Genomic DNA, 109,284 nt, shown 5'->3' on the forward strand with positions numbered 1-109,284 from the left:
TTGTAAAATAATAATCAACTTTTGAACAATTTATATTCTCGTTTAATACAAGTATTAAAAAGACTATTCCAGCCAATCAAGCTTTATCATTCTAGGTACGTACTGTTACGAGGTTTGTGTTACGAGGTTTGCCGTCTAGATCACGTGGAAGTGCTCTAGGCTCTCGAGGTGGTTTATAACTAGGCGTCAAGCAGGGACTTAAGTAATGATAATAATGCAATTCGTAACTAATAGTAGAGTATACTAAATGATTGATCTTGATGTTACGAGGTTTGCCGTCTAGATCACGTAGAAGTGCTCTAGGCTCTCGAGGTGGTTTATAACTAGACGTCAAACAGGGACTTAAAGTAATGACAATAATGCAATTCGTAACTAATAGTAGAGTATACTAAATGATTGATCTTGAGCACGAAGCTCTATACAAAGGAAATCCATCTTGATTATATAGACCATCGTGGCATGCGTCCCAGTGCTCCCAGTTGTCCCAGTTGTCCCAGTTGTACTGGGACAGCTGAGCCTACTGGGATCCTCATATCACATGATGCTAATCACGTGATGTTAGGTATGTGAGATCCGTCGTAACACTTGAACACAAAGCGTTATATAAAGGAAATCTGTTCTAACTATATAGATCTTCATACTATAGACCTTCAGGACCCCGAAAGATCCTGGACCTAAGAATATGTTGGACCTTTATCTTTCGTGCATATTATGCAGGGTCCTATCACGTGATTGAATCACGTGGTAATGGGCTTGTGGAGTCCGACGTAACACGTACTCGACTACATTGCACAGACCACCCAGATTTCCTGAATTCGCATTCTTCGGGATCTCCACGGAAAATAATTAATACAAGTGGAATTTCCGATTTCCTCCATAAGGTTATGCTGACTCCTCTACTCAACAATATATCAAAGGAGAAATTTATAATACAGATATATAGATTCACATAGTTAATTCAAAGAAATCAAGCCAGAACAGAACAGAAAATTTGTACATCAATTTCTTACCCAGATATTGGGTAGGGGTTGAGGTTGGAGTTTATCGAATCGAATCGGACAAAAAGATTTACCTTAACAAAAAGGGTGAGGTCATCCATCCTTATCCGACCACATCATCAAGATATCGATATCGATTTCAATATCAATATCTACCGAAGCTTAAGGTTATTGAATATACGGAGAAAATCGGCTGGCTGTGTTGGTTTTAAATTCACCGTTTTTTGAGTTTTTTTTTAACTCCTATTTGTTCTCCTTTTTATTTCGATTTCCATTTCGATTCCATTTTACGATTGTGATTCTGATTTTGATTTTGGTTTTCAGTTGATGGTTGATTGATTGAGCACTCCGAATTCACATCACATGTATATGATGAATTGTAATCTCAGAACAGCGAATTCGAAGGGGATGACGGCTTGGCGTGCTGGGAGATCTGGAGCTAGAGTTGGAGTTTTTAGGTCTAGATTATTTGGGAGATGTGAGAGGGTGATAGGTGCAGGCGCTGGCTTGGGAAGTGGCAGGAGATTTATATCGACACGTGAATTGGATGCTTCGAAAGGCGGTCCGTATCTTTCCTTTTCTTCAATTTCTTTCATTCAGATATATACACATTTCGCATATTCCCCTCCTCCAATATAAACACACACCCTAACCACATCCACTTCCACATCCACTTCCAATCTCCCACGCATCCATTCTCACTCTAACAAACTCAACAACCCCAGATCGCGAAAGAATCCTCATCCTTGGCTCAGGATGGTCGGGTTTTACACTCTCTAGACAATTGGATCCGAAGAAATATCAGACGGTTGTTATTTCTCCGCGATCGTATTTTGTTTTTACACCGCTTTTGGCGAGTACGGCGGTGGGGACGTTGGAGTTTAGGAGTGCGCTTGAGTGAGTATTTGTCTTTTTTTAGTGGGGGTGAGTTGGTGGGGGTTGTTGGTGTATTTACTTGGGGTTTTGTTGGGGATTTGGGGATTCGATTTTTGGAGGGAAAGGAGAGGATAGAAGAGATGTGGGGGGCGGGGGCAAGGGAAGGGTAGGGGATGAGCGTAGGGAAGATTGAGGAGATGAAGGAGGTGTGGTGCTTTGGTTTTATGATCTTGCTGAGGGTCTAGTTTTGGTTGATTGTACAATTGCTGACACAATAATACATAGGAGTGTAAGAGGAAGAGGAAGATGGAGAGGATGGGGTTTAGTTGGAGGTGGATGGGGAGGGTGGGGAGCAAGGAATAATGGAGTTGAATTTTGGCAGGGAGTGAGTTTGAAAGTTTCTTTTGTTTTAAAGTGAGAAGTCCCCAAGTACTGCTTCTACTTCTTTCTGAAGAGCAGGAGTCCAGCTTCCAGTTTCAGCTCCTATATTTAAACCAACGTCCAGTCTTCCCTGAAAAGCTACTAACCAAATCTCTAATACCACAGTGGGCAGACGACGTTGACTTTGACAAAAAAACTATCAAAGTAGAAGAAAATGCAATTGAAAGACCTAAAACCGCAAGTACGGCCATTCAAAAGGTAGGAAAGGGAAGAGTTTTTGAAGTTGGTTATGATAAGTTGGTGGTTAGTGTAGGATGTTATAGTCAAACGTTTGGAATTGAGGGAGTTAGAGAAAATGCGCTGTTTTTGAAGGATATTGGGGATGCGAGGAAGATAAGGAAGAGGATTTTGGAATGTGAGTCTTATTTTGTCTTTGGGGTTGGGGTTTGGAATTCTGTCCTTTGGTTCGGGGGGTGGAAATGGGGACTAATGGGAAGAGTGGGAGAATGGAAGGGACGTTGCTTCTTAGGGAACCGCTTTTCAAGACTATCGCATGATCTTCTTCCTCCTCTAGAGCGAAGCGAAAAAGCCTCCACGGCAGTGGCCCAGCGGAGCGTCATCCACAGAAATGAACGGAGTCGAAAGATTAAGAGGAGAGTTAGGTTGAAGTTTATAATTGCTAATCGTTCAAAAACATAGGTTTCGAAACAGCTGCACTACCAACCAGTTCCGAATCCCTGAAAAAGCAACTTTTAAATTTTGCAATCGTAGGCGGTGGTCGTAAGTTTTTACCTTTTGACCCCCAATTTCCCTTTCCTTTATACTTCTCTAACACCTTTTATCTAGCAACCGGTGTCGAATTTGCAGCCGAACTATTCGATCTCTGCCACGAAGATCTCTCAACCCTTTACCCCTCTCTAACATCCTACATAAAAATAACCATCTACGACGTTGCACCTAAGATTCTTCCAATGTTTGATAAAAATCTCGCAAACTATGCATTAGAACATTTTAGCAGAGATGGTATTGATATTAAAACAGAACATCATATTTTAGGATTGAAAAAAGGATTTCCAAAGGATAGTCTTGAGGGAGAAAATGGTCACGAAGAAGATATTGGAAAAGGATTTACATTGAATTTGAAGGAAGAAGGTGATGTAGGTGTGGGTATGTGTGTTTGGAGTACGGGATTGATGATGAATCCTTTTATTGAAAAGGCGTTGAGTTCAGTTCATACTTTTCCATCCAAATCGGCTATTTTAGCTACGAGTGGTGAGAAGGGAATTAGCCAGAAGAGTGAAAGTCTGGAGAACAGAAAATGGGAATTAAAAAGAAGTCCGAAAACAGGTGGTTTAATGGTTGATAATTTTTTCAGAGTTAAACTAGCTACTCGCTCCTCAGCATCCACATCCTCGTCTTCCACAAAATCTCCATCTCAATCCTCAATCAAAGAACAAACCCAACAAGAAGCAATAATGGATGATGTTTTTGCTCTAGGGGATGTAGCCGTATTAGGAGATATGGCACTACCAGCTACAGCACAAGTAGCAAATCAAGAAGCGAAATGGTTAGGAAAGAGATTGAATAGGATTTATGGAGTAGAGAAGAGTGCAGTTGGGGAAAGTGGAGACAAGGGGTTTACGTTTAAGAATATGGGAGTTATGACTTATGTGGGTGGTATGAAGGCGATCATGCAGACGGATGCAAAGGGGGAGATTAAGGGGTAAGTTGAATTTCCTTTCTTGAATCTTGTTATGCATTTGGGAGGAAGTTTTAGTGTTGGTGGCGAAGGGACATGAAAATGATGAATGAACAGATGCGAAAGGATTCGTGAGATGCAATTGCTAACGATCTATATGAATCCAGGAGAACAGCATGGTTAATCTGGAGAGGTGCATATCTGACCCAAACAATCAGTTGGAGAAATAAATTGCTTATTCCTATGTATTGGTTAGTATCTTTTATTCTCATTCATCGCTTCTTTCATATATATTTAAAAGATACGAAAATGAAACTAACAACTAATTATAGGGTAATCAACTGGTTCTTCGGCAGGGATATTTCGAGATTTTAGAAGGAATTGAAAGCTAGAGGGTATGGTTTTGTGGTTGAGAAATGATGATGGGGAAAGTAATGTATGTATTAGGTTGGGTGGTGGAAGAGGAAAACGGAAAAATAATACGTCCCGTCGTGATGAGGTGAGGTGATGAATTTATATATCTTATAAATCATATAAACCTATCCTGTGAGGGTGAGGGTGTGGTATATTATATATTATATTCGTGTATTTGTATATTATAAATTAAGGATAATTCTACTTTTTATATTCTATATTTTATATTCTTTGAACCAATCCGATCTGTATAATAAGATTAATGATCGGTGTGTTTGGAGTGGAGTGATGGAAGACCCCCTCCCAAAAAAGGGGCTTAGTTGATGAAAAGAGTTATATGGATAAATTGGTTACTTTTTTCTTGTTCTGTTATGGCCGGATGGATTGGGAGTTGAATATATGTTGTTTGTGTGTTTGTTTTGGCGTTCAAGTATGGAAGAAAATGAGTGGATATTAGATAGACAAGTTAGTAGGTCGAGATCAGATAGAATAGTATTATGAGGGGAGGTAGCGGATTATGAGTTATGGATTATGGATTATGGATAATGAAATAAAAGTATAAGGTTATCGTTTGAAAGATAGAGTATAACTCAAGGATAAAATAATATATGATATGGTAGTTTATTGTTTTTTGATTAGTTAATTCTTATTGAGTTATAGAAAGATTATATATGAGTCTAGTATTCTACTTTGGGGCCACCCCTCTTTTGGGTCACTTTCCCCTATCAAAAATAACAAAAATCGACTTTTATAACTTTTTTATTTATGAATATAATTTCATAAAATTTGGATCATAGATTTATCACTTATATAATAGTAAATTCTGAAAATTTTGGATTTTTCGCGGTTTTATTAATTGAGATATTAAAGATTGAAATTTTAAATTTCAATTTGTATGTGACGGAAAAGTCGTAAACGGAGTCAATTCAATTACTTAGAATCTAAAACTAAAGAACTAAGAAGATTCTAAGTAAGAAGGTCTTTATATAAAGGGCTAGTGCACGTGAGCCACTAGTGGGTAACAACCGTCACGTAACATTATATAGGATTTATAATTAAAATTTTAAAATTTTAAAATTGAAAAGTTAAATTTCAATCATTTATTTTCTAATCAATAAAATTATTAAAAATCTAAGATTTTCAGAGTGTATTAATATCTATATAATAATTCTATAATTAAAATCTCAATTGTTTTTGTTTATTTATTATTCAATTATAAATAAATCGTCATTTTTGGTGTAAGAGAATGGCCGGAATTAGGGGTGGCTGGAAAGTAGGGTACTAGACTTATGGATAGATAGATAATCAGGCTTCGAAAACTACATTATTCTACTCGCGAAAGGGGTATGTTTTCTTTTAGCTGGATAGACGGATAACATGGAGCAGGGTTGGGTAAGAACAGTAGGTACTTTAATTCTTTCGAGCAGTCGGAGAATCTCAAGTGAGAATATATCTTACGAGTATTAATAGTGAAAGGGAATCTAGCGACGATGTAAGATTAAGACTATGTTGTCTTTTTGTTTTTGGAATTTAGTGCTTTATTGCCAAATTAGTAATATATTTACAGCTCATAATCTAGATTCGTCCAATTCAAAGTTGAGATTGAAGTAGAATTTAGATGGGATTAAAAGGAGGTTGTTGGCTATAGATATATAATCTGTATTCACAATATAATGATTCCTTAAAGTCACAAGAGACAAGCTATACATCTGCTCCCTCCCATTGGTTCTTGCTAAGAAGTTCGAGGGACTTGGAAAACTTGTGAAGAGAGGGATTACACTTAAATAGATACCTATGGTGCATATGATCTGAGTTGTAGGGATTGGTGTTCGTATTGGTTGTGATGTTGGTCGGTCCATGATTTGCGGATGTTGGGATAGATTCACTGAGAATTCATAGGCTTAATTGTATTGCATGAAATAGTGCCTCGGCACGAGGGGCCACATATTATATATCTCCCCATCTTATAGTTCTACTTTCACATCTCTACAGTTGTAGTTCCCCATCTCTATAGTTCTAGTTCTTTAGGCAATCAATACGAATATTGAAGGATATACATTGAAGCTTCACTTCCCCATACCCCGCCACTATCGACAGAAAGCAATCTGATTTCCAAAGGAGAATATTGTAATAAAGGGGTTCGAATTGATCTTATTGACTTTTGACTGCTAACAGTATCTTGTCATTATCGTTCTTTTGAATCTATTTTATTTTTATTAACAGTAAGATATCATCTGACAGTTCTTCCATCTGTATTTGAGTGACGAAGAGACCTCTTGGTTGATGTATGAGAACCAGATAACCTTTTTTTACATTCAGGTCAACAATTTTCCGGGTTTGATAGTTATATATTACAACGAGAGGCATTTTTGGTAATGGAACAGATTAATACATATGTGCAGAATTGTATCGTCCTACAACAGCTTATTTGAGAAAAGATCTATTTGGTTAACATCTCTTATATTCTTATTAGGTCTCACCTCTTATGCCAGGATAGAATTCAAATCTTAGTTCGTATGCTAATTAGGTGAATAGCATATACCTCTCTTAGTATATGAGTGAATACCATTCAAAGTATATAAAATGATGTTTGCAGAGAAGACATTACAACAAAAGAGATTATTACCTTTCAAAGCCAAATCAGGAGAAATTTCACCAATCTTCTACGAATATGAGAACTTGTATCTGGAGAGGCTTGTTCTGGCCTAGAGGTCATAATCTTGAAAAGAGTTGCAAATCCAACTTTATAAAAATATAACAAGATAAAAATAGAGTTTAACAGCAGTGAAAAATATTGACAATAAAAAAGCAATGTTAAAAGCATATTTAGATGAAAATCATCGGATCTATCATTTTAGATTTGTGCTATATCAAAAACCGAAACAACCCTATGGAAAAAAGTCGATTCATCTGTACATCAACTCACAAATTAAACTACCAGGCGGTACCTTATCAAGGGGGTTTTGCCTGAATCCATGCTTGTTGCTCGTCATGAGGAATGTAAGGATCGTATTTTACATTTTGCTTTGAAACTTTCCTTCGTTTTCACATGTCAGGTATCGGAAATGTGATGAAGTGTGAAATTTATAATTCACTTCCAAGTTGCATATTCAATTATCTCTATTTGATTGCTTGTTGAGGTAATGCGGGGTCGAATAGTTACTTTGCATGTATTTACATCTCTAGGTTCTCATCGACTAGCTATTTAAACTCTAGATAGTTATTGAACGTGGAGGTTGGGTTTATCCTAAGACACCAGAGCCAGGTACTCCGTGATGGTTAGGAGAACAATGTGTCACAGAAGATAGTAAGTTGGCGTCAAAGGTCTTGGGATAAAGGTATTGTGCGGTTGAGGAGTGACCTGATAGCGTCGTTCTCATCTTAAGACTTTTGAATATGTATTTATTGCAATGCATACCAGAAACGATGATAATGAGTGGCACTGAGATATGATATTGTATAGTGATAATCACTACTGTTTTATATCATCACAATTCTTGTCCGTACAAGAGGCGCAGAAACTTACTTGTACGAAGATGGGCGACAACATTAACGAGTCACGAAAATAAGAAAAGATGAAATGATAGTAATACCACCCTCGAGATATTTCCTAGAATACCAAATGCTGCTAAGTTTGAGAATTTTGGTGTCCTGGCTATTAGAAAATTGCTTTACTCCCAACGTGGAGGTGGATAATGATTATTTGTGACATGCCGATGTGTTTAGGAGACCTTGGTAGGCGGGCTTTATATATTAGTGTTGACAGAGAATACTTTGGAGAACTCAACTGACCTTTGCAGGATCAGTGAATGGCAACCCGGATAATCACATTTCAATGCATGTAGTAGAGCTTTCGTGAGTTCGCCGAGGCTTCACAACTCTTCCGAGTAAATAAACTTAATGTAGTACAAGAATCTGAAAGATCTAGGTACATAAACCCTTAGCTTCTTAAAGTTCACGATATGTACAGAAACAAAAATGAAGAATTTCTAGTCAAATGTGTCCTGGTCTCAGTTACCGGGAGAAGTCCTTCGATTCAAAACTCCCGTCTTTAAATCTGGTTTGTCCTTTTTGCAAGTGAAGCTCCTATTAATGACCCAGAAATGCGTCAAAAAATGGTAGCAATAGAAACTTAGACGGCAATAAGCAATCGTCGTCACTTACAGCAATATCTATACTTGATCAAAAACAGAACAATCTATCAAGGGGAATGACTCTGAATTTGGAGCAGAAATGCCATTAAATTTCCGCAAGCCACGCCACAAGGCTCAACTGGGACCTTCACCTGGGGTCTCTCGGAGAATATTTGTGTAGATTTTGCAGATACGACCAGAGTCCACAGGAACCTTTTATCTTTCCCTAATCATCGAATTCACTGGATGGAAACTAAGTTGTAGACTACCTAGTGTTAGGTCTCTGTTCTGGGCCGAATAAAGCTAGTGGTAAATGAAATCTGCTGTGCATGGGGTGCCGTAGCGGAGGTTTCGTAATTTCTTGTCTATTTATATAAATCTGCGTTATTCAAATAAAATGAAGTACACAACTAAAAGATTCCAGATAGATGAAACACTTCGCAGGGCGGACAGAAGGTTTCAAGCCACGCCGATGATGGTAGTATTATCCTCCTTGACCTAATTCTTTGGGTTTAAATCTTAGTACGTAATGGCAAATCACCACTTGTGGTTTTCAAATGCCAAAAGTTTTGTCATATTCATCTCGATATCCATTATTATCATAGGGCATCAGACGACAGCAACGGTTATCAAGATTATAACATATATCCAGACGCAGCATTTACGCAGTTAGCTTCGCTAAACTTTATCTACTTGAGATGGTGGCTTTTATCGTTGTCAAACAAAAGAGTTATAAGGGTTATTTGGTTCCTGCGTGTATGACAACAATGTCTGAAGAGAAACCACAGAAACACAGTCATTGAAAGATTTCCGATGTTTTAGTAATATGCAATTACTTTTAGAAATCAATTCTCCGATCTTCCATTCATAATCATTAGCATTCCAAGACATGAACTGAATAACTCAGACTAGGCGATGCTATTTGGAAAAAGATTTTTGGATCCTTGACACACATATATATACAGGGGATGGCAAGTATACTAGTCACTAAAACCAACTTCGAACAACATATTGCGTAAAGTTATTGCTCAATCAATAAATGTTATTATGCTAATAATTGAAACGTTGGCTCGGATTTTATATTGCTACAAACGAGGATTGTGGTTTCTTGGTTCTGTCCCTTTGGAGCTCTAGACAGTACTTCTTTTGCATTTTGATTGTTGTGCTGATTTTTTTTTTTTCGTGATCTATTTTTGATCATTGTTGTTGTGTTATCGTTGTTGCTTCGCGAAATATATATGAACAGTGGGAGTGAGAAGCCTAAAATCCGAAGCGAGAATTGAGGGTTAAGTTAGGGGAGTAAAGAGTGAAGTGGCTCTGAGATGGAGATCAGTATACTTTCACTTGAGGTATGAAAGACATCACGGTCCATGGTCTGGCAAGATGGTCTGTATATACTTGCTAATACTCTTAAAGGGGTCTGAAGCTCCTGGATTTCATTTCATGTCCTGTGTTTCACTTCACAAATATAGCTCCTCGTCATATCTATACAAACAAAAGCAAGGTCCATCCTAGCGTCTTGTTCCTTCTAGATCAAGATAGTTAAAGACAGTAATAACATATAACAATCAAAGTTTGGACAGCAGCATCTAATCCACTGAGCTTTACCAACCAAGCCCAGACCGAACGAGAAATCATGTCATTCCATTCTCCCTTTATTAGGGCTAAACCAATTATGCACCACGATTAAATGCAGAATAACAATTACAACAGACCATACAAGCAAGGTTCCGGTGCTGAAAGTTGAAGATACTCTACACAAAAGAGCAATAATTCTGATGCTGTCAAAAAGAAACATTATTACTCCAGCTCTCAACAGTAGTGAACTCATTGCCATTATTTCGGGACTTTAAGATCAAGAGTGAATGATTTAGTTCGTTACATTACCCCGCTCAAATGTATTCCCATGAATAGAACAGTAGTGAGCCTATTAGTCGAGGCTAGAATGTGTCCTGTGGGGAAATGACGTCAAGACATCGACTGTATGACTGCATATTACCCCTCAAATAGGCGAGCGCCATCCACGGCAACACTGTGCATGTTCTTCACACGCTATCGTCTATCTTAACCCTAGCAGCATTTCCAAACTTAGAATTGAGTGATTCAATCACAAGCTACTGATAGGCAGGAAGATGCAAGGCTTCAAGCATAATGAATGAATGATGACAGACTCATCTTTAAACACGTGCTCAAGTCTGTACTCATCAAAAGCAAAATCCTATGTATAAAATAAGACAGAACACCCAACCCAGTCCAGTAAATAGATCAAATTAAACCTCGATTTCCATTGCGTCATCTCCCTTATGAAATCCCTCAGCCGCATATCTTTTGCGGGAGAACCGTAAATCAGACTCCTTTTTCGTACCCGCAGGCAGTAAGATATAGCATGTATCAATAAAATTCCTCACTCGAAGTATGAAAAGTACTATGGTCGCATCCTCAAACCAAATCTGCAATATCCGATATCCGTCCAACAGTCGCTGAAAAATAAAAGCCAAGCCGACAGAAAGAAATAATAACCCGACAATCATTACAAAATCCGACAACAAAAATAAACTATAATCGAACAGAGACGCAAAATGGCCTAAAGCAGATGTTCTGCCAATTAAAAGCCTACTGACTACTGATTAAACAAGGAAGAACAAGACGCAGAAAGCCAACACCACAACAACTGCCATGACTTGTAAAAAAGCGAGAAAAGGCTTTCTTGATCTAAGGGGTCAGGTTAGTGAGGAGAGAGTTTAAATACCCCAGTCGTGATTTTACAGTCTTACTCAGCTTTCTATTCTAGGATATGGCGAATATATGTATATAAGATTACCTACTAAGGGATTCTGAAGATGCAGTATGTAGATATATGAATATATCCCCGTCGCAAAAACATATACCGAGAAAAACTTTTGTCGTAGTCCATCATGGCGGTATAAAAACTGCGTATTATTCACGAGTTCTCCAATAAGCTTATGTTCCTAACTCCAGAGAGAAAAAGAATGCATGTGTTTGGAGATCCATTTCCGCTGATTTATCGTTGCAAAATAACAATCACATCGTGAGTATTGAGTAATTATTTGTAGTTTCACTCTCTTATATCCCTCTACAACCCTCCTCCCTGGTTTCGGAAGAGATATACGATATTTTGATAACAGTGATAAGACAACACAATTTATGACAACCACCACTAAATTGCAAGAAAACATCAGTTGATATCAAACAACATATACTCACTGTGAACTCAAAGAACCACAATTCCCCAACAAAACAACACTTTGCCGAAACGCATCAGCAGTATACAACTGAAGCTGGGAAATCAATCAGCAGTTTGTAGTTTTTATTAACTATTCTACTTTTTGTCCAAATGAGTATGAGAACCTTTAAATACCCTATACTCCACTTTTGAAAACCCAAGTAACCCTCTTAACTAAAGAAAGCATCTACTATTGACTTGCACCTGCAAATTGAGTGAATTTACCAGTAATAACAAAACAGTGTTTAGCCAGTAAGGCCATGCTTATGCACTCTTCATTCTATTAAAGAATTCATGATGTTATCGAGAACTTCTCCGCAATAATTCATCCTACCGCGTTCTGTGGAACCGGAAAGATTGATGTCGCCACTACCTAGGTAGTTTCAGATAACAATAGCACAATGAAAGATTGATAAAACCTACGTACTTACCTACATGGCAGTAAGATATATCCAAATATCCTTGAACCGAAAATCAAAAAACTATTATAATGCTACTGCAAGTACGTAGGCATCAATATGATCACTACACTATCATCAAGTCCACCAAGCAACAATCAAAAAATTTGATCTAACAGCAAGGAAAACACCGACAACACTCATTGCCGATAATAGTACAATAACGATGACTATGGGCTTTATCCTTAATTATACAAACTCCCCGCTTGGGTCCTGTAATCATACATTTAAAAGGAGTCAAGTGATATACTCCTGCAAAATACCTTTTGGTTAGTTTTCTCTGGACGGGTGGCATGGATGATGGCTCCCTAGAGCTCTGGGTCTTTTTTACTGAAGAATATAAGGGGAAGGTTTGTGCGTTTGCTGAAGGGGCCCCGCGAGAGAATGAATTTGGCTGCCCACTTGGTGCCAAAATCCACCACTTAGTCCTATGCACTTAAAGGATTGGAGAAATTTCCATAAATCAACTGGTCCAACAACGGAATAAGATATTTAGTGGGCTAAATCTTACACGCTTGCACAGAAAATTTTAGAACCATGAATATTCTTACAAGGATTGTATGTATTGAGAGACAAGAGCCATCAGTACCTCCTCTCTGTCAAACTAACCTCACCAATCTACAATCTCCCCCCTTTCTAACAATTTTCCAAAATCCTCATCTCTCTTCCCCTCAACCACACTCCTAATTATCAATCGACCTCTAGACGGATGTTCACACCCCATCTCATAAGCAAACTCCGGTCCAATCCTCAAGATTCGTAGCACACATTCCTGGTCCATTTGCCCAAACCTTCACTCCATCTGCAAAGTTATGATTCCAATCCATTACCAACATATGAAGTGCCGTTTTCGAACATCTATATTCATTTGTCTCGAACTCTATTTCTTTGCCGACCAGCTGGTTGTGGAGGAGTTGAAAAGTATTGTTGAGAGACTTGGTTGATTGCTGAAAGGCCTGTGAGAATACTAGAGGGAGATCTAAGGATTTTATAAGGAGGGGTCTGGATATTGCCGTTAGGACGTGTGTGCCGGCTACATTAACATTGTGGGCATTGTTGAAGCATTCGCGACGAGCTCATTTTCCGTTGATATATGCGACATCGAAGGTTGCACCTGAAAGAACAGCATTAGCATCACTTTGAAATATAAAAATTTTTGCATGCTAGCACTATTAACCAACGGATCAACCCTTCTATGCTTTTTTTCTACCCTCTCAGATGCCTTCTACAATACTCTCATCACTCACAGATTAACCTCGAGTGTCTCAATCATATTCTTGAATTTAGGAACCTCTTTCTTTAAATCATCCACCGCAGATTGAGCTTTCCCCAAAGAACCCGCAGCAAAGAGGATATGATATGGTTTCCGTAGACTGAAGGAATGCTTTCACGGCTACATACCCTATATCACTGTTTGCGCCGCCAATGAGAACGATTTTTCTGAATGACACTTTTTATGTATGATACCGGGATTGCGGATGATCGTTTGAACTGTTTGTTGGAAGGATAATTGATCTATTTCTCTGTGGTTTAGTAGCCTATTTGTCGGTGGAAAATACAGCATTTTTATAGCATTCCATCCCTATGATTTACATCGAGAGAGGACAGAAATAGGACCTAGCACAAAATCCTTGCGACTCTATTGAATGTCTTAATATTCATCGTCATCGTTGATGTGGTGGAGGGATTTTGAGGCTTCCTTCAAAGCTTCATCAGAGCTGCCTCATTACAGACTTGTCCCCTTTCGAAAGATATGGCGGTGGAAACAAGCTCTCTGTCCTAGCGAGTATACTCACAAGGAAAGAGGAGCATTGCTTCGAACCATACTGTAAATTGTATCAAGCGGTACTCCCGAGATGGGTTTATTGATGTCGAATTCCTGTCGCAGCGTCCAGGATTGAGCTTCGATAAGCTTAAGCTTAACCCGCTAGCGTCGGAAAACGATTCCCGCCCGCTCGGATTCAAATAATTTCACGTGCTTTACCTCCTCGCTTCCGGTTAACACCATATATATATCTACATCTCGATATTCAACCCGTATACAGGACTAAATTCTACCGAAATAGCTACGGTGAGTCGATAAGATTTTTGACTTTCTTAGCTTGTATTAAAGCTTTCGTCTTCCTCGTCAATGTCCAACATCACAACAGGTGTAGCTAGCGCGTGTACCACTTTCGTATCCTCAGGAGTAAGGCTTAGGTTAACTTACCAGTAACGTGGTTTATCAGGACCCTGTACATATCAGGACCCTGTACACTTTTACCTCAATTATCACCTTTCAACTTCAACATGCGATTTATCAATATTTAATTATGCAAACTACTTCAAAAGAAGCTCGAATCAATTTAGCTATTGAGGCTATTCGTACATCTCAAAATTTGAGTATTCGGAAAGCTGCAAAACTCTATAATATACCTTATACTACCCTTACTTCTAGAATGAATGGAATTCTGCCTCTTACTGAACGTCGATCAGCAAATCATAAAATGATAGAATTGAAGGAGAAATCGCTTCTTCAATATATATTGGATATAGATGAAAGAGGGTTTAGTCCTTGAATAAATGATGTGGAAGATATAGCGAATTATATACTCAAAATATGGGGTGCGAAGAAGGTTGGAAAGCTTTAGGTTTATCGTTTTATGAAACGATATACAGAATTAAAGATGTGTTTTAATTGTGTTTATGACTTTCAAAAAGCTTTCTGCGAAGATTCAGAGTTTATTGAAAGATGGTTTCGATTGATATCGAATATGCAGGCCAAATATGGTATTTTGGACTGCGATTTCTACAACTTTGATGAGACAGGCTTTATGATGGGACAAATATCATTATATATAGTAGTTACTAAAGCTGATCGATATGGAAAAAGCAAAGCTATACAATCAGGCAATCGAGAATGGGCTATAGCGATTATTTGTGTTAATGAAGAAGATTATAATATACCTCTGTTTTTGATAGTAAAAGGCGAATACCATCTTTCAAATTGGTATACCGAAGGTGATTTACCATACGATTGGCTTATTAAACCTACTATCAATGAATGGACAGATAATGAGACAGGTCTTGAATGAATTAAGCACTTCAACAAATATACTGAAAATAGGAAAGTGGGTAGATATCGAATGTTAGTGCTTGATGGGCATGAAAGTTATAAATCGCCAGCATTTCAGGAATACTGCAAGGAACACAATATTATATTATTTAGTTTACCACCTCATTCTTTGTATTTAATTCAATCATTCGATATCGGTTGTTTTGGTCCTTTAAAGTATTCATATAGTCGACAAATCGAGAACTTTATTAAGGTGTATATCACTTATATTACCAAAACCGAGTTCTTTCAAGCCTTCAAAGCTGTATATATCGAAGCAATATCTATATCAAATGGTAAAGCTGGGTTCCGCGGAGCTGGGCTAATCCCATTTAATCCGGAAATTGTACTTTCAAAGCTAGATATTCGAATAAGAACTCCATCAAATAGATCAATATCAGCTGATCCTGATATATAGCAATCTCAAACACCTTATAATCCAATTGAAGCTCTTTCTCAATTTACTTTAGTGAAAAGTCGTATTGCTCAATATCAAGAGAGCTCACCTACTCCAATATTTAAAACAGTTGCAACTTTAGCTAAAGGTATAGAGCTTTTAGCTTATGCGAATACGCTTTTAGCTGTTGAGGTTCATAATCTCTACAAAGCAAATGAAGCACTTAGTAAACGCTGGAGAGCTAGAAAAGCTTTAATACGAAAAGGAGGAGTACTTTCAGTAGAAGATAGATATGATATATTAGAACAAGAGAATGTAGAAGATCAGATACGATGCAATGAATTTACAAATGGTGATTCTTCAGCAAGAAGGCAAGCTATTATACGATGATATAGCAAATGTGGTAGTACTTCACATAATGCACGAACTTGTCAATTAGATCCAGCATTAGTTGATCTTTGAATTGTATATAATTTAATTCTAATTTATAGTATTGTTGTAATTTTATTTCAATGGAATGTGGGCAATTGAGGTAAAAGTGTACAGGGTCCTGATATGTACAGGGTCCTGATAAACCACGTTATATATAAAGATGAAGTAACTCAGATATAAACCATCAGACTGATCATAGACAACATTCAACCTGACCTATTTCGGTACAAGGATTTGTATCTAACCTTATCTATTCAATTCATCATCCTCAAAATGATCCAAGTGACACTTTCGCGAATATCTATTTTATAGTTTATATTAATACTCTAAGCTAGACTTCTGACATGGATGACAATGATTTAAACGACGATAACACTTTTGGAAAGTTCCTATAATAGCATCGACAATATATTATCCCCTGCAATTCACATATATATTCTTCCCATGACAACAAATAATTCGCACAACATATACACTTAACCACCACCCATCTCAAAAATCAAAGGATCCAGCGATCTTTTGTGATTTAATAGAACTATAGCCTAGTGGTAAATGTATTCTCCAAGCAATTGATAATGCGAAATCTTCGATAATTAAGTTCCTCTTTAAATATTAGATATCCATCTTTATTTTTGCGGGCTTGGTCCCCTAGTATTAGTTTTCACTTCCCCCATTCAAACATTAGAAGATTGAGGCTTTCAATCTCCCCAACCTGTATTAGCTACGGTCGAATAAGGCCAGCTACCCCCCATGTATTATTGTTAGAAGCCTACAAAGCTCCTAGCCGTCTTAGATAGTCATAGACTCAGTGTAGACGTTAATTTAATCAATCAATCAATCCATCTTTATTTCCATCCCCATTTACAAGCTATCCCCTCAGCCGGAGAATACCTACCTGTATCGTATTCACTCTATATGTATAACACTCATCCATCGAAGCCATGATAACCATTTACCTACCTAGGTATTTACCATGATCAACCTCTAGGTTAATCATTCACTCATCCCATCCCCTCCCCTTCCCTTCACATCAACATCAACACAAAATCCCACAAAAAACAAACAACTCAATACCTACCTACCTATAAAACCCTACACACCCATTCCCATCCCATCCCATCCCATCCCATTTCAATACATACCCACACATCCCCACCAAACCCACCAGTCAGTCCATTCAAAAACCTATAGTACCTAAGGAAGGATGGTTTTATTACAACAAAAACAATTAATTATAAATATATTAAATCACACGAAACAAAATCTAGACCTCTTCTTTTTTCTTCTCTTCTCTTCTTTTCTCAAATTTATCTATTTTCTAAATATATCTTATTCATTATTATATTATCATCTCAACTATTATCATTAATTTACTTCTCCATCATCACTAACAAAATCTTCCTAGCTAATCATCAAACCCAAAACCACCCATCAGCAAATTCTCACCCCATATTCTCATATTCCCATCCACACAACACAACACTCACTCACTCACTCCTTCCTCTCTATATATATTCTCTAAACTCCCTCGCTCTCACAATATCATAAATATTCCCTGTACTTCAGAGGTCTATCTATCCAGTTTTCATTCTCTATTATTCTCTATTATATTACTCCAAACACCTTATCCCTAATATCTTTACACACGCATACCCATTAAACACCAAGCTCCTACCAAATAATACCTGCTAGAAACTCTATATCGAAATAAAAATAAGAACTTATGGAAGTAAAAGTAAAAGAGTAAAAGAGGGTATTCTTTCTCCTGTTTACTTGTAATCTTTTCTGATATGATTTATTCTTATCTCCTATTTTATTCTATTTAATACTTTATCCATACCACATCATTACGAAAATCCAGCCAGGCTTTTAGATACTATGCACGCACTAACTATACTAGTAATATAAGTTTAAACCTCCTCCAAATCAGCCACTCCACGACTAAATCTTCTTTTTCTCAATCCCTGTCCTTCTGCCCCATCTCTATCTCCTTCTCTACCTCCATCTCCATTCCCACCATCTTCACCAAAAACCTCCTCCTCCCCATCATCCCTCCCCCTATGCTCCCCACCCTCACCACCCAAACCCTCCCCCTCCCACCCAGGCAATCTAACCGCCCTATCCAACGCCCTCGGCAACCCCCTATGCCTCCCTCTAACCATAACCGCCACCAAAACAACCTTACTCGCACTCTTCAAACCCCCACTAAAACTATAATCCTGATCCGGCAAACCCGTACTAATCCCCACACAACCATACGCACTCACCACCTCAAAGATAACATTAAACACACTATAAGTGACTGGATCTTTCTCAAAGGAAGAAGCTTCTATACAGACGATCAGGAAAGTAGCGAGAGTTAACCACCATAGATCATGGGAGAGTTGTGAACGGAGTTGGTGGTGAATAAATTGAGATCCTGTTGTTTCTTCTTTATCTTTTTGCGCGGAATTACTTATTACTTCAGATGATGAGGAAGTAGTAATTTCTCGACCGGAAAAGGATCGTTTTATTTTCTTCATTCTTCGTCCTATTCTTGAGGTATGATGAGATGGATCGATATCATTGGTGTAGATACCCAAACTACGTTCTTCGTAGACATTGGAATGACGCATTGTTATAACGACGGGATATACACTGATATACATCATGACGACGTATAAAAATTGTAGACCAATACGTAAAGTTGGTATACTTATGATATAAAATCCACCACTTCTAACGGCAATTGCTTGGAAAAGTCCATCGAGAACTCTATATCTAGGTTCGATAACTTGAGTTGCGGAATTGCCAATATTAAGGAGTTCAAAGGCGATCCAATCGATAGAGTTAAGTGTTATGACCATGAAGAGTAGCCACCATGTTGCGCGTGAAGGAAAGAGATTGGTATAGACACGACGAGGATAACGGAGGATAAAAAGGAGAGTTGCTTTGTGGTGTTGGAAAGGAGAGAGGAAGTTAGGGAAAGTATCAAGGAGTTTGAGGAGTGTATAAAGGATTAGGCGCAAGAAGAGTGGGTAAGCTGTATTTCCAGCGAGGATTAACAAACCCATTGTTAAGAGGGTATAGACTGAAGTTTGAAAGGGTATCTATTTTTGTTAGTTTTCCTTGATTTTAAGCAATTCTGAAAGATAGAAATAGAGAAGATAAAAAGAACAACTCACCATATTTAAATCCAATAAACTCATCCCCGAATTATTAAATGCACTAATAGCATTAAAAACTCCCAACCACCATGGATTAATTCCATTCTCAAGAGCAACGTTACTCTTATTATAAGCCATATAAGCACCCAGTCCTATTCCTCCAAGTACTTGCCAAAGAATAAAATAAGCAGGTACTAACCAGGCTAGAAATGATATAGCTCGATATTCAACACCACCTAAATGTTCTCTTTCTGCTCGTGATAGACCATGAAATTGAGCATTACGGCCAGTGGTATTAGAATTTAAGTAAGATGGATATTGAAGAGGAGCTAGATCTTGTTGACCAGTTTGTGAGTGGCGAAGTGGTGTATTTATTTCATTGATTCGATGTTTTAGTGTATTGGTTTCCGAGGTGGAGGTTGGTGTTTGAAAATTCGTAGATCGAGCTGCTGTTGAAGTTCCGTCATTTGAACTTCCTACTGTAATGTCCTTTGCTTTTCCTTTTCCATTTCCTGGGTATGCATCTGGTGCAAATGTAATATGATCTCCTGCATCTTTTGGTATACCGCCAAGAGGTGAAATTTCCGAAATAGCCGTCATACAATTTTCATCAGTCTTTCCTTCAGCTGGTCGAATTTTCAATCCTTCATTCATCTCAACAATATCTTCATCTCCATTTTTCCCACCTCCAATAGAAGGAAACTTCCAATTATCTTTCATAAATCCACTTCCATCCCCTACCCCCACACCAACATCTCCCCTCCTACTCTCTACAGCCTCTCTACTCCCACTCCTCATCCTTTCTCTCCTCCTTTCCTCTTTCTGCCTTCCAACCACCTCTCCAAACCTAACCTCAAAAGCCCTCTTCCTCGTTCTAACAGTCGCCACACTAACAAAGATTGCACTTCCAACCACAATCAATAACCAAAGAATAACCTGTTGAAAAATCGTCATCGTGCTTAAATTAACCGTATTAAGACCTGCTTCGGTCATTGCCGACGTTACCAAAAATAAAGAATCAACATAAGATATAGATTTTGAGGAACCCCAAAAGATTAGAGAGGTAATGAGAAGTGTGATTATAAAATAAGTGTAATGAATTGTTATAAAGTTTAGTGGTGGAAGGAGGGCGACGATAGGTGATATCCATCGTGATGAACAATCATACCACTTTTCTCCCATGAAACTTTTTAAAGATCTAGGTTTTTTATCCATTTCTTCTCTTGAAGGATGTGAATTAAAGAAACTTCCCCTTAAACTCCTTGGAAGAGTTTTCTCACTCTTTCCACCTGTGTTATGGGATGGAAGGAGTGATTTAAGAGGTCTTGGATTGATCGGTGAATGAAGGGCAAAAAAAGATCCAAATGTTCTTGGTGCCGATTGTGAAGCGAAATCTCGAGATTCTGTTTGTAGATTTGGGGAATCCAATTTTCGAGATTCCGGCGGTGATGTGTAAATCACGGGAATGGCAAGTTTCGGATGTTGATTATGATGATCGATATCATTCTCCTGTTCATTGATTTCCCTTGAATTCTTAGCTTTAGCTGTATTCTCTGCAGGAGATCCTATTTCCCAATGATCATTCATCATTTTCCGGTGAAGAAATAATAAATGAACTCAAATATTCGCATGGGTAGAGCACCCCGCCAAACAAAAACCTTTGCTTGTTCTCACCTGTTTGGACCTTCGAATTCCTGTTTATTCTTAAACTTAAGTCAAGACGGTTAAGAGGAAGGAAAATATAATTGCTGAATCCAAACTCTTTCTCAAAGTTCCAAGAATCAAATAATAAATACTAAATAATCAAACTCCTTCAACGCCCCGTGTAAAAATGTAATGAAAATGTGTGTGTGTTGGTGTTTGTGGGGATTTTTGGAGGAAAAAGGTCGGATTCCAAAACTCCAACCAACCAACCCTAGAGCAGAGGAATAAATCTTTCACCGATAGTCTCAACGTTAAGAGACGATAAGAAATTGAAACTATTGCATCTGAAAATCAACGACAATAGAAATTGAATGATATCTAAATCTTCAATTATATATACCCTTTCTATCCAGCCCAAGAATGAGACCAACGAAAAGAAAGACAAGAAAAGGAAATGTGATCTGATGTGTGTGGGAAAATCTAATCGTGGGTTAACCTTAAAATTAAACTTGTCTCCCTCCTTATCTTCATTATCGCACACACTAATTAGAGTATAATTACATCAAAGCTAGTATACAAAATAAAATCTCCCCTCTCACATCAGCTCAACTCAAACAAAACCTCCAACGTCCAACCTTACATCCGATCTCTTACCACACCTCACCATTACTTCCCCTCACCACCAACATCTAACCACAACTATAACCACTCGACCTGATCAGACTATCTGTACATTAAAAAATATACATACAGTCAACCTTTCTTTGACCACTGATTAACCGATTTCCCTACATCGTGTACGGCCCTGTATCTTGCACATATTTTAATTTATTGAAAATCATTTTATAAATTCAAATATAAAAGTTTTCTTATATATTAAAATCATTTTAAGAAAGAAAATCTTGAAAATTTTTATTCCTTTTATTTAAAATATAATATTTAAATTATTTTAGAAAAATATATATTTATAAAAATATTTTTTTGTCGGCTTGCCGACACCAAAACCTTGCTGTACGCGAGGTTTACCTGGTGTAGGTGATCGAAAATGAGAAACTCGTTTAAGTGAAGCTCGATCCTGACAATCTGATTGGTCTAAGATACCCCTGCAGAAAATCTGACAAAAAGCTTGGCATAGTAATGCTACAGCCTCAGGCATATCTGACTTGGAACTTTTCAACTCATTCAACTAAATCATTCAACTCAACTTATTATAATAATAATAATAATAATAATGTTACGAGGGTTGCCGTCTAGATCACGTGGAAGTGCTCTAGGCTCTCGAGGTAGTTTATAACTAGGCGTCAAGCAGGGACTTAAAGTAATGACAATAATGATATGCAATTCGTAACTAATAGTAGAGTATACTAAATGATTGATCTTGAGCACGAAGCTCTATACAAAGGAAATCCATCTTGATTATATAGTCCTTCGTGCCTATGGTTAACTAGGAATCGTCGTTCTTGGGAACGAGCGTTCCTCACCGTTCCATCACATGTTTTATGATCATGTGACATACTAATCGTTTTGGACGTAACATGTTAAAAGAAATGACCTTACACAGGGAATAGTGGGAAGTGTTACGACGGGCTACACAACTACCAAGACACGTGATCACAAATGATCAATAGTGATCATTAAGGATCACTAAGGATCACGGTATAGGTGATCACTGATGATCATTAAGGATCACTAAGGATCACGGTATAGGTGATCACTGGTGATCATTAAGGATCACTAAGGATCACGATATAGATGATCACTAATGATCATGAAGGATCACTAGTAATCATGGAAGCATGAAGGACTATATAATCAAGATGGATTTCCTTTGTATAGAGCTTCGTGCTCAAGATCAATCATTTAGTATATCCTACTATTAGTTACGAATTGCATTTCATTATTGTCATTACTTAAGTCCCTGCTTGACGCCTAGTTATACCCCTACTGGAGAGCCTAGAGCACTTCCACGTGATCTAGACGGCAAACCTCGTAACAGGAAGCTGATAGGGCAGAACTGAGGCTATATTGGCCTTCTATGTAAATCACTCATAATCTTAGTTCTACGGAAGTGCGAAGCTCTCCTACAGAGAGCTTCTCAATCTAGTCCTAATAGGACTAGTGCCCTGTGCACGTGCTACGCAGGAACCATTCACTTTAACAAAATAATTAAATATAATTTCAATAATTTAATTTAATTTTAAATTTATTCTTTTTATATATTTATATCTAAAATTACTTTTTTTTCCCCTTCAACATCCAACATCCAATACCCCAGCCCCCCACACCCCCCTTAAACCACCGTTTCAACCTCCATCTCACCTCACCTCCCCTCCCCTCCCTCACCTCATCAACTTCCAACCACCATCTCAGCCATCTCCAGCCATCCCAACCATCTCACCACCCTTTCAACCTCCCTCGCCCCCCCTCCCCTCCCCTCACCACCATCAACATCTAATCACTAAGCCCCACCCCAACTGTAACGATACTATACTGGAGGCAGCGGCTGCCTAAGGTTTCGTCTGGTTGGTAGTTGTGGGTTAAGGCTTTATCACTGGTCTTCACTTGGAAGTGAAGTCGTTACTAGATCAAGTAGAATGTAGGTAAACTAATTGATAACTAAGTTGAGCACGAAGCTCCTTAAGTACGAGACTAAATGAATGTTTATATACCCTATATCATCTTTTGAGGACCCTTGGGACCCTAAGGTCCAAAAGGTCCTCAAGGTCCTCGAGGTCACGTGAATTAATGAATCGTGACACCAACCCAACCAGATCAGATTCCAAATATCAAAAACCAACTACCAACTATCAGACTCTATATTCCATAATTCAAATAAACCATCAATATATAAAACTTTTATATTATTCTTTTATTTTATATATTTATACAACTCAACTCTCCTCATCCAAGTTTCCTCATCCAACTATACTCATCCTACTCATTCCATCCTATAACTTCAGATAAGATCTAGTAATATAATATAATGTAAAGTATATAATAATATAACTACTTATACCGATTATCTGTATCTACTAGATATCTATCTATCTCAGCTATGCTATGCTATGCTGTGCTGTGCTGTACTGTAACCACCCCCACCCTCTCTCATCTTCTCCTCATCTTCTCCTCATCCTTGTCCCTCCCCTTTCCTTTCCCCCCATCTTTTCCTCTTCCTTCGCTTCGAATATCCCAATCCCAATCCCGATCCAGGGTATATCCCAATTCTACCATTTAAATTCAATTCAAATCAAATCAAATCAAATCCAATATATTCATTCGACTCCTATTTCCGATTCCATCCCCGCAGGTTTTTCACCCATTCATCCTTTGATCCATCCACCCAGCCATCCATACACTCCTCGAATTTCCTTTCCTCCTCTCCTCCCTATTCCTATCCCATCCACAAAGCGCCTCCTTCACTCCATCAACCCAGACGCACAATAAACAAAGGAAATACATCCAACAAGTAAGTAAGTAATACTCCTCTTAGACATCATCTCAAAATCTCAACATCCACTCGACCTTAAAAAACGCCAGCTGTATAATAGCGATATCCAAATTCACTGACAGCTTTATCCTTCCTCCCTTTTCTCTTCCTTTCCCTTTCCCCTTCCCTTTCACCTTTCCCCCCCTCTTAAACAAATAAAATTATATATGTTACTAGGTATATAGTGTGAGATTCCAAACTCCTCGCATAATGGATGATATAACGATAGTATATAGCATAGCGTACACGCCATAATAAAACGGCGCTCAAATAACCATTAAAACGAGTGGAATGGTAAATCCTATGATGTGTATTAGAATCGAATGATAATGCATGGTTGCATGAAGACGATATCAATTCGTAATGCTGTTCATCTCGGAAGTATGATTAACATTGATTCGATGGATCCGAGGCTCGATTATTTTTCGTCTCGATGTTATGTATGGCATCTATGCCTTTACCCTCATTAAAGGATTCCACTCCACGAATCGATTTCCAATCATGTTGTTGTATAAAAGAATGAATTTCAATTAATCTCCTTAATTTCAAGGTCCATGTTGTGAAGGATCCCTTGGATGTTGATTTCGTCTTCCAGCTTCACCTCTAGCATTTGCCCATTCTTGTGCACCAGTTTGTCTACCAGGTTGTTCAGCTGGTAATTTCTGATCTTCTTGTCGTGGAGGTGGAGGTGTTATTTGTTGATGTGACGATCCTTCTGGTCTCAAATTCGATACGACGGATTGCGCAATTGATGCTACCACATAACCCCTCAATTCCTTATCTTCCCTCGCATCTTCCTTTTCCAATCGAAATCTTTCATCCTTATTCATATTTGATCTCCGAAGTCCCCGAATTTCGTTTTGAATATATAACATAACTTCTTCCGGACATCGATTTCGTGGGAGAGCATGATCGGGTTTGCGTACATATCTTCGAGTAACATCGGTCGCACCTTCCATTGAAAAAGCAATACAATAAGACATCTTCTTACCCCAACCTTCGGCATATAACCTTGGATTATCCCAAGCTTCTTCACATGCATCAACATGAATCCATCTCTTTTTCGTATCCGAATAAACTTCCGTCCAAACATGATCTTCAACATTCCAAACCCATCTTACACGACCTCCAACGGCGCGACACAACATACTGAAACAATTAGCCCACTCTCCCACTCGACCTCTTCTTGTTTGTAATAATCGCCAAACGTCACTATATCGAGGAAATCGTTCATATGCACCACAGTCCCCGGCCGAACATCTGTATAATTCCACCTTTGTCGCTCCACAAGCTAATTCATCAGGTGTTGGTGGTGTCATTCCTTGCGCAACGGTAGGTGACATGCATACATGACACGGTGGATTATTTACCCAAGAAAAGAAAGAACGTTTGAACCATCTGATGAAATGTTAGAGAAGTTGTCGAATCGAGATTGGACTCAAGACATACCTCAGTAAAGCTCGAATGACACAATCTTGATAACCCCATTCTGGTTTCCTTCCATCTCCCATGCTTTCGGCCTCAGCTTGTAAGATTTGACTTTCTTCTTCTGCTTCTCCATAAATTCTATCTAGTGGTAAATGTTGTAAAGCTTCATCCAATAAACCGGGATTTTCATATTTCGTTGGTGTTTGTGAGATGGAGATTAATAAATTTCGAAACTTTTGTGATTGAGCATCTGCTGGTGGAGAAGGAATCTTTGGTAAACTTCTTGTAGAAGAATATGCTGGAGGAGTTGGAGGTTTTGATTGATTATTTGATGAAGAAGTGGGTCGAAAGTTGGAAGATTGTGGTTGATTTTGTGAAGATGAAGCTCGGAGATTTGATGAAGATGATCGTTCTCTAGGTGATGGTGAAGGATTTCGTGATCTTGATCTATCCAATTCATTTAATCTTTTCGTCCTTAATAAACCTTCGAATTGTTGTCTTAAATCTTTTGCCCACGCATGATCATATTCACCATTTGAAGTATTTGACGCATTTCGATCAGCCATTTTGTTGTTGTTGTTGTTGTTGTTGTTGATGTGGTGGTGGTGGTGGTGGTTATGATGTTGAAGGTAAGAATTAATTATAGAATGTCGAGTCGAGTCGAATGTATATCAAAGGAAAAGGTATAATGCATGCGTATGTGTATTCGTATGCGTAATGCGACGTCCTTCAATTTCAACCTTTACAACCACTGACTCTCACTCTCACTCATACACTCTCTTCCTCTCACTATCTCTCTGTATAATAATGGCTTGTCCTACAATGGAAGAGGAATCCTATAATATCGTCCGAAATAGTTTGTATAATAATACGATTGATTGTCGAGGAATGGCGAAAAGAAAAAAGGAAGGATGTGTTGTAGAAGAAAATGATTGAGATGTAAGATTGAAGTTACTTCAGTAAAGTTGTAAATGGCTGTAGGAATATTTCCTTCTTCTCACTCTTACACATACACCACTTCACACACTCTCTCTTCTTCTTCTTCTTCAATACTGTTTGTCCCTCGAGCACAGCCCTCCACTTCACACTTCCATTACCTAGTACAGTAGACAGTAGGCACTTTTTTGGATGCAATCGCCACTTTTCGCTTATGAATTTAGGCTAGGGATTCGTAATTGTGTAGGTTACTCCGTATGTTTTGAACTAGGGGAAGGGGGAAAATGGATCTTGATGAAAATCTAGGGACATGACACTGAATAACTTTGACGGTAGTAGAATTTTAACTGATTAGTTGTTGAATATCATTAGGTGTTGTTGTCGTGTACTCCAAAGTGTAAATGTGTAGGAACTGTAGTTGAAAGGAGAATGAGTAAGGTTGAAGGAAGTAGTTAAGGCTCACCACCTAGATTGAAAGGATTCATTCGTTCGTATCATCAAGTTAACAACCTGGTAATTGGTATGAGAGTTTAAGCTGTATGGACTATACAAAGAATATCTACCTAGTATACGCAAGTCCTGTACAACAACAAGATGTTACTGCGTAAGTTTCCTAACCCAATAAAGTAAATTCCAAGATCTTTCCAGGGGCCAAAAAGTTAAAAAGTTAAAATCATGACAATTCATACATTCATTCATCCATTCATTCATACACTTACCGGTATCCCTCATTCATGACTTGCATTATCATACCTATCTACTTCTTGATCAACAAACAAATACATACAGCAAGTATTAATTATCAAATAATCATAAATCTAGTAAAATAACTTCTCTTATATCCTTGGCAATCGAATTTGTACGCGTGGTTTCAAGATTCATTCAACCAGAACCAGATACCTCCCTCCTCTCTCCATGTTTGATTCAATTCGGATCTTTTTCATCGCCAAGCATGCCAAGTTGAGCATTTATCAATCGGGATCCGAATTACTCCAGGTAAACAGGTGAACAGGTGAACGAGATCGTTTTCAACTATGGTGTTGGGATATTTACCTGGTATTTATTTTTATTGTTTTAAAAGGATAAATAAACTCATTCTCACTCACTCTTCAGACTTAATCTCTTGAAAGTAACAACTCTTTACCTAGACATACTTATTCCATTTACTCCATTTACTCCATTACTCCGTACTTGTCATCCACCAAATGCATAGACTTTCCTATCTAGTATCTAATAGTCTCATCGGACTTTTAAAAGAGTGTTGACGTGGGCCATGTATTTGAGTGACTTTGGAAAAGAGCTGACGACGACTTCATTTTCATTGTCATGTTGAAATCGTTTTTCTACTTGATGTGATTGGTTGAAAGTAATCTAGTATCTAAATCATTTGATAGAGAAACCTTGGAAATTAATACATAGAGCTTGGGTAGAACATAGAACATCATCTTCTCCTTATCAGTACCTACTCTTACTACCTAGGTAATTCAACTAACTAACTAACTAACTTATTAACGATGATCTTTTTTAAAATTCCATAGGAATGAATAAATGATTCTTCATCATCTAAAAGGGTTCAATTATGTCTTGCCTCATGTACGGTGTACTACGTACGATATGAACCATATTGCGACAACGAGTAGATCATTTTGCCTCAACACAAATAATCCATGGATGGATGAATGATAGATCGCTCCCGATTTTATCTTGGCAGTATATTTCGTATAAACATCAGATGATTTATATTAACGGAAAATGATCAACAGTAATAGTATAGTAATAAAGCCATAACCCTTCTAGATCTGTAACGCTTTCTTCAAGCACAGCCACATTAAAAACTTCATCGCCGGGTTGTTCGTCCATCCTTTTAAAGAAATGTATATAAAAGAGAATAAAAACTACCTGTTAAATATCCTTCAAAATCATATCATCGATTCAATCTATCTTATTTTCAAATTTCAAATCCCGAATTCCGAAGACCTACCTACTAGGTAGTATCTGTAGTACTAACGAAAAAAAGCATTCGTCACCAAGCGGCGCAGATCAACATCCGAAACAAGAAATACCACCCTTCAAGTTTGAGCCTCACGAAATTATAAATGCTATGCTATGCCATGCCATCGAACTTCGCAGTCATCTATTTATCTTGTGTAATTACTAGATAGTCTTTGATGCTCTAGATAGGTACTGAATATGGAAAAATTTGTGATTATTTATTTATCTACAGAGTATCAGTCAGTCAGTCAGTCAGTCTCTCAAATCCCGGAATCGATTCGAGGTGTGGAAAACTAGCACGATAAATGCTTATACTGAGTAATATAATCATACATCTGACATACTACCCATCAACCTGTCTGTCTACGAAGAGTATATACCATCTCCCCCCCTTCTCCTCTTCTACATAATTCTACAATAATCTAAGTTCCAATAACTCCAAACAAATCAATACCAAAAAAAATGAAACGTATCGCATTCTACTCTTGATCTTGATCTTAATCTTGATACATACATACACGCAATAAAAATCCTTGGCTAGGTACGAAGAAAACAAAGTTTTATCATTGTTTGAGGAGGACGGACAACGACGTCTTGACGGCTTGATTATTCGTATTCGTATCGTATGTGAAGTTGGTTGGTGCAAGCACGTGGTTGGTGTGAGGGAAGGGGAGGGAAGAAGGTGGTTTCTTCTCTTGCTTTCCTCTGCTCAGTACCTAGGTAATAATGAAATATTGAAATAGTGAAAAGGGTATTTTTATCATTATCATTATCATCTTCTCTACATCAAAAATTCCTAATTTCTCAAATCCCTAAAGAAAAGAAAAAACCCTTCAACATCTACTCATAATCATACATTATCCGCACCACCAAACTCACACTCAAACCCACAATTCCCATCTTAAACCAAGAAATCCCATATAGTAAGTACTGCATATATCTAAATCCACCAATCACCAATCAACATCACCATAATTTCCACTCAATCGGCCATTCAAACATTCAAACATTCAAGCATACGCGTTCGTTCCCGCTTGGCGTAAAAGAAAAGAAAAAAGGCAAAGCTTTGACTTTCTAAATCTCTCTGTAAATCTCTAAATCTCTAAATCTCAAAAAGTATCGAAAAAGGAATAACGTACAGAAAGAAAGAAAGAAAGAAAGTGGATGGATATAGCGGATATAACTAATACCTATGGGCCCTGGGTAGGTACGGAGAAGAGGGATAGATAGATGTAGATGTGGATGGATGTGGATGTGGATGTGGATATAGCGGGCGGATATAGAAATAGATAGTGGTACACTGGTAGGTATAGGAGTGGGGATGATTGCGCGGCTACTTTTACCCCCTGGCTGGATCTTGGGTTTGTGCTGTTGTTGTGTGTGTGTGGCTTGTGGTTTGGGTTGGGTTGTGGGTTGGGTTGTTAGGTATACCTATCTAGATGGTTAAAGTGATTTTGATGAGGACTGATGTGGTGATGGATTTTTGGTTGGAGGGGGAGGAGATAGGGAGATAGAGAGATAGAGGGGAGCTTGATGAGGGGTGGGATGAGGGAAGAGGGAGTTGGATGAGGGAAGAGATAAGGATGATATGATTATGGATAGACTCGAAGGATAATTGAGTGGAAATATAAGATATTAATAAGAGTGAGTAGTAGTAATATTAGTAATAATATTAGATTTTTATTTAAAACCCTTTTTAAAGATATAAAAGTATATTAATTGAATTAAAGACTTTTATATAGTCTATTAAAATTATAAAGAGAAAAAAAATATTTTTAAATCTTTAATTTTATGTTACGACGGCTTCGGATCTCGTATCATGTGACCAATTATGTAATCACATGGTCCCTTCGATCCCCTCGGTCTCTTGATCGAAGGGACCGAGGGGACCAAGGGGACGATTAGCATGAAGGTCTATATAACCAAGATGGATTTCCTTTGTATAGAGCTTCGTGCTCAAGATCAATCATTTAGTATACTCTACTATTAGTTACGAATAGCATATCATTATTGTCATTACTTTAAGTCCCTGCTTGACGCCTAGTTATAAACCACCTCGAGAGCCTAGAGCACTTCCACGTAATCTAGACAAAAACCCTCGTAACAATTAATAAAATTTCAAATTAATAAATAAAAACGGTTTTTTAAATTCTTGGGTTTAAAATTTAAAAATGAGATTAAATTATATATATTTCTTTATAATAAAAATAATATCAAGTGTGACCAAAAGGGTGTTTATAGACCAGCAATTGTATTTAACTTAGAATCTACAGGTGAAGAGCACCTGTAGATGGGGATAGCTACTCTATATATACACAAATGAATAGCCTAGCCGCAATGGCTAGGCAAAAAGAAGTCATATTTATTCCTCCAATGATCTTACTTTACCGATAACCATTGATACCTAGTACTTGTCCGGATCTGATCCTCAGGTCACCTAAATCGTATACTAATCTCGAGTAATCGTATCATGTGTGGACATGGTTAATGTACCTGAGGTTTCTTATATAATAAGGGTGGGAGGAAAGCAGGGATTTCCGTCACATCAAGTAATTTGAAGTTGTATAAAAGATTTATATAATAAAATGAATATATTAAGTGAAAGGTTCTTTTATCTTTATTTCCATCTCTATATTCATTTTCATCTTCATCCCTCAGGTCTCATTTCATTCATTCTTTCTTTCCTTCCAAACCACCAGTATACAAAGACCTCAAGCCAAGAAAGCTCTAAAATCTTATATCAAATACCCATTGCTTAATCTTTAAATCTCCCTCTATCACAGTATAATGTACGAAACACTGAAAGGATTCCTATTATAGGTGTGAAGAAGGTCTTCTATTATTAAGGCTACGGTACTTGCCATGTTAATCACACCAGCACGAATGCGTCTTGAGTCTTAACTCTTGACTTACTATTTTATGCTACTGGTATATATCCTATATTTTTAGCATAAATGTATATTATGACAGTATAAGGATTACCAAGATGTCGGGTCTGATGCGACACCAGGTTGTAAGCTGTAATTTGGAAAATTTGAATTTTGAGTTTGAGCTTAACTGTGGAAGTGCCATGCCAAGTCTAGCTAGCTTATGGATTTTAAGAGTTTGAGCTTTTATTTCTTGTTTTTAAGCGTTTCCTTATGGATGAGTTCTCATTATTACTGTTGAAGTTGAATTTTTGAATGCTGTGGAAGGGAAAAGTTATGTCTTTGAAGTTTCATTGGTATTCCTCATGAATCTGAAATCTGCGCAGTCGAGCAAGACCTGAAGTGCTGGCAATTCGAGTTGTTCATACCCTGCTTTGTTTTCGTCATATGTCTATCAATGAGTTGGTTATTTTGGTGGAATAATGCACAGATGAACACTTGGGCTCAATGTTCCGGTACTTTTTAAGGTCATCTATTACGTCGTCTTATGGATCACAGTGGATTTGAATACAATAGACAAGGGTATAGCATATTCTTGCTGTCTACTTTCATATTTTCAGATATTACTTCTCCTCTTCAACCCACAGTTTAGTAAACACATCACCATCAAACATCATCATCACAGCACTTACATATTTCTCTCATGTCCTCCCCCTAGACACTTGGACATGACTAACCTCATGGAGATATCTCACATGCATTTAAATTGTATTAACCTTGAAGTTTCCTCCTCAAAATTTGCTTGTCAGATGCTATTGTGTGGGCGTGATTCGTAAAGTACACGTACGCACGCACGCATATTTCAATAACCTTATTTTCAATCTGCAGCTTTCCACTTTTCACATCAGATTCATACTAGCTCAGACAAGACAAATGTAAGACGTATGACGCAAGACTCGAGTGAGCAGAGTTGCGACTCGGACCCGATGTATAGTAGTCCTTGTATGGCATAGTTGCACTACCTGTTCATTGTCACCGGTGTTTGCTTACTGTGAGGTTCTTATCGCTAGATGCACTAAACCGAATCACATTCTTCCATTCTTTCACGGGATGGAATGACTGGAGTGGGCATGCTAGAAATCTTATCATCTCATTCCTCAAACCCACTAACCAGCCCCAAGGCCAAACACACCACCACGGGCCTCTACACCTTGTATCCACGTGTAATTGTGGTTTGTCGTTTGATGGTCACCTGGTCATTGAAACTTCCAAATGGATTTAGAGACTAAAAGCATGAAAGTTGGATAGATCTAGTGAGTGAAGATAAGATTCAAGTAGAACTAGGAGTGCAGTTTCCTGTTGTGAATACTATCTTGCACGTAATAGAAGATAGGTGATGAGATGATTCAAAGAATAACATGTACTAAATCATATAATATCCGAATCTTACAATATTAAAATTGAACATAATTTATAATTTTAAATAGATTCCGATGATAATATAGGACAATCATATGATATTTATCTTATAATATTCTGATACCCGAAATATTTCTTGGGATGGTTACCCTACCCTATAGACCTTGAGGAGGGTAATATACCGGCGGGTTTTACCCCGGGTTACCCCGGGTTTACCCTACCCTTCGCCCATTCCTGCTGATAGTCCGGAATGCGGTTCAATAGTGAAAAGCTTTGAGTTCCTGAAATCATGTAAAGTACGTAATGAATTACACTCAAATACCTACAAACTTTGGATATTAAACATAATTAGATATTTAAAGTATTTGTTGACCTCCTGGGATCTTGGCAGCATATGCATATATAGTACATATGCATATAAGGAGCAAACAAAACTCAACTTTTAATTCATTCTTTCCTTTTTGGTATACTGTTTGTTTGCTTTCAATATTTTGATTTCAAAGCACTTTAATTCCGAAGGCCGAATACCCAACCTATTCCTTCATTTTTTTGAATATATGCTCGCAGCTTAACTGCTTAGCTAGAGAATAAGTCAATTCAATCTGATGCTCTTTCTAGTCTCAAGAAACCCAACAGTATTTGAAAATGTTGAATTGTCTTTTAAAAATGAATTGCATCCAAACATTAAATTATATCCAAACTTTGAATTCTGTTTAAAATATTCTATGATTTTCTCATCATTGAAAGCTTAAATCTAGATTATCAGTCTAGACTATTTGATAACATGTCCGTCACTCCGTATATCATGCCTTCGAACTACAAGACGGCTTGGTTCTGACATATTGAATGCGCGACTCTGATCAATCCTAGGGAAAAGAAATTAAGATACACCTGAAGGCCTCATGAAAAAAATGAAGTGTACGCGTTAGACACCCAGCCATAGAGATACAAAGCCAAGAGAGTTATACCATGCCTTTGGTAGCCTCGATCAAATTGAGGCTCCAAAGCCCTGTTAATAAACAGGGAGGGAGAAGATCACACGTTTCTTGTGGACTAAATGATACGGAACTCCAACCGTGAACGGGTGGGACATCAAGTACTGCGCTATTTGGTGTGGTATAACTAATATTAGCCATCCAGCTGGATTCAGAAGAGCACTTAAAGGATTTTGAGAGCTCTCTGGAGCAGAATCATGGGGCTAAGATGAATGGGTTGTAGTAACAGTAGAACAATATATGGGAGGTAAGAGCGGATATGGGTGCAAGCACATATATCTCTAGACTAACCCATATATCAGAGGATAGTCAGTGTGTTTGCAATATGCTTGCTCAGTGAATTCTCAGATGATCCAGAATATAGAAAATTAAATAACGCTGTGATAACCAGAAGAATTGCAGAGTCACTTGTTATCCCGGAGAGCTGAGCAGCACAGCAGGATGTATTAGATGAAGATGAAGTAATTACTAGGCACTTGCTCTAGCTGCCAACATTGCTCGAGAGGGGGGTCACACTTGATTTGCTAAATTAAACAAATATCTTTGAAACGGTCTTAATATCCCAGTCACCGGTTTCATTGCTACCCATTAATGTACAGACATCCACATGCGTAGTGCGAGAGCTCCAAGACTCTTACAAAAATGGATGAAGGGGAAGTAATTGATATCACGTGTCAAGGATCTCTCCACCGCCTACCATTAATGCACGAGCCACTCAGTATTTCCGGCAAAAAAACTTCTTGAGCTTTTTTTATTTTTTCTCTTGTGAATTGAATGAGAAGTCAATATCAAACCGGCGCAATGGATATTCACCGCTGCAGATTCGTTCCATACCCTCCGTCAACAATCAATGCATTGGCATTCACACACTCGAAGTTGACAAAAGGACAATCTGCCGTTTCCCCACGATTAGCCCTCGGTCGCGCAAACGGTGATATCGAGCTTTGGAACCCGCAAAAAGGATCATGGCTTCAAGAGACAATCATCCGGGGTGGAAAGGATCGCAGTATTGATGGACTAGTTTGGACTCAAGATCCTAATGAGGATGTTAATGGCACGAAAATAATTGGGAAATCCAGGCTCTTCAGCATCGGATACACTACAACTGTTACCGAGTGGGATTTGGTGAAAGGTCAGCCATTACGTTCAGCGAGCGGAAACCATGGAGAGATATGGTGTCTTGCTGCCCAGCCCGCAGAAGAACAAAAAGCTGGAGAGGAACCTTCTGGAGAATGTCAAAAGCTTATAGCTGGTTGTGTTGACGGAGCTTTGGTTTTATACTCCACAGCGGATGAAGATCTGCAATTACAAAAAGTTCTTGTTCGCCCATCCGCGAAAAAAGCAAAGATTGTTAGTGTTGCCTTCCAAGATCGCAATCATGTTATTGCAGGATGTTCAGATAGCAATATTCGAGTTTATGATATACGAACTGGATCAATGGTAAGACAGATGTCTTTGGGAGCTGGACCTAAAGGGGGACCCAAAGATATTATTGTTTGGGCTGTCAAAGCATTACCAAATGGAGACATAATATCTGGTGACTCGACGGGAGAAATTAAAATATGGCAGGGCAAAACATACAGTATGATGCAGCACATTAAAAGTCATACCCAAGACGTTCTCAGCCTTGCAACAAGCTCTGATGGGATGACAATTTTCAGTGGTGGTATGGATAGACGGACGGTCGTCTACAAACAAATAAAAGGGAAGAAGAGATGGTCAGAAGTGAGGCACAGAAGATTTCATAGCCACGATGTTAAGGCTATGGCAAGCTTGGAATGTCAGGGAATCAGTGTTGTGGTTTCCGGAGGTAAGCAGATCTTCCACTAATATATTTTCCATAAGCTAATTTTCATTCGCAGGTCCCGATGCCGCACCTACTGTTCTGCCACTGGCGCATTCTGGTCAAGAGAACCAACGTGCCCTGCCATTCCTCCCTCAACCATCCATTATTCAAAGTTCTACAAGAAAGAGATTGTTGATGAGCTGGTGGGATAGAGAAATAAATATCTGGCGCATAAACAAACTGTCGGATTCGATCAACGGCGATGAATTAGAAGCCGCGGCTGTCAATCGCAAATTGGTAGCGAAGATATTAATCAAGGGAGAGTCTAACATCACATCGGCGAGTTTGAATGCTGGAGGAAACCTGCTCGCTGTTTCAACTGTGTCAGATATAAAGCTATTCCGTCTCAAGGCACGGAAACCAGAAGAGGGTGAGGGTCTCAAGGTATCAACCGTCACTGTACCACACGTTTTTTCTTCTGGAGCGCGTTTGATTCAGTTCTCCCCTGATGGAAACTGGTTATCGGTAATTCGTGACGATAGCTCGATTGCCGTGGCACGAATCATTCAAGACAATGCCTCACCATCATCCTTCAGTATAATACCTCAGCTCTCAAAACTTTCTCGTCTTGATCGCAACATCTCAAAAGCCAAGCTTCTAGGTGGTCTCGGCGCATACGAAAGAACCGTCACTCAAGTAGCATTCTCATCTGATAGCAGAATTTTAGTAGTCAGCGATTTGGCAGGTTTTGTTGATACTTGGGTTTTAGAAGGAATCGAAGATCTCACACAAGAATTGGAGGAAACGCAGGAAGATGACGCATCTGATGATGAATCTGACGATGGCTCCGACGTCGAAGAAGAGAAGAAGCCAAAATTAGTTTTCGGTCAACATTGGACACGTAATCCTTCTGCCACTCGTTTACCAAAACTTCCCGCCGCGCCAGTTGTACTATCATTCCGCCCTTCAACTCGCCCGGCACTAATCAACGGAGCCACACCTCCTGCTACACGCAACAATCCTCGTCCTGTATCTCACGAACTACCTGTCGCCGAGGACCGTTTAGTCATTGTCACATCCACTAATGAAATTTATGAGTTCGAAGTTCTCACCGGTTCACTCACACCTTGGTCTCGTAGAAACCCCACCTCTACATTTCCACTTGCTTTCCGCCAAGTCATGGATTTGGCAAGAGGTTGCATATGGGATATTTCTAATGGTCGAGAACGTATGTGGCTACATGGTGTTGGCTGGTTATGGATGTTCGATCTATCACAAGATTTCCATTTTGAAGATGAAGAAGCAGAGGAGGATGGAGATTCTGAGATTTCAGGAAACAAGCGCAGACGCTTTCAATTAGGAAGATCTGGAGCAGGAGGTATGGTCGACCCAGAAGAGAACGAGACAGGCATGTCCCGCAAAATTCGCAAACTCATTCACGAGGAGGAGACGCACGAAACGGAAGTTGATGTAGAAGATAACAAATATCAAATGGATGTTGATTCGGACGATGATGATATTGGCAATGAATTGAAGTCACTGCTTAGGGAACGGTCGCAAAAAAGCGAGGATGAGAAATTTGGGGGACCAGCACAAACTTACAAAACATTCAAGTACAGGCCTATACTTGGTATGGTAGAGATTGGGGAGGGAGTAGAAGGTGGTCCTGAGGTGGCAATCGTAGAAAGACCAATCTGGGAAACTGACTTGCCAATGAGACTAGAAGGTGACCAGGAGTGGGAAAAGAAGTCGTTGTATTGAAGGAGGGAGGTACTAGATAGGTAATATGATTTTTGACGAGGGCTAAAGAAGCGTAGACTTGATGCATATGGATGGTTTGGCGTTCTGGAGCTAGGATGCAATGGATTGTTTAAAAGCAAAAAGTGTCTAGCTGAATGTGGACACAGGGATTTTTGAGAGATGTACATGCGCGTGTATACTCAAGAGATAGCAGAGTATATTGCCGATACCATTTTACAATACATGTCTCTTGGCTTTCTCTCTCTTTTGTGAATTTTCTCCTTAATTAATGTGGAATCGCTGAGTACCTCAGGTGCTGCAATTTACGATCTGGTTATTCATTATCTGTGAATCGCCCTTGAAGCATTTTGATATCCCCTTTTCGCTTAAATCACTGCATAGTATTTTTGAATTGATAAATCACAAAATAGCTTGTCACGCAAATGCTCGCTCTGTGCCCTTTGAAAAGCCAATCATCAAAACAATTTTCATTACTCGTACCACGGTATAAAATAAGTATGTCCGATATACTACGGCGATCGCTCAGTACTTTCGGTATACCTCCAGTGGTGGACCTGTTTGCACTAAAGTAATGAGGTACGAGTAGTGAGCAGCTTTCTATGATTCGGAAATCCTAACATACATATTTTAAAACATCTTTCATAATTCGATTCTTATTGATCTAGAAAGTATGGAGGGTTTGTGTGGGAACTTTTTGAAGGGATGTTACGACGGCGTAACATAACCCGCATCAGGTAACCAATTAGTTAGCAGGATCATGTGACAAGTGTCACCTGATCCGAAAGCCGACCGACTTCGTGAGAATCGATCGGCCCTGAGAATCGATCGGCCTCTCAAGAGTCGATCGACTTTCAGAACACGAAGGTCTATATAATCAAGATGGATTTCCTTTGTATAGAGCTTCGTGCTCAAGATCAATCATTTTAATATACTCTACTATTAGTTACGAATTGCATCATTGTCATGTTACGAGGTTTGCCGTCTAGATCACGTGGAAGTGCTCTAGGCTCTCGAGATGGTTTATAACTAGGTGTCAAGCAGGGACTTAAGTAATGACAATAATGCAATTTGTAACTAATAATAAAGTTTACTAAATGATTGATTTTGAGCACAAAGCTCTATACAAAGGAAATCTATCTAGATTATATAGATTTTTGTATTGATAATTATTTAATAAGATTAATATAACTCAGTATTAAGTTTATTAACCCTTACTAAACTAATTATATAATATTGATTATATATAAGAGTTTCCTATTACCCAGTGTAACACAAACCACGATTCGTAATATGAACTTTCTCAAAAAGCTAGGGGTCCAAGGAGCGCAAGCCCTTGGTGTAACGGAAACCCCTGCTTTCCTCCCACCCCTATTATATAAGAAACCTAAAGTACATTAACCATGTTCACATATGATACGATTACTCGGGGATTAGTATACGATTTAGGTGATCTGAGGATCAGATCCGAACAAGTACTATGTATCAATGGTTATCGGTAAAGTAAGATCATTGGAGGGATAAATATGATTTCTTTTTGTCTAGCCATTGTGGCTAGGCTATTCATTTGTTTACATATAGAGTAGCTATCCCCATCTACAGGTGCTCCTCACCTGTAGATTCTAAGTTAAATACAATTGCTGGTCTATAAACACCCTTTTGGTCACAATAATCAAGATTGAAAAGGATGAAAAATCGTTGATTTTGATATAATTTCCTTTAGTGTATATTGAGTAGATTTCAAAACTCTTAGAAAGTTAAAATAAAAAGTTTTAATTTAATTTAACAAACCTCAAAAGATATAAAAACATTAGATTAATATTATATATTATATTATAAGAAACAGATCCAAATATTAATTTATATAATAAATTATATAGATTTGATATCTTTTTGTTATTTGAATTCAAGAGGATAAATAAATGAATAATATAATAAATGTGACGGAAATCCCTGCTTTCCTCCCACCTTTATTATATAAGAAACCTCAGGTACATTAACCATGTCCACACATGATACGATTACTCGAGATTAGTATGCGATTTAGGTGACCTGAGGATCAGATCCGGACAAGTACTAGGTATCAATGGTTATCGGTAAAGTAAGATCATTGGAGGAATAAATACGACTTCTTTTTGCCTAGCCATTGCGGCTAGGCCATTCATTTGTGTATATATAGAGTAGCTATCCCCATCTACAGGTGCTCTTCACCTGTAGATTCTAAGTTAAATACAATTGCTGGTCTATAAACACCCTTTTGGTCACAATAAAGAAAAGAAAATTAGATTTAAAAATATAAATATAATCACAAGATACAAGGATTCAAAAAATCATTGTTATATAATTTAAATATTATAATTGTAATCAATCTATCTAAAATAATACACAAAAACTCTAAATGATAATATAAAAAAATTATATAATATTTACCCTATAGTACCCTAATATCCGTCGATATTACCAGGTAACTACTCTATAAAACCTTTACGGGGTAGAACAACCATTCTATAGAGATCGAATACCCCGGGTAGGATACGGGTGCCCATGCCCGCTATCGGATACTTTAATTATTAACGGAATCTAAAATATCTTTTCCACTATGCTAATCTATGCAGAACGTCCTATTTCACCTCTACATTCTACATAAGAGTATGCCAAACTAAGGATCCAGCCCACGCCCTATTTCTCTGCTTCCACAAACCCCCATAATTTTTTAAAATCTATTCCCACGACCTCAATTCCATCCAAATCAGTAACAAGCCTCGCAATACGGCAAATTTTCTTTCCATCCCTAACCGCCGAAGAGAACGGCGTAGAAACATCCAGAACCTTAACATCTTGCGGATGCCAAGTCTCCGAATTCTCATGATTGCACCAATCCTGCGTTGAAACAGACTCAATCAGGATATTCGTGAACATGACGGCTCCAGAACCCCAACCAGGATCTGGACTACCGCCAATTCCCACATGCTCGATCATGAGCAAGATCTGTATATTAACATTAACGTCAACCTTCGACTTTAGAGGTCGCAATAGAAAATGGTGTTTACCTCCCCCATATCTGGAACTTTAGGATCTGATGAAATGTTAGTAACACTGAACGATACCTGGAAAATGACAAACGTTCCAAATTTGGTACCATCGAAAGTGTAGTTTCCACTATAAGGAACTTCTCCTTTTGATGCGCCGATCTTAACGGGTATCACTGACCACGTATCAAGCCATTTATTGGAGCTTTCGTCAAGAGCCCAGATACTTGTTATTTCATCGCCCGGATATACTGTTCATTCGACTATTAGTCTCCATTATTCGACCCCTATTCCAACATCCAACAAGCAAACCTCACAGCGACACACATATCCGCCCACCATCCCACCTTATGAAACTCAACCCTTCAAAATCACAAAGAAAACTCACCCTCCGGCTGCACCTCCTCAAAATAAACCTCAATCCAACTCGGTTTCGTTGCCCCATCATAAAAACTAGGCACATGACTCCAATGACCCAATTCCTCCCCTGCATTCCCAACTACATTCTGCAAAACACAACTTTGATCTGTGGGTTGCATGCCCGCCCATGTGGCTTGGACTTTCCAGTCTGGACTATGGCCTTGAAGTGCGGTTGGGGGTGATGGAACGTGCAGGGTTGCTTCGAACTTTGAGGTGGGAGGTTAGTTATAGGGATGCTTGGGGGCGATGAGAAGAGGAGGGGAGATGGGAAGGGAAGGGAGGATACGTACGCGTGTTATTTTCCCTCCATAAGTGAAGATGAATACTGCCCCTGCAGTTGCGTGCTCGATAAGAGTAAGAGCCAATACAAGCCAAATAAGCGGAGTGATGGAGCAATACATGATGATGAAGACAAAAGTAGTAATGAGTAATTCAAAGATGTAGATAACACACAGTGCGAAAACCCAATAGAACCTTCCTTGCGTAAGTCCGCACGATTTCCGTGTCTTAAGTAACTGATGTGTGATATATCTTACCACTTGCAGCTTGTGCGAAGATCAACTTTACAATCCAAACTTATGAATCCAATATACCTATTGCATATCAATCTGCACACACATAAGCGTTTGTATGTTTGTAACAATGCATGTTGTACAAACAAAGCTCTCAGCACATCCCCAGCCCGCATGAATGTATTGCGCCATCAGCAAGCAATTTATCCACTCCCTAATTTGATTGATTCACTCAACGCTAAATGGTTTCTTTCCCAGTCATGTTCACCGAATAAGATTGCGAATGAGCTCTCAATAAACCAAGCGTCTATCCATACCCCTCTCACTTCTTGCGAGGCAATCAAGCGGGTGTATCAGAAGGTGCGTTGCTAATTGCTAATAAGATGTAGAATAGCTGAATCTTACTGCACTGCACGTTGTGCTGGTCTGAGATTAAAGCATATCCCCACCCTAGGTAATCTCATAAGTGAATACCCTAGCCAACGGACATCTACATCCATTCCCGCAAAGAATGTGAGACTTTGCATCAAGACAGCGTGCGACATGCCCAAGTTAAATAATTGAATGCATCTCAATGCACGGTGCTGTCGTGATCGTGGTTCATGAGTATCCTGGAGTTAGATCTTAGGGAGTAAAGCAGAATGCATTCAAATAAAATGTTAAAACGTCACCCACACCCCTTACTACCATATTCAAAACCGTCGGCGATAAATGAGGAACTTTCTTCATACGCTCAACCGCAGCGCCGAAATCTGACTCAAGAAGCTCAAAGAATATATTCCCACTCGGTATCCCAAACCCTACCCGGTCGCCATGGTATCCGTAACAGTGAAACCTTTGAAGAAGCACGTAGCGCCTCTGGTCGTTGGGAGTAAATCGACGGGTTGCACGTTATTAAGTGTAACGTTGAGGAGAATAAGCTTATCGACACTGCACCAGTCTCTACTCGTACCTTCGATTTGAATCGTAATATTTTGACAATCTATAGGACCCATCTCCCACTTTGCCGCGAGGCTGAGTTCAGTTGCAAGAATAGCCTGGGGCGTGTTAGTTGGTTCGGAAACAAAGTTGAGTTGGAGCATAGAAGAGTGGTAAAGGAGATGCAGACGGTACGTACTTATGTGAAGTCCCCCATGTCGGCTAAAGTTTTTGGTTAACCAAAGTACGCCCGAATTTATCGACGAATAAAAAGGCCAACTTACCATGTGCCGAAAGATCTACCGTAGCATTCCCCCCGCCATCTACCTCACCCTTTGCCAATCCCTCCACACCTCTCCTCACAATCCAATTCACATACCATTTATGAGCGTCTACCGCGCCTGTCCACATTTCGTTTTCATCCGTCGAGATAAAACCATTCGAGATCAAATCCCCCGGTTACACATTAATATTCTTCCCATGAACTCTTTCACCTCCAGTAGATGCAATCCCATCTTGGAAATACTCAAAGAATGACCACTGCCCTAATACCTTCCCCTCATTGGCGAATACTATTTGCAGGATAGCATTGCTGCTCGCAGGTTTGAGCGCGGGCCAGAAGGATTGAATACCAGTGGCTTGAACGACAGTTGGTGCTTTGGGTACGATTACTGTTGCTCGAAACTGGGGCTCCATGTTAATTTGCAAAGTTTGATACTTTTGAATGGAAATCTAGGTGATGCTTACATGGACAATTTTAGAATACGGCTCAATAAATACGGCCCCAGCTGCTACGAAGCGGGCCATTCCAAGCAGCCCAAGAATACCGGCGAAGACGCTAAGCTTATGAGAACGCATTTGCAAGGCTTGGCTACCTTGAGAACGAGCGGCCATTGAATGGTATATTGAAAAGAAAAGCAGCGGGCAGCAGTTCTGAAAGCAACGTAAAATAACTCAAGAATACCATTTTAGATTGTGGTGTAGGAGAGAAAGAGGTAAACTAAAAGATATCGAAGAAGTATCCTGAAATTTGCTATGGAAAGATGGGCAAAAACAACACCCCATCCACATTATTCACTGGGATTCGCGCAGCCAAAAAACAGGCTTGCTATTCGAACCACTGACACCAAGCCAAGATAGGAGGGATAATGTATAATCGATCTTAAAAGTACGGATGGTACCTACATAAACGCCAAGCGAAAACCTACTACAATTACAGAACGAAGCAAGAGATCAAATTGCTCCAGGAATTGTTCTTCGCGCACCTCCATTCACTAATAGGTTAAAGAGACATTGGAACTGGTCAGGTAAGCAAAACCATTCCCTTGAGTGAGTGATAAACATCTTGTCCATTGATCTCGAGGCCCATAAGATTCAAACATGCCAAAAGTAAAAAAATCTATGGAATGACTTTGTGCATTGGATGTATCAAACAAAATAAATGTTCTAAGCGGAAACTTCAAGTATTCCAATTTGTGAAATGAATTTAATTGCCAAACGGATTTGTCGGATGACAGTCCGGAATACCGCGCAAATGATAGCTATTATCAACCCTGCTCAAATCGATGAGATATCTCTCTCTATACATGGCGAGGAAAACCTAGCAGCTTAAAAAATGCCTCAGATCAAACATCATTTTTCTCACCTACCAAAGCCTCAAAATCAACTTTACCCTGCACATCGAATCTCCATTTGACATTTTCCCAACCTTCTCTCCTCTTAATGCTGACTTCAACATCATTCTTTGGTTTCCTAACTGCTGTACCTAACTTTTGAAAGGCTCTCTCTGGCACGCTTGCGCATTCAATCTCAAATCCCATAACAATAGCTGAGACAAGCGAAAGAATTTCAGTTGTGGCAAAATGTCTTCCTGGACATAAATGTTTGCCGCCCTCAAAAGGAAAATATCCCTGTGCTTGCTGTTTCTTCTGCTCCTTGCCTAGCTTTGCCATAGTACTTGGTAGGAACCGATATGGGTCGAATGAATCAACATTTGGTCCCCAGATTGATGGCGAGTTGTGGGTGATGCCAGAAGGAAGTTGAATGACGTTCCCAGCCTTGAGCAAAAATGAAGATTGAGAGGTTGACAATGTGAGAAGGACATCTTGGGTAACAGATCGAACAGAAGTTGCTGCATCAACGAAACGAAGTGTCTCTCGAAAGCAGGACAACAATATAGGACAGCTGGATTGAAATAGGGTAATATCGATGACACATTCTTCTATTCCATTATCCTCTCTTTGTCTTGATATAATATTGGATATTTCGCTTCGAATGGAAGAAACCAAAGACGGATCTGAAAATATGTTCACAAGTACCCAGAAAGATGTTGGCGCTGAATTGGTTGTCGCAAGGAAAAGAGTAGATATTTCGATATTAGCGATTTCCTCAGCTGTAAGACCCCACTTTTGGGAGCAGTCTAGTCGAGAATTGATGAGGGTACTGGCAGTGGTATGATGAGCAGAAGCATAATATGACGTAAAGGCAGTTTGATGGCTGCGCGTCCATGATAGGCTTTAAGGCAAATAAACTTAGGAAGAAACTCAAGCATAAGCATCGTCATACTCTCCTCGAAATCCCTGGTAAGATCAGCACTAATCTTCAAGTTTGGGGCAGGTGTCCAATAGCCCGGAATAGTAGATTTGAGAATGGTACTCGACATGTATTCATGATTCCCAGTGGACTGAGAGTACAAATGAGTGGAATATATGGAATGAATCAACACACGAGAACGCAGTATGTCAGACCAATTAATTGTAGGATTTCAGTCCGGACTATGGGAAACCATGTGTGGAGATATAATTGCTAACCATAGAGAATCTATGAGCCTATGATCGGCACTCATGGGGTCTTGAGGCCCATAGAGAGATGCAGAAGTAGCCAAAGTAAGGGTACCTCTCATCCACTTATAGAGGCTTAATTTCCCAGGGTTTTGACCAAGCCTGTTTAAAAATTCGGCAACGGCACCTAAAACTCCTTTGTTCAATACTAGTAGGGTCTCACCAGGCCCTAGATATTCTATCATCAATCCATGATTTTCGTTCAGGTACGACCTTCCATTATTCCTATTTAAAGGCAGCCCTTTGGGGTCATAATCCGGCGAAGTTTCCCCGCGAATAATTTTCATCCCGTTTTCACCAATATTGAATGCACGTTTCAAAGAATCAACGACGAATGTGGTAAAATCGAAGGCTTTCGTATTTCGATATGCAGCTTGAATTAGAGAAGGTTCGCAAACAACATAAACACGTGCCGGAAATATCTTAAGCATAAATACTGCGTAAAGAGGATGTTTGAAACTGTAGCGGAGATTGTAAGTGAATGCTCGTAGGGTGTGTGGATCACTTCATGTCAAAATCAAGGAGTACAGCAGCAGACTTGATGGCAGCACTTCAATGCTCATACCTTAGAGTCTGAAAATACCCAACTTGCCCTTCAGCATACCAATTAAATGTCCAAATAGTGGAATTCTTGACTTGACTTCAGGAGGTTCAGACCCAGTCGTGCATTCCTCATCCTTACGACCATGCCTATCAAAAAGTATCATCAACCCAACGCCTAGAACCAAAGTGATTGCAATTGGTAACTTGCTGATACCATCACTCTGCAAGCTCGAGAAAGGAGGGAACATTGTCATTGTGGAAGCATCATTGGGTGCCATAGTAAAGACTCAAAAGCAATGACTCGAGACTTGAAATCCTGAACGCATTGTAGCAAGAAAGGTTCATATATGATGCACCGCAATTGACGAGAGGAAACCAAGAAAATGTGGTTAGTACTTGCCCGTAGCTACCATATTGAGGACGACCAAAGCGGGAGACATCCTCTCTGTAGATCACGGAAATGCTCGAAGCCGGGAAAGCTAGCATCAAGTCTCTAAATTATCCTAGATTCTAGGATTGGATGAGCTCGACGATCCCTTAATAATTGAGCAGCTTTTACATGATGCCCCCCTCCTCCGCAGGCAGTGAAAGGATTCAATCGTTGATAGAATCCTTGGAAGTCTCAGTACAGTTCATGATGTGGATAACATTTCATTTCCAATGGCAGGTTGTACGTTATAGGTTGGTTGTGTTGTAGGTTGAATGAAGATGAATGAATGGGCGGCAGAGCTTTGATTGAAGTCAGCGCAGAGCTCCACCGAACCAAAACTTCAACCAATAAGATGAAGAGTAATAGCTGTGGCTGAACATCATGAATCTAGGTTTAAGCCACAATGGCACATTAAAGATACTGACTTGGAAACACTGTTTCGCCCCCGATCGTTTCACTCTGTATTCACATGCAATACATCACACATTAATTACACCACGAACCTTGAAAAAATCTTTCACATCAAATTTTACACTTCTATACCTTCTAAGTTTGTGGATATAAGGGATGCTTATATACCTAGACTTTACCTCTTCCACAAACCCCAATGATGAAATGAATTGGGTGCCTCGCCGGAAGAAAAATCCATTGAATAATACCATGCCGCATCTAGTACCAAATCAAATCACAGCACAGTACACATCAATAGCTCCTTTTGCATCATCTTATCACTCAGGTGTTCAATTATGAAAGAATCACATCTATTCTCAATCTTCTTTTCGTCTATTAATCATAAACTATTAATCATAAACTACCATTACTTTGTTCCAAAAAATCCATTTATCATCACAAGGCCTTGTGGATAACACCACTATCACTATAAATACAAGAGTCATGTATTGATTAATTCCTATTATAAACATTTATGAAATAAGATATCCACGCGCCATTTGATTAGAGCGCAGTCGAATCATTCAACTGCAATCATAGAAGCCATATTTGACCCATGATAACCATGCCAGCGACAGGCGCAATTGTCGAAAATAGGTAGAAAACATTTGAAAGAGCTGGAGTGATGAGTGTAAAGATGCTTTTGTCGATACCACTTGACGCGGCAGATGCTTGACTGGCAATCGGTGGACTGATGCTGGGAGATGATACAGGAGAGGTGTTTTCAGCCGGCTTAGATTTGCTGGTGCTTGAAGGTTTGTTTGCATTGTTGCTTGGTTGAGCGTTACCAGTCGGCCTGGCTTTATATTAGTCTTTGCATTAGCATACTAGACATGGATAACTTACTGTGTAGAGTTGCCTGAGAATAATGAAGCGGCACTAGCCACAGCCCCTGACGCAGATGCAGCACTACCAGCGCCTGAACCGCCAGCGCCTGAACCGCCAGCGCCTGAACCGCCAGAATCTGGACCACCAGAGCTTGAACCACCAGAGTTTGAACCACCAGAGTTTGAACCACCAGAGTTTGAACCACCAGAGTTTGAACCACCAGAGTTTGAACCACCAGAGTTTGAACCACCAGCACCTGTACCACCAGCACCTGAACTACCAGTGCCTGAACCAGCTGGGGCTCCTCCAGAACCAGTTTCTGTACCATTAGAGAAAGGAGGGTTTGGTCTAGAAGGCGACGTTGCATTTGAGTTCTCTGGGGCAGGTGCGGGGTTCTTGGGTCCTGAAGATGTCGAGTTGGATGCAGATGAGGGACTTTCGGGTCCTGATGATGTTGAGTTCGGACTTTCCGGAGCCGATGCAGGACCCTGGGGACCTGTTCCCGTCGAATTTGAAGGCGTTGGCACCAAGTCTGGGCATGCCCTTAGAAAAAGTTAGAATGAGAACATATAATTATATGAGTACAGTTACATACGAGACAGTAACGGTAACAGTTTCGGCTCTAGCCAAGAAAGCTCTGGCCATTAGCTCATGTGTTGGAAGAGGAGGCGCTATTGTTATTGGTACGGGAGTTGCTTGCGAAAAGATGCATGCTGAACAATCACAAGACTCGCCGTGAGAATCGTGGTGAACGTTATATGCAACTGCTTTCCTCAACAATTCTAAAGCAGCCAGAGAATGAAGATCACTAGGTGTGGCGGCTGACGACATTGCTGTGCTTGGGATACTTGGATTGGACTTCGCCATGGCAATGGCAAGTAGCCCTGTGGCATCACGAGCAGTGTTACTAACACTAGTAGGATGTGCCACTAAGCTGTTGATATTCGCCAAGATAACGGAAACCATATCACATCTTCCTTGAAGGGCAAATGAGACTGTATTGGTTCCTTGGGCAAGAATGGCAGAAACCGTGGTAGATTCCTTCTCTGTAGCTTCATTTTCGGACTGTATGTCGTCAATAATGATAGGCGTTGGAGTGTTCAGTGGGTCAGGCGAGCAATAGTTCAATGCCGATATCTCACTTCTTCCAGTGGACGGTGTAAAGATTGTCGTTCTATGGAGTATTGTTAGCTTGAGCAAAGATATGAATGGGAGATCCTTACTGCCAATTCAGACCGAAAGTAAAATCTCTTTTGCCCAAGCTAACACCATCCCTACGGACAAATGCTTTCAACCCCTCTCCAATGAATACAAGTGTGAGAACTGAAAATGCAATTAGTGTAGCAACGACCATCGCCGGTCGCCCGAATCGACGTGAAGGCATTATTTCAACCAGGAAAGAGATTTTGAAAAGAACGAAAATGCTTGAAGCAAGTAAAACGAAGTTAATGGCTGTATCAAAGACCAAAATTGCATCAATGTATGTGCAGAAGTGAAGGGTACAGAGACGGAGACCAAAATTTACCAAAATTGCATCGAGCGAAAGAGTTGTATTGAAGAAGTTGGAAGAGAAAAGGAAGAAGAGAAGATGAATGAGATGGGTTTTCTTATTGTTGGGTTTGAAAGGACGGTTCCTTCCTCAGCTGCCAACTAATGCTGCCTCAATTTCCAGATTCATAGGAACTCCTTCCCAGTTGGTATATACCCAAAGGAATCCTCCATACCTGCTATTCCCACCTTCCTAGTCAAAATTCTTTATTCTGTTTGCGCCTTACTTCCATACTTCATATTATAAAACAATCACAGTAGCATTTCAATCAAAATGAAGGCAATCAGTTCATTGAGACATAGCTATAGACCCTAGCTTTTAACCCCATATAAACCCATATGCATAAACTAAAGAATTCATTTTCACAAGCCTACTAACACACCTAGTAACGCTTGCCAGCACGGAGAGAATCACCGAATTCCTCCAAAGGACTTCTGATGAGCTTGGTCTCCTTCCATAAGTTAGGGGTCAAGTATCCGTATGTGTTGGCGGCAGCGACGAAAGTAGCCTTCAAGGTGTTCTCGAGGGTCTTGGTCGAACCGGAAGAGGAGGTATATGCATCTTCGACACCTGCGAGTTGGAGGAGACGCTTGACAGCTGGGGATGCTACGAGACCGGTACCACGGGGAGCTGGGATAAGCTGGAAAAGAGGAAGAAACTTAGCAAATTATCGAATGAGTGAATTTTAAGAATTTACTTACTCTGACAGAGACGGAACCACACTTTCCACTCTCCTTGGTTGGGAGAGAGTGAGGAGTACCCAAGTTGGTACCCCAGTAACCTCTTCTAATTGGAACAACGGACAACTTTGCGATGATGATAGCGGCACGGATGGCAGTTGCGACTTCCTTGGAGGTCTTGATACCGAGACCGACGTGTCCCTCAGAGTCACCGATGACAACGATGGCCTTGAATCTGGTACGTTGACCGGCACGAGTTTGTTTTTGGACAGGCTTGATCTGCAGGCAAAATTCGTATCAGTATCCATATTTGCCGAATTTTCATAATCGCATAGGAGCAATGTGTAAATTTCGCATACCTTCATGACCTCATCCTTCAACTTTGGCAAAAAGAAGTCAACAATTTGGTACTCCTTGATGGGCAAAGAGTGAAGGTAGATCTCCTCCATGGAATTGATCTTTCCATCCTTCACGAGACGGCCAAGTTTGGTAACTGGTTGCCATTCCTTTGCCTCGTCCTTGTTTCCTCCACGTCCGCGACCACGTCCACGTCCGCGTCCGCGACCACGATCTCCTCCACGGCCTCTGTCGCCGAAACCTCCTCGAGAGCCGCCTCTTGGTGCGTCAGCCATATTGATATCGAATTGATCGTTAGGTGGTGGTTGGCTAAGTCGGTGGGCGTTGAACGATTAGGAGATCAAGAAAGTTCGAAATAATTAGAATTTCGAAGTGTGGGATTGTTCGCTTAAGCAATAATTTTAGTGACCCAAAAGTAGATTAGCGCACGGATTGAGAAAAGTTGATGATGTTGATTCATGCCTGATATCTGGATTAAAGTATTTGTCAGAATTAGGCCAAAATTGAGAGTCGACAGAGATAAGATCACGTGGATTGATCACTTTTCTTCCATGTCATCGATCTACTTGTCTAGTAGGTGCAACAAGTGGTGTGAGTGCGTACCTGCATATGGTGAACATACCTATCTATTTTATATCGTATCTTTTCGTATATGTCGATATAAATTGTTTTCAACCCATCATATATCACATACACACATTATACTCTCATCAACTCATCTAGCTTTTGAAAAGGTTGCCCTGAAGGAGGATTAAGCCAACAAGTCAGGTTCAAACCGGATGTATCTGCTTCGAAATGTGCCATTTTTCGAATCATTTGTGCATAATTCTCAGAAGACATCTTCAAGAAAATTGTCAAGAACAACACTTAGCCTTTCTTGGCCTTTGAAATGAATGATATTGCTGGAAATAAGACTACATGATAGTATACAGAGGCAAATTCGAGTATTTGCTTTCTCCTACCCAATAATAAAGCAGACAATAACTCCATAGCACCATACTGATTTCCGATTCCATAGCTTGTGTTAGATATCATTACCCAAGAAGAGATCCAAAATCACCTCACTCCTTTTTCTCCCGGCGGAGTGTGTGTGACGCAATGTTGTCGGAAGAGGCACCTTTTTTTTGTTCCCACATGCCATAATTTATCAAGCAAAGGTTGGCACTTCCCACCGTACTCAAAGGATGTCTAGTAACATCCGTAACTTCTGTGTCCCCGTACCCTTTCACTACGCCATTGCCAAAATTATGCTGAGGTCCTCGCTATGCCATGAAAATTAACTCCCGAGATCAGACCATCACTTACCAAGAAAATGTTGTTTCTCTGTACCGTGGATTCCCATCCTCGCCATGTTTCGACGTCAATTGCACCGCCAGCCATCTTTCTTCGGAATTCAAATGTAGGTATGAAATTACCCACCTGGATGATTCCGGGATTGGTTGATCATCTTCCTGAATACCTTCCCCCTCTATACTCGAAAGCCATGCGCAGATCCTTGCTACGCTAATCGTGTCAAAGCAGAGTCCTTCTCGTCTCGCTTTAGACCAAAGAAGTGCTATGGCCTGGCGTCGGATTCGTCGATCACGACATTTTACTGCAGTGATCACGAGAGGGAGGATTGTTCCCATATCTAGAGTAAAACGAGATGTATTACTTGCATCATCCGGACTGGAGAGTAAGATCTGAGCCTTACATATAATCTCCGCAAAGAGATGGTTATATTCGTCATATAACATCTCCGTATGGGGAACACTCGATGCGACAAGTATTGTGGCGATGTTGTAGTAGATGCTTAACATATGAGTTGCATCAGCAGAAATACTTCCAGTGTGTCCCTCTACAGTATGGACGGATTGAAAGGCTTTTCGCCATCGAAGTAGTTGTGTGGTGTAGTGAGTATGAAGCCTGTTCCAATATGGGGCAGATAATTCTTCTGGTTCAGTTTGCGATTTCATGACCGATTTTCGATAGAACTGACCAATGGCAGCCATTAGGAAATCCCAAACTTCTCGGGCTTCTTGGACACTTTCAAACTCGTCTGGAATTTCCATATCATCTTGAAGAAGGTTTGGGACAGGATATGGCGGTGGAACAAAAAGACCTTGGACATCAAGACGAGCAAATAGACGCCCCAAGTCATCGACAAGGCTATCTTGGATTTCGGACAATGAATCATGCGACAATCGAGAGCTTCCTCCTCTTCGGGCAATTCTCCAATCAGCCAACAATCGAGAACCCCCTCTGAGATGAGTCAAAGCACCTTCGTAACTTCCCTGAAGGGATTCAAATGTCATAAACAGTACGCATGCTGTAAGGGATGTTCTCAAATGTCTTCTGCCGTCCGAAAGTATTATCCTCAACGAAGCAATGGCTCTGCTGTACTCCCTCAAAGCGAAACGATGGTGTTCATCTAAATGATGGTGATCGATTTGAGGAAATCCCGAAAGTGATAGTCGAGTCGGAGAAGATGTAATCTCCAAGGATTTTGCTAGAGCACCCAATGCAATAGTCGCATATCGGATAGGCGCATCTTGGTGACACAATTGAGGAACCTTTTCTGTCCAGAAGGTAGGATCGAAGGAACCGCAAATCTCGGCAGCTGTTTTATCACAAAATCTTTGGAAATAACGACGTTCGGCTTGATCACCAAGTATAGCGACTGAAGGAGCAAATGGCATCACAGACATCGGTCGTGGGTGGATAGGTACTGGAGCATTTGCATTCTGTTTGGAGACATCTTCAGCGTGCTCCGGAGCGTATCCACCACATTCCCGACCGAGGTTTTGACACCTGATACATTGTGGTTTGGTTTCGTCGCATTTAACACGTCGCTGTCTGTATTGTATTAGTCACTTACGGATATGATGATTGTCCGAAAAAGATTTCCTGGTGGAGAAATCCCAATGGTGTGGATCCACAACTCTAACTCGACTTACTTGCATGTTGAACAGCCCGTCTTTGACCTCGGACCACTTTTTCTGAGTCCTTGACTTCTCGATGTTTGTTCTGGAGACCCTTGATCAGGGGCAGAAAAATTATTGAGAAATTTATAAACGTTTGGATAAGGAAGCTTCAATGACATTGTTTGTTGTCGTGAAGCCGATCTAATTACCGCATCAATTTGCCGACTACCGGAAGAATACTCGTCGTAGTCTCGTCAGGTTTCGTGTGGGTGGTATTGTAATTTTGCCTTCCACTCTTGGGGTCTATCGGGTTCAAACTCCAAAAAGTTTGTTTCTTGGAAAGTTAAGAATGTGCTGGATATTCTAGCAGTTATTGACAGGAGTCGGTCCGTTATTACTCACGAGATTAACTACACAGAGCAGGTTTCGGCTGGGGCTTGTGACTCGGCCAACAATCGACACGACCTTATCGTTTTGATGGGCAATTTATATTAGCGGGACATGGTGCAGGCTTCATGGCAAAATAAATTAAGCAAAAGGTAAGAGAGTTTTACCGACACCCAGATTCAATCGATTATGCGGCATGTATCAGCAAGCTTCTAGTCATACCCGGCAAGCACTGTATATCTGAGTGGACAATCCTCTCACTTTTTAGTGCAGCTTGCAGCTCTTGACGCTCTTTCATATATTGAAGAAAACGGCGAACTGACTATCAAAACTAAGGCATATTATAGCAAGGATCCGCGCCACTAAATGACCAATGACAGGTGCCACGGACAAGGTTCTGTACGGAGGCGCCAAGACTTATATCCAGAAAGGTGGAAGATGGACAGGATCCCATCAACACGTGAGAATGTGCTTCTCTCGAAGCTTTGGAAGGGTTCTACTCTGTAAGCTTGGCTTGCTCCATGTATTGTTATGCGAATCGGCGAGTAAGGAAGGTGTGTGGGCTAAAAAAATAAATGGTTGATTGGCTGCAACAATGTACGCCTCTCCCATACAGGAATTAGCGCTTATTAAGTTACTTTCTTGCGGAGAACCTAACCGAAGAGCCGGAATATCAAAAATCCCCAAATGGTACGATAGTATTGTTTGTAAAGCGTGATATGCTTGAAAACAGGAATTCTCGCGAATAATGCCTGATCTGGACAGGTGGCTTGAGCCACAACAAGGTTCTTCAATCCTTACATCTGAACCATCTGGGAATTCGAATACCACAATTCCCTTGGGAAGCTGAAGACCTTTTAGTTTACTCCATGGGGACGCCACATTTTCGTGGGGTCTACCCTCTTTCATCTTTGGGACCATGATATGCACGTCGTGTGTATTTCCAAAGAGACACCAGAGTTTTCATTGTTCCTGCGTTCAACCAAGGCCGGCAACCGTGGAAGTCCTCGCCAAAATCAGCCTTACCCGTCATCTACTTCCCCATTGGAATACTCAGCATCACGTGGAATACCGCTGTACTTTACATCTTATTCAAGGAAAGGAATAAGCTTGAGAGTAGAGAATGCGGGGTCAAGTGTTTTCTCCACGACATAAATACGATGTGCGAGACAGCGCGGTAGGGGAGTCTCCATCGAAAGGAGCAATACTCGGTCAATCATGCAGAGACTCAATTTTATGATGCCAGTATGATGCAGAAGATCTACAGGCGTATTTTTATACTTCTCTTCTAAGAGATGTGGCTCATATGTGACACAATCTTACTTTGGATACAAGCAAATCTCATCCTCAATGCTTGACTCGGCTGAGCATGCAACATCACACAATCTTATCTGGCCTAGTGGACGGTGAATCGATTTATCCACAAAGCAAAGTTACGCAATGGGAACTTCTAGAAGTAAATACCCCTCGTTTCATAGCTTTAGAGCAAGACTCTATGAGTATTCTAATGATGCCATGCATAATGCATGACAAAATCCCAAAATTTCACATGGACATGATTAATTTACTGCAATATAGAAGCCACGAAATGTCAAATTCCAAATAGTGAACCAAACGGTCGGGACTGAGATTTTGTTGTTTAACTCCTTGTTTAGTGCTTTAGGTTGCAGTAACACCATTTCCTGAAACAGAGGAATAAACGTCTATCTGCGGTGCCATCTTCTCGACATGCGCATATATTGCAGTGGCCAATGAAATTCTTGCCACCTTTTTGTAGGTCGGCAAATACGAATCTCAACATCCTTTCTGTTTAACGTGCTGTCGCATGTACTTGTACTACTCTGAATGTTACACAATTTCATCGGGCCTTTCATATAACGAATGGAATTCGAAATGGACTTGACCCCAAATACACCATATACGATATTGGCTCACTTCCTTCGCTTTACAATATGCCGATCTTGTTTGTCTATTACTAGGCCTCAACCATAACTCATATGATGTTCATCTTGTGTATATCGAGAAGCGTGATGGAGAAGAAATGGTCAAATTAAATTCTGAATATGCATTACAAGGCTTTGAAATCAGACGGGGCAACAATTTTTCCACCAATTGACATCAGCTCCTCGGCTAAGCGTGAAATTAAACCAACATCAAACCACATACCATACCGACTCTCAAAGATACGACATTTTTAGCAATTGCTACCAAATTTATTGATTCTGAACTCGGTCCTTCTTCGCTCACCATTTTTTCACAAATAGTAAAGTTCTTGAAATGCTCCTCATCTTCTCTTCTCTCTTTTTCCAGCTTTTTGTGTAACCATCCCATCATCATCTTGCAGTCTTCTCTTTCCTCGTCTCCTCAAAAATGTAAACGATGCACATTGCTCGGCCGTCATATTCCTCTTGCTACACTCATTGCAAGGCGGAGCCCCCAAACAATCAAATCTCTTCTTCTTTCGTTCGCATGGGGGACATTTTGGTTTGTTCGGTCGCGTGGGGTTGGTTGATGGGTGCCACACTCGTTCGGGAAGTGGAGTTCGGGGCTTGCAAATGTTTGGTTCACTTAGTTGTGCTGATGGTTTTGGTGCAGAGACATCAAGAGCAATCTCAAGTGCGTTCTCTGCCAGTTGGCGAAGTTGCCAATCTCCAAGGACTCGAGTGGTTTTTCCATCGGAACATTCGTTGTCTGCGTCGGATCCGCTGTGATCTTGGAGTCCTTGATTGGGTATCTCGGATAGCTCGGGTGAAGAGTCGGATTGTTCCGGGATGTCAACGTCAATGGGCTCAGGTGAGGGGCTCAAAAGTTGAGGAACCTCAATCTCAATGATTTCAGGTAAATGTTCCGAGAGTTGAGTAACTTCGATTTGAAGGGGCTTGGTTTCCGGAAATTCTGGCTCGGAAGGTTCTGCCTCGGAAATCTCTAGCTCGGAGATATCTGTCGTAGAAAGCTGCAAGTCAAGATCGGGCGCATTGGGCAGCTCTTTCCCCTGAGCTGCATTTTCTGCAGTATCGTCACCTGGATTGTGCTGAGTAACCTCAATGTCATGAGCTTCATTGGATGGAGAGTTTTCGTCCGAGCACATTTCAACGTCTGAAGAATCTTCTTCTGGAGTTACGACTTCTGGAGTAACACTTCCTGAAGTGTTAGGAGCGCTAATCTCGCAAACCTCAATGATTGGGAACTTTTCGTCGAACCTTTCTTCGATAAACCCTTCATGCTCAGAACTTGGAGGTTGTACGTTGGATGCTTCGTTTTCGTCTTCCATCTTTGTGTCACAGAAGAAGGAAAAAGTAGCGAATCAAGAGGATAAGGGGAAACATGCGCGTATTTAAGTATTACACAGCCTTAAAATTCATGTTTCAATGAAATTGTTATGTGGTAGAACTACATAATCGCACCGAAAGGCAGCCTCAATGCGCCTTTCACCAGTGGATATGCTGCCAGCGGCTTATCCAATATTTTTTATGCGAGCTACGTTTTATCCCTTGATAGCTCTTGCAATTTCATTCTGTTGACGCACAAAGTTATTGCGGGCGGGTAGACGCTTGGCGGCGGTTGATAGTAACAAGCGATCCCTTTTTTGTGATAATGCAAACAGTAATCTTTCAAGGCAAAGAAGTTTTCAGGAATACAGTTTGTATGGACCAAGCAAACCTTCTATGAGTAAACAATATGAACATGGTGCCAAAGGCGCTCAGCAATATCCCATGATTTTATGCCTGAAATAATGATACTTCTATTGCAAAGTCTTTGCAGCTTCAAGCTCGCTACGGTGATAGCTATAAAACATTTCCGTATTGCAAACATCTTATTTCTTTCTAGTATCCCTGCCTCATAAGCTAGCTAGAATGATATGACAACGTGAATTAGATTGGAACAATGAAGCATGTTCAACGCTTTGAGGTATAAGGCTCAGCAATCCCTTTGACCCGTGACTACACTCCTCAATTGTTTGGGTATATAAGCCAGTATACAAATATTACAAAGGGACAACTACAATATTATGGGGTCCTTAAGTATATTATGGGTTACAACGGATTTCAACATCCTTCTAAAAAACTTTCCCACTGTAAATCATGCACCCACGAGTGATGGCTTCGCGGATTCCTGCTCATCGTTTGCTTGCTGTCGCTATCCATCCGTCTATGCTTGTCCTTTGATAACAATCATTTCCATTGTTTTATTTAGTGTTTTTGTTGCTTCTGAAAACCATTCATCATCATAAATTGCCATCATTGTATTTTTTTAAGTTCCCTGGGGATATGCATACATAATTGTGAGAACTAATAGAAACCACATGGGAGGCTGTATTTGCATGCTTTCCTTTGTGTTCAATACCCCTACTGTCAAGGCAAGCGCTTAAACGGATAGATCTCTAGCGACTGGGTATTGGGTTCTGTGCGCTATTTATACCGCAGAAATATTTTATTGGTTTCGCAACCTTGATGCTACGATAGGAGGATGCTGCAATGAGAGTAGACTACTGCATCTCCATTTTCTCATGTAAATTACCAGCTTGAGAATTTATGTTCTTTGGTCCGAAATGGAAATTGTTAGAAAACGAGTATATAAATACACAAAGACCGAAATTAAAATGAAACTTCAAGATAATCTATAAGAATGAGGAGGGAAAAATTGACAATTGGTGGCTTGATGGCTTCATCTTCCTCTAACTTGCTGAACTCTCCGCTCTGCAGATTCAGTCCTCTTACTGAGAGGAAGATCATTTCAATGATGCAATAAATTTAGCAGTGCTTGTATATCTCACTATCGCTATATGTTATCTTTATTTAATCCCTTCCACGGTCTTACTATCATTAATTCCGAATCCTTTGCTTAAATCCTATCTATTAAAATTTCGTATTTCTCGGGGTCAAGTTGTGACCTAACATCTCTCTGAGCGGAGTTGTCTTAAACCATCCTAAAGTTTCGAATGATCTTTTGTCGCTATGATTGGTGTGGGAATATCTGGATGATTTTTCAATTTTTGTAATCCATTATTACTTTTCCTATTTGGGAGATGTACGTCATTTATATATGGTATCGAGCGGAGAGGATGGATTGGTTCAGGTAATGGGATTGAAATCTACGAGTCTCGAACCTAAGAAGGACCTTAATATCCTACACTTAATCATGTTGATTGTATTGAGAAATTTGTTACTGATGGAGTATAAATAACAGCTATTTATCGGTCATCGATTTCCTGGACATACTGTGCCCACAACATACGAACGGTTACAAAAATAAGCGAGAGGACGGAAATGTAAATTCTACTCGCCGGCACTTGCGAAAAATGCAGAGAATAAATTGTATTCGCACAAGTGTGAAGTTTCTTCGGAAACTCCGCTGGGAAGGTGGTAAATGAGAGTGGAACTCGCCGTTAATGATGATTAATAGTCAGTGCCCCAGGACTCAACCACCTACTGTCGTAGTTGAAGAAAGCTGTCTTCCTATTGCTTATAAATGTGTCCTATTTTTTCACCTAGTCTCGTCTCACATCCACTGTCTTTTTCCGGATTCTGATAAATGACAGCGAAATGTGCTACGTTGATTGGCGAATGCCGAAATCAGTCAATGCCCCGGACAATGTATCATCATTGCTGACAAATATACACGAGCACTGGTGTCGTCATCTTTTCTAGAAGGTAATCAGACATGTACCAGAATATCCCGTTTTGATTTAACCGGCAAACCACTTTCATGAATATTATACTGTAAGGGCCGTAGAGCGAATACTAGCATTCTATATTATTTCTGAAGTAATTATCCACACTGTAGTGTTTTTGTCCTCATTCTTAACGGTAATGAAGTCAAAAGGCTTGTCAAAGCCTTATAACTTTTTACCCGGGAGTTGGATCCTAGCGTGGGGCTTTGTTCTTCCCCTTATTGTGGATCTGCTAACCTTGCCAAGGACTTACTGGGCAAGGTAATGTAGCGCTGAGGCTAGTGAATTAACATGTGCTTTTGAAGACGGCGTGCTAATTGCAGACATGAATTTTGAGCTGCAAGTGAATGGATCGCAGGCTATTACATAGCCACATACCAAACTCCAGCCCTTCTCTTTCATATCAATACTTATATAAGTTTACTTCCTCGCGAGATATTATTTGCCATTCTATACACAACTCGGAACAATCGCTGCAAAACAGGGTGAAACGTAGAGCCCATCACCAACACCCGCTTCCTTATTTTTTAATCCTCCAGAAATCTAAGCTCTAGACGGACTTGTGTTTTGGCGCAGATGGAAGAAACTCAAGATAAATGGCAACAAGGATATCTCTAAATTATAATACTTGTCTTTTTACTTTTATCCCTTACTTTCATCCAATCTTACAGCCTCGTCTCTGAGCCATGAGAGCTATTAATCATGTCATCTGCTCGAGTCGCATATTAACAAATCCATCGCAATAATCTCCGACTCCTCGAATAGGCACGGAATCCCTATTCATTGTCAATAGTAAACACTTCGAAGGCGCATTGCTAGTGTTGTAGAGTGTCCCCCGTTACAAGTGCTTCTTCTATACTCAGCAGAAAGCTGATTTGTAAATTTCGCCGGCAAAACACCTCCGTGGAGATGAAAACTGACATCCCTATATTCTTGACGTCTTCCCGGCTGTCGTACAATGTTACCTTTTAGTTCCACCGTTTTGTGATATATAGATATAGATCAACACCAGGGAAGGGTGAGTCTGAGATTCACTAGGCAAGCTTTCTGTACCTGGTAAACATGTTATTTTTCCACTTGGAGTGAATTTCAAACCAAGTCCTTTGAATAGGTATATAAGCCACAATTTCACAACTTTCTAGTGGAATATACAGGGGAAAGAGACAAGGTCATTGGATCGCTTCTGAGTATCAAAGCCAAATCCCCCAATCCGAGGCGGTGAAAGTGCTGCTTCATAGACTTGTTGCTAAGATGACATCCATCCTAATATTTGACGACAGTGTCAACTGACATGAAGTTATAAAATCTTTGATATATGGAATGGAAGTAGCTCTCTCAATGTCTATACTATCTTTGAGAAAATGCTTTGGATGGTGCTACCCCTTATCTTCCGTTCTTATCAGGATTACCGACTCGACATTAGTTATCAATGTGCTAGCTTTGTTTGGTCTCATAGATATTATATCATCTAAGAGGTTTATTGACAGACCAGGATGTGGTTACTACTAGCCGTGCCGATGGAGCCCGTTAAAGGGACAGGCGCGACGGAGATAACTTTAACGTCTTTACGGAGCCCGCCTTGAGCAAGCCTCACCACTGAAACTAGACGACCAAGTGTAACAAATACCAGGGAAAGGGGTGCTTTATACAGCTTATCATAAAGAAATCATGCGGGCATTGACCTCGAAATTCACTATACGTTGAAGTACAATACGAACCAAGCCCCAGATCTGTAGCATATCGACTTTTTATGAATCACTCACCAAATACGAAGAGTATTTTGCAACTTGTGCTTATAAAAGAATAGATATTAATCTTCCGAAAATACCCAATCTAGTTTCAGCAAGTCAATATCTACCTGCCACGGGGCCACTTTGAGAAATTGAAAGCAGAATTGTCGATTAAGCAAGTGGAAACCGCTGTGAGGAAAACCATCATTTTATGGCCACAATTAGAAGTTTAGCGAAGAACTAGGACAATAATAAATATTGTTGCTTTTTATTGGACATGAAGTATCACTGCCGTTTCTCTTTGCATCGTAAATTCCGGCTATGATCTCAACAGCAGTAAGGTTTTTCTCAAGTTCGGGCCGGGGCTTCAACCGATCATATAATGCTTCAAAATATGAGAATATACGCAAATAGTCATCAGTCGACTCTGAATTTATTATTAAGATTGCATCCATAAGATGTTATTGTTGGTGTTGTTTTTGGTGACTGAAGGAGCAACAATATGTGAAGAGTGAGTTTTTATATCTTGCACAAAACGAAAAGCTATGCCAAGGCGACTTGGAGTGCGGAATTTTGATATAGGTTGGGAATGGTATGCTGACGGTCAATGAATGGCTTATAAATACAACAATCTTTGTTCAAATGGAGGGGTGAAAGGACAGTCTTCACTGGCTCGACACCAGAGATTCGCAATATTAGGAGTGAACGGATCGGTGTATTATTCTCTACTGCGAATATATACATATGCTACCAGACCATGCTGTAACCTACTCTACAACACGAGAAAAGAACACCAAAAAGCTGTTTTGGAGGAGTCTTTACACAGTTTTGGGTAAAGACAAGGAAAGACTCCGGAGGCATCGGAAGGAATGACCATAACGGGCCACAGCAGGCCAAACATCGGACCGTCGCATACACATACTTAAAGTTTTCATCACCACGCGTCGCCTTACCTTGTAGCGTTTCAATATCGGCGCCGGATTGAAATCGTTTCACAAACCTTAATTTGACGGGTATGTATTGCCTAATATATTCCCCCCGGAAAGAGGAAATAATCCGAGACAACAAGCAAGTACTCAAAAGACTAATCTCTTCCTGCGGGCCATCTATAGGCCGTTAATTCGCTCATAATCCCTCATTTTGCACGCTCTAGAACGGTGTTTTCATTTTTGTCCGCTTTCGTTGCAACTTTGCCCCGATCATAGCACAGCCCAGTTACTCTTCCTCAAGTGTTCTTCGATGTCAGCATTAGGCGTTCCTGGTTTCACTAGCCGAGGGAGGGCTCTTTATACTCTCAAACGGAAGCTTCGTTCCGCGGGCGTGTGGACAATTATGCAGCCGCCATCTAGTCATCTTTCTTCCGGTGATTCGATCACCCAAATAAATCAAGTGCTTGTATTGGGTCCTTATACGAAGAGAACAGTTTAATATGGGAGGAGTTCTACCGTTATACTGCTTCCAGTGCGCTTGTTGATGCTCGCGCAAAAGCTTTGTATGGGCACAGACTTGTAAGAAGTTTATCTCATTTTCTCAAACATATAATCGGCAATACTCCCCACTGCGTTTAGAAAAAAAAAAAGGAGGGGCTAGGTTCTTTAACAAGGAGCAGATAGAGATTTGAGCGTTTGCCAGGACTTTGAGATGAGAATTTAAAAACGACTGATTTTTTTGTCATTTCATGCTTTGCATTGTTGTCCTCCTCGATTTTGTCTCTATCAGACAACAATGCATTGATCCTCTCGAAACTCAAAAGTCAAATAGATGAGCATGCATCGTGGGAAAGTTTCTTCGAAACAGATGAACAAAAGCACAACTCCTTTCGTCTTCTTCCAAATTTCCCTGCCCGAGCGTATAAGCAGGTCGACTGTGCCTCCCTCGCTATATATAGATAAACTCTGAGGGCCTCTGCAACTTGCAAAGGTTATTCAATTCCCTACATCTATTCGGTGATACAGTTATTCACCGCTATTCCAATCATGTGAGTTATTCAACAGAGCAAAGAAGCTTCTCTTTATGGATGCCAAGATCTTATGTGAACACAAGAAGGATGTTGAAGGGGTGCTTAACCAAAAAGAAGACGGCGCAGCATCAGCGTATGCATTTCATAAACATAACATAAGTGAATCATGTGGCGGACCAGTTTGCAAATCGAGCATAAATGAACCACCAAAGTTCAGTGAAGGCGAATGCATCTGGCAAGAGTTAGAAGTAATGATAAGGGATCTGGGCTAAGGAAAGATACCGAACCATTGCTTGATATGGCCTTAATGATTGTGCGGGATTCCGCAAAAATGTAACAGCAGTTTCCTGACCCAGTTTTGAACATAAGCGCTGGTATTTACTGCCCTTTACCATCATTGTAGGGACGAGCGATAAGCACGAAGTACCGACAAGAATTGCTCGGTGATTAACTGTTCCACGACGCCCGCTAATCACCAATACGTAGAGTAGACACTTAGCTGCACATAGAAGAATGGTACCGGCGGATTGTGGTTGCTTGAAGAGGTCACAACGCCCCGAGCGAGGTGATTAGTGATGACTTGGCTCCTCGAAGAGAGGAAAATAGGATATTCAATCCACCGAAGCCCGCCACAGCACGCTGATCCCGAGGTGGCGAGGCAACTCACAGTTTACAGAGGACGAGAAGAAGAAAGTACGTAATAGAATTGAATCTCCTCCCCAAACACAATACTTGCTATCAGCTCCTTTCGTTCCTCCATCCCAATACACCTGCCTCCATAAGACTCCTTCGACCATATACGGGTTGGTCCCAGCCTAGCTAGGATTATTTGTTCATCCAGCTTAAAAGCTTGAACACAAAGTAATGGTGGGCGAATGCGACACGAAAACCTCAGTTTACGCTGTATATTTCGTGTTGGTGACAACGTTGTGCCTGCGTGGCCATCGAAAAGGTCGTCCATCTCACCGCCAACTGGACGGGACAACGATTAACCGTCCCCAATCGAAACGGCCAACCAACACCTCAAAGAAACTCTCGGGTTCGCATTCCTCTCTCGAGAAAAAACAATTATCAGATGACGCAACAACCAGCGCCAAAAAAGTTTAATAAATTAGCTAACCTATCAGCGATGTAGGAAAGACGGTGTACACTCGTGAACACCCATTGAGGTAACATCGTTTCCTCGCCTACACAAAAACTAACGCCCCTTTCCCAATCAGCAACCTATCTCCCCTTCTTTATTCACCGTCATCCGCCTAAATCCTGGTTCCGATGCGCATAATGCACAGAAAAATTTTGGAAGTTTTGAAAAATGCAGCCTACATGGACCGCACTGTCGTATGACATATATACTCGGTGTTTATGCATGTAAGATGATTTGATCTCCAACACATCTACAATTTAAGGGTTGAAGATCCAGGGTAAGGTTAGATAGATATCGCTGTAAGATTTAAATGTCAAAGCGAAGAGTATCCGTAAGGTCACCCTGCCCTGCCCTGCCTTTTGAAGATACCTCGCGATAACGGTAGCGATAGGGTAGGAATCAGAAGTAAAGATAAACATTAATATTAACTAAGATATTATTATAGCCAACAACTAATGTCGCAAATCATGGGGCACTTTAGCCTCTTTGGAAAATTAATTAAATAGACTTTTTGATGTCTGTGTGTTGATATATGATTGACCATTGGTTTGAGGGGTAACGATAATGATAATGTAGTCTACTCTGTAGGGGAATATGTACATGATGCATCCCACTTTCGCAAGGCTCAAGAGTCAAAAGTGGGAGGAGGACTATTTACCCTATTTACACATCGCTAATAATTCTAACTTGCTGTTGTTCAGCTCACATGCCTCGTGGAGATGCGAATTAGAAATGAAAGAATTAAGCAGAATAATCGATAGGGCAAGAGCTAGAAGTAAAAAAAGGAATACCCGAAGCTGACCCGCAATTAAGGAATGGAGATTGGCGAATCTGAGACATTTGTCGAATGTGGTTGGCGAATTATTCCCAGTGGAATTTAGTTGCAGCTCACCAGGTAGACGGGACGCTTACTCCCACATGCCATGCCGCATGCAACTTAATCACAACGAAGAGAAGAATATCTCTCTTTCTCGTCGCAAATCTTCAACTTAGACGATAAAACTATACTACAGCACAGTACAAAATTCTGTATAACGCATGCTTGCATGCTTTTGTTTGTCCATACGCCACCTAATCATGCGAGACTGCAGATGCCCAGGATTTACCCTTTTTTCGGTTGCTTCTCCTTTGCATGCATGTTGTGTTCCCCATGCTCGCGCCTATGCAATGCAATGCAATGCCAGTGTATTGTACACATATCTGTGCTCAATGATCAGAGAAATTTTTGACAACAAATTCACTCGGGCTTTCGACAGGAATTAAACTGCACATCTACACAAACATCCTACCCAATCTAGTAACTTTCGATAGGTAACCTGATTTCATCCTGGGCATCGACGTTGTCCTAAACGTATTGCTCCCCGCTAACCTGTAATCTCAGGCGTGGCACTACTGACCTCCCTTCGTACCATACTCTGATTTCCTCTGGTGTAATCGTCTTATTTTCCTGCCTACCTCTGCAAACCTCCAATCGTCCCCATTTTCATACCTCGCCTGACTTGCACTTGTACTCGGCCTACTTTCCAAAAAGGGCATCCCATGATCTTGAGGGGGTGCTGTTATCAGAAATTGTACTAGGTCTATCGCCAATTCTTCTCACACATGCAAAATTTCCTCTTGCACGCCCAGCATTCGCCTGACCCCTTTGATTCCCAAGGCGGAGATGATTCTCAATTTGCCTCCCTCTCTTCCCCCCTTTTCTCTTCGGTATTGAGGTCGTCCGTGAAGAGCGAACGAAATAGCTCCATGGTTCTGGGGCATGGTCCCGGGGCATGGTCCCCAAGATGGGGTATGAAACTGCAGCAGACACATGTAAGCCAACAAAGTGAAGACTTACAGTAGGTTCAATGGCAACCCCTAAATTCACTGAGAACGCTTGCATTAAAGCCTCTAGCAGGATTCAAAGCACCTTCTGTCCAAGCAATATTCGCCAATCTCCGCAACAAAGAGCGCAAGCACAGTCCCTGCAGATGCCACGAATGTAGCTTTCGTTTTTTTGGCGGCTAACATGGAAATTGTATAATTCTAATCCAACGGTAAAGAACGTTTTGAGGAAAACCCCTAGTGTGATAGAAGTACCGGAGGACAGTGCTCAACGACCGAGTGCATTGTTTCCCTGGGACGAAGCCTCGAACAACGGCGGCGGCGGTGAGGATTAGGTTGATGAGGATGAAAATAGACCTAGATGTTTTGATGTAAGTGATTGAGATTTCTAGAACTCTATAATGAACGTGTGGGACGTTGTAGGTGGATCAAGGACACTGTTACCAGAAGTGCACACGGGAGGACACTAAGTCGTGATGTTTAGTTGGAAACTTACTTGTTAGGACCCACTACGTCCACCAATACATCCACAATGCAAAGAGCAGCTCTGATCTACAAAGATTAGAGCTTGAATTCCCATCTCCCCCATAGTAAATAATTGTCTCCATTCAAAACCCGAACTCCGGAGAACCCTATGCTCGGGCCATTTGCTGATACTCGCTGGCAATGCAATGAAGGTGGAACTGGCATGCCCAAGTCAAGGTGGGGTGGACACACAGCCATAGTGAAAAGTCCCTCATCAACACCAAAAAAGTATCCAGACATTTGAGGCAAGACTGAAGTCAAAATTTAGAAATATGTGAAGTATGAACCAATTGGTTAATTAGAACCGGACTTGCTAATATCAAGGTACTCCCTTGATATCTGATAACCTTAAGCTTAATTAGCGCTTTGAGTTCCGCCATAAGCGAAAAAAAAAAAAGAAGAGAAATGTTCCGACTAATAATTCACCTGAAAAGCAACGGAAATGATTTTAGACCACCAGTATCTTCAAGATTAGCTACCATCTTGATCATCGTAACTTTGCCCGTATCATGCTTGATATTCAATACCGGAGTGAACTGGAGCAAAGGATAGTGTTCCCTAGGACCGAACAATCGATGAAACATAGAGTAGGAGAAATCAAAAAAGTATTGAAGATCTCATCAAAACCGGCAAAACTAGCAGGAAACCTGATTTCTTATCAGATGGTAGAGCTGGATATTGTGTTACTTTTCCATTTGTTGGTGGTTGGGAATCTTGGAAAAGGATGTTTAGCTTGGGCTAGGAGGGCCTGGAGGAAAGGCCTGGAAAGCCTGAAAGTCGGGCAGGTCGTACATTAATTGTTTGTTGTTCAACGAGAAAAGACGAGAGGACAAGTAACAATAATTCCTTTACTGCTCTCTCCGTTTCCATGGAGACTCTCTAAAGCTTTCTCCGTGCGCGCGCTATATCGATGTGATGCATCAATGGATCGACGCCGTAGGCAGATAATGCAAGAAATCATATTAACTTTGCGATCCATAATAAATCGAGATCTTTTTGATTGGCAATAATGAACTCAATTTTCAAACCTTGGACACGATACTTTGTATCATATCGTCCTTTATATTTATTGAGCGCTAGATGGTAATTAGCATTTTGAAGTGATGCGATAAGGGTCTTAAGGGTCTTAAGGGTCTTAAGGGTCTTAAGGGTCTTCGAAAAATAAGTAAATAGCGTTAGACGTCAACACACCCAGAGGAAAAGAAACGCAGGGCTCAAGATCTTCACCGCAACGTGAATTTCCCTATCCAGTCTTGGAACCCGGAGTATAAATTTAAGAGGTAGGATTGAGTTGAGAGTCGCCTTCAAGCGAGCATATAGTTCTTCAAAATGGGCTTTTGTTTTTTCTTGAAGGATTCAATTCATTGATTGAGAATATTTTCAAGAACTTCAAGAAAAGCCGGATGAGAAGGTCTCGACTATTTCATCAGCTTCAACAGTGACAGCTGAGTCGCTAGGATTGAGCACGAGAAAATTGCACAGCTGTTTGTGGCTATAATTGACATAGCACAAGTGGCAAGGTGCTTGAATTGCCTAGACGTTTATAGTACGAGTATGTTTTCCGGCTAAAATATTGTTAACCTTGACAATAACCCTATTTGAATTTTCAAATTGGAATACAATAATGACCAGTAGGCTGAGCATATACCCCTATAATTTGTCCATCAAAAACGACATGCTGAAACGAATTAACTCTAGAATTTCGGATTCGAACTCGATTCCGAACTCTAACATGCAGTTTAGGAAATCCTTGAAGAATTTCAGGCCTGCAAGGAAGAGTGAGATTTGAGGGCTCAGACCATTAATTTTTTGTATTGCGGAGAATACCCTCTTGATAGAAGGATACAAACCCTGACGACGAGGAGAACAATGTTGCATTGTTTCTCTTGACCCGCCCTGTTGCGTCAACTAACTATTAATTCGATGGAATACACTAATTACAATATCAGCCGCCCTGATAGAGCCACGAAAGTCAAAATTCTTCATGAAACGTCCATCACATCGCGCCTTGCCACATGGCTCACATGACTAGTCGGCATCAAAGTATGCGAGAGGTGTGAAGGGAGGGTACTTTAGCACGTTTCTAGGTCTCAAAATTACTCTATCTCCAACATTTGGACTTGCCGTATTAGGGGAAACCGAATAATTAGGAAATTCATGAAATTGGCCATCTCAATCAGCACTTTGACTGGGAAAAAGCATATATATCAGATACCGGATTCGAAGGAAGAGAAACAAGCTCAACTACCTGTTGATCTTTACACGTTTTCGAATTTCTGCACCGAAAATTAGGGCTATATGAAGTGTTAAAGCCAATCACGCGATGGCAATGATATGTAAGTATTTTGCGCAATAAGAAATATGAGGGTGGTGAAGATCTTTAGATTCGTCAGATGCATTCAACCCTGACTGAAGTTGCATATACGTATGTCCCTTGAAAAAAAATTAATCGCATAAGGCGGTTCGGCCAGCCATTCTAATTGGCAACGCCATACTCCGTGTAGAGAAAGGCCATACATCTCGGAGACAGCCTCGGAAAATAATTCTCTCACCCTGTTGTAAGGGTACAACCGCATTATGTTGTGTAACCACTGCTTAAGAAGCCGACGGCCACCGTTCGGGAAATAACTCGCAAATTGTTGCTGAGTCCGTAGTGTATGGCTTTTATTTGCATCTTAGGCTTCATATATTTTCGGTTTATACTTCACGGATACCAGTCCAATTAGATAAGAGATAAATGGGCGGGCCCTTGAGGAAAATAAACTTTATTTAGAGGAAGTAGGAGCCTTTTTCAGCCCCTCTCAACCAATTATTTTCTCAGTTAGGAAGGAAAGACTTCGGCCGAAAGAGTTACTTTCATAGCACATTAGAAGCAGCCGCAGACAACGGTATTTGCTAGATATAATTCATCTTATGAGATGAAGTACGTTTACAATTGTAAACTTGTCTTTATACGTTTAATCGGCAAGGACTTGTTTTGTTTTAGAGTGTTCACCGCAACAGAACTAGACACACCCCTCATCGAAAGATCTACCAACCCACTTATCCACTTAGCCATCCACCAACGACTATAACTATACACGCCATTGAAAACCGAGACTCCATGATCCTTGACCATGGTTTAATCACTTTCGAAAAACTAATTTAGCTTCGATCCACGAATAATTGACAGGGGGACTAAAGCATTCTAGTTTAGTATCGTTATGACTATCTATTTCAACAGAGCAACTCTAGACTCAATTTAAAGAATAGTACTTTAAAGGCACGCTCGCACTTCTCGGAGTACCCTCTCTTCTTGGAGTACTTCCCTTCTCGGTGTTCCCTCTATATCCATCGTTGAAGCTTAACTTTTGCCGGTAGACATACCTGCTTAAAAAAGTATCCTGGACCACAGTTTTATAAGCTAGAGATTCGTGACCCATTCGCCCCGCAACTCAAACCAAGGAAATTATAAGAGCTCGAGTGTCAATATATTGGCTCCATCTTCCCCAGGGAGTTTAAGCACGCACCATTTCGCGATACCCGTCTTCAAGTTCATTCTTACATCTCATTACACAATCGGATCACATTAGTGCACGATTGGGGAAAGCACTTGGGGAACCTTAAAGACCTTTGTGGTATTTGTGGACCATATCTACGACCTTCCTCCTCATCTTCAATCGCCTAATCATAATCAACATTCATCGCACTATAAGCAACAAAAGAAAACGATGACCGATAACTCTGGAACTACGACTCCAGTAACCGCCAAAATGGAGGGCCCCCAACTTCCAGACAACAAACCACAAGGTATGTGAATATCTTCCTTGACTGGTTCAAACCATCTTCAATACCCTATCAAACCATCTCTGACATGAATCGTAGCCACTAAAAGCAGAAGAAGTGTACAAAATATGAACCCAGTTGCGTTGCAGAAAAAGAGAGAAAACGACCGCAACGCCCAAAGAAATATAAGGGAAAAAGCTCGAAACAATTTAGCAGAGATGCAAAGAAAGGTCAAAAATTTAGAAGGACGTCTTTCCCTGGCGGAAAAGGTAATTCAACGTTCGAAAGCGTTGTTGTTGGAACATGGCATTGATCCAGGACAAGCATTGTCAGTAGAGATGGTTGCATTTGAAGAGCAAAATTTGGATTTGCCGCAAGGTATCTCAACTGGAGGCCTTTTGGAGGGGATCGAGATAGATCGGCCCACAGTGGGTTTTCAAAGCCAGCAATATGCTCCAGTCAGCCAACCAATGTATCCCACGATTCCCGCCAACCTTCATCAACCTATGGTACAGCCTCAACCAAATGGACTCGGATCTATGCAATACATGGGATCTCCGCAACATTTTGAATCTCACACTGGATCATCTTCACACGTTGGATCCCCTCTGTCCTTAGAGAATTCCCATCATACCATGTCTCATACTGGATCTCCTCAAATCAGCTCATCCCCACAGTTTCCAGTACCTCAAGGTATGGGTAATATCCCTCGATCAATGAGAGCTTTTGAACAATTGGGACAATCTCACCCGATGGAATTTAATCAATCTATGCTCCCCGGACCCATGGGACCCATCTCACACATGGCGGGATCCCACCCCATGTCACAATCACAATCCATGCCGCTTCTCCAAAATTCTGGATTTCACAATGCTTTCTCGTCGCCCAGTCTGATAGAAAACCCCGCTTATTCTTCTCCAAACACAATGATGTGGGATAATGGTGCCGATGCTGCATATCGACACAATTTATCAGGTTATCCGGCAGTCACGGATCATATGACATTGGTATAACCATCGATTCTTATGTAATACCGTTTTCGGCAGCGATATTTTACAAAACCCCAAAAAAATACACTAGCCAACGATTACAAGTTTTACGCTTTATGGAATTAATTCACGGGGTATAAGGAAAACGGTGGGAAACACGAACATGGAAGGCGTATAAATGAGATTTGGGCCATACAATTAGCTGTTGGCATACAAGGTGGCATAGGATGGAGTAAAGGTCTTAGGATGGAGTAAAGGTCTTAGGATGGAGTAAAGGTCTTAGGATGGATGCCCTATACCCCGACTAGGATACCGCAGAACAGCTTTGTTTTGGCTGTCTTTTCTTTTCTTCATGCTTGATTTTAGGAGTTATTTAGAGTTGAGACTATTCTCCTCTTTGGGATTTGATTTCTGTATATATCGTGTTTTGTTGGTAGACAAGAGACACAACATTCATGATTATATTTTCGTGACGATATTGCAAGTTTTACCGTGGCATAAAATGTGATCAATTCAATGAAATACAATCTTCCCCCCTCACCACCTATCAAACAGAACACATTGCTCGAACTAAACCTCCGTTGTTCCGACAACCCCACGATTTACCCCTCCAAGGTCTGAAGTATGGTGTGATTCTGGTTTGACTTCGTACCTACCTACCTAACATGTTTGAGTCAGTAGAGATAACGGAAGAGAATCAGAGATCGATTTGGTGAATTCAAGATTGTTCAAGTCATGTAACTTCTTGTCAACATTTGAGTTTATGTTGATCACGATGATGAGGAGGAAGTAGTGGACGAGGTGGAGTGTAATGATGTCCATCAAGAAAAAAAAAAAAAAAAAAGGGGGTCCATGTCATGTACTCCTCCCGCCGAGCAAAAGTAGAAAAAGTATAATAAATTACTCAACGTCATTTTCTTATCGTCTGTTCGATCCATTTCAATTTATTCATCCCATTCCCCTTCAATCACTAAATTTCGATTATTCATCCATTGATATCCATCCCATTGATAACACATAACATGACATCGCGAGCTTCCAAAAAAAAAATAAAAACAAATGCAGGGATTAAAAAGGGGCTAGATCGGCTAGTTTCCGTACCACCTCGACTACTCAGTACACTACCAGACTCACACTTCGAGACAGAACTGTAGTCAAACTTACTTTTGCGAAAAACGTGGAAATTTATTTTAGGACGTTAGTGCGCATTTTTAGTTCAGGGGGTAGACAAGGAAATTCCCTGTGGCGATCTGTAGTTTGGAGAGGCCAAAAGTGTCTCTACTTTCGTGCTAAATTGGTTGTCCGGTAGTTTCGGTGATGAATGTTAGTATCGGACTTACGGAGTGGTGGGAGGATAACTGCCGGTAAGTATGCTTTGAGACTAAAGTTTGTATGCATCGACGATGAGGTTTCTGTCCGCGAGTAATGGGTATTTGGTACGGGAAAGTATGAGAGCCGGCATGACTGGTGGCGAGGATGGTGTGCTTGGTGTGAGTTTATCCGCTGATATACTTCAAGAAATGAGAGAATGTGAAAATTTGGTGCAATGTACACTAGTAGAACTTCCAGGGAAATAATTGTAGTGGACTGATGATGGTCTTGACATAATCCGCATCCCTGGATCAATGATCCCAATATTTGCAAAGCTATATATGCGGAACTATCTTAATTTGATATCATTATTTGACATTATTTATACATTTGTGTTTAAGTATTGGCTACTGGGTACCAGCGCCATTTGGCAGTTCATCGTTATGAGCTTGTGGGGAAACCAAAGGTGTATCTGAAAAATATCTGAGGCTTAATAACCAACCTAGCTTCTTCAGATATCATAAAAAGTATAAACCAACACTTCTGAAAGAAATCTGCCTACTCAGAAGAAAAAGATTCTAGACCAAAGCAACACACCAATACAATATAAACTAGAATATCAATCAACAGGCTGGACAATAGATCTAGAAGCTTTTAACTAGAACCCTCCTTGACATATCTCCCAACTCCCTAAAAATGAAAAACTGACTCCAATCCGATACAGCTCCAGACTAATCCAATGCAAGACGACAGTATCCAAAGCAACGCGACAGTATCAAAAAACAAGGCGAGTAATGAGTTTAAACCGAAAAACAAGGAGAATCATGGACTCGGACCAAAGAACAAGAAGAATCATTAGTAGAAGCCAAGCCCTACCAAGTTTATAATCTGAGAAAAACGTGGAAGCCCACATTTATTTTTAACTAATGCCAAAGATTCAACGCCAGATCGGCAGTTAGTAGGTTTAGATAGTTCAGAGAAAAATTGGTGTTGTTTCAGTTACGTTAGTAATATGGCAGAGTAGTAAATCTTATATGATAAAATGACTATATGAGAGGGATTATAATCTTGGACATGACGCCTGATATTGAAGATCAAGATATGTGTCGTTAATGAATTGGGTTCCTGCAAATTTGGAATTTGGAGGATTAATGATGGGTAGAATTATAAGTTATTGTAGAATTGGACTTTGTAGATAAGATAGCAGGTGGGTAGATTAAGATGTGGCGTTTCTGGGGTGCATGAGATAATCTTACTAAGTAATTTCTAAGCAGTTCCTAAGCAAATTCACTCAGAACCCCTGATTGACAAATGAGGCGGAATATGACCTAGGCCACACCAAGAACCTCCAGACTACTCTAAAACACAAAAACCAAGGCTGAAAAATAAAGATCGACAAAAATACATCTTTGACCGCCTCAAAACATTCCTTTCGTATTCTATGGGGTAACTACTCGTATCCATCAATGATCAACTATATCAAATGTTCCCCCACAAAGGGTTTCCTGAACCGTACGGCTCCGGTTACCATCGCAAAATTACTTAACTTCATGTCCGGGGTAAGCTAAGACTTGCACTTGTTGAACAAGGTATATCTTGTACCGATGATCGACAGATGGAATATTGTTCAAAGCTTGATGCTTGATGCTTGTTCACAGACGGACACTGACTCGCGCTAAGAACGGAGCGGAGAAAGCGATGAAAAGAGCAAAGGTGCTTCGGACGAGGAGGTGAATAATATATCGACAAGATTAATAAACGGAACTTTTTCCTGGGTCAACTTAGAGTTGTAGATCCGGGGTTATGGCAAATGTGGTAAATGACTAAGTGCCAGGTTCATGGTAGTTGCTAGTTATTAGTCCTCCGAGAATGGTAGAAACTATGGCAACGGGATGATTACGTGTTTGGGTAATGGTGAAGATATTTGCGGAACGTACATCCAATCTTGGATCCTAGGTTCTGGATCCTTGGTTCTGGCTCCTGGGTATTGGTTACCTGGAAGTTGGATACCGGAGTCCCGGGAAAATCGCAATGTTTCAACTTCCAAGTGGAGAACGGTAGATAGGTACTGGGGAAACACAGACGCGGAGTTGATTACCTGTTTAAGTAATAGTGAATATATTCACAATGCCCACTTTTGCGGTCGGTAGAGGTTCAATCGACCGCTTGTGGGGTCCGTGACCAGGATAATGGTCGTGGTCATGGTCATGGTGTTCTTCAAGTACCGGCATGACTATAGGGGCAGATATGGCTCAGTGCATACGGAGCTGCAAATGTTTGAGATGTGGAGACGGAGTTGATACCTATTTTGATGATGTTGAGTACGGCATATCTACAAGCTCAAATTTGGAGACGGTACAGATATCGGGAGTGGTACCAGATGAAACACGGCAGATGGAAGATGGAGATGAAAGATATACGACGGAGTGGATTACCTATCTAATAATGGTGAATATATCTACGTTTTGAACTGGATGGAGCTTCAATGCCGATGGGAATGTTAGATGTTTCATAGCCTCCGGAGCTATTGATTGATGTTTGCTGGGTACCTACAGGCACTTTTATTGAGCGAGATAGGCATTGGTAATGATACCCAGTTATGTTAATACTTTAATAGATATGTGCGGAGCTTTACCGCTGAAGATTGTTCTCAGCGGAATAAGATATGGCGGCAGTTCATCCCCATCACATCTCTATCTTCATACCCCATTTTTGCAATGGAAATTAGATGAAGATGGATCTACAGTGGATCTACAATGTGGAGAGGGAGATCACATGGTTTATTTTGTTGCTGCAAGGTCTACATATTCCGCAGTTGATAATGCTACGTCTATGGTATGTATATGGAGCATCCTGAAAATGGGGGACGGCACGGTACAGTATGAGATGAACGGGATGGTATGAGATGGAGTGGATATGGCGGTTAGTATAGTATATGCTAATAAAAGAGATGGCTGGATGGATTGGATCTACTGTATAGGATATCCAAGTGGAATGTTCCTGATCTAGATACTAATCTTACAAGTGTGTAATAGGACCGACAGATCAATTTTAATTTCTGATTTCTCTTTGTGCTCTTCGCGAATCAATATTGATAGACACAAAGTTATGAGCACGGAATTAACCGTGTGAATGTAATATTGGTATAGCTATGAGTATTGCTGTGGATATAGATCAAATTTCTGAATTGTTGACATATACATGCGGTAGTCTATAAGAATGTGGGTACGAATACAAGTCCGAGGAACCTCAAGGTTTATATCTGAACGTTAATATAGCTGCAGGTATAGTTATGAATGTAATAGCTAAACTGCACAGAGGCCAAGGAATCTAAATATTAAAAACGCCCAGGATATAAATTACTGTTCTGATCTAGAAAACATGATAAATATAACCTAACCTCCTGTTCGTCTGAAATGCATAGTATATATATACCTATACCCTTTCCCATACCCATAGCCATGTCCATTTTCGATATATATCCCCATACTATTATACTTGATATACTCAATATAATCCCCTCCGCCCCACTTTTATATACTATGTATAAATATATATTAAATCCACAGCTTGAAGTGGTAGAGTTTATATCTTAATTGTTAAAAGGAATGACCTCACACAGGGAATAGTGGGAAGCTGATAGGGCAGAACTGAGGTAATATTGGTCTAGTAGGTTAATCTCTCTTCTAAGTTCTGCGGAAGTGCGAAGCTCTCTTACAGAGAGCTTCTCAATCTAGTCCTAATAGGACTAGTGCCCTGTGCACGTGCTACGCAGGAACCATTCACTTTAACACAAATGAATGATCCTAAAGTTATAATCTATAGATATCACATTTGGAATCTGGTTGTTTGTGCAGACGTGGATGTATACTTGATGGACTGATTTGTGAAATGATATACATGATATACACTATTCGTATTTGTCAAATCTCGAATGTCATATACATACGCGCATGTAAACATACTCCAAGAAGAGAATCACATGGTATGGAATGAAGCAGGCCGGGCACTAGATGATCAGACAGTTTTTCATATGCACATAAACATGACTGGAAATTATGATTCGCAAACAAGGATGAATGTCCCATTAAATTCCATCCACTATTTCATCCCAAACAAATTCTCAAATGGTATACCATGCCACATCTCAATCTCCTACCACATCCTCCTCCAATTATTCATCACCAACTAATCACAATTCATGACCATTACTATGTGGAGCCTCATGACCATGTTTCAAAATCCTTTGCTCATTTTCATTTTCATCTGTTGAATCTACAACTCGTTGTGCTCCTGTCCATCACCATCAGTATCAGCAAGAGCTGTCTTGACAGCCTCTGCGGCTTCAGAAATAGCACTTTTCACACCTCCTTTTGCTGCTTCAGTAGCTTTTTCGGTGGCTTTGTCTGATAGAGATGATGCGCTATCGGTTGCTGTATCAGCGGCATCTGATGAGGAGGTCTTTTCGATAATGGTTTCAGGTTTGGGGACTCCTTCAATGCCCATGAGTTCGGTTTCGAAAACTGGATGGGGAAACGAGGTTAGTATTGTTTAAAAGGTTTAAGTTTGAATAGGAGAGTGATTGGATATTCAATGATGAATTGCACATACTCAATGTACTCTTTGCTGGGATTGGACCCATAGCTCTATCACCATAACCAAATTCAGGAGGAATAGTAAGAACTCTCTTTTCACCGATACACATATCAAGAAGATTATCATCCCATCTGCCGGTAATTGATTAGCATCCCTTGTCCTTCTCATAGCCTCATATCTCCAAGGAATACATACCCTTTAATAACACTACCCTTTCCAACAACAAAGCTTAAAGGTTGACCTCGGTTGTAAGAAGCATCAAACTCTTTACCAACCTTTCCATTCTCTTCAAGGTTTCCTCTGTAATGCACATGAATCTTATCACCCTTTTGAGTCTTGCGCTCACACTCTACAGCCTTTGTAACGTCAATCTTAACTTCAGCTGCGAGAACGCTGGATGCGAGAGCAAGAATGGAAATAGTTGAAAGACGCATATTGAGGGTATTGTTGATTGATCAATTTGTTAGGTTTGAATTGATTTAAATCAAGTTGTGCTAATTCGAGAATTGAATGTTGAGTTTGTATAACAAAGAAGTTTTGGACACGTTTAGTTGAATGGATGAATTGAGGAAGCAACAGCTGTGACAAGGATTAAGATGGTTTATGCGGGACAAGAAGTGGATAAAATAAACATCGAGCAATAACCAATTAAATGCTCGAATGCTCAAAAATGACGGATGACTACAGATCATTCGACTCCACACACTTCATTTTTCAATTCTTATCCTTCATTTCCCCTCTCTCTTTCCTGAACAACAACATCATTGTTACATCAACTCTTTCCTCTTCACGATGATGCGAGTACTTGCTTAATTGTTTGTCTGTTTGTTTTATTCTATTTAAATCCAAATTTAATTGAATTATTCATCAGAATAACCCCCCACTACTTCAATTCCTCATCCTTACACCTATACACCGATAGTAGTCATACGAATCAATTTGACTCATAGCCTCATTCAATCTTTGGAAGCCTTGAAAATTCCAACCTTTCGAACCTGGGAAACGATTAACTCCAGCTGAACAAGCTTCAAACAATCAATCATATCTTTCATTACCTAGGTATTCAACAGTGCCCAGACAAGGCAACAATAATATCATTCAGTCACAATTTTTCTGCACGTTCTCTCACACAATATTTCAAATGTTCTACAGGCAAAACTTTCCGCAAAATCCCCGTCCGTTTGTTAGTCTTTCGAGTCCTTGTTTCAAAAAATGCCCGAAAGGATGCCATGGGGATGGCTGTGCTTCTGTACTGCGCACAATGCCTCCACATTCTTTCTACACTCTATAATTCTCCATGGCTGAGTCAATGAACTTATGGGGAAAGAGTTAGGCCCCTCCCGTTTTCCGCCATCTCTCCAGGAATTCAATGCTTCGCCAGCGGAAGCCTTAAGCTTATTTACTACTCAACTTCCATCTACATCATCATACTTATCCACGGTCGACGTCACCAACTAAGCTCTGATGTTCTTCATCGTATTTGGACGAAAGTACTCACCGATGTTATTTCCCGTTAGTATGGTGACTCACTGCTTCAAAATGATCATTTCGGGTCAGTATAGCACATTCAAAGGCAGCCACCCATTGGGTAGAAGCTCCTATTCAGAAGTACTGGACTGGGCAAATACCCTTCTCGGGCTTTTCCAATCGAATGATTTCGCCTTATTTGAGCAATCGTGAGCACAGTAGGTAACAATTGAATGATTTCATTAGTCAATCTCTCAACTCCTCAGTTTCTCCTTTTCTATAAGTATAACGATTTTCACATCGTTTGCTCTATTCATCAGAAACAGATTAACTATCAGGTTTATCATACATTTAATTTACAGTATTACAAGACTCTATTATACGCCTTACACGTCCTACGAAGCATTAATCGACTTTCGCCTCGCACATCAAAATACATAAATACTCCGAAAGTACTCTTCCGAAGAATCCCAATGTCTTACACTGATTCTCGTGGATTCACAAACACACAAAGAAGTACCATCATACATCGGGAATCTTCCCCCAGGGATTCAGAATACTCGTACGAAACTCGTTCATCCGATTATTATACTGGATCACAAGAAAATATGTCAGCACGTGTATCAAGCAATGGACGTAGTTTTGGAGGAAGTGGTGGAGAACAAAATGTGAAATATAGGGATGCCGCTGCAGGTATATTATACTTTCTGTGTGATTTTTTCTCATCTTGCTAATTTTTATTTTCGAAATAGATAAGAAATATATTGAAGGAAAAACATCAAGAAGCGGAAATGTTCATGTCATCGCCCACGGAGATAGTCACAAACACTACGATCCAGCGGAGCCAAGAGCAAGTGAAGGAAAAGAAAGCGATTATAAAAAGACTTCAGCACGCTACGAAAGAGAGAAATCGCGCCCATTGAATCATCATCGCTAAGAACAAATAGCGGATGGCCATCCAAAGTGAGGCGGAAGAACAGGGCTTAAGGGACGTCACTCTGAATGCCAGAAAGCGGGAATTTTCTTAGTCAGGGTCACATTACGCAGGGGAAATTTTTTATGGTGGGGATTATGTTTAAGCTTATTGAGCCTTGGGTATTGGTAGGACACGGCCTTTTCATTTGGACAGGACATGGGTATGGGTATGGGTATGGGAATCATTTATAAGGAGTTAGTTGGGAACTGTATGGATATATCTTATAAGATTTTGTTCCTCGGGGTATTTACAGTTGGGAGTTTGTGCAGGACAGGACTGAACGGGTTAGATGAGAAGAGATGGGACAATTGAAGGTTGGATATTAGGATGAAAGATTAAGATTAAGAGGGTTGTCATTCAGATGGAGTTGCCTTGTTTAGATAGGATCAGGATTTATTTGTGTATTGTCTTTCCTACAATTATAACCCGTCTTTCAATATCATTGCAAGTTTATGGTTAAATATTTTATTTATTAAAATAACCTAGTTTGTATGATCGTTCGGGAGCTCAGAAAGTACTTTTCGTTTATAATTATTATTTATTTTCTATAATTTTCCCAATACGTTATGATTATGTAATGTGACGGACCTAGGAGTAGGAACAAGAACAGGGTAGCAGGAACAGGGTAATGAATGATAGAGACCCTACTTGCCTTGCTTCTTGGTAGATTGATAGATGAATGAATGGATAGGTAGTTTTTGTGGGTATATTACTATGTTGTGTTATGCTGTCTTATGTTATGTTATGTTGTGTTGTGTTGTGTTGTGTTGTGTATGCTATGAGCTCGAGAGATAAGTGGGTGGATGGATAGATAGAAAGGTTTATGCTGTGGTGATGTTTGGATGGATATAGATTTATGGGTTTGAGGTTTTGAGAGTTTGAGGGTTTTGAGAGTGTGTGGAAAATTAGAAAAAAGTATGGTGGTCTATAATGGTTGGTTTATTGGTTTTGTACTTTATTTATATTTTATTTATATTTTATTTATTTTTTTATTTATTTTTTATTTATTTTTTATTTTTTAGTACCAAATTCAATCACTCAACCACTATCATCATATACAATCCAGGAAGTCCCTCAGAGCTAATCTCGATCATAATATAATCCTAACATCGAATCAGAATCACAATAATCAGATTTCCTACATGCCAACTCACACTAGACTAGACAGTCTTCGAAATCGAGATTACCCCGCAAGATATCGATCTCTCAATTAGTAATGGATCTTTCACCCCCCTCGTTTTCTGTATGTTGTATGTTGTATTGAATAGTGCGTGCTGTATAATGTGGTGTACTAGGTATGTGTTACTCTGTATACGTAAGTTATTTTTGGGTTATTGAATATATTTGGGTTTTAACGGGATAGCTTGTATTGGGATTGGGGAAAGCATCACTAGAATTTTGTTCCCATACCTTATTCTATCTCTTCTTAAAAGAATATCAATCTCGTCGTATAGCCTCAAATTTATCTACGCGGGCGTGGAGTACTAACCGATTGTTTTTCTTCGTATAAACTACTATATATTAAAAGAAGTTCTACATTCCTTCTCCACACCAGCCTTCAAAAAAACTCTATTATGCAAGTACTTTGCGTACACGTAGCACAATGAACTTCAAATTCAATCGTACAAAAACCCCCATATGAATTGTACGACTACCCTTAAAATCCTACTACGTACAGGAGATTTTCTCGGCCTCGGTGTCATATCCGGGTTACTGCATATGTATGTATATGCTGCACAACCATTACTTGAAAAGAAACGATGGGAATACAAGGATATCGATTCCGATTACGGAGTTGGAGTCTAGATTCTCATTTTTGCTTTGCTTTACTTGGATGTAGATATAGATAGATAGATAGATAGATAGATAGATAGATAGATAGATAGGTATGAATGTAAATTTTCTCGGGAAGTATGGCATCCGATAGCTATGATGTGGATGATTTTTTGAGGTTGTTTTTTTGGATGGTCTGGATCGGTGAGTCTGGATGTTCTAGATTGTATGGTGCGAGTTGAGTTCGTTATATATGTGCTTCGTTACATTACATCGCTGTTTATGTTGTATTCTTAAGATAACATATCTTCATTCCGATATAAGCTTAAGGTTAATGAGAATTTGGGGGATTTCCCCAGAAATCCTCATATTTGGGTTAATTTCCTATTGCTGGGTCATTTTTGAGATGTAAAACACGTTATGTGTGTTAGTATATCGTAGCTTAAGATATAAAATAATACTATCGTCTTTACAATTTGTTTGTAAAAGTTTATATTTTAGATACGATATTCATATATATAGCGCGAGGTCTATATTATAACGGGTCGGGTTAAATGCGGTGGAGAAACTCGTGATATTTATACTTGTTTGAGTAATATGTATAAATACTCAATTCTAGATGATAATCTCGAGCTCTGAGTTTGAAGTAACGCATATATCAACTATTTTGAGCTTACGATTGTATATCTTCTTCTGTAATACCACACTCGATTTGTATTCGTACTTCCGATAGCTTTACTAATCTTCGCTTCATTCTTATATTCCACAATTCAAGACCGGGTTCCCCGCACATTCCTTTGCCTCGTTTATTGTTGCGTAGTACCTTCATTTTCAAATTTGCGGCACCTGTTTTCGCAGTTTCTGTATTCCTGTACTTCTACTTTCTCCCTGCATGTCTGTACCCCAGACTATTTCTAGCGCCTCGCTTCCCTTTCGTGTCCCTCGTCCAGGGGTACTGCACTACTACATTGTACAACAGAACGCCTTTAATGTAACGAAAAAGTCTTCTGTTGCACTTCTATGTGCGTGGGTACACTGCATGAAGATTGTACAAAGGTGGATAGAGAACGGGGATGTTTCAGTGGTTTATGTTCGTAGGGTGTTAGATTGTGGGGTTGGCTTTGGAATCGATGAATGGTAAGTGGTGAATAGGGGTCTTGAAGGATGCAGGGTTGTACGACGAGTTTGTGATCGGGCTGGTGAAAATGCGGTTGTGAAGTACAAACTTTTGAGATGGAGGAAGAGTATTGCGTGCTTGTGTTCGGGCGGGTAGATGCATATATAAAATTAAGTGTATGCTAGGGAGCGTGGGAGAGGCGGGGAAACAGGGGTTCTTGAAATGGTAGGGGACGGGTGGGATGGGATTCTTCCTATTGGCTTAGGAGTATGGTTGGGGATTGTTACGTGCATCGATGGAAATAGGGTCTGATAGGGAGCGATGTGATAGTAGTACGAGAGCATTGATCGTGGATGTTTATATGGAAAATAGATAATTAATGAATAGAGTGAATGGCTCTTGACAGGCTCGAGTTCGTGGGCGGTGAAATATTGAAATTCCTGTACTAGGTAAAAGAGCAACAGAGTGGGTTTGAATTGTTCATACTCAACCCAGGTAAATGGACTCTATCTGGAACTGATTGAGTTACATACTGACTTCCATTAATTATAATTTTCCAAAGTAAGAGGTCTATAAAGTTAATTTTTGTCTTTGGTTGTAAGATCTTACAAGTCATATGTATGTGGTATTAGACAAATGTGTAAAAAAGTGATGATAGAGAGTAGCATAACAACAGTAAAAATTCTTAATAATTATTATTTATCATCAAACCATCAATCAGCTTCAGAAAAACAAGAGCAATAAACTGAATGGGGAGACAGCCGTGATAAGATATCACTTCAGAAACGTTAACGTGTAGACTGCCTATATTAAATTTCCCATAATTACAGATTGTTTCTACCTTTTGGTATCCAATACTATACGTTTCATTGCAGCCAAAAATTTGATAAATCAGGGATATATAGAACTTTTTTCTGGATTCACTGCATGGACTTTCTAAGCCTCGAATTGGCTACACTTTGTCTTTTCTCTTCTAATTCGCACATAACCAAACAAGTTTTGATGCGTCTGACTTCAGCTGCGCATGATTCTCTCTCATGGAAAATATCCATGAGATTCGTGAATAGAGACTATAAAGATACGCATTTTCCAGACTGGAGTTCTTTATCCCAACTGCTTAACAGCAACAGCAAAAAGTAATAGGAACGAGTTTAACATCTGAAGTTGGATTTTGCCACTCTTCGCGGTAAAAAAATATCGGTAGGCTGGGATAGAGAACTAGGAGCGTAAATCAGGATAAAATGAGAGCCAGGATGTATATCGAGTGATAGTAGAGATAAGCATTGAGTGAGAAGTAGTGAAAATACATTAGAGCCTCTGATAGTGAAGAGATAGATTGCGTTTCTCTGAAATTGCGAAGGACGTGGTATTATGCTTCATCAAATAAGGGAGCAATGTACTCCTATTCTCCAGATAATCCCTAACTCAGATAGATAATCTGCGAGTATAGTTCTATAAAAAGCTGCAAGTTCGGTGATTTGAACGATGTGAGAGTGCCACCACTAGCGGATAGACCGAATAATGGACAGCAATGTGAGAGTAGATGTTGAATAGGTATAATAACTCAGTGGCAATGAAAGTATGGAGTTGAGAACATTTCACATGAGCCCAAATATCCAGATGAGACGGGGAGCTTCAAAGATAGATCTAGAAGACCTCTCCATAAATAGCTGTGTGGCTTGTACTTAATACTGATTTGAAACTCTATCTATTGCAATACTTTATATAATAACACAAAGATACGCTCCTTAACTAGTACTGTTCTGCAGTACCACTTTTGGTGAATCAAACTGAGTGAAGTGAAGTACAGTGGAGTTAAAACAAGTGAAGGGAAGAGGGGAAGTCCTTATGATTCGGATTCCGAACCTTGTTGGCTTAGTTGACTTCCTAGGTCATTAAGTATATCGATAATCATCAGCACCTTTGATTCGACTGAATCATAAGCCTCTAGAATCGCAAGTTTATTAAATTCATTCCATCTCAGTGAATACTCGCAGGATATATTTCCAAGAGAATTGCGCCACCACACCCCTTAACACATCTTTGCACATAAATAGACCCAACCAGCCCCGACGATGAGACACCAACATATATGACAAACAGATACGAAAATTTTGCATCAATTTCTGTAAAGTCTCATCACGTCAATTATTTTCTAGTACAAGACTTGCATCTCATTGCTCAGTCCTAGAGGTTGTTCTCGCCTGAATGTGATTGTCATCGAAGGTATTTCTGACAATAAAATTATATTTGACGGTAGATATTAGTGTACAAACGGTATTCACTTACTCTTCACTGTTCTCCCCCCGCGAAGAGACCTGTACTCTTCGTCACAAAGTATTCAAAATTTGTCCTTATACTACATGCATATTATTTGATTCTATCATTGATACTTTTTAGTTTTGCTATAATAAAGATATTCATAGCCAGGTCCGAAGGTTAGAAATTGTTTACATGACGTTTTCAGGCCAACTCAAGAAATGCATTCATTCTTTCTCTAGATTCGCGATCAGCTGACCATTTTTCATTTCAGAGTTTTTTTGAGCATATAAACCTCAAGCATTGCTTAAACAAAACACGTTTAGTCTTATAGCTACTAATAAATAAATAAAATGTAATTCCATGTTTCACGGTGTTCTGTCTCTATTTTGCTTTGAGAAAATGACGAATCACCAACGCTGATACTAGAAACATTATTGTCGAGACTAGAGCACAGTTGGACTTTCGTTTGAAAGTTCATGGCAATTGGAACTCGACCATGGAACGTCACCATTTTTAGTGTTCTGTGGTTCCCATGATGTTAAAAAAGAATAGCATGGTACTAAAGCTGCCAATTAAACTGTTTCTTTTAACCTATATACCCTCTGAAGTATACTGCACTAAGCATTGTGGTAATATTCCTCACTTTGCTCTAACTAGCATATCTATTAGATTTTGATTGCTTCCGTCAGGTTTTCAAATAACCTCTCGCATACGGGGTGCACGACACCGACACTGGGACATGATTAAGTGAGATCTAAAAATGCAAGACTTCATACCTACAGAATATAAAGGTTAGTACTTACTAGCGAACTCAGACGTGATCCAGATTTTCCTTTTAAATAAAAAAAAAAGTCTATTATAGCGCAGTCTCTCAGATAAAATATTATGCTGCTATTTCAAATATAAATCGTGTACCTAAATTTGCAGGCATTTCCGAAGAATTCGAATTCACTAAGTAACTGCATTTCTTATCATCACCACTTCCCTTCAGCGAATTCGAGACCGTTTTTAGCGCAATTTTAAAGTTTGCACTTTGTGGTAGTGTTCAAATTCGACGTTGGGAAAACATACACTGGGACAGCTCGGTATATGATAGCTCATATTCCAGCTGCCAGTCCTGTGACAACTAAAAATACTTGGAATAAGTTCTAGCAGTGTCGATCGATACTATCAAATTGAAATTTCTTTGTGTATACAACAAGCTACTCGTGCAGCCAGTAAGTATAAAACTCTCCACTAGTAAGTATATACCATAAGATGATAAACTACAAAGAGATTAATGCCTACCTATAAATGGATATGTTTTATACCTTCTGGCAGTACGAGTAAGTACTCTTGAATTAAAATAAATTAGCAGTAACCTTATATAGTAATATAAAACTTTGTTATTAGCCCACCTTATTTTCGAACTTATCGTCGCCTTTCAATAAACATAAGAATCGATGACGAGGTTGAAAAGAGGGCAATGAGGTTAGGGTTAGGAGCAAGACCAGGCTACCACAATGTAGTTGTTGATCGAAAAGCGCAGTAGTATACGAGTTCCTCAATTGCGGCTTTTGAGATATGCAATAAAATGATTGAATCGTATTCCATTCTTTCTGATTTGAGAATTGTATGACACTTCGACACGCCAAAACAAAATCACTATTGGCATTGTGAAATCTTATCCACACGAATATGCGCTGGAAAATTGGAATCTAACCTGGATTAGATAAGCTAGTGTTCCAGACTTTGCTCTAATGCTATGGGTAAAAGCTGCATCTGCACCGATTGAACTTCTACTGAATCAGTTCACTTAAGATCGTTCATGTCGATCTGCTTTTAGGGAGGTAAACTTTAAGTGGGTATATGTATTGAACTTACCGACGATGTGGAACTTGATGTCGATGATCTACAACACTACTTCATATTGTTGCCAGATAACAGGCGCTTCTGCGCCAAGCTTAAGACAATACTACACATGTACTACACATGTATTTTCGGCTTTGAAGCACACGCTTTGCGTTAAATATCTCCATAGAACCTTAGTACGGCGCCGTGTCACCGTTAAGGTAATTCAAATATGTTTATTGACGCTAAACTACTGTGATCTTACCATAAACGTAGCTGGTGTGTGCCTACTGGGCTTCATCGAGATCAATCTAAAGATAAGGAATCAATCACGCACGATGTATGGTTGCTCATTGAGCATATCACCGCATGGGCACCTGTACCCTACCCAGGGTATTTGACCTCTATAAAATGGTTATCCTACCCCATAAAGATTTTATAGGGTGGTTACCTGGCAATACTCGTGGGTACCAGAGTAAATATTATACAATCGTTCTATATTATCATTCAGAGTTAATATTTAGACTCTAGGGTTCTACGTTGTAGGTATACTAGATGGTATGATTATAATATAAAATTATATAATATGAAAATCATACGATATCATATGATATAGGCATATATAGTGTAATATTGTATGAATATCATAGATATAACCTTATATGATATATACCGTAGGTACTATGGTACTCAAAGCATTTTATAGAATGGTTACCCTACCCTATAGAGATAGAGTAGGGTGGTATACCAACGGGTTTTACCCCGGGTTACCCCACGTTTACCCTACCTTTTGCCCATCCCTACCTCCTCGATATGATCACCACCAACTTCGCATATGACTACTTCAGATTTGGAATAGATGGAACGAAAGACAAGAGGGTCAACAGGTCAATACTAGGTAGGTAGCAATAGTGCGTCCGTGTTCAAGATGTGTTGAAAAACTCATCCAAGTTAGTCACAATGAATGTATGACAGAAATCTGAAATATGCAACAAAAGTTCAGTTGAAGTACACTTGACCAATTTGGGGCACGTCAATAATCTAATACTAGTATTTGATATTTTAGCTCAAACTTATGCCAACAAATGGAGGTCAGCTTAACCCTTTTAGTTATCGCTTCTGCTCGCTAGTAGAAGTAAACTCAAAGCGAACACTAGTTCTTCCAATCATATATATCTATCTTGACTAGTGTACCTTACCCCGCATTAAGAAGATGTTCGGACTCAAGCCCAATTTGATAATTAAATATTGGAGGAAATTTCTACTCACTTAAAGCCCATTCAATGACCGGCTTGTAAGAATACTCTGTACCGTACTAAAGAATCAGCTAGCTGAAAAACGGTAACGAAGCTCTCCATCATCCTTTTAAGTGATAGAGAACCCTTCTTTTGATACCTATACACGAAATCATCAGCACGATGTCCCACACCTTCCACCTAATATAGCCCCGGTATTGAACATCCCTATATCGTCAAGCCAAAAGGGCCAAAGCGTTCTTTCTTTAGTTTACCATTATAAAATTTTACTTAGACTTTTAGAAAGTATGAAAGTTGAACATTAGATAAATCAGATTTTTTTTAAGTTCATCATTTTTCGGTGCAAGGCGGGTTTCCGGAGTTGCGTGCTTTCTGGTTGCATGAGTAGAACAAGTGTGGACAGTAGCCGACCACTTAACCTTGCTCGGCGAGCAGACAGATTTCCTGGCAGTGTAGTTAGTAATTCTATGTCCAGAATGATAGTTCAATTACTTGAATTGATAACCTAGGAGTTTCGATTGGTTAAAGTGGGAAAACTATAGTCTAGTTTATTTACATCATATTGATATGACTTAAGAAACAAAATGCAGATTTGTAAGATACACCAGAGGACTATCTCCCGACCTCTTACCGCTGATATTATTTCACGCCTACTATTTTAATTCAAAGCCCCGCTGAGCAGCTCAAAATGGTAGAGTTGGGCAAAGGGTAGGGTACGCCCGGGTAATGTTACGAGGTTTGCCGTCTAGATCACGTGGAAGTGCTCCAGGCTCTCGAGGTGGTTTATAACTAGGCGTCAAGCAGGGACTTAAGTAATGACAATAATGATATGCAATTCGTAACTAATAGTAGAGTATACTAAATGATTGATCTTGAGCACGAAGCTCTATACAAAGGGAATCCATCTTGATTATATAGACCTTCATGCCTATGGCTAGTCAGGACCGCGCAGCGGTCCTGGACAGCCAGCGTTCCTCAGCGGTCCATAACGTGACTTTAATCACGTTACCTTGGTTTAGTCATGTGACGCGGCATAGAAGATAGCCGTTGTAACAATACAAAGGGAATCCATCTTGGTTATATAAATATTCATGCTCCCTTGGATCCTTTTGGATCCTAAGCTCCAAAGGCTCCATTGGATCCTTTTGGATCCTCAAGCTCCAAAAGCTTCAAGTCACGTGCTTTCTGACAGTGCGTGCACATACGATCTTAAGGTGGCCCAGATCACATATTAATTCGATGAAATCTGATCGCTTTTGCACAAGGCCCAAGCTCTCCTAATTAGTCAGTTGTTACTATCGTAACATCTCTGTAGGAGAGCTTCGCACTTCCGTAGAACTGTTACGAGGGTAGCCGTCTAGATCACGTGGAAGTGCTCTAGGCTCTCGAGGTAGGTTTATAACTAGGCGTCAAGTAGGGACTTAAAGTAATGACAATAATGATATACTATTCGTAACTAATAGTAGAGTATACTAAATGATTGATCTTGAGCACGAAGCTCTATACAAAGGAAATCCATCTTGATTATATAGACCTTCATGCCTATCGTTCCTTCGGTCCCTTCGATCCCTTTACCGAAGGGATCGAAGGGATCACATGACTTCGTACGTGGTCATATGATACGAGGCCAGAAGCCGTCGTAACAAACTTAGATAATGAGTGATTCATATACAAGACCAATATAGCCTCAGTTCTGCCCTATCAGCTTCCCACTATTCCCTGTGTAAGGTCATTCCTTTTAACAATTTATTATATAAGATTTAATCAAAAGATTTTAAAAATTTATAATTCATTTTGAATAATTTTTGTTTAAAAGTTATTCAAGTTTTTAATAATTTTTCAAATTTATACATAAATTCTATATAAATTCAAAATTCAAAATATTTATTTTTCAGATCTCTGTCACGATTCACCATCGCAGGATTAGGGTCATGTGAAAAGTAGAATCACGTGATGTGCTAGCTCTGCTAGCAGTCAGGAAATCGATAGTATATAGTCAGAATAGTTTCATAGTTTAGGAGCTTCGTGCTCAACTTAGTTATCAATTGGTTTACCTACATTCTACTTGATCTAGTAACGAATTCACTTCCAAGTGAATACCAGTGATAAAGCCTTAACCTACAACTACCAACCAGACGAAACCTCAGGCAGCCGCTGCCTCCAGCACAGTATCGTTACAATTATCTCTGAATATCTATGAATATCTGTGGATTATAGATTGTTTTTTGTAATAAGTATAATTTTAGAGTTATTATTCTAGTTCAGAGCCCCTCAGAGCAGCCCGGAATCCAGACCCGTAACAAATTAAGAAAGATCAACTGAAGTTCACGTCATATAGTCAAAAGCACCATAGTAGGCTATTGATTTCTTTGCTAGCTTGAAAACAGAGCACTCTATTTCTTTAATCATAAGATTAATATGATCCTAAGAGAACTTACATACTTTTATTGTAAAAATACAATCAAATTAGCTTTCTGTTATGTTTCCATATAACACTAAATTTCCCATTGGTATTTTCAATACCTATACACTAACCTTAAAAAAATATACATGCATATCCTACAACTCCTTCACATACCTACTAACTCAGACCATTAGACCACACCCCATGGCCCGTCCCGTTTTCAGACCTGCAACAAATCCAGTCCCTACAGAGCTATCTACATAGTCCCCACGAAAACTCGCGTGTTCTGAATTCAGATGTGCAACATAAAGCCATGATATATCATGCTTTTCCCCACCGATATGTTGCTGAAGTTACAAAGACCTTGCATGACTCGAACTGTGCAATAACTGGGGTGGGTTATTTGCGCTAAATATTGTTTGTAGGAAATATTCTGCTTGATGCAGGTGTAGCGAAGACACATTCTATGATGATTTAACTACACCTTTTCAGCCTGGCAAGGAACCATCTGGAATTTGGATACCGGCTGTAGGTGTTTGGAAAGAAGATAATATGTTACGGGTATTAGCCAACATACGGATTGAGCACGTTGATACCGAAATTAGCTAGCTCATTGGCCATTGACCATTGGTCAATAAAAGAGGCTGCTGTATTGACTAATTAGCTCATATACAGATAAATAAATTTGAGACTATTCGCAAATGAATTAAATTCATACCAAAAAATAATACTCAATATCCTAGTTTATTAGACGATAGACTGGTACTGTATATAGACATAATACACGAGTAATGAGAGTGGGAGAGAGGAAGGACGAGACTACAATCTCGTCATGATTATTTGAACCTCGTCATCGCCTTCATTTTTAACCTTGTTATGGTCATTCATTAACATATTTATAATTTAATTAATTAATAAATAATAATAAAATTTTCTTATAAAGACTTCAATATAGACCTTTACTTTTCATAATCATTAACTAATCTATTAAAATAATATAACTGGTAATCCAAAAATGTTTCCGAATAACTTCGCTTTTATCAGAACAGAACGTAATATTACTAGTCAATACACTACATTGATTAGCAAATACAAAAATTGACCAACGCCCCGGAATATATACAACAAAAGCCTTATATACAGAATTCAAGCAAAAAACACATTTACTCAAGAAGAGATTCCTAAAAGTCATTCCTTATTCTCAAAGGCACTTCTGCGCATGCGTCATGACATTGAAACCGACAAGAAATGACAAGTACTAATTACTAGGAAAAGATATTGAGAAAATTGAGATACCGAATCCCAATAGACTTCTCTGAAAGATCTCATTTCATAGAGTTATTCTACTAGGTAGGGATGCTAGAGTCTGGTGCTATGAATGTTGGTGTATAGTGCAGTCACGGTGATTGAGTGTAGTGAGGATGGATTTGAATAATTTCTCCTCCAGCGCTCTCAGAAAAGTAGAAAATCTAGTTTATATATTAGCATATTAGCAAAGAAGATAAATCTTGGTACACAAAAACATCTATGATTCTCTCTGAATATGCATTTCTACAATTTTCAATCACTAAAAATTACACTCAATTACTTTCAATCTATGCCAACTAGCCAGCTAACTAATCAACAACTCCAATCAACTCAACTCAACCCGAAGAATTCCACGACATTATCTCTTCCACCAAAATCAAGAATCGACAAATCTCCACCGCAAGAGAACCAGCACAAAAAAAGGAAAAGAGAAAGAGAAAGAAAAACAACCCACATCGAAGGTCTATTTACAAGACCTGCAACAAACCCCCATCCAAACCTCATTACTCCCAGCCATCAAAAACCTAAACCAGGTTAACCAAAAGCATAATTGCGCGATACGCAGACAGAATTCCGAAACCTAATAAATAAATCTATCTATCTATACATAGTACATACATATTACATACCCACTTTGAAGTGGATAAAAAGGTAATAAGTTCCAAGTTCAAAGGTGTATTTTTCAGAGATGCAACAAAATCGCACCTGCAGATGATATAATTAAAGCTTACAAAGAAAATTAAAAAGTAGTTGAGGCGAAGCATATTTAGAGATATGCAACAAATAGATATTTAGGGCTTGCCATTTGATGAACGTGTGTTCAGGTGCGGCTGAAGTGGATGCGACGCCAAATGTCAATTTTGTAGATATGCAACAGAAGCTGCATGTAATGCTTCGTTTGCTGTACGTCTGGAAGTTAATCTCGGCTGAGTCGAAGCATGTTTTGAGATATGCAACAAATAGATTTTTAAAGCTTTCCATTTTATGAACTTACATCCAGGTGCGGCTGAAGTGGACAATGCCGAATGTCAATTTTGCAGATGTGCAACAGAAGCTACGTATATTGCTTCATTTGCTGTACATTTGAAACTTAATCTCGGCTGACTCGAGACATATTTTGAAGATATGCAACAAGAGATGTTCAGAGTTATTCTCTAGGGTTCATGCGAAAGAGCTAGGCTGGGTTGGCTCACTTGAGTTGAAAAGTATATTCATTAGATGTGCAACACGTCGGCTAGAAGTTCTGCATTACTCGATACAGACGATGACCTAGAAATTCTGCTGGCTAGGTGGGTATAGAGTTGTCTCAAAGTATATTTTTATGATGTGCAACAAAGGGGTGAGAGGTCTATGTGATTCGTCAGTGGGGACAGCATTGTGCTGGCATGGAATATTGTTATACTGGATCGAATGGAAAAATTCCGCGTGTGCGACTATGGCAAGAGGATTGGAATTTATACCAGGATGAGATTTAACAAGTCTTGTTTTCAATCAAAACCGAATATTCTGCCATATGCAATAAAACATCGTTCTAGGTAATGGTAATGGCCGTCCGAGAGACAGAGGTCATAGACTTGTTATTCTTGGGCCATGAGTAGCTAATTCCCGAGGTAAATTTTATGTCTTGGACTAGTCCGGCCTGTAAACTTCAGTGTATGTATACAAGTTTTTCACTTACTACAGGTATCAACAATAACATGACTCCAAGAAGAAGAAGGGGAAAACAGAAGACGCAGGGGATAGCTAAAGTGTATTTTCGAGATGAGCAACAAAAGTCTGAAGAGGCTTGGTAATTGGTGAGTACAGCAACCTTCGCTTGGTTGAAACAATGTAGCCATGCGCTGTAATGTGGAGATGTGCAACGAACTCTCCTGGAAGTATCGATCCCGAGTAATTGGTGACGAAAACGGTTGAGCTTCGGGAACGCTGAACTTTATTTCCATCTTGCAAAAACTTTTCATAGAGTTTCGTAAAAAACGTCACTATTGAAACGCCGAGGCGGTGGAGAAAGGTAAATGAAGTAGAAAATCTATAACAGAAAGCTGGGTTACGAAGGATTACTTTCCGGTAATGCTTCGGCAACAAGGAATAGTGTTTACTCAACAATAACTATGAAGGGACTATGTGGAAATACTCTCGGAAGAAAACCCTCTGCATTGATGATTTTCCCGGCATCGAAGTTTAAAGATTGAGTTTATCCTTACGAAAGGAATTTGATTGGTCTTAATGCACTTCAGGGGCTACCATATAAAAATGAACGAGCTTGACCAAAGTCTTAGGTGGGGAATTTCCGCTTCTACCAGCAAAAGATTGAACATCCTGTGAGATGATCGGCAAATGGCCTACTAGGGCTAATGATATCACTTTTTGAAAGAAACTTCGCGTCAAATTGGAGGAGGTACAACGCATAAATCTTTGTACGGGCATATATTTCTCCACGGATCGTATGATTCACCGGAAACATCTGATCAAGATCAAACGATGATGTACAAGATATCAAACACAGCTGACGTTCTACGAGTACAACAACTCAAAGACAATGTGCAGTCATTGGAACCCTGGGCAGTATCTATGTGGGGGATAGAAACACCTTCAAGGCTTGATTGATATGTTCTACATAAGCACTTACACACTCAGTCGCTTAATGAGATGCTGGATAATTTTAAGGTCCAACTAATGAACAACATCGAATTGCAGCTCACACTTGTGGGAATTGTAGATAGTAGTCTTTGATGCGGTGTCGTATTTTGAGTTCGATATCAACTAAGTTTTCCACGACAATGCTACGGAAATTTCCCACTTGGAGCATCTAGAGCATTAATTCTAACGGAACTCTAGGAGGCCCCCCGAGGACTGAAAAATGACCACATCATACGTTCTGCTTTGATTATTGGATAGCTGCCTTTTAATACATGGAAGCTTTCCACATTACCAAATCAGAAAGATTTGAGTTCACGATTTGCTTTTTAAAGTTATCATAATGCCACATTGAGACTTTAACTACCCAAAATGTGGCCGACAAAGTGGACGATGAGTTGCGTAATCGGAAAGGTGCAAATGTGAGAAGCTTACTATACAAGCCAATGCCCAAACGCAGTCTAGCAATCAACGTAAAGTTTAGACCACTACACTCAAAATTTGAACCATATCCAGCAGGTCACGAGGAGGCCAAATCTCCTAATAACAGGAAGACAAAAATAAGAAACTTTCCCACGTATGATTAATAATGCGACGTTTCACTCGCAGAACTCTGTTCCATAGACTCTTGGCGGACATTGACCGATGAGTCGGCATGAGGTTGATATTTAACAGAAGTTTAACCTAAAGATACCGAGTTGGTGGGGCATAGACACTCACGTGCTAGCAAGGTTGGGCTGTTGATATGTCAAGAGTCAAGACTCACTCAGCGGCGACGTGATTGGTGAAAGTCAACCTCTGTATGAGTCTTATCTTAGTTAAGCAATATAATTACCGCGCCGTACTGCCTATCGCAGAGACTTTGAACGTTCCAGAGATAAGGTTAGCGATAACTAGTTCTTTAAAGTCGCAAGTAAGTCTAGCAAGCTGTAACCCCAAGACACCAAGGATATCGAATACGGTACAGAACGAGCCATGTCGGAAGTCGAGCAATCGAACAAACATCGTAAAACTGTGCAATTGTGTAACTAGTGAAGGTTGAATGGCATGAATGAATGTTGTTAGAAAGTTTAAAAACAATCGCAACAATGAACCTGTGTGCGATTAGCATATCACGTGTATTGTGGGGGTATAGTTGCATTGCCAGACCTTTTCTAGAACTGGTAGCCTTCCATGACAAGGATCAAAAGATCGAAAAATCCCTGTCTGCAAAATAGTGAGATTAGTGATCAGCGCCTTTGCGTCAGAAACTCCAGTCAGTCATCACGCTAGACTATGCAGGGAGATCCAGTCTTAGTATCCTATCACGTGATACACATGCTAAGAATTAGAGAATAACAACATTTCGCAGCATGGGAGAACGGCGTATGACCGATGATTTTGTTCTTGGTATCATAGACTATGATGGACTGCCCAAGACATTGAGGTCAGCGAAAGACCTCTGGACGGAAAAAATGAACCATTGTATACGGGAAATTTCCCAGGATTTGTGAAGATAAATGCTCTCCCATATGTTAACCCACAGCTGGTGTTTTCTGTAGTCACTTGAGCCGACCGGTTTGCGATCACATCGTTAGTTCAATTCCTCGTTTCGTCTCCCGTGTGTTTTTCAATCTTCTCCCCATTCCATCTCATGCGATTTTCCTAAATGTCTATCTCACCACGTCAACTATCCCATCTCCCCAAAAACTTTCGTCTACAAATCTTCTATCAATCACTCCAAGCTGCCCATACACCTGCTCAACAGCACGTCGGATCCAGGTCGCAGGTACCCCTGCAATTGATCGCTATTTCTCTCCAAGAACTGTATATGTCCATTCTCATGTATACTACTCACGAGGTGGTCCTCGTGCCCTCCTCTCTGCTCTCCCTGTCCCTTCTCCACTCCCTCTCTAACTTCATCCACTCCAGCTTGTCTCAGATTTTTCACCGTACATTCATCATGAACTTCATGAGGCTTGCTTCCCCAGTTTCCACTAACACTTTAGTCTCTCTCAGATTCTTAAGTTTCCTCGTCAGCTCCCTTTGCAACCAACATTCCTCTAACTCGTCATCTCCAGCATTCTCATTCCTAACAGGTACTTTCTCCAACACTTTTAGAACTCCCAATCCCGGTTCATATTGCAAAGGAATTTCGATGATCCCGTACTTCCTTGTAAATCCTCCCGGCGTCGTCGAGGAAAAAAGGACGTCTTGGAATGGGGGTCCAGTCAGCTCACCCCCGAGACGATGGCTTTGACTAGTTCCGGAACCTTGTCCACTATAAAACATGGCATAAGACCGGCTTGTGAATGACTCAATGGAATTGCTGGACCAGTACGATTGAGGGGTGCTGCACCTGCGTTTTGCATATTTATCTCTTGGATTAAGGTATCTGACTGGAATTGGACATTTGAACCGTAGAAGGCGTCAAAAATGGGGTCGCCTATTGAGCCATCCTATGGTCACAATCACCCGGATCAGTGTATTCAGTCATTTGCAAGTACTCAATACTCGCTAAAGTATTAAGCAAATATAATAAAGGTAAACCTACGCCAGGTCACCAATTATGCGAGCGCGCTTGAGCCCATAACCCATATTTTTCCGTCACCGTAAATATCTCCATAATTCTCTTCGCCGGAAAACATATCAATGTCATATTGCCACTTGGACTTCAAGCGCTTCTACCTCTTGCCGTCTGGTCTAAAATAAATATTTCGTAGTTACGGGCTAAGAAATCAGTTTCCCATCCTGGTGATCCATCGGGTTTATTAAGCCGATTCTGTTCAAAGTTAGATTTAGATACATACGTATAAAGCTTATGTAATTGAGAAAGTTATGTAGCGAGGACTAAAGGAGGGTACGTACAGTGCCGGTCATTCCCTGACCATGGATAAAAACGATGGGATAAGGCCGTTCGGCCCAATTTGGAACAATGTGTTCCACATATATCTGATTAACGAACAAAATATTATTGATTGAGGTAGTAACATTCCACCACAGCATAACAATAATCTCTCGATGCAAAGGCTTCAGTGGTTTGAGAATCACGGCGATATTGGTAGATTGGGGCGGACACTACATTCCGAAGAGCTATGAAGGATACGAAAAACATGGATGATGCATAGTGGCTTATAAAGGACAATGTTCAGAGCTTCAGCAATGCTATGATGTAACAAATTGAGTATGGCGACTGTGGATAGTATCGCGATGTTGAAAGAAAGTACTCGCTTACAATATCATGCAGCTATACATTGGATCTGCATATATCACTGGATACATAGGAACGCGAACAAGGAATACCATGCCAAGTAGATCGTCGTCTTACATATCCTCAAAGGATTGCTTGCAGTTTTACCCTTGCCTTGCACGACGCGAGACCATCAAGGCATCGCTAGGAAACCTACCCCGCATTATCCTAACACGGGCCCAATATGAAGCCGAGTTTCTCTCTCAATTGAAGATTACGATTGATCAATATCTTTGTGCGAGGATACACGAATGCCTGCATAATGTGGCGTACGTAGGTCGAACGTTGAACGACCTATCTGTCCGACAACTAATAGCACAAAACATTGATGTCGGGCCTACTTTATTGAAGAATTTTGATATACGAAGTCTAGATCACTGTGAAAGAAAACGCAAAGACAAGGCGATGCAATTTCGTCTAATGCTGTGGAAATATTGAATTTATGATGATTGAATCTATTTTGCATACTCTTACGACGCTAAATGAAAGGAAAGATCGAGACAATGCAATAAGTAATCCTGCGGCACCCAATGATGAACTGTTGCTAGAATCCCAAACCCCATGGCTTGCTTGATCAAAGATATCACAAGTAACAGAAGCCAACTTTTACATGTCGTGATTACGACGAAGTCAGAGATAGATCACGCACTTGGCGAATGAACAAGAAACAGCACACATAGTAGTTTGGTAGGACAAGGAAGACTCGGATGCAGGAAGCCTTGTTCCATACAACGGCAGAAGAAACAAGCCCGAGTCCGCCGCCGAACCCAAAGCCTATCAAGGTGGAATAGAAATGTGAACTTCCAGGAGGGAAGGAAGAAGTTTCACTCCACAGTGCCGCAGCAACAGAGCACAGCAAACTCCTCCACCACCAACTATGGGATGTAGGGCGGTGCAGTTCCTTTTTGGGCTTATCTCACTGGGTAGTGTTGCTGGGTAGTGATAAAACTGAAAAATGATGGTAAAAGAAAACAGAGACCTCGAATTGAACGTAGCGAGCGAGCTAAGGTGGTTTGGGTGTATGTTGTGGTTTCGATTTTACCAAACATGGAAGATTCCATCGAGATATCGATAGTTAAGTAGATGATGATGGTGCAATAGAATACTAAAAAGAATGAAAAAAGGTTGAAAAAGGAAAAAACATACGACAGTAGGGATTCGCTGGTGGTCACCCACCCAACTACTAATCTACCGATCTGAGGCTTGTGTATGGCAGAGCGGACGGGATGCCCAATTCTCCTAAGTCTATGGTCGTATGTGCTGAAGATTAGTGTGATTGATAATATATTGTAATGATAAGAGTTTGATGTTGCTTAAAGTTCCAAGGGGCCAGAGCTTATGCACGATGTCGAAGCTGGTCAATCTTGGTGGTTTAGCGGAATGGGATCGAAATGACAGTCGGGTTCGGAGACTGAAGACCGGAAAATATCATGAAGGGCACTCCGAGATGTCAAAAATTGAAGGCATCTTGCGACATTGTTGGGAGAATTGTTCACTATATATAATTAATTTCAGAGACAAAGAATGTGTATTGGAAAGGGGGGTGCGTGTTGAATGCAAATATCAAGCTAGAACCAACATGCAGTGATTAAAGCTAGCACTTTCTTGACAGGAATAGTCAACTTAATCAATCTAAGAACATCCGTAGCCTATGCAATTTGTTCAGGCAAACTCCACAAGCCCTGGAAGCTTGAAAGACCCGTATCCAAGCATGAGCCGTGTCAGCGCTCAACCTTTGAACTTCCGAAGCCAATACATGGGCATCAGACTTGTGCTATATTTTTACAAGTAATAGCTAAGATATAAATGTAAGAATAGGATTGACGGTGATGGTTCGAGTAATTGGTTCGAAGAGGCGGGAGAAGTAGCAAATGAGTCTGTATTAATGCTTGAAATTCTGCCGGTAAATAGGTTGAAGAATCGAGTGATTGATTCGTGAAAAATGACAAGAACATAGAAAGATATGATTCGAGTGTATTCATATTCCGATAAGACATCAAAATTCGATGTAAGAATCCGCACGCGGCGACCAAAAATTCATGTATTCTGCGTATAATCCGAGGGTATCAAATATCACCGTCCAACGCCTGCTCAACTTGCTTTCTTATTTACATGTCCAACGCCGTATAACATAAAATAATTCCCTATTCTCGATTGTAGTGTCCCGGACGTCGTATGTTTTCGCTCGCATACGAGTGTATGTTTGATCATGAAGGTTGAACTGGCTCTGGTGCCGTCGTATTGTCGGTCCATTCAAATTCTGCATAATCAGTCAATATCTTTTGCGATGATCTCCTCGTCTCTCAAATGATCTTACTCTGTCTGCACATAGGACATTGTCCTTTGGAAGAATCTTGTTTAATCCACTCTACTATGCAATGCTGTATCCTTGTCAACGTTTCAATTCCGTCAATCAGTGCGAGGTCAAAACTAACCATGTGGAAATTGTGCCCGCATTTCCCTGATACTATTTTCGACTCAGAGTTAGCTGTGCTGCGAAATCATGAATGCGAAACTGTGAAGAATGAGAAAAATCATACACAAACTACAATCATCGCCAGGATACTTGCAAGTAGGACATGTCCCATCGAAATGTACCTGACAAATACCACAGACATCATCCTCATCAAGATCCCACCTCCAAGTAGCGACGGCATTCCAAGTTTTGATTTTAACTTTCATTTTGTGAAAAGCGCAGGTTTGCCACTCAAATGTTTGCGAAACTTGAGGTTTTCAATGATGGCTGTGTTGCAATGCGTAAGTTCGTGGACTCAATACAGAGTAAATAATTGTTTGTTTTGTCGGGGTTGCGATAGCTCATTTCCAAAAAAGTTATGTTGTAATCTTACCTGGGTAGCGTGGGGGCCAGCTCTGATAAGAACGGCGAATTAAAGCTCCGATAAGCTTTGAGTGCTGGGCTGAACAAAGTTACGTTAGGTTACTCAAGAAACTCCAACACCCAACAACCACAAACCAAAAGCTCATTACATAGGTACATTTTACTCACAAATCCTAATCTTTGTTGCGAAATCAAAACCTTCATTGTTCAGAGCTGAGCTTTCCCTACTCCAACAGATCTCGATATTCCTGATTTAAAAAAGGATTTGAATCTGGGAAATCTCAAGTCAATGATAAACTTTTATTAATCTGCGATAACATCATATCTGCCATAATGGCAGCATCTTTACTTTATCGACGAGCTCCCATTTTGAGCTCTTTCTCTTACTCACGACAACCCCTCACTTCCACCTTTTCCAAATACATCACCATGACATCCCATCGATCATTCTCATCGTATCTCGTCACTCCAGCCGAACTATCCGAGGCCCTCAAAAAGAATCCCCCCTCCAAAATCTCCACTTCTCCCCGCACCGTCGCCCTCTGCTCAACATGGTTCCTACCTACATCTTCCCTAAATGGTCTTCAAACCTACCGCGAAAAGCGCATTCCCTCTAGTCGTTTCTTCGATCTCGATAAAGTATGCGACAAACGTTCTCCTTATCCTCATATGCTCCCAGATGCTACAACATTCGCGTCCGCCATGAGCGCGTTGGGAATTCGTAGAGATGATACAGTCGTAGTATACGATTCACATGAGCAAGGTTTATTCAGCGCACCGAGAGTAGGGTGGACATTAAAGGTTTTTGGACATCCAAGCGTACATATTTTGAACAATTTCAAATTATGGGTGGAAGAGGGGTATCCAACTGAAAGTGGGGAATTCTGGGATGTTGATACTTGCGCATATCCGATTCCACAATTAGATGAAAGCAAAGTTGCGGATTTCGAGGAAGTTAGTGAAATTATTAAGGATACTAGTAAGGAGGGAGCTGAAGGTGTGCAAATATTAGATGCGAGAAGTCATGGGAGGTGGACAGGAAAGGATCCAGAGCCGAGAGAGGGATTGACCAGTGGTCATATGAAGGGTAGTATTAGTCTTCCCATGGGGGAACTGTTGGATCCAACTACCAAGACTTTGTTACCTGCGGACCAGTTAAGAAAGGTGTTTGAGAGTAAGGGTGTTGATCCGTCAAAGCCTATTATTAGCAGTTGTGGTACCGGCGTCACAGCTACGATTATTGATGCTGCACTGGCAGAAGCATATGGAGAGTCTGGTGTGAGAAAGGTATATGATGGAAGTTGGACGTACGTAAATCCCGTCTCCTGCTCGTTCTCTTTTCAACTTAACTAACAGCAACAGCGAATTTGCTCAAAGATCCAAGATCTCTGATGGATTAATCGTCAAGGATGAATAAGTTATTGCATTTTAGCGTTTCCGGAAAATATACCCGCTCTAGTCAGGAAATTTTTACATGATGATATCTATGATGCAGTTCAATTGCGCATGTTTCAGCGATGCAATTTGTTACGGATTTCTAGTTCTGCGAATAATAAGATAGCACACGGTGCAAACTTGATATTAGGGAGGAATAGATGCATATGAGGGTCAGTTGACGAAACATTTTGATGGATGATCGGAGGACGTATATCGGAGTATCAAAAAAAGTCACATCTCTCCTAGCAGTCCATGTTTCTGTGATATCTTCTCTATTAAAGAGTGAGGTCTTGTTTGGAGAGAATTTAAACACGAAAAAGCCAGTTAAACTACCCCAAACGCGCTCTTCGTTACTTATCCTCTTCGCAAAGTTTTCATCGCAGTACTACATACACCAGAAACCACTCATATCTCAACCCTTAACCCTTAACCCCCTTCATTTAACCAACAGCAAAATAGCTGTCATTATCTAATCGTCTAATTGTCAATGTTAAGTGACGTCGACAAATTCCTCTTGGCAATTGCAATTACAATTACATATCTAATATCAATATCAATATCAATATCAATATCAATATCAATATCAATATCAATATCAATATCAATATCAATATCAATAACATCATAATGCAAATCCCCATACTACTCTTATTGTCTTCTCTTCGCCTACCACACCCCCCCCCCCCCCCCCCTCCCCCCGTCCCTACCTCCACCAATTACTCAATCATCTACAGACTCATCTTTTCGAATCATCTGCTTAGTAGCAGTGATGAGGATGAGGTATTTTAGATTCCTGTTGTGAAGGCATGTAGTCTGTAGTCTGTCATTTTTGGGTTGTGGGTTGTGGGTTGGTGGTTGGTAATTGGGGTGGTGGGGGGGAGAATTTTGGTGTAGTAGATTTTTAGTTTTATATCTCAAAAGTTGCTGGAGGTGTTTATTTTATTTATTTTATGTAACAGGTTAGAGTCTCTGGGCTTGGTAAATTGATTTGTTTATTTGAGTCATTATAATATATCAACTCAAGATATCGTATAGAAATGAAGGCAACAGTTTCTATATATTATAAGTTTGGTAACTTCATGAATGGCTGCTGTTACCAAATCCTCCAGCTCTGCGAGACCCAGATTTCTAGGAAATTTAGTATTGTTGTTGTCCATAATCAAGATTTATACATATACCTATACAACTAAACGCAATATCACCTCGTCAAATTTCTGACTGTTAAATGTTTAAAATTATTATCCCGAGAATCTGTTTTCACCAGACTTATAAGTACTCTAGCTACCTAGTAGTCCCTCGCCAATATAAAGTGGTTAGTATAACTTCCAGTCTCTTTCTCAAATGTGCAAGTAGATTTTGGGGAAAGTATATCTGATCGATTTGTTCTTTTATAGATCAGATCAGAGATATTATATTATTACTATAGCTTTTTTTTTGTTTTTTATAGGACTTCCACTACATATCTCTTTGAGAAGAGCTCAGTACCGCGAGTGAGTTCTGCATTTAGTCTTACTTTATGCGTGAGTGTTATTCATGGGTTTCAAGGATGAGCCGGGGAAATGCTAGGTATAGCGAGTTTATTTTTCTTTATTTATTGAATTTGGATGAAGTTGTTGGAAATTGTGATTTTGATATTATTAAAACTGTGAAAGTGAAAGCTAGAGGAGAAGTCATTCTAGGACTAAAACGAGAGTTTAACATCGTGGATAATGATCGCTCTACGATGGGGAAAGTTCCTGGTAAGCGAGGTCTCTCGTTTTTGCTAGCTCTCGAGTATTTTGGTTTGAAACTTTTATTTCGTTGCTAGTTTTGTATCACTACTTAATTATCTTTCCTTTTACTTTGTCCATCTTTAGTATAGTATACTACCAGCGAATGACGCATGAATAAATAACGATACTCAAAATCAAAAACGACGATGGTAGGTAGTATTTGTCTTACGTTGCTAAACTATTCTTCCCTTTCTATTTCTTCCGTAAATTATACCTTCAACGAGAATTATAGATATATCCGTAAAGTCACACATGTCTGCCTACGTCCTAGTAGCAAAAACCATCAGCACCGTTTTGGCTGTGGACTGCATGGATTAAATTCACGCGCCTTCTTCTTCTTGCTAGTCAAAGAGTGAATATATCTCTTCAAGTATCGATGACTGAGCATAAAAGCCGCTGTGCAGGAATTTGAGAGTTTTGATGCTAAATTTGAGCGATCCGAGCTGTGAAATGCTGAGGCGATGGATGATTTTGAGCAATCTTAATTATATGTATAACCAGCGTTATTACAGAGATTTGAAGAGCGGGTTTGAGATTATTGAAATTTCTCGCTGGATTCTTATGGATTCTCGTTTGGTTTTCAGAATGATTGTTAAGTGACAGCAAAAAATCTAGAAGAAAGCAATTGACAGTGAAACTCGACATTCCACGGACAGAATCACATATCTTACGACTTGCTTGAAGCACAATATCCTCGCCAAGGAATTAGAGTATCAAGCATCAGCATTGCACACGTTATTGCCAAATGCAGAAGCATGAGAAACAGTGGTACGAGAAGCGTAATCATTCTTGACATGCTAATATAAACATATGTTGACCTCCTGGGATCTTGGCAGCATATGCATATATATTGCATGATGCATATAAGGAGCAAACAAAACTCAACTTTTAATTCATTCTTTCCTTTTTGGTATACTGTTTGTTTGCTTTCAATATTTTGATTTCAAAGCACTTTAATTCCGAAGGCTGAATACCTAACCTTATTCCTTCATTTTTTTGAATATATACTCGCAGCTTAACTGCTTAGCTAGAGAATCAATCAATTCAATCTGATGCTCTTTCTAGTCTCAATAAACCCAATAACATATGATCTACCGTCTAACTTTTCTCTTTCGTTTGCCACATCCTAGTTAGTTTCTCACAAATTCTTATATACCTATCTACCCTAGAACGCAAAGTAAACTTTTGAAGCTCGGGATACTTTTCAAGACTTGACTGGGCTGACATGCTTCGGATTGTTTATGTTGCAGATTTATTTTTGGGTTGGGATTAGTTTTTATGCACAGAAATGAGAAAAATAAGAAGTTGGAGGGGTCAGATTGAGTGGATGCTAATTCACTGATTTTCTCGGTCTTTCAGTATTCCACTCGCAGTCGGGCATATTTAAGTCTACCAGTACGGGTGAATTTGTGCTCTTTTTGGGATGTAGATCTATAAAAGCATCGGTTAGGTCCTGTGTCATTGTCCTCACACAGTTTCATGACGCAAGAACTCACTCGAAGGGGCGTTGGGTTGTCCTGAATCTTAGTTTATACTGCAGTCCTTAATCGACGTCATAGTAACGAATCTCAGTTCCTTTTATTTATTGAGGTTTCTTCGGGTATATAAGGTTATTATGCAGGAAGCTGTATATTCGCTGTCATATTTCAGATATTGCATCATGGAATGAGACATATATAATGATAGACAGAATGTTTGGTTTGGTGCTGAAAATACTTACCAACAACAAAAACGTTTATTCACAAGAGCCCATTACCTCCAAGCAAAATTCAAGGTATTATCATCACTTTTCGCATCTTAAGAATTATAAAGCAATTACCTGGTGGCCGAAGAATGTACAGTCCCGTTCTTAACTCAAGCCCGAAAGTTGTGGTGCTTATATACGATTGACAAGTTATCTACACGCCTACTTCTATATATATCCACCAAACAAAAAAATAAAACACCGAGTACTTGTATTTGAGCCTTTATTCACCAATCCCATCTACTTCTCTTCTCAAGCTTCTTGGCTCCTTTTCCCCCTCTCCACTGCAAACCCATGGCATGCACCTTGAAGTTTCAGTGGTGAATCTATTCTCCCAGAATAGGATAACATGTCTATAAAAGCATCATCCATATCCACTTGAGTATAATATAGCAAAACCAACTTCTCGACGCTATTCATAGATATGTTGGGAGAAATCTCGTGTCAATGCAATAACTAGCATTTCCAGAATTTACTTACTCGGATGTTTTTCTCGGACTTGATGTAAGCGTGAATTTATATTTAGGAAGGTTTTCGAGCTGAAATATTGCTGTTGTTAAAAGTTCTTATGTTGAAAGTAATTGAAAGACAGCAAGAATTCATAAAATTCACCAATACCAAATGGTTTCCCGTTCCCGCACAACGTTTCCACAATTTCATGGGTAAAATCAGTGCTGTAGCTCACTCGGTGAGTCGGTTCACCAGTTCCCAACATAAGGCTGATCAAATGAATGATGTTTGGACATGCAGTTATAATTAATGGCTTTTCAATATTTATAATGGTACTTTAAAAAGCCTTCCATTACTGCTAAATCCCTATGACTCTCAAAATTTGCACCGTAGCACAATTATCCCAGTCCCCGCATAGTTTTTATTCCTATTCACTTCAACTCCCGTCATATACTGACTTGCAATATCTGAAAATGACCCCATTCACTCTGGTTTAGTCCATGAATCAAATCACAACTGGCTTTTCGGTTCTGTAGTCTCAGAATTTCTTTATGTGTCTATAGATATATGTTGAATTCGTCGTTGCTTGAAATACATTGATTATTTAGATGTCAAAGAAGTCGGTACAAGGACTTTCTCGCAAAAACCACTTCAATAATTCACATATTCCGTGGATCCAATAATTGATATCATAACTAAGAAATTCCCCAATATTTCTCTGCCTAGTAAATAGTCGATATCTCGATAATGAGGTTCGGATGACTATGAAGGTTTTAGGACAAAAGATGGCGAAAATTCAAAGCTTGACAGTAACAAATGTCTTTTACCAAGCATCCAGGAGAACTTCATCTCTCCCCCTTTCATGCTTCTTCCTATGTTACCATGCCATGACAAAATCTAAAGTCAAAAGAATCACAGCACATTCCGCGAGCGTATATATACCAGATTGAGCTCTGCGAAGCTTGTACCCCACCTGATTTGTGAATGAATTGGCAGCTACACGGTGAGTAGCTGCACCTTATACACTACTATGTGACAAAAATTGATAAGACTTCGCAAGGGAGTGCTGGGATAAGGAAATACTCGTATTGATTGAGGTTTGGAGGAAGTCATTCAGTACAAATTTCCTGTATAAAGTATGAATGGTTTCACTCCCTCTAATTTACCGAGTGGTGGTGAGTATCACATACATCCCAGGCAGTTTAGGAGATAAGTTTTTATAAACGTACAACTCACTGCTAATTTAGTGAGCCAGAACCGCGTCTTCAGAAGGAAATCCCACATGTCTGCAGAAAGCACATTTGTGGAGTGATGAGGTTTCCAGTTGCGTGCGGGAGAGTTCTTTTAAGCACCTGGAAGGCTTGTTCAGATTCATTTATTTAGATTTACATACTTGAGACGGCTGTTTTTGTCCCCTAAACAAGCGAGGATGACAGGGAGTAGTAGTCCTTAATTTAATATGTGCTTGAATTGGGATGAAAAATTGATAGTCATGAATACCTGTGATAAAGAAGCTATTTACCTCTTATTTTCCAATTGGCTATGTGATTTATTGCTTATTTTCATTCATCCCAGACTTTGGGTGAGAATATTTAGATTCGATGATGATAAAACAGTAGACTCTACTGACAACGACAACAATAAATTACTTTCGATATCTTCCAGACCTTGCATTGCCACCATAAAACTATCTATATCCTCCCAAAATAAAACAAGCTAAATATACCTACTCAAGTATCATAAATTTAACTCGAAATCATATACCCTTCATTAAATGAATCTTGTTGTAATACGTGTTCAAGCTGTCTGTAGATTTCGAGTCACTTCGATGCTTGTGTTTTTATAACAATAATTACCTACATGAAGACCTTACAGCAAAATGAATAAGGATTTTTGTGTTCCCTTCTATCAATCTATAATTCACTTTGAATCGAAGTATCTGCATCGCATGTATAAGAGTTCATGCTATGCGCCTTTTTTAGTAGGTGGTGAATATTCTCGCATTCTTCCGTTTTATCTGAAGCGTCTCGGTCTATAAAAGTATCTCACTGCTCATCTTTAGAATCTTCAGCTAAGGGTTTAATGAGAGATAGTTACTCTTTTATTCCATGTTTCTGAAAAAGTTAATGTTTCTGCCTATTTAGTCTGCGATTCTGCGTTATCGTATCAGTTTCCGGTCTAGTAATCATACGGTTTATCTCAATTATCATTTGGAATCTTTATGAAAAATCCTAAGAGTACCCGACAACGGGGACCTAATTATCGACAATAAAACCTTTCTACTATCTTCCAACTTAATACTGTCATTCTCAATACTTGTTTCTTATCTGAAAGTCATGCTTAACATATAAGCCGAGTATTATATACCTACTCAAAGGGGTTCTCAGCCTCCAAGCAACACGGTACCCATATACCAAATCCTCATTCTGTCCAAAATCGCCATACCGTATGTTAAAAGAGCAAACCGCATCTTATAACTCTCTATTGATGAAACGTGAAAATTGAAAGACAAGAATGCTTAAGTGAATAAGATGATTAATAACCTCAAATCATAACCTGGTTATTTTACTCTCCCATCAATATGCTTACAGTACATTTATCCCATCCACTCGAGAAGTAAATACCCACTCCTCCCCCCTTCTTCTATCTTAACTCTACAGCCACAAAAGCCAAAGCCTCATAGTATTATAAAAACATCTCATCCATACTATCTTTCAAAATTAACACAAAAAAACCATATCTTAAAATCAGATCTATATATCTACCAGTTTGACTATAATCCATATACTATTTTAAATCTCTCTAGAATTGATAATTCTCAGATCAAAAGTCTTAAAAAACCACCAGAACTCAAAGTAATAAATATTCATCCCAAATTAATTCAAAACCACATACATTGACAACATTTACCAATAAATAACAACAATAAACACATATCAAAATAACAATAAAATAAATATCAGATACTATCTATAATCAACTAAAGAATCCTTTCCATACCTACCTGAATATCAACACAACAGGTAATCTTACATAAAAATATATCAATCAATCTACCTTTCTATCTTTCCCCCTAAACTTGATTCCTGACTTTGATTTCCCACATGCCGAATTCTTGATATCTGTGATGGTTTTTTGGAGTTTTAGGAATAGGGGGTAGGAGGTCTTTATATAGTACACTCGTGCGAGAAATAATTCAATATAGTGGTGAATCTTAATAAAAATGTTAATTCCCTCTTTCCTTTACTACAATACCGAGGTATAAACAGCCAGCCCACTTTTCATACAACCCCTCCCTCATCAATAATCAAATCAAGTCAAAGTCAATAATTAATAATTTATTCACTTTCTTTTGTTCTATTAGAACAATCACTTTTAAATCCTTAATCTTTTTTAAATATTAAAATCTATTTATAAAAACATATATCTAATTTAATTTTATTATTTAAAGAAAAAAAAATCTTGTGACGCCTCACACCTCCGGGTCACGTGGCATGCCCCGTTTGTATTTAATCATAAGAAAACTCTCTACTCTTGTTTTCCTTCTTCTTTTCTCCTTAGCTTAGTATTTTCTAATACAAGATACTTTACCCAGTATTCTTGAGTGTGACATAATACTAAGCTCATCTTACACTCTTTCCCGTACGCTGGGAAGTAAAAATAATTGCGTATAGACTACGAACCTACGAACTTACGAACCTACGAACCTACGAACCTACGAACCTACGAACCTACGAACCTACGAACCTACGAATCTACGAGCCCTGAAATTTACGTATCGATTAAATCGTAATTGATTATCACACTCGAATCCTGGACCGAAAGAAACAGACATAGA

General features: G+C 39.8%; 34 protein-coding genes across 34 annotated transcripts; 14 read left to right on the forward strand and 20 right to left on the reverse strand.

The window, feature by feature from the left end:
• Positions 1-1,370: 1,370 nt before the first annotated feature.
• Positions 1,371-4,329, forward strand: SS1G_12988 (hypothetical protein; the record flags this gene model as incomplete). Its single annotated transcript, XM_001585846.1, has 8 exons — positions 1,371-1,560; positions 1,724-1,895; positions 2,160-2,259; positions 2,421-2,670; positions 2,955-3,035; positions 3,102-3,978; positions 4,122-4,205; positions 4,287-4,329. 8 exons carry the CDS (start codon positions 1,371-1,373, stop codon positions 4,327-4,329), a joined length of 1,797 nt encoding a protein of 598 aa, XP_001585896.1.
• An 8,599-nt stretch (positions 4,330-12,928) lies between these two features.
• On the reverse strand, positions 12,929-14,028 carry SS1G_12989 (hypothetical protein; the record flags this gene model as incomplete). Its single annotated transcript, XM_001585847.1, has 5 exons — positions 12,929-13,182; positions 13,247-13,317; positions 13,451-13,576; positions 13,605-13,643; positions 14,000-14,028. The coding sequence occupies 5 exons, from the start codon at positions 14,026-14,028 to the stop codon at positions 12,929-12,931; spliced, it is 519 nt and encodes a 172-aa protein (XP_001585897.1).
• Positions 14,029-14,956: 928 nt separating this feature from the next.
• SS1G_12990 (hypothetical protein) lies at positions 14,957-15,277 on the forward strand (the record flags this gene model as incomplete). Its single annotated transcript, XM_001585848.1, has 1 exon — positions 14,957-15,277. One exon carries the CDS (start codon positions 14,957-14,959, stop codon positions 15,275-15,277), a length of 321 nt encoding a protein of 106 aa, XP_001585898.1.
• Positions 15,278-18,036: 2,759 nt separating this feature from the next.
• On the reverse strand, positions 18,037-20,265 carry SS1G_12991 (hypothetical protein; the record flags this gene model as incomplete). Its single annotated transcript, XM_001585849.1, has 2 exons — positions 18,037-19,215; positions 19,291-20,265. The coding sequence occupies 2 exons, from the start codon at positions 20,263-20,265 to the stop codon at positions 18,037-18,039; spliced, it is 2,154 nt and encodes a 717-aa protein (XP_001585899.1).
• Positions 20,266-24,948: 4,683 nt separating this feature from the next.
• On the reverse strand, positions 24,949-26,397 carry SS1G_12992 (hypothetical protein; the record flags this gene model as incomplete). Its single annotated transcript, XM_001585850.1, has 2 exons — positions 24,949-25,552; positions 25,853-26,397. The coding sequence occupies 2 exons, from the start codon at positions 26,395-26,397 to the stop codon at positions 24,949-24,951; spliced, it is 1,149 nt and encodes a 382-aa protein (XP_001585900.1).
• Positions 26,398-27,939: 1,542 nt separating this feature from the next.
• SS1G_12993 (predicted protein) lies at positions 27,940-28,412 on the reverse strand (the record flags this gene model as incomplete). The annotated part of the gene is made up of 3 exons (XM_001585851.1): positions 27,940-27,990; positions 28,034-28,110; positions 28,379-28,412. 3 exons carry the CDS (start codon positions 28,410-28,412, stop codon positions 27,940-27,942), a joined length of 162 nt encoding a protein of 53 aa, XP_001585901.1.
• Positions 28,413-34,841: 6,429 nt separating this feature from the next.
• SS1G_12994 (hypothetical protein) lies at positions 34,842-37,587 on the forward strand (the record flags this gene model as incomplete). The annotated part of the gene is made up of 2 exons (XM_001585852.1): positions 34,842-35,850; positions 35,903-37,587. The coding sequence occupies 2 exons, from the start codon at positions 34,842-34,844 to the stop codon at positions 37,585-37,587; spliced, it is 2,694 nt and encodes an 897-aa protein (XP_001585902.1).
• A 2,676-nt stretch (positions 37,588-40,263) lies between these two features.
• Positions 40,264-41,434, reverse strand: SS1G_12995 (predicted protein; the record flags this gene model as incomplete). The annotated part of the gene is made up of 4 exons (XM_001585853.1): positions 40,264-40,645; positions 40,708-40,864; positions 41,002-41,239; positions 41,324-41,434. 4 exons carry the CDS (start codon positions 41,432-41,434, stop codon positions 40,264-40,266), a joined length of 888 nt encoding a protein of 295 aa, XP_001585903.1.
• A 911-nt stretch (positions 41,435-42,345) lies between these two features.
• On the reverse strand, positions 42,346-42,874 carry SS1G_12996 (predicted protein; the record flags this gene model as incomplete). Its single annotated transcript, XM_001585854.1, has 2 exons — positions 42,346-42,582; positions 42,767-42,874. 2 exons carry the CDS (start codon positions 42,872-42,874, stop codon positions 42,346-42,348), a joined length of 345 nt encoding a protein of 114 aa, XP_001585904.1.
• Positions 42,875-44,088: 1,214 nt separating this feature from the next.
• SS1G_12997 (hypothetical protein) lies at positions 44,089-45,125 on the reverse strand (the record flags this gene model as incomplete). The annotated part of the gene is made up of 2 exons (XM_001585855.1): positions 44,089-44,684; positions 45,029-45,125. The coding sequence occupies 2 exons, from the start codon at positions 45,123-45,125 to the stop codon at positions 44,089-44,091; spliced, it is 693 nt and encodes a 230-aa protein (XP_001585905.1).
• A 744-nt stretch (positions 45,126-45,869) lies between these two features.
• Positions 45,870-46,124, reverse strand: SS1G_12998 (predicted protein; the record flags this gene model as incomplete). The annotated part of the gene is made up of 1 exon (XM_001585856.1): positions 45,870-46,124. The coding sequence occupies one exon, from the start codon at positions 46,122-46,124 to the stop codon at positions 45,870-45,872; it is 255 nt and encodes an 84-aa protein (XP_001585906.1).
• A 1,136-nt stretch (positions 46,125-47,260) lies between these two features.
• On the reverse strand, positions 47,261-48,938 carry SS1G_12999 (predicted protein; the record flags this gene model as incomplete). The annotated part of the gene is made up of 4 exons (XM_001585857.1): positions 47,261-47,522; positions 47,573-48,097; positions 48,150-48,728; positions 48,778-48,938. 4 exons carry the CDS (start codon positions 48,936-48,938, stop codon positions 47,261-47,263), a joined length of 1,527 nt encoding a protein of 508 aa, XP_001585907.1.
• Positions 48,939-49,485: 547 nt separating this feature from the next.
• Positions 49,486-50,415, reverse strand: SS1G_13000 (40S ribosomal protein S2; the record flags this gene model as incomplete). The annotated part of the gene is made up of 3 exons (XM_001585858.1): positions 49,486-49,743; positions 49,805-50,062; positions 50,143-50,415. The coding sequence occupies 3 exons, from the start codon at positions 50,413-50,415 to the stop codon at positions 49,486-49,488; spliced, it is 789 nt and encodes a 262-aa protein (XP_001585908.1).
• Positions 50,416-51,201: 786 nt separating this feature from the next.
• On the reverse strand, positions 51,202-53,222 carry SS1G_13001 (hypothetical protein; the record flags this gene model as incomplete). Its single annotated transcript, XM_001585859.1, has 3 exons — positions 51,202-51,402; positions 51,556-52,975; positions 53,077-53,222. The coding sequence occupies 3 exons, from the start codon at positions 53,220-53,222 to the stop codon at positions 51,202-51,204; spliced, it is 1,767 nt and encodes a 588-aa protein (XP_001585909.1).
• A 539-nt stretch (positions 53,223-53,761) lies between these two features.
• SS1G_13002 (predicted protein) lies at positions 53,762-54,351 on the reverse strand (the record flags this gene model as incomplete). Its single annotated transcript, XM_001585860.1, has 2 exons — positions 53,762-53,926; positions 54,232-54,351. The coding sequence occupies 2 exons, from the start codon at positions 54,349-54,351 to the stop codon at positions 53,762-53,764; spliced, it is 285 nt and encodes a 94-aa protein (XP_001585910.1).
• Positions 54,352-55,714: 1,363 nt separating this feature from the next.
• SS1G_13003 (predicted protein) lies at positions 55,715-56,701 on the reverse strand (the record flags this gene model as incomplete). The annotated part of the gene is made up of 1 exon (XM_001585861.1): positions 55,715-56,701. The coding sequence occupies one exon, from the start codon at positions 56,699-56,701 to the stop codon at positions 55,715-55,717; it is 987 nt and encodes a 328-aa protein (XP_001585911.1).
• A 1,920-nt stretch (positions 56,702-58,621) lies between these two features.
• Positions 58,622-59,428, reverse strand: SS1G_13004 (predicted protein; the record flags this gene model as incomplete). The annotated part of the gene is made up of 3 exons (XM_001585862.1): positions 58,622-58,782; positions 58,861-58,886; positions 59,355-59,428. The coding sequence occupies 3 exons, from the start codon at positions 59,426-59,428 to the stop codon at positions 58,622-58,624; spliced, it is 261 nt and encodes an 86-aa protein (XP_001585912.1).
• A 3,416-nt stretch (positions 59,429-62,844) lies between these two features.
• Positions 62,845-64,391, forward strand: SS1G_13005 (predicted protein; the record flags this gene model as incomplete). The annotated part of the gene is made up of 4 exons (XM_001585863.1): positions 62,845-63,039; positions 63,461-63,484; positions 64,012-64,159; positions 64,381-64,391. The coding sequence occupies 4 exons, from the start codon at positions 62,845-62,847 to the stop codon at positions 64,389-64,391; spliced, it is 378 nt and encodes a 125-aa protein (XP_001585913.1).
• A 1,060-nt stretch (positions 64,392-65,451) lies between these two features.
• SS1G_13006 (predicted protein) lies at positions 65,452-66,482 on the reverse strand (the record flags this gene model as incomplete). The annotated part of the gene is made up of 4 exons (XM_001585864.1): positions 65,452-65,792; positions 65,971-66,116; positions 66,256-66,311; positions 66,477-66,482. The coding sequence occupies 4 exons, from the start codon at positions 66,480-66,482 to the stop codon at positions 65,452-65,454; spliced, it is 549 nt and encodes a 182-aa protein (XP_001585914.1).
• Positions 66,483-67,817: 1,335 nt separating this feature from the next.
• On the reverse strand, positions 67,818-68,860 carry SS1G_13007 (predicted protein; the record flags this gene model as incomplete). Its single annotated transcript, XM_001585865.1, has 3 exons — positions 67,818-67,849; positions 68,135-68,180; positions 68,780-68,860. 3 exons carry the CDS (start codon positions 68,858-68,860, stop codon positions 67,818-67,820), a joined length of 159 nt encoding a protein of 52 aa, XP_001585915.1.
• A 1,134-nt stretch (positions 68,861-69,994) lies between these two features.
• On the forward strand, positions 69,995-71,062 carry SS1G_13008 (predicted protein; the record flags this gene model as incomplete). The annotated part of the gene is made up of 2 exons (XM_001585866.1): positions 69,995-70,073; positions 70,149-71,062. 2 exons carry the CDS (start codon positions 69,995-69,997, stop codon positions 71,060-71,062), a joined length of 993 nt encoding a protein of 330 aa, XP_001585916.1.
• Positions 71,063-72,441: 1,379 nt separating this feature from the next.
• SS1G_13009 (predicted protein) lies at positions 72,442-73,208 on the forward strand (the record flags this gene model as incomplete). The annotated part of the gene is made up of 3 exons (XM_001585867.1): positions 72,442-72,528; positions 72,751-72,815; positions 73,103-73,208. 3 exons carry the CDS (start codon positions 72,442-72,444, stop codon positions 73,206-73,208), a joined length of 258 nt encoding a protein of 85 aa, XP_001585917.1.
• Positions 73,209-73,815: 607 nt separating this feature from the next.
• SS1G_13010 (predicted protein) lies at positions 73,816-74,028 on the forward strand (the record flags this gene model as incomplete). The annotated part of the gene is made up of 2 exons (XM_001585868.1): positions 73,816-73,908; positions 73,939-74,028. The coding sequence occupies 2 exons, from the start codon at positions 73,816-73,818 to the stop codon at positions 74,026-74,028; spliced, it is 183 nt and encodes a 60-aa protein (XP_001585918.1).
• Positions 74,029-74,476: 448 nt separating this feature from the next.
• Positions 74,477-75,411, forward strand: SS1G_13011 (predicted protein; the record flags this gene model as incomplete). Its single annotated transcript, XM_001585869.1, has 3 exons — positions 74,477-74,522; positions 74,967-75,184; positions 75,385-75,411. The coding sequence occupies 3 exons, from the start codon at positions 74,477-74,479 to the stop codon at positions 75,409-75,411; spliced, it is 291 nt and encodes a 96-aa protein (XP_001585919.1).
• Positions 75,412-76,624: 1,213 nt separating this feature from the next.
• Positions 76,625-77,379, reverse strand: SS1G_13012 (hypothetical protein; the record flags this gene model as incomplete). Its single annotated transcript, XM_001585870.1, has 3 exons — positions 76,625-76,872; positions 76,961-77,076; positions 77,141-77,379. The coding sequence occupies 3 exons, from the start codon at positions 77,377-77,379 to the stop codon at positions 76,625-76,627; spliced, it is 603 nt and encodes a 200-aa protein (XP_001585920.1).
• Positions 77,380-78,885: 1,506 nt separating this feature from the next.
• Positions 78,886-79,349, forward strand: SS1G_13013 (predicted protein; the record flags this gene model as incomplete). Its single annotated transcript, XM_001585871.1, has 2 exons — positions 78,886-79,105; positions 79,165-79,349. The coding sequence occupies 2 exons, from the start codon at positions 78,886-78,888 to the stop codon at positions 79,347-79,349; spliced, it is 405 nt and encodes a 134-aa protein (XP_001585921.1).
• Positions 79,350-82,053: 2,704 nt separating this feature from the next.
• SS1G_13014 (predicted protein) lies at positions 82,054-82,434 on the forward strand (the record flags this gene model as incomplete). Its single annotated transcript, XM_001585872.1, has 2 exons — positions 82,054-82,262; positions 82,314-82,434. 2 exons carry the CDS (start codon positions 82,054-82,056, stop codon positions 82,432-82,434), a joined length of 330 nt encoding a protein of 109 aa, XP_001585922.1.
• A 2,866-nt stretch (positions 82,435-85,300) lies between these two features.
• SS1G_13015 (predicted protein) lies at positions 85,301-86,071 on the forward strand (the record flags this gene model as incomplete). Its single annotated transcript, XM_001585873.1, has 4 exons — positions 85,301-85,331; positions 85,408-85,495; positions 85,693-85,779; positions 85,933-86,071. The coding sequence occupies 4 exons, from the start codon at positions 85,301-85,303 to the stop codon at positions 86,069-86,071; spliced, it is 345 nt and encodes a 114-aa protein (XP_001585923.1).
• An 8,276-nt stretch (positions 86,072-94,347) lies between these two features.
• Positions 94,348-95,468, forward strand: SS1G_13016 (predicted protein; the record flags this gene model as incomplete). Its single annotated transcript, XM_001585874.1, has 5 exons — positions 94,348-94,397; positions 94,436-94,494; positions 94,916-94,981; positions 95,134-95,191; positions 95,327-95,468. The coding sequence occupies 5 exons, from the start codon at positions 94,348-94,350 to the stop codon at positions 95,466-95,468; spliced, it is 375 nt and encodes a 124-aa protein (XP_001585924.1).
• Positions 95,469-95,901: 433 nt separating this feature from the next.
• On the reverse strand, positions 95,902-96,552 carry SS1G_13017 (hypothetical protein; the record flags this gene model as incomplete). The annotated part of the gene is made up of 2 exons (XM_001585875.1): positions 95,902-96,235; positions 96,509-96,552. 2 exons carry the CDS (start codon positions 96,550-96,552, stop codon positions 95,902-95,904), a joined length of 378 nt encoding a protein of 125 aa, XP_001585925.1.
• Positions 96,553-99,507: 2,955 nt separating this feature from the next.
• SS1G_13018 (hypothetical protein) lies at positions 99,508-99,886 on the reverse strand (the record flags this gene model as incomplete). The annotated part of the gene is made up of 2 exons (XM_001585876.1): positions 99,508-99,575; positions 99,745-99,886. 2 exons carry the CDS (start codon positions 99,884-99,886, stop codon positions 99,508-99,510), a joined length of 210 nt encoding a protein of 69 aa, XP_001585926.1.
• Positions 99,887-100,376: 490 nt separating this feature from the next.
• SS1G_13019 (hypothetical protein) lies at positions 100,377-101,460 on the forward strand (the record flags this gene model as incomplete). The annotated part of the gene is made up of 2 exons (XM_001585877.1): positions 100,377-101,350; positions 101,406-101,460. The coding sequence occupies 2 exons, from the start codon at positions 100,377-100,379 to the stop codon at positions 101,458-101,460; spliced, it is 1,029 nt and encodes a 342-aa protein (XP_001585927.1).
• A 1,729-nt stretch (positions 101,461-103,189) lies between these two features.
• SS1G_13020 (predicted protein) lies at positions 103,190-104,011 on the forward strand (the record flags this gene model as incomplete). Its single annotated transcript, XM_001585878.1, has 3 exons — positions 103,190-103,219; positions 103,527-103,622; positions 103,871-104,011. 3 exons carry the CDS (start codon positions 103,190-103,192, stop codon positions 104,009-104,011), a joined length of 267 nt encoding a protein of 88 aa, XP_001585928.1.
• Positions 104,012-105,248: 1,237 nt separating this feature from the next.
• On the reverse strand, positions 105,249-106,730 carry SS1G_13021 (predicted protein; the record flags this gene model as incomplete). The annotated part of the gene is made up of 5 exons (XM_001585879.1): positions 105,249-105,373; positions 105,477-105,546; positions 105,905-106,003; positions 106,389-106,442; positions 106,683-106,730. The coding sequence occupies 5 exons, from the start codon at positions 106,728-106,730 to the stop codon at positions 105,249-105,251; spliced, it is 396 nt and encodes a 131-aa protein (XP_001585929.1).
• Positions 106,731-109,284: the final 2,554 nt, after the last annotated feature.

This window comes from Sclerotinia sclerotiorum, genomic scaffold (assembly GCF_000146945.2).
Source record: "Sclerotinia sclerotiorum 1980 UF-70 scaffold_23 genomic scaffold, whole genome shotgun sequence".
Lineage (NCBI taxonomy): Eukaryota > Fungi > Ascomycota > Leotiomycetes > Helotiales > Sclerotiniaceae > Sclerotinia > Sclerotinia sclerotiorum.